The sequence below is a fragment of the Peromyscus leucopus genome, chromosome 16_21, assembly GCF_004664715.2.
Source record: "Peromyscus leucopus breed LL Stock chromosome 16_21, UCI_PerLeu_2.1, whole genome shotgun sequence".
Lineage (NCBI taxonomy): Eukaryota > Metazoa > Chordata > Mammalia > Rodentia > Cricetidae > Peromyscus > Peromyscus leucopus.
Window position 1 is genome coordinate 77256606 of NC_051084.1, and position 144179 is coordinate 77400784.

A 144179-nucleotide genomic window follows, 5' to 3' on the forward strand; every position below is an offset into this window, starting at 1 on the left:
CGTGTCTGAGAAACAAATCTATTTTCAAATGTAAAAACCAAACTATTGAACAAACTAAAACAAAATAAAAAGTATTTGAAATTTCAGAAGCATAGGGATCAAGTAAGGGAACTCTTTAAAATTGAGTAGTATCATGAGTATGATGGCACCGGTTGTTTTCTGCGATTTCACCCTTACCTCCTCAGTCTCCTGGTTCCTATAACAGGATGTTGTGAAGAGATTTATAACACACTCTGTGTGCACATTCCCTAGCAGAGCAGGATGCTTTTAAACAATGCTCTCCTGGTCATCTTTCTCTAGTGGTGTGGAAGCTGTGCTTTGCCTAATGCTTTTTGCAGCTACTTCTACAGAAGCTTCATTCCTTAATAACTTGATTTGATCTGGGAAAGTGTACAAAATTGATATCTGAGCAGAATGCCTTTTAGAATCAGTACCTCACACAGGCAGCCCATTCACAAGCACGGCAGGCACCTTGATGCATCCACGAGCTGCTGGAAACACAAATTGGATTACTCTGCAGTTGTCATCTAAATTCATAGTGAAAATAGTCTGATAAATATCAGCCTGCTATTGGCTGCTTAATTGTTCTATTTTTTTCCCATGAACTAACATATAATGTATAATTTATTCAACATAATGTTAAGGACAAACAAATATTTGACAAGTCCTGATTAAAATCCATTGTCAAACAGCAATACCATTTCAAAATCAGTGACAGTTTACACTGTCATGTAAATCGAGCATGAAAGACTCAATTTGATTTAAAAAATTGTTTAAATTAGGACATGGCAGGGGTTTCAAAAACATTTAATGACATTAAAGTTATTATTCAGGATAAAAAGTGTGGATGGAATGATTGCAAGGTGAGGAACCTTTGCAGTTTACTAATAATCTTTGTAAACATTCAGTGAGAGGCAACTTCAGGAAGGCCTGCTCTGCTACAGCAAACCCAGGATTCACCTTCAAAACAGCAACACAGAGTGGGTAAAGAATGATTGACAGACACGGTGGTTGCAGCAGCAGTCACAGGAAAACCCCTCAAGAGTTGAGATGTCTGTGGAGAACGATGCCCGACCTCTGCAAATAAATAGGACCAGTCACTAGGCATGGGTCACTGCTTTGCAAGTGCATTATCTTACAACAAGTAGTTCCTTTAAACTCAGGACAGTTCCCAGAGATTGGGACATCTCCTCCCCTTCAGGAGAAGAGATCTGCAGTTTGTGAGAGGAAAGTGTATTGTTAAAGAGGTATATAGACAGCAATCACCAGCATCCACTTCATGTGTATATATATATATATATATATATATATATATATATATATATATATAATTCTGTATACCTTAATTCATTAAGTCTCAGAGAATAAAATATTTCTAGAGCAAGTGTGAAGTTCAGCACTCACAACGTGGAGAACCAGGGTTCATTTATGAACATTTTAATGGCCATTACAATGCTGGTGCTTTTTCTCACTCTTTGTTTAAATAAGCCAGACTTCTTTATGGCTCATATGAATCCTCCTTTTTGACTTACAATTCTAGGTTCTGGCTCATTAATAAATCACAGGCCTTGTGTCCTTATATACATTTATATCTGATGTGATACCAGTAGGACAAATCAAGAGGTCATGGTCCATGGATCTGGAGTCTGGATTTCAGGTCACATTACTCCATAAACCTTTCAAACATGTCCCTTGTGCGGAACCCTGGTGTGGGCAGCACCTTTCATCTGTGCTTGGTCAACCATGTGACATATACAATATGTGACGTTCCTGGAGACCTGCTTTCCAGGCAGCCTTCTTTATTTTCCATCATTTCTATGAAGGGCATACATCTGGTGGTCTTTGAAAGAGAAACGCTAGAGCACAGAGTCTTTAACAGTAGCCTGTTTATAGCTTAGCCACTGAAGTGTCAGTTCTAAGACTTGCAGGCACATGGAGTTCCAAGCGGAGATGAGATATGGTTATGGCAATTTGTCTGAAATTTACATGGTACTACTGTCTGGATTCATCATAAAGTTTGAACCAATTGCCTTTGACACTTTGTTTTTAATTTTTCTTTCCAACAAGGGCATATGTGTTTACTTTGTAACAATGATAATAATATATGTATATACTCTAATACCAAGCTGCACTGGGCATCACAATGCGCCACGTGGGTTTGTTTACATGTCAGGGATCACAGACTGATTAACTCTGCAACAGTACTTTGACAAACTTGAGGTTTTTAACAAACTTATTAAGTTGCTCAGATCTGTTGTTCTGGATCTAAGGTGAGTAAATACAACCAAAGGTGAAGAGGGCAATCACACGTGAAAACTGCCTGGATTCATGGTCTATCCATACTGTTCTCCAGTACAGATGGTGTGAACTCCAGGGTTGAATTTAGTATTGAATACTCAAGTATTTTTCTTAACCCTTCTTAGCTCTTCTTATATAAATCCAGCCTGTGAGAAAGCATGGCATTCCCAATATTGAGAACATGTAATGGAGGTGGATACTATATAAAGTTTTGCTCCTATTCCTGCTTGATGGGTTACCTAGGATATGCAGAAGTTGGGCTTGTCCTCTTGCAAATCAAACCATGGATTACATATTCTTGCCAGGTTTCTCAGCTTAATAATTCTTCTTTTGTTCCTTCCGTTCACAGATGAAAGATGATACCAAAGTCCACAAAGTTGCCTGTGAACCTAAATAAATGATTCGTGACACATTGAGCTTTCAAGGTCAGGGAAACATGTTGATGGCTCTATCATTAGAAACTGGCAGGGATGTCACTTTGACACTCTAGGTCAGATGTTTCACTCCATGTGCCATGTGCTTAATAGCATCTTTGAACACAATGTGCATTCTTCTATAAATGGCCACAGGCCTGTCTATGGTAGCTACCTCTAAGAATTCACTATTTGTGGAGATGATTTCCTGGACATTATTTGCCTACATTAACCTTATTGGGCAGCAATAAGGATCATTCATGAGGTGAAAAGTCCTTGGTACTTGGTAATTGATGGACACAGGGACAAGTGTTCTTTCTTGTTCTTTACTTTGTTTTATGGATGTGGCAGCTGCGCAGCCCCTATAGTGGGAGACCCATAAATTATAATAAATATCTTTAAGCAGATAAAGAACAAATGAGATATGCCTCTATCATTTTAAGGTCACCTTCTTTGTTCACATTAGAGCATTTTTCTAAGTATTTATGTATCTTAATACTGCAAATATGTGAAAATGTGACCATGTGTAATTAACTTTATAAATAGTGACATAAGAATTCAATATTGAATGTTTAATTCATTATACATAAGCACTATGCACACACACACACTCACACAAATACATGCACATAAAAGTTGCTTAGGCAAATAACTGAAGGTGTTATGATGGCTTTAATTATATTCTTGTCCTTCACAACTCATCTTTTGCAGCACACTTTCACCTCCATGTTTACTTAAACAATTGCATCCTTCATGTCTGTATCATATATATTACACCAACAGACCTCCTATATCATCCACTCAAATCCTCTAAAGCCTCCACACTCAAGATCATAACATTTTTCTTCTTGACTTCTTGTACTCTGTTTTTCAGTAGATGATTCCTTTTATTTGCTTGTGGTTTTTTTTTTTTTTTTGTGTGTGTGTGTTTTTTTGTTTTTGTTTTACAATACAGGATTTCTCTGTGTAGTCCTGGCTGTCATGAAACTCATGCTATAGACCAGGCTGGCCTCAAACTCACTGAGATCCACCTGCTTCTGCCTCGCAAGTCCTGGGATTAAAGGCATGTGGCACTACTGCCAGGTTCAATTGATGAATTCTATTTTGGCTGACACTTAGTGTCACTGTTCTAAAGCTCTTTCCATCTGACCTTTCTCTTCACTAGAACTGTTCACCTTGGGGTTTTACACCCCATTTCTTTTATTCATCTTCTACCATAATGGCTTCAAACTTTTTTTTTGCTACAAATCCTTCTCATGAATTCACTCATCCTAGGACATCTTCCATTCCTTGTTATCCACCCCACACCTCTGAGACTCTTGAAGCTCCTGCCTAGAGTAAGGACATCTGTACCTGGAAAGGCACTGATGATCAAACATGTTCTTCTTCTCAATAATCACCCAGCTCTTCTCCATATCTTCTTTTTCTTTAGCCTAAGTTTCAGTACATGATCTCTGTATTCCAGGACCATTGTGCTGTTGTTGTTAATATTTATTTCAGTATTTCTACTACAGTAACCATTGCTAAAAGTATTTGACAAAATTTATTTTTAAACAAATAGAGTAATAACAAAGTGATTGTGGTGTCTAAATATTCAATTAATAAATCATTGTTGTTCACAAATGACAGGCAATCCTCTGTCAAAATAAGCTGAAATATCGTTCAATGGTGGTGACTGATCAACTGATTTACTAATCTTAGAATTAGGTGATTTAGGAAACATCTCTTTCTTTGAACTTAATGTAATATTGCTGTAGGTGGAAATGTGCTATTAAATTCTCTTTAATCAAGTTAACTTTATTACAGGAAATGTCATTTTAAAAAAAGCACTTGGGCCAAGTGGTTAAGATTTTATACTATCCATATGGAAATCTTGGGTCTGCTAAGTAGCTCCTGTTTATATGACTGTACACAACTTCCTTTTCCTCTTTGTTCCTGAGTTTTCTATTTTGTAAAATGCTGATGAAGACGATAAAATATCCATCTGTTTGATGTGGTCTCCATTTGAGTTAGACAAGTAAACACATTAGTACAAGAGGACACTTTCTTTTAAAGCCAGCAAGCACACAGTAGGGGCTAAAGCATTTGACTATCTTATGCTTTCTGAATGAACTATCATATTACTCTCAGAAAGCACTTAGCTGATAATTTGTAGTTTTCATAAGTATGTATATACAAGCATTGAAATTTAAGAGATCCTACAATCATGAAATATAACATTTTTTAAATACACAGTTCTAATGATATTTAGGATTCTCTTTTTGAACATTTAAATGTTTATGGAGTTGATGATTGAGACAAGCTATTCTACATGAAACTGTGTCCATAGTAATAAAATAACTGAGATTTGCTGCTATGGTTACAAAGTTTAAACTGTGCCTTCATTTTCTCTATGTTGGAAAGGTGCCTTAGACCAGAGTCTCTGTGTACTTATTTATACAAACTCTGTTGACTGACGCTTAAACTTGAAAGTAAAATTGATAGTTCAGAATGGGCAGTTCATAAGTACCAGTCATTATTATTGTTTTAAATGCAACAATTTGCTTTATTTGTCTGACAAAATTTTTAAAATTTGGCATCTTTGAAAACAAAATCTTAGTTATGTTTGAAAATCGTTGTGCATTGATAATCAATAAATTACTGTTATTCAAATAAGGAAAGAACAAGAAAGAAAATGGCTGCACCTTAGGTATCAAAATCATTTTCCCATTTACCTATAATCAACACGTCAGCTTTCAAGGCAGTGTGCAGATTGTGCTGGTCACTGCTTACTTTAAATCGTGTAATCCCTAAGCTTGATATATATATATATATATATATATATATATAGGTAGGAGGATTTCCCAACACTGACCTCATACTGAGAGGAAATGAGAAACCAAGAATTTATTTAATTTCAATCTAAACTTGTCTTTAAACAGGGAAATGGGGAACATGTATTTATCTTATTTTAGTAGTTGTAGTTGCAAATTGCATACATATTTAATACGTCTTTTTCTCTTTAAAAGCATTATTAACTTTACATTATTATAAGAAAATACTGGATTTTAATTAACTTATGATGAGAAGTGTTATCTCATAATTCTATCGTTTCAAGTGCATGGGCTTCTGAAGGAAACAGAACATCATGAGGAGACCTTGCAGCAGAGCAAATCACTTATAAAACAATCAAGGAAACAGGAAAAGACTGAATACCTATGTTCTCCAAATCCCATTCCAGCACACAGTCTAATGATGTAAAGATCTTCCATTGGTCCCATTCTATCCCTTTAAGACTAAGACATTAAGACTAAACTTTTAGGGTACAGGCATTTGGAGAGTGCTTATGCCAACAAAGAACAAAGGAAAATGTTTTGGGTCATTTGTGCTATATTGTATCAAGAGAATAGAAGTCTTTTCAAGAGAGTGAGCTTCACAGGCTAGAGAGATATCTCATATGTCAAGAGCACAGCATTATCTCCATGGCAGTTAACAATTATGTGTGTCTCCAGTTCCAGGCTTCTGACACACTCTTCTGGCCTCTTTTGGCACACACTCACACAACACACACACACACACACACACACACACACACACACAGTGCACACAAGCACGTGTAGGCAAAAACTCAAACACACAAATTAAGAACTAAATAAATCTTTTCAAAAGAGTTAGCAACAAAATAACAGTGTATAACTTCTTGCAAAATGAAAATGAACCACTGCAGGCTAACATTGAAAATCTAATCCATAATGTAAAATCCAATCCTCTGGTGGAATTCTACAAATCTATTCATTTGCATGAAATTAATTGTAAAATAACTTTTGATCTGAGATAATTCTGGTATTAAATAAAGATAATCCAAAAAAGTACATTGGGGTGTTTTGTAGTTGAATTTTTCTAATACCATAGGATCACTTGTAATTTGATTTTTATGTTATTTTAATATTTTAAAAATGACATCTTCAGTGAACTTTTTCTGGATAAAAATGCAAACATTGATATTTATATTTGAGCAATGAGTTAATCATAACTTAATTTGAAACTTCCCTGAGACAGGTGCCCATGTCATCTACTAAAAGGAATCCCTCAACATGGCCATCTCCGTAGTTCCTTTCCAGTTACCTACCTTTCGCTTTCTCATGATTCCTTAAAATACTGGAGAATAAAACATTTGGACTTCTCAAGTACACTGTATCCTATCAGTATTCCCTGATCCTATAACACCTTTTGTCAATTTCTCTGTTTTTCTCTTTATCAGTCAAGCTTCAATCTAGCTCTAGTAGTCTATAACAGCTCCATCATTTCTAAACACTCATGTGTGTCTTAGTTACTTCATCCTTGCAGTGATAAAATACTCTAGTGTGTGTGTAGGGCAGATGTGTGTGTGTGTGTGTGTGTGTGTGTGTGTGTGTGTGTGTGTGTACGCTAAGACAGAAACTATTCATCTAGGCTTACAGTTCAGAGGGACAAAGTCCATCACAGAGAAGAAGACCTGAAAAGCAGTTGGAAATGTATGCTGCAGCAGGAGTAAGCTCTCTTTCTCTACTACATCACACTCTGGAAGCAGGGCGTGAGTTGAAAGTAGACCAAGGCAAGAGAAATTGAGGCACACCCATGGTGACCCACTTCTGTCAGTTAGACTTCATCTCCTAAATGTTCCACACCTTTCCAAAGAGAACTGTCACTGAACACACAGTTTTAAAAGTCTATGGGCCAATAAATACTCAAACACAGCACCAAATTAGAAATTATAAGAATTCACAAGTCTCTGGTGGTTTCCTAGAGATAATCACAGATAATTTTCTACAAGGCATTGTTTCCCTTAAGTGTAGATGTTGAGTACATGGTTAGTGCACCACCGTTACAAACTTTTATACAGATATTCTCTAGAAGAATAAAGGAGTTCACCAAGTATCAACACCCTTCTGGGTATGCACTGATAATTCTGCCCAGGTGTTGGTTTTATGCCATCTCCCTGCCTCTTATGAAACTTGTAACTGCGTCTCAGTGCCCTGAATATGTGTCCTCCAATTTTCACATGCATACTGAAGGCCAAGGCCATTTTCATTGACTGTACCATATATACTCACATAGGAAAAGCCCGAAGTGTATACCCAGCATTCTCTCTTACCCAAATCAAGAACATAACAGTGGCTAGCAATGGACAGTCATTATTCTGTGCAAAAGTAGCCCAAAGTCTATTTCCCCATGGCTTTTATAGCCATTAGAGTCAAAGCAAACGAAAGCCATTGCCATCTTATTTCCAGTACAATTACTGCACTTTGATAAAATACACTCAGGGCTCTTTCCCAGTAATGGAGCCTCACACTAATCAAAAGCAATTCTGGACAGAAAACATTCTTCTTATGAATATAGAAATTTGCTTTATTATATTTGAGTCAGAATATGATGGAGGCACTCTGCAGACTTACAGGCCAAACTTGAAAGCAATTTGCTGACCATGAAAGAAATCTTTAATTAGAAAATAAGGTTCATTTAGATAACTTTAAATGTGAAATAAATGAAAATGGCTGCACACAAGTACATCATGGTCTTACCTTTATAAACAAAGTAATTTTTCTTTTCCTGGAATCCTGATCAATGGAAATGAAAATGACTACATTCTTACGTATCTTCCAATTTCTAAAGAGTTATTATTTTTATAATGTTTGTGATGGCTAATCTCAGCTCTCAATATAACACACCCAGGAAGAGGAAAGCTCAGATGAAGAATTAACTGCATCAGATAGTCTGCGGGCATTTCTGTGGGGGCATTTTCTTGACTGCTCATTGTTGTAGGAGGGGCCAAACTCTGTGGTATCAGCTCTAGGCCAATTTATAGGAAAGGTAGTAGTGATGAGTTTTGGTACCAGTGAGTAAACAGCAATCCTCCATGGACTCTGCTTTATTTACAACATCCAGTTAATGCCTTCAGCTCATGTTCTTCTTTGCTGTCAATGGATGTAAAAGAAACAAAAGAGACCTTGTTATATCTCCCCTCCATCAACACTGACTCACAGAGAGTGAAGCAACAAGTGGTGCCTGCAAGGGTCTGCCCCAGGCCCTTTACATATATACCATGGCTATTAGCCCGGTGTTTGCAGGGGGAGGGGGAGGTCTCCTAACAGTGGGAACAAGTGTACCTCTGACCCTTTTGCCTGCTTTTGAGACTCATTTCCTCCTCTTAGGCTGCCTTGTCCAGCATTGTCTTACTGTACCTTGTTTTGCCCTTTCTGGATTCTGCTCTTGTAGACCTGATCTCTGAGGAGGAAACAGAGGAGGATGAACCATGGGGAGAGGGGAAGTGGAGGAGAGCTTGGAGGAGTGGAGGGCAGAGAAACTGTGGTTGGGATGTATTTTATGAGAGAAAAATCTATTTTCAATAAAAAATATAAAAGAATATTTAAAAATAATAAAAACATAAATCTAATACAGGAAATAAACCCTTTTATCCCCAGATTGCTTTTTGTCAGAATGTTTTTTTTATTATTAAGAAATTTTCTATTCATTTTATACCAACTACAGATTCCCCTCTCCTACCTCCTCCCCGACCAACCCCAACCCTGCCTTCCAGAATGTTTTATTATAGCAGCAGGAAAGGTAATGAGAATATAATTTACAACTGTTTACAAATTATAATATTGTATACATAGATATATATGAAATTTTAATCAACACAAAAGTGGAAGAAATGCCAAAACCCTTTTTAAAGGAGATGTTAAAGGAATGTAGCACCTTATCTACAGGAAGTAATTTGGGGCATTTTGTTATTTTATTTTGCTCATCTGAACACAAGTGTCATAACTGCTTTCATTAAATGGAAGGTTTTCTTTTTTCTTTATTTTTGTAATGGGTAATTTCTATCTTGAACATAATCAATTCTATGTTTAATTTTCAAAATGCAAAAAATATTATTGTGCTTGTATATCATATATAAACTCTTAATGATTTATACTTCATTAAATATATTAACCAATATAATTTTCAATTATTAACTCAAGTTTTCCCTAGTGTAATCATAAGATGATTGTTATGCTAAGGTTACCTGACTACTAATATCATTCCTTTGATGTCAAAATAAAAGCCCTAACAATATGACTGATTTTTCTAAGGTCACCTGGCCATGTGTAGTATGGTTGGTACTAAAATTTAGGCAACATGGCATCCAAGCATCAGCAATAATTCTTACTCAGCAGTGGATTTTCCTGAGACCTACTGTGTTATTTTCATCTTCACAATGACAGGTGATGAGGAGAAGAAACATGTAGTCACTTTGGTTCAAACGTTTCAATAACTTTATGTACAAATAAATACAAAATAAGGTACAGACCATAGTGAGAAAACCTGCCATGGAATGAAACCCTATTGTGTGTTTGTGTATGTATGTGTATAATACATGAAAAGTTTTACTACACTGCAGATGTTCTTACAAAAGTACTATATACTGGAGGTTCAAATATCACACATTCATTCTTTAAATTTATTAATTTTAAAAGTTCAAGATAAAGGAACCTTCAGATTTGGTGTCTGGCAAAGGCCCCTCTTACTTGTGGGAGATGGAAACTGGGTAACAGAGTTCTGGGTTCTCTGTAAAAGTACACTAACCATGCCCACTGAGATTTATCTTAATCTAATTGCCCCATATCCTCCCTTGAGAGTGGTTAGAATTTTAACGTAGGACACATGAAGACTTGAGTAGTGGTCCATCGTAGTGCATAACATTATATCTTAAGGACTAAATGTTGAAAGACTGTTTCTACTGGTTAAATTTATTGATATATTTTGGCAAGTATAATATTTGACCAAATGCTCCCTACAAAACAAATATTATTTTTAACCAATAAAACCTATAGTGAGCTCTTATCTCTTGCTAATCAAAAGTATAAAGAATAGCTACACACATATCCTGTGTCAATAAGAACTGCAAAGAGCTGCCGCTCCTTTGGTGCAGGAATGTGTACCTGAAAGAATGGAAGGAAAGCTTTCATTGATCTTTCATTTCAAAGTCACTGGAAATTCAAGACACATTTTGAACCTTTCTAGGCCTTCAAATTCTATTTCTCTAATTTACTCCATGAGTTAATATTTACAAAATTTTATTTTCATTTGTTTTTGTCTAGTATTTGGTAAAAATATTCAAGTGCACAACAAAGTAAGATAGGTGTGGGGGAAAACAGTCCATAATTCTAACAAAAAGGAACACTATTGATGGGAAAGGAGGTAAAATAAGAACTATAAAAATCAAAGTGATTTTACTTTATTGACATACAAAATAAACTCATAGTCTTTATCAAATTCTACTACAAAAGGTAGAATATGACTTATAACTGAAGGATATTTATAAACCACAAAAATGTGAAAAACTGAAGATAAATTAGTGAGAAATAAAATATTGGAAATACATTGCATTTTATGAAACTTAATTGAAGGTGTGCATTTTTTTGTTTTGTTTTAGTTCACAAGACAGCCTTCTTCATATATTAAACTTACAAGTCACATAGAAGAATTGGTGTTCCTTCCTGTGGCTTGAAGAGGAAGAGAAGAATCCAACAGTATGAAAATGGGTTCATTATGTGTATGTCAGTAGTTACTAAAGGACAGATATCTGAGAAATGTTATAGGGAACTACAGAAGGGGTTAGATTCACAGAAATTGAAATAGTTAAATGTGAGTCTGGGAAAGTCTAGGAAATAGCATAAATAGACCAGGGAAGGAATCTCTCAGACTCTGTCAGACAAATCATCCACACATCAAACTGGAGTTGAGACAGAACCAAGAAAACAAGGACTTTCTGTGACCCAGACTCTGTAGATCATGGAGTTCCTCATAGTGTTGATATAATATCTGCTCAAATAGGTCAGAGACCAGAAAAAGAAGCTGGGTAGAGATGATCAGAAAGCCAGGACCATTGGGAGCTAAGAGGCATTTTTGTGCCAACCTACCACTATGCTTACTTTAACAAAAGTAACAGTGGTTACCACACTGACAACTTCCAATTTTAAGCACATTCTCTTTTCCTGTACTGCAGTCTGTAGCAGTACAAGGAAGTACCGTTTCTGAGAAGCATAGTTCCCAGATGAACCAATTTCACATCATGTGAATCACTGCAGTCTGGATGTAGATGACCATTGCTGTTTGTTACTTAATCACATTTCAATGCATTTAGACCTTGGGCACAGTAACTCTGTCTTCTCTACATAGAATCTACCAAAGAATATTGGTAAGTGTAATCCAGGCAGAAGCTTCATAATCATTCACTCCAGGGAAAATACTATCTGGGAATCGGCCCCCAAAGAAGTAAGCCAGGACATCCTCAATGAGCAAAAATCATATAGAAAGAAAGAGTCCTTGAATAATTAAGGACAGACAAGTCCATCCACTGAAGAGCCCCAGCCAAATCAGCTTCAAGAAAACCCCAGATGAAGATGTGAATCCAGGCAAGTGAAGCAGAATAAGGACCTGGCAGCCTGCAGAATTCAGACAGAACGCACTTCCCTGAGCAACTGGCACATACTGTTTATAATAAAGTTATACACAACCAGACCAGGCATCAAATCTGTGAAAACTCTTTAATTGCTAATAAAAATAAAATAAATATTAATTTTATTACTGCTGTACAAATAAAGTGTGTTTAAAAGGCACAGAATTGAATTTACTAATGAAGAGTCTTCAGTTGAGCCTGTTTTGCTTTGTTGTTTAAATTATTGAAGTGGTGCTACTTCAAAGACTTTTCAATACTTAACATGTGCCAAATAGTCTATTAAGACTCAGTGTTTCCATAACATTAATGATTAACACTTATTAGATATTTGCCGTGTGCCAGCCTCTGCATTAACTTTTCTACTCAGTGAACTCTTACAACTTCATATTATAGAACTACAAATGCTTGTTAGTTAAAAACAGAAGTAGAGAAATCCAAGGAACCCTTGCTAAAACATACACCTATGATGACAAATGAGATGGACATTATGACAGAGAATCACTTTAGCTATCATATGGCATCATCTCTCAATACTCCCATGTGCTGCAGAGAAGAGGGTATAAAGTCAAGGGACATGATAATGTCAAAACACATTGATCTGATGAACCTGAAATATTATTTGATTATTTTTCTTATATCCCTGAGGATTGATTGACAAAATTAAGAGGCATGAGCATGGGAAAAATACAACAGAATTTATGTTATGGTTGAATCTGATATTTCCCCCATAGGCTCCTGAGTTGAAACTTTGCTGACCAGATGCTGGTACTATTCAGGAACAGGAAAACTTTGGGAAACTGAACCTAGGAGGTAGAAGATGGCTAGACTTTGGACTTTAAGGTTATACACAGCTTCTCCTGCTGTGGTCACCCTCTGTTTCCTTGTCTGCCACAACATGCACAGTCTCTGGCATGAGGTGAAGTGCTCCATCATGACCTACCTGTGTGTCAGTCTAAAACAACACTCTGGAATGGTGAGACAGAGCAAATCTTTCTTTAGGTAGTCTCTGCCAGGTATTGTGGTCATACTGATACAAAAGTATTAATGTAGACAGCTGTACAGCTGTAACAAGGCTGGCTCATTGCACTGACTAAATATAACCCTGGGAATCTTCAGCCTTTAAAACCAGTTTGTGAGAGATTTTTAACTGTTTAGAGAAGCACCCTATGGAAATTGAAGGATTGTAATGCTTGTGTCATTCCAAATCAGAATATGGAATCACACAGGAGTCCATTCAATTTATATTGACAAAAAAGATTATGAAAAAAAGATGAGAAGAAGGAAAAGAATATTTATATACCCGTGTGTGTGTTGCCGTGTGTGTGTGTGTGTGTGTGTGTGTGTGTGTGTGTGTGTGGTGTTTATGTACGTAGAAGGTTGAATTTAAAGGTGAATACTGATAAATTGGTAAATTGTGAGAGGCACTTCCTGGATAACATACCACATAGTCTATGGAGTGGGTATTGCTGATTAGCATTCAGGCTGTGGTGTGGTTGTTGTTTACATAGCATTCAGGCTATGACATGTATATTATTGGTTACAAAGCTAGTATTCAAGCTATGGCATGGATATTGCTTGATACTTTTAGCAAGATTTATGGTATCCATGAGCATGAAATGAAAATATTTAGACATTATACCCTCTGGCCAGAGAGAGTTAAGTTGAAAGCTATAGACTGGAAGGACATGTGTGTTAAATAAACTGGTGACATCAAAGAGAATCCAAATACTTTGCACTAAGACCATCAGGATTTTGGCCAAAACCCTCTAATTGCAGGTTAGGAGTGTAATTCTGTGAAGCCATTTTAAACCATCTTTCTTGAAAAGATGAAAACACCAGGATGTCCTTTTTAATCAGTAATGTCTAAATGGGAGAATGTTTCTGGATTCATCAGCCAGGCAGTGCTACTTCCAACACGTTTAAGGAAGGTCAACTCCTCCATGAGCAAATGTTATTGTCATTCATATGATCTACTTTTACAAACATGCACAATAGAAGAGTTGTGTGGTCATGAAGGATTCTACCTACAGTAGTAAGGTAAGTCTTCCAGAATTGAAAAGGTAAAACTGGGTCAGATTCCCTTCTAGGGGTCCTCCACCAGATAATGTGCAGGATTGTAAGGATAAAGTATCAGGTGCAATGGGAAATCCAGGAGATACAGCTATAACATAAGTATCAGGAATGTGGTCTATCCAGTGTGGAAAGCTGCAGGCATTCAGTGCAGCATTGTGAGAGAAATCACCTATCTGCTTCAAATGGCAGGGCTGGAGGGAGAGAGCTTTCCAACAAGTTGTAGTTCTAATGATATCAACACATGCTATAGACGCTGATCATTGAACTACATGATTCAATATTTGCTCTTCTGAGCTCCAGTCTTACTCTGACCCTGTTCCTTCCTTCTACCCTCTAGACACCATACTCTTTGGATTGAGAATGCTTTGTGTCACATTATATGTCGAAATCCTGTAAGTTCCTGTCTAATTTTACAGATACTTGTGATTAAGAATATATACTGACTGTCAAAAATTACTGTAAAGAGTTTTAGAGTTGTTAAGAGTATGGATTTAGATTCAATATTTTTGCATTAAGAGATGGCCAGGAGTCTTTACTGTCCAAAGTGTAATGTTGTGATTTAAATCTGAAATGTTCTCAGCTGTCTCATAATCTTAATGATTGTTCACATTTGGCACTGCCATTTTGGAAGGATACGGAATCTCAAGGATATAAATCTCAGTGGATGGAAGGCAGTCATCAGTCCCTGGGGATGTCACTTAAAAGTGACATTCACTCCTTGGTTCTGGCCTTACTCTCTGTTCCCTGCCCAGGAGTGATGTGAACATCTTCTGCCATATATATTCCCACACCATGAGCTGAGCTTTCCTGATATGTCTTCTGCATGACCAGATGGATGCTTTGACACTATGGAGGAAAATTGGTCTTTCTATCCTTCCATTTTTCTGCTAGGTATTAGAGTAGCAGTGACACAAAAGCATTATCCTCCTTACCTTTAACTATGAAACTGACAGCTCAGATCATCTGAGAAAGAGTCTCAATTAAGAAAGTTCCCAGAAGATGTTGTCCTTTGCATAGGTCAAGGGTGGGTGGGCCTTTCTTTGATGATGACTTGAAGTAAAAGGATCCACCCTCTACAGAGGGCCCCATTCACCGAACTGGTTAAGCATGAGCCTGGAAGTGAGCCTGGAAGCATTATTCTTCCATGATATCTGCTTCACGTTCCTGCTTGAGTTCCTGCCGCAATTTCTTTCAAGGACATCTTGCAACCTGTAGGCTGAAATAAACCCAATCCTCCCTGGTGCTGCCTTAGTTCTGGTGATTCTCACAGAAGCAGTATGTGAGAACGAGTACCTGATACAGTCTATTTCATAGATGAAAGTGACAGCCTTCCAGGAAAAACCGGGTTCTTCTCTATCGAAATCAAAACCAAGATTATGTGAGGGTAGATAATGACAAAGAATTTCACCTTATTTTCACACCTGTGGCTCCACCTTCTTTCTAATGAGCTCTGCTATATTCCTTCTATGCTGTATCTTGTGGCAAAACTAGGCCACTTTGGGTTCAAATGTGACAAAAAGTAAAATAAGAATTTAAGTGTGTTCCTCTTTTGTCTTGAAAAAAAAAACCCTTAGTTTGGGGTTGGGCTTCAATTCATGGCATAAATATCACAGGAAAAGCAGCTGGGATTGGACCTTCCATATAGGCTGGAGAGGAGGTCTTCTGACTTATACATACAAACCTGAGTAGCACTTGGAATCCCATTAAGTCAAATAGATGGCACATTTCAACATGTGAGGCAGAGTTTGTATTGTGAGGTCAACAGACTAAGTAGGGGATAGCAATCCTGAAAACTAAATGAGTTCCTGAAAGGATAAACCTATAAAAATATATTGTTGAGATTACTGTGTCTTATTGTAGTCATGATATAAATAAGTAGACAGCTACTTTTCCCAAGGAGGCCAAAGTGTCTACTTTTCACAACCAACGTTAACAAGGTTTCATCCCTGTTCCACATGGCTTCACATGATGGCCTGATAGCATAAGGGATTATCCACTACCTTAGGCCAGAGACTATTGTTGCTACATATCAGAATTCAAACTAACCAAAATTGATTGGATTGGTTGTCAAAATGTGAATAAAATCAAGGTTAGTGGAAATGAAAAGGTGTCATATCTCTTAAGTACTAAAATTACATACATATTTTCTTACCACAACATTCCATGTACAATTAAGAAATCCACAACTCATATTTTGTGGCCTACCTAGGCCCTCTCCATCTATATGGTAGCTATGGAGCTTGGTCTCCTTGTAAGCCTCCTAACAGTGGGAGCAGGGACTGTCCCTAATGCTTTGGCTGGCTCTTGGGAACCTATTATTCATACTGGATAGCCTTGCCCAGCCTTACTTAACACAAGGGTAGGTGCTTAGTTGTACTGAAACTTGATATGCCATGCTTTGTTGATAGCCATGGGAGGCCTGCTCCTTTCTGAACAGAAACAGAGGAGGAGTGGATTTGGGAGAGGAGACAGAGTTGGGAGGAAAAGTGGAAGAAGAGGAGGAAGGGGAAATTACATTTGGGATGTGAAAGATGAAAGAAAGAGAGAAAGAAAGAGAGAGAGAGAGAGAGAGAGAGAGAGAGAGAGAGAGAGAGAGAGAGAGAGAAAGAAAGAAAGAAAGAAAGAAAGAAAGAAGGAAGGAAGGAAGGAAGGAAGGAAGGAAGAAAAGAGAGAGAAAAAGAGGGAAAGAGAGAGAAAGAAAAAAGAAAGAGAAAGAAAACTGCAACTATCTTATTAAGCAGTGAGTCCTTATGCAGATGATTAAGTTCGGTTTATGAGAGCAGGGACACAGAATATTTTCTTCTCAAAGATGCAGGTATAAGCAGAGAAAGGAATTACAAATGTTATGGAGAAGTAGCACCTAGAAGGAAAAGAGAAAAATGTGAAGTCATAAAAATATGTTGTCAAAAAGAACCAGGAAGCTTCAGGAGACGAGAAATCAAAGATTTGAACAATAATACCAGTGGGAAGATCTTTAAATGATTTACATGATACCAAAAGCATTTAGCTTTTTAAAGATATGGAGATAAGTGAGTCATGTGCTAAGTTTCTTAAGAAACTGATATTATAGAATCAAAGGACTTAGTAAAGTTGTAGGGGGAAATTTGTCATAAATGAATGTTCCATAATGGATTTCAGAACATTTGTCAAGGGATTTGACTACTGACAGCATGGGGTAATAGGACAACACATGAAAGAGGGAAGGTGATGTTTAAATGGAAAAGTTAGAAAGGAAGAAGGTAGAGAAGTGTTGACATGAAAGGTTTCAGATAATATGTCAGTGCAGAACCCACCCATTTCAGAATACAGGCAGGACGGGATCAGTTTAAACACAAGAAAATATATTCTGAACTCACAAGTATGCACATGTGGATGGAGATAGATGCCATGAAAAGAATAAGTGAGGCAACTGTAAAGTTAACAGCAGCTGTTTCTGAATCCACAACAGAAAAGATGCTATTGATCCAGCTGGGTGGCAAGCGCCTGGAAAAGTGTTAAAAAGGTTGAACCAAGGGGAGGTTGCGTGAGAACCAAACAGGACTTAGTGCCTTGCAAATAGTGAAAACTAAATTAATATTTACTGAATTAAAAGATCACAAATCAGAGTAACTGCCAATCAGGCTTCTTTTAATTTTGTTCAGTCCAAACCTGTGACTCTGTCTCCCTGTTTATGGGAAAGCATTCCATATCTCACCCCGAATAGCTTGATTACATGTTGCAATCATTTTATCTATGAAGTAGATGTGATAGGACCAAAGTTCCCAGGTTGTTATGTCAGTTAATTGATGTTTATGGAACACTGTTGTATAGAATGCAAACTGTCCTGTGCTCAGATAAACTCAGAACATCCTGAAAGACCCATTTAAATCCCTTTGCCTTAGTGACGCTTGGGGGTCGGTCTAACAGTTTGAGAAATTTAACTTTTATTCTATGTGGTTTCCAATGCTAAAGTGTGAAATTTAAAGAATAAAGGAAAAAATAAGTTAACACTAAGAAGAGAAGTTTCCTGAATACAGGTGGGCTGTATACAGTTCCCTGACAACAGGGAAGTCAGGAATTATGTTAGACTGTACCATTATGCCTCAAATAAAACCAAATACACCTACATTCTTGTTTTTGAATAAAAAGGACTTTATTCTATAGGGAAAATAGTTATCATTATTATAAAATATATTAGGAGAAGTGCTGTGGATATTGTTCTGTATAAATAAAACACTGATTGGCCAGTGGCCAGGCAGGAAGTATAGGTGGGACAAGGAGAGAGGAGAATTCTGGGAAGTGGAAGGCTGAGTCAGGGAGACACTACTAGCCACCACCATGACAAGCAGCATGTGAAGATTCCTGTAAGCCACAAGCCACGTGGCAAGGTATGGATTTATGGAAATGGATTAATATAAGATATAAGAACAGTTAGCAAGAAGCCTGCCATGGCCATACAATCTGTAAGCAATATAAGTCTCTGTGTGTTTACTTGGTTGGGTCTGAGCTGCTGTGGGACTGGCAGGTTAGAGAGATTTGTCCTGACTGTGGGTCAGGCAGGACCAGAAAACCTCTAGCTACAGACCTGTTGGGATTAATAACTAAAAATTCAAAAATTATAAGCTATTTACTAACATTAATACTCCTGATGCCCAGGATATAATATGTGTTATCAAATTCTCCAAGATAAAAGTTGTCCTTCAATCTTGTGCCTAGAGATTTGTGCAGTTTTGAAAGTCAGATTCTTAAGAAAAGAGAAACAATATAATTTGCATTAATTGAATGATTTTTTTTGTCAGTCTAATGAAGTCATCTACTCTCACTTGACTCTGCCTTTGTAAAGGAGGGGAATGTGTAACATGCCTACAAAATGTCCACACTGTGTCAGGAATATCCTACTGTCTACCTTTGAGAAGCTGAAAATGGACATAGGGAATATTTTAGCAAGAGTAACTGAACAAGCAAGAAGAAGACATGATTCCCACCTCCATCATTTAGAGAACACAGAAAAAGGGAAATCGTGCAAACACAATTAACACAGAAGGTTTCATTTAAATACATGCTATTTGCATTTTTGTGTAAGCTTTTCAAACACCTAAATTTTCCTTAGATTTTAATATTATATAGAAGTGAATCCAAAATCCACGTAAAAACACACCTTCAACCTCTTCCACCTTGTGAACCTGGCCCATCTATTGCACTCAGATACATTTTTCTCTGTGTGAAATGAAATTTGTATCTACATCTCAAAAACCTGGCATGTGTTGGGGCTATTGGGACTCTGTGAAGTATTTGCAGTGCACGCATGAGGCTCTGAATTTGCATCCTGACAATAATGTTACAAGCCAGCGTCAGCCACCTGCTGCTGTAATTCCAATGCTGTGGAGCAGTAGACACGTGGATTCCCTAGGAAAGGGTGACCAGGCAGTACAGTGAATTGTAGGGACTCTGAGGAAGATACTGGAAGTCAACCTCTGGCCTCTTCATTCACATACATATATGTGCTTACACACCTGCACATACATGTAGGCACACAGACACAGACAAGCACACACTAACATAGACAATACTAACCAAGGCATGGGGAAGGCATACAAAGGTGGTAACAGTGACAGAACTCATGTCGAGAACAAACACCAGATTCCCATTAGCTGGGGGGATAAGAGGGGCGTAGTACTCAGTGACAATTCAAACAAAACCAAAAACCAATTTACTTATTAATCTAATGTAGAAGTAGATATGCAATATTGTCCAAGGCATTATAACTGGTTACAATAATTAGCATTGAATGGTCTGTCAGGCTAAGTAAGAACTTGGAAATCATCACTATAACATACAATAAGATAAAGCTTTACAATGAAACACAAATATCTTTTCTTGGGCCTATTAGAGAGCCAGATTTCAGAGCAAATCATTTTACTCTGGTCTGGAAAGAAAAGCAACATTGACGGCAGGGATAGGCTTATTTGGACAGTAGGTGCTATACACATAACATGGCAGAAAAAATATGATTTACAAGGCTGTTTTGATGAACAAAGGTATGAGTGGGAAACTCCCATAAATCATAGCTTTAGGGTACGGAGATTTCTTATTTTTTGGTAAGAGAAAAGGATGGTAAGCATAGTCTGGAACATTCTCAAAAGTAAATCATAACATCAAGAGAAAAGATATTTCCAGATTAGCCAGGTCCAGTGGTTGGGAGGACATATGCCTGAAATGTAGTGTTCCTCGGCCTTTCTTGAGAGAGAAGTTGAGAAGCCTCAAGATATAATGGGTCACAAACCCATGAACACTGCACAATAAATGCAAAGCACTATCTCTACAGGCTGCCAGCACACTGAGAGAATTTACCTATGACATATAAAAATGCAGAGCCTTTTGAAGCAATACTGTGAAAGTAAGACCACCAAAGACCCAAGAGAAATTGGAAGACTTGGCCATCTTAGTTTGTATCATCCATGAAATACAACCCAGTCTCCAGCTAGAATAAGGTAAGTCTTCAAGCCAAAGACCCAAAGCTCATTTCCTGAGGACACTACAAGTCCAGCTTTCAACAAAAATAAAAACAAGGGAGAACAAAGCACTTCCTAAACAGACAAGATAACTGTTAGAGTTACAGCCAGATAAGACATATTCAGGAATTACTGGTCAGGGAATTTAAAATAACTGTGGCTAAGGCATGAAACTTTAAGGTGGAAGCATTTGGCAAGATGTAAACATAAGTTGGTAAATATGCAAACAGATGGAAATTCTAAAGATAAAGTATTTGAAAGGAAGGAAAACATTGTATAAGACGAAGGAAGATTGTCTTTGAGCCTAGGGAAAATTAATAGTCCTTTGTGTATATATTATGGCTTCCAGTTTAGTGTTTTTATGGGACTCCTGAGAGTGTGAACAAGTGGGACTCTGATTCTTGTGCCCTTTCTTGGGCTCTTACTTTTCTGTTGGTTTTCCATGTCCAACTTCAATGTGATGTTTTTGTTTTATTTTATTTTGTCCATTTTATTGTGTTTATATATAATACTATTTAAGCAAGAAGAATAAAATCAGCCAGGCGTTGGTGGCACACGCCTTTAATCCCAGCACTCAGGAGGCAGAGCCAGGTGGATATCTGTGAGTTCGAGGCCAGCCTGGGCTACCAAGTGAGCTCCAGGAAAGGAGCAAAGCTACACAGAGAAACCCTGTCTCGAAAAACCCAAAAAAAAAAAAAAAAAAGAAGAAGAAAATCATGTCTCAAAATTGAATGAAAAAAAAAAAACTAGAGATACTAAGAACTGGGGAGGGGGATGGTACTCAAAGATCATGTGTATTTTTATTTAAAGCTCAGGAAGGGGAACAAATAATGTAGCAGTTCTAATACCAAAATAAAAAGCCATGCACATCTCAGGATCACTGAGACTCATAAAGAAACTCAAGGATACATAGAACATGAAGCTGAAGCATGGTTTTAAAAAATATAAAAAAGAAACAACACCAAGGTGTTACCACACTTAGGCTTCAAAACGCCCAAGAAAAACAGCAAATCCTGAAAGGGGCAGAGAACCAAAGTACCTTACTAGTCGAGGAAGAAGACAACCACAGTGTGCTTACTAACAGAAGTCACACCAGAAGACAGAAAGATAACACATTTAACAGAGAAAACAATTGTAAAAAAAAGTGTACAGTCCCATGCCAGACAAAACTATACATGCAAAAGGATAGAAAGGATAACTTTTAAAAATCATTCTAAACAATGTGCTAATGTGCTGCAGTTTTGTTTAAAATTTGTATTTCAAGTCTCAACTTTAACTAATAAAAATAATTGATATAATAGCAATAAAAATAAGATACATAAAATATTCAACTAAAAACAGGCATAGCAGAAAAAGCTTATAAAATGAAGCAAAGAGAAAATATTTTATAAAAGTAGGTGATATTCAAATTACACAAATAATCACTTAAATGCCTATTTAAATAGATACAGGTTGGAAGTTACATACCTGTATTGTATGTTACCTATTAAAACATTCATAGAGGACACAATTGAGAGATGTATGCTTGTTAAAAATTTAAAGTGTACGTTTTAAAGAATGAAAATTTAGGGACATTTTCTACTTTGACAGGGCACAGGGGCATTGAGGCAAAAGTCTCTATCAAGGAAATTATTTATTCAAAAGTAATTAATTCCTTGTTCAGCAACATTGAAATCTACACTGTAGTTAGATGGGAATACCTGTCACTTGTATGAGGAGTGACAACAGCCAAATTAATAATTACAAGTTAAACATGACAAACACTTTTAATAAGCATATGTCCCAGAATAATTACAGTGGAACGCTGAAAGTAATAACTCCAGTAGGGGAAGAGGAAGAAAGAAAATCATCTCTTACCTTGTAGGAGTGAAAACCAAAATCTGTGGGTGGGAGGGAAGGGGGCTTGGCAGCAGGAAGACAAAGAAGGCATTCTGATAAGTTGAGGTCAGTGTCAGGAGTGGAGACATCTGGACGTGGGGCCCAAATCTGCTACAGAAACACAGACAACAATTTAGAAATCAGGGGAGCTGGATAGATAGTTCCAAGCAGAGTTTTGACAAGATCATCCTTTTTTTTTTATTCTTTTTTAAATCACACACACACACACACACACACACACACACACACACACACACACACACAGTGCTTTCCCTCAAATTCAACGTCATACCTCTTCCTAACTCCATGACTTCATGTTAACATTTTGTGTTTATTTTATTTATTTATTTTCTTTTCATAATCCACCAATTCCGATTTGTGCTGCTCATATACCCGTGGATGTAGGGTCACCCACTTGAGTTCAGTCAGTTGCCAATAGCTCCTCAGCTAGAGGTATGGTTTTGTAACCACTTCCCCTTCTGTGCCGAAATTGTACTCTGCCATAATCATGTACACCTCTCCTGCAGGCAACCAGAGCACAGCTGCCTGAGTCTATGATTGGAACAGCCCTGTCATATCCAGAAGGTAGTGTTTTACTCTGATGGCAATGTTTACCGTGGTCCCCAAACCATGACTTACAATCTCTCCACATCCTCTTCCATGATATTCCCTGAGCCGTTGGGGAAAGGGATGTAATACAGATGTCCTATTTATGCCTGAAAACTCCTCAGATAATTCTTTGCACTTTGAGCATTTCTGAGTACCTGTGTTAACTGCCCTGAATTACACAAAGAAGCTTCTCTGATGAGGACTGAGAAATGCACTCATTTATGGGCACAAAGATATTATTTATAGGAAATTTGATACTATGTTCATTTAATAAAATAATTATAGTAGGTTCAACCCTGGGAGCCTATGAACTCCCCAGATATGGATTTTAGGGCAGATTGAGAGTACTGGGTATGCCTTTCCTGCTTTAAATCTAGTTAGAAAGTATTTGGTGACCCCACAGCACTCATTTAGTTATTGGACCCATGGACATGTATTGCCAGGTTCATTATTTTGTAGCTTGTTGCGTTCATAGCTGGATGGGATTATTGATGACTTTTGTCCCCCTGAAGATACCTGTATAGCACCTTCTAGTACTAAGGATAGTAGCAATAAGGTGTTCATATTAGTTCTTTTGAAAATGACCTGGAAGCTAATACAGTGATGAACTGTGAGTCCAGGGACTCAAGAGTCAGCAGGAAGCAGGGTAGCAGTGACCAAAGAAGCATGGTTATCTCAAGCACAGGGCAATGTGAAATATGGCTGGAAACATCCACAGATGTCTAGGAATAAAATCAGATCAGTATTTAGATGTTGGAGCCCACTAGGTTTCCTAGTGTCTGTACCCAGCAGGACCGCATAAGAGGTTGATTGGACCATGGGCCTGGGTACCAGGTGTTTGTAAGGGTCTACACTTAACTGTAACTAGCAAGGGGGAGGTCTTTTGCTCCATCCCTCGGCATTGTTATAATCGGACCTTTGGAATAAAGTTCTGGGCCAGTGGATAAGGAACCAGGCCCGCCTGAGTCTGTCCTGTGTTTTCTCTGTTTCTCTCCCCTCTATTTCTAAGCCACTTATTCCTCATTCCTCAAGAGTCCCTGGGGTAAATAATGGTGGAGGCTGGTCCCGCACAGTTGGAACATTTGATTTTGCCATTAAAATATAGAGTCCACGTGGAGAAGGGTACAGACTACAGAAAAGAAAACCTAAAAGAAGAATTGATATTAAAGAAAAGGCAATCCTTTTAATGCTGAATGTTGTTTAGTGCTGATGTTAAGGGACTGTAGCTGAAAGATTTCCTGTGCCCACCCGGCTCCCAGGGCCTCACAGTCCTACAGCCACTCAGAACCAAATGAACACAGAGAGGCTTATATTAATTATGAACTGTATGGTCTATTGGCTCAGTCTTCTTGTTAGCTAGATCTTACATCTTAACCCATTTCTATAAATCTATACTTTGCCATGTGGCTCGCGGCTTACCGGTGTATTTACATCTTGCTTCTCATGGCGGTGGCTGGCCGCGGCCTCCTCTTCTGCCTTTCTCCTTCCTCCTCTCTGGTTGGGATGTCCCATCTAACCCTATTCTGCCTCACCATTGGCAAAACAGCTTTATTTATCAACCAATCAGAGACAACATATTTTCACAGCATACAAAAAGACATTCCCCCATCACTTCCCCCTTTCCTTCTAAACAAAAGGGAGGTTTTAACTTTAACCTAGTAAAATTACATATACCAAGCAAGATATGGCTGGGCAGAGAAAGGAATATAAGGCAGGAGGAGACAGGAGCTCAATCCCCTTTCAGGCTGAAGATTTCACAGAGGTAAGAACTAGTGGCTGGCTGTTCTACTTCTCTGATCTTTCAGCTTTCACCCTGATATCTGACTCTGGGTTTTTTGTTAATAAGACCAAATAGAACTCACATTATAAGGGACTGCACAATGGGTGGTATTTTCAGGGGCAGAGGGGCTTATAACCCTTCAGAATTCTTGAGTTAGCAGTGCCTTCACAGAATTCATAGGTGACAATGAAACCCCTACAAAAACAGGAACCTTGTTTGAGTAACATGGGTTCAGATGGGTCTGCTATTTAATTCCTGAACACAGGAAGTTAAGCAGTTGTAGGAGAAAAACTGCAGCATAGCAAAGGCAAACAATCAGATGGAACAGCAAAGGTGTTTGAAATCAAAAGAAATTTATGTATAAAATGGACATCAATGTCTAAGATAGACAGTCACCTGGCATAAAGGGGAAGATAGGTTATCTGAGTAAAGTTATGTAGTATTTAACTATTTACTTCCTATTTTTGCTTAAATTTTCTGATTCTCTCACCACTTCTTGATGACCCTGTCCTCTCAGAAGACCTTGGTTTCATAACTTAGTGAAGGTCAAAAAAGGATCTGATACACTGTTCATGGCTGCTTTTCGCTCCCTCTGTGACAGTGCAAATTCCCCCATCAAAAGTATTTGCTTAAACTCTCAGATGACGGAAAGCATCATTCCAATTGGGAAACTGGGACAAAGCCAGTCGAATGAAAACAAATGGGCCTTGAGGGAGCCAATTAGATTTTAAGTTGGTAGTATGATTAATGACAGAGAACACGTTTCCAAAGACAGTGGCAGCATTTGGTTTTTGGCATGTGTCCTTATACAAGTGTCCTTGACATTCCTCCAGGTATTCTCTCCTTGGAGAGCTTTTAATTTGATTTTAATCAATAGATTAAAAAAGAGAGTGTCTTCCATTGGTAAGTTAGAAATAAAAGATGCAACCTTCATTCCACTCATGACACTACCCTGCCCTGAATAAGATGTCTTCGTTTTTTGAGGCCCTTGTATGGAGGGGAAGTGCCTCAGAGCTATATTTCTTCAAACATGTTACTCTATAATGTCTTCCAATACAGGATCTTGGCATGCTAGTGAACAAACCATCAGTTTCTCTCTCTTTTTGCTAGTTATTAAACCATAACAATCACACAGGAGGAACCCTCTTGTTTGTCCCCAGAGGGCTCAGCTGAGGTGGTGAATGCTGGCCTTCACTTGACCCTGCACATCAATCAAAACAAGGGAGCTCATTCTGAGCTGATGATTGAAGGTGGCTGTTGGCTGAGACTTCCACTGTGGTCAGCAGTTAGAGCATTTACATAGGATTTCTCAAAGTTTGTTTGTGTTTCTCATAGATCATTGACAAGGTTCCAAAAAATGAATTTCTTGAAAGAACATCAGAATCATATAGCATTGTATTACCTAGCTCTTGGATTCACTTTGGATCATTTTGACCTTTTTCCTCATTTGGAGCTAACCATAAGTTCCATATAAGTTTAAACTTTTGGAATACACACAGACACAGATACAGACATGCAGGCATATATGTGCACACACACAGACTAACTATGTTTTCTTATGTATCTATCTCATCTATCTATCTATCTATCATCTATCTATCTATCTATCTATCTATCTATCTATCTATCTATCTATCTATCTATCATCTGTCTGTCTGTCTATCTATCATCTATCATCTATTTATCATCTTTTAGTAAAAGCAAAACACAATCACATTATAACAGATATATGTGCATAGGGCATGTTGTAATATCCTTTTATATTTGTGTCCAAGAAAGACCCTCTATATAAGCAAAATTTTAAGGGATATAAATCCCTCCTATAAATACACAAACATGTTCTTCTTCTAGAGAGCTTTAATTTATCTTGTAATAGAAAGGTTCCCACAGGATAGCATAGTAGTTATGAATAAGTGGGCTTTTATTCCTCCTTCACTCTGGATCTTGGATCAGGAATGTCAAAATCCTGTTTAATGATTGCATCATCACTGCATATTAAGTAGGAAGGAGCAGGTATCATTTCTCTTTAATTGCAAGGTCTTTAGGTGAAAAACACATGCTGAAGGGGCAACCTTGGGGACCTGTGTCCATGTGGAATCTTGTGTACTTGGGTGTCAGGCTCATAGACTGGAAGGTATTATCATATTACAAACTGGATTGAGTTTCCCCAGAATGCACACACTGTGATTCTCACAGCCAGTGCCTCACAATATGGCTATATTTGGAAATTAAGATGTCACACACACTCAAATATGTGTCTGTATTGTTTACAATATGCACACGTGGTATTCCTTATATCAGTCTTTGAAAATTAATACACTGAACTGTGTGAACTTTAGGGGAGAATGACAAGGTGGATTGCATGAGAGGCAGAATTGGAGGCTTTGGCCAAGAATTTAGACTGTGGCATTGTACATGTTTCACAGAAAGCTACCTCAAATTATTTCTCCTCCCATGATCTTTTTGCAAAGTTAAATTTATGTTCTCATTAGGTGTCATTCCAAAGGCCCCTCTCATTGAATCTTACTTTGACTATGCCAGTAGACTTGGATGTAGACACAGTGATGTTCATGGATCTACTCAGGAAATCAATGCTTATCTGTCTGCTTTACCTCCTAGAGACATTCCCTTGGTAACAAAAAAGACACATGGGCAGCTCAAGGAAGCTTGATTTGGGAATGTGTACAGGTATCTCAACAGAGAGCTAAGCTAGAAAACCTCATCCACTGCCAGGTCTACCAAGATCTATGCTTATTATGTCTAGATGTGAAGTAGTCCACCTATAGGCTGGCCCAGCCAAGGTAATGTGTAGGAGAACTGAATGTCTCTCTAGTGCATCATTTGACACACTGAAGAATTATGGGACATGTGATCATAGCTGCATTCAGACTCAGAGATTTGTGGTGAACTCTTATACTTCTGGAAGAAAGTAAATCAGAGAGACCTGTAATACATATATATACATATGTGTATGTGTAAATATGCTTATGTGTATGTATATATGCATATGCATTTAATACATATGCCATATATCACATATCATATGTATTATTTATATATCACAAATATTACATATACTAATCACACATATATATCATACACATTGTATGTATTACATATATGTCACATGTATTACACACATAGTTATAATGTTTTAATGAATAAATATTTTGTTTAAAAGGAGAATTTTCATGAGTTCTCATTGTCTTAGAAATATTCATTTCTATTTATATTTTTGGATATATTTTGAAAAACAAGTAATTGTTTATGAGGCCAAGTCACAAGATTACAAACTTCAAACACACACACAGTCACATACACACACACACACACACACACACACACACACACATTTAGAAGTAAGTTGGGACAGAAATATTGATGAATGAATGAATCTTTGTAATTCAGACATTCATTAACTCTTTCATACTATTTCAATTATTTTGCTGCCTAGTTCTCAGGACAGGGCCTCATACCTGCTCAGTTTTAACACTTTTGGGGGCTATACCAGTAATCTAAAAGGTTAACTTTAGGCAGAGTCCTTCAGAGGCCCTCAAGTTCTTCCATATTTCAGGCATAGTCTGTCCACTTTGTTATTCCTATTGACATAATTATTTAATCACCTGGGAAGTCTCTCTCAGAAATGCTTAACTTACAGGCAAGAACTTTGTGAGCCACTTACATTTAAGTTCTCAACTTTTATAAAAACCTAGCATAGAACATATCTACCATGAATCTTCCAAATTTGATGCATTTGAATGATGCAGCCAGCTACCTAGTTCACAGCCTCCCAAATTCACAGTGAATACTCATGTGATGACACTTACCAGCTAATGATTTTCAGATTTACGAACAAGAAGCTGATCTACTGATAACGGCTTCAGACCAAGGACTTCAGCAGAATGAATTCATTCACCAAATGTGACAGAGTGAAAAATTAAATGCTGATTTCACTTTTGCATTTTTGTGCTACCAAGTGATGGCAAATACTCTCAGGGTTACTCCACAGAATATGGCCTTTTAGGGTCGTATATGCACTTTTCTCCTCAGGTTTAATACACTCTAAAGCATGTTTTTATCCTTTTCTTTGATACCCATGTAGCTCATCATCATAATTCCGGCCACCTCTTGATCTTCTTCTCATTGCAAGCCAAACACACCTAATCCTTCAGGCAGCTAAGTAGTGAGTGTGAGTTACGAAAAAATAAGAAGATCAAAAATTCAGAGTGATTCTTTGGGATGTGAAAACACTGGATTATGTTTGCTTTGGGGGGTGTACTTTTGTCTTCTGTTCTGAATCCATGCCATATGCAAAGTTACTAAATTTAAAAAAAAATAATTAATCCAAAAATGCAGTGATAAGAATCACACAATCTACATGACAGTGGTCACCAAAACTAAAGAGTCATGAATGATACAGCTGGAGTCAATAAGCTAAAAAAAAGAAAGAAATATTAGAAATAAAATATTTCCACATGGAATGTGCACACAAGCATATTTGACAGAAAGAGTGTGTTTTTTTGGAAAAAATTAAAAATCAAACTTTAGTAATAAATGAGGATAGGAAACAAATATGAATGACATCTTCGAAAAATGTGGCTGCTTTTTCCGAATCACTTGTCATTTGTCACACTGTGCTTTGGAAGCATCATTTCATTCCAATAACAACAACAAAATAAGAATTTTATATAAACAACACAAATAATGGATCCAGGTTGTATGTGAGAGAGAAATATAGAATTATAAGACATGGGTGTGTAATTAGTAACGCTCCAAGTGAGGAGGATCACAGCATCTCTGTAACATCTACTTCTGTGTTTCTGTTTATTTTTAACCAGATATTTTGTGTTCATATGTGTTGTGCTGGCTAGTTTTATGTCAAACTGGCACAAGCTATAATCATCTGAAAGAATGGAATCTCAATTGAGAAAATGCTTTCATAAAATCCACCTGTAAGACATTTTCTTAACTAGTGATTGATGGGTGAGGGCCCAGCTCATTGTTGATAGTTCCATCCCTCGTCTGGTGGTCCTGGGTTCCATAAGGAAACAGGGTGAGCAAGCCAAGATAAGCAAGCCAGTAAGTAGCTCTCCTCCATAGCCTCTGCATCCTCCTGCCATGTTTGGGTTCCTGCTCTGACTTCCTTTGATATGAATAGTTTTGTGGAAGTGTAAGACAAATAAACCCTTTCCTCTCTAAGTTGCTTTGGATATCGTGTTTCATCACAGCAACAGTAATCCAAACTTAGACATGCAAATTTTTGTTTGTGAGTACACAGGGCAGGCACATGCAGAAGGTCAGCCTCAGGTGTCATCCCTCAAGAGATCTCTAACTTTTTTCTGAGGCAAGATCTCTAGTTGAACAACCAAGTACACAAGGCTGGATGTCCAGGGAGGCTCCAGAGTCCAGCTGTCTTTGATTCCCCAGTGCTGAGTTTATACCTGGCATTGTTATGTGAGAGCGAAGGATCAAACAGGGTCCTTATTACTGCACAATTAGCACTTGACCGACTGAACTGTTTCCCCAGACTTTCCTTACCAGTTTTTATAAGTTGTACAGGACACTTTAAAGTAATTTAAAAACAAAAGAAATACTGATATTCACCACCGATTGCCTAATATGGACCTTTTATACTTACTTTAACCAAGTAAAACCTGGGAAAAGAATTCATCACAACATTGCAAATGAATGTGACTTTTTTTTGTAAAATCAGTAGACTGGCGCAAAGCTACACAGAGAAACCCTGTCTCGAAAAACCAAAAAATAAAATAAAATAAAATAAAATAAAATCAGTAGACTGAACCTCCAAGTGCATTTTAAATTCACCCCACTGCAATTTCAATAATATTTTAAGTGCCGGACAATTATAATTCTCTTAAATCTTTTGACTTTGTGCAAAGGGAATATTAAGTGAAACTGCAGATATGTCTCAAAATTGGATTACTCTTTATTCTGCTCTTCAGACCAAAACCAAGAAGCTCTGTGCTTGTCAATCAGAATAATAAATGATTATGAGGATATTTTAACAAATAAGAGGATAGGAAACAATATGCCTTTCCAAGGACTAGAAAGTATGCAAATGTATTCCAACTGCTCTATTATTGCAGAAATCCAAAGACCAGGATGAAGCAGGGAAGAACTGGTGGTACAGTATTATTTCAAATCAAGAGTGTGCACTAAAGCCCTTGATGTCCATTTGTGTGTGATGGTCTATCAGTTGCCTCATGGCCAGTTTTTTTCTCACAAAGGTACAAGAGGGAACATTGAGGGGTTGATGATGGATACCAGAACCTCTGGTGTAAAAGATTTTCGAGTCTGGGAACACTTTATTCTTATTTTCAACCACTGTGATTGTGTGAGTAAACACAGGACCAGTTCTTAGTCATTGCTACTTGATGTAGGGCAGACTAAGGGGTACTTTGACCTGAAGTTATAGTCTTTTTATAGGCTACTGTTCTATTGCACATTACTCTGGCTTACTCCTTATAAGTTACCAGAGACTCACTGAATTCTAGTTCTGGGAGAAGTGAACACAGGATTTTACACTTTGCTTTGTGAACTGGAGGATGAGTTGGTTTTCTTCAGTGGCAGGGATTGTTTCACAGCTGTTCACAGTATGCTATTATTTCTTTCCAACTGCAGGAGCTCAATGAGAGTGGGGAGCTTTGTCTCCAACACACTAGTCATAGAGCAATGCTCAACCAAGAGAAAGTATTCAGCACATTCTTGTTGAATTACTACATAATAGAGCTAACAATATTCATCTAAATAACACAGGTCAGAAGAATAAACATAAGGTGATTCCTTAAGACTTCCAGCCTTACAGGTTTTTGTAAAGTTATCTAAGATTATTGAAATGAAGAGAAGGATTTATGTATTCTACTGTATCATTTTATGGAGAAAGAAATAATAAAATATTAAGTGATGGTGATATTATATAAGCCCATATAATTGAGAAAGTGTTTGTGATTGGATGGATTTGAAGTAAAAAAAAAATATAATGTGTTTCAATCTTTGGTCTACAAGAATCAAAGTTTCCTGGAAGATTTGTAATTTTTTTTCTTATGATGGTACACTCTTAATCAAGGGAGAGAATAGGAATTATAATAAAGTTGTTATGGTTCGGCATTAAGTTGTGGGTAATCTAGTATTAAAAATACTTAGCAGATAATTTTTTCACAGGGAAATAAACCGGTATTAATAGATATTTAACAATTTAAAAATAGGCATTGTGTCTGAGTAAAACTCAGATGATTCATGTATTTCAGATCCATTCTTGAGAAGTGTACAAACCTCAGTCATCTTAGCCCAAAAGATCATTCTTCTGGGACCTCTCAAATGATCAGGTGATTTTTCCCCTCTGGGTTGTTACTAGTTCTATATTTTCAAAATGTCATCTCAATATATGAAATAATCATTTTTTTCCATATTTGCCTCCTTAATATGTTATTTAGCAGGAAACTTCTCAGAAAAAGAAAAGACGTGTGTGCGTGCGCACACATGAGGAATGTGCATTTATATAAATATATAAAATAAATGAACTTGAAGGAACATATATACACACACACACACACATATGCACACATTTAATAAATGAACATGAAGCTTTTCTTGCAACCTAAATGGTGCTTCATATCTGAGAATGTTACCTTGAAGCTCAACCAAGAAACTGACTGAAAAGGAAAGACAAGATACCTAGTTAGCCATGAAGAAGGCCCATGTGAAGGTGAGGAAATAAACTTTTCTTTCCATAATATGAATTTGTAAACCTCGGGTCATCTGAATAACATCTCTTATTACCACTGACTGAGTATAGAAATGCAGTCATATGCTTGCTGCCCTTGGAGAACTGAGCTATGGATTAATCTATCAGAGAGTTAGGCAGCTGTTCCCTTAAAGCTTCACTCTAGCTTAACATCATCAGGACTATTTTTTCCTCTGATGGTGCTAGGAAAACACTGCTACTGCTGAGGGCTTATCTGTGTTTTTGTTAGAGACTCAATTTACTGAGGTTGATTTACCTTAGCAGTCTTTTCCAGTTACAAATAAATCTACACTCACCATATAATACATAAGTTGTCAGTTCAACCAAAAAGATGTCTTTAAAAAAAAAGTACATAATTTCAAAGAGTGTGGCCTGGTCTTCAAAATGAAGTGGTGTGCTATTTATATGCATGTCAAAACTGTTCCTGGGGAGCTCAGTGAACCATCCTGGGCTGCAGGCAAGTTCTACGCTCCTGAAAGTATGAAACTCTGTCCATCATGTAAGAAATATCTGGGTGGGGGCTACTATAAGAAATGAGCTAGTGTGTGAACAGAGAGAGTTATTTTCATGACATTCTGCTAGATTTAGAGCACAAAGACTAAGATTTCAAAATCATTTTGATTTATTTGGGATGAGCATTGGAGAAACCACAGTGGTTGGTTTAAATGATTTTTCTAGTATTCCTATAATTCTTATATAGATGATGCTTGATTAGAAAGGTTTAAACTACCTTACTTTGTTCAAATAGAGCAACAACAATAACGAATACTGTGTTTTAATAAACTTGAAGTAATAAAGATTTTTCTATAAATGCCCTTAAGGGAGAAAAAATAAATTGTCATACTAGAAACATAATTAGGAAATTAATTCTCACCAAGTAGCTAAATGAAATTTTGAAATGGGGAATATAATGCATTTCTTGACATGGTTCTTTAAAAGACACAGGCTGTTTTGAGGAAATTGGTGAAATCAGAGTGGTGATCACACACATAGCCCTCTGGCAATTTTTATTGGTTTAATGAAATTAGACAGTTCAGTGTTAGTTGGGAATACCCAACATGAATTATGACTGATTGTAATGTAAATAACTTATTAATTAGATCTGCCTCTTTATAATGAGGTCATGGTAATAACGTGTCAGAAATAGAAGACAATGATAATTACCCATCTCTATCAAAAATACATTGACTTACATCAAAGCCTATTTCTTGACAGTATAGCTTGGACTGGGACAAAGAAGAACGTGCCCAAATTTTCAGTCCTCCTTTCTATCATTATACTACTCTTTCCTATGTATGTTTTATCTTTTAAAAAGGCTTAACAGCATTTGGCTGGGAAAAAAAATGTTCAAAATTGGAACATTAGCTCTTCTCATTGCTCATATAAAACACGAATGTGCTTCCAAACCAGATGTATCCCATGAAGTGAGGTATACTGAGGTTAACTTTACAAATGAGGAAACAAAAGTGACAAGAAAGAGGAAAATTTCTAAAATCAAATCCTAAATATATGTGAGGCAAGAAATATAATCCCATATCCTTTCTTTCTCTGCTATTCATGTGAAATACCACACAAGTCATGACAAGAAAATAAAAAAAAAACATTTAATTTTAGTGTGATATTAATAGAGTTTCTAAAACTTGTATTTCTAGCTATCACAATGGCTCTTTATTTCATCTATACCATGTTCCTTGTGTTGCATCTTTCTCTTTTCAATAAGTACACCAGCCTTACAGGTTTGCTGGAATCTTGTAGTTTAAAGAAAACGGTAGCTGAGTACATCTAACCCTACATTATTTAAAGACTTCACATCATCAGATTCAACTAACTTCTGATCAGGGTGAGTCTTTCACAGGAGATTCTTCCTAGCTTGGGATATAGCTAGGAAGACTGCTCAGTGATTAAAGTACGGGCTGTGAAAACAAATTGCCTGAGTCATAACGCCCAGCACACATGTAAAGGTTGTGCATTGTTGTGTGTAATTCTAAGGGTGGTTCAGAGACTGGGAGAACCCAGATAAGCCCGCCAACCTAGATAAAATGGTGAGCTTCATGTTCAGTTAGAGATCACCTCAAAAATGAAGGTGGAGGGTGAAAGGGAAGACACCTGACCTATTTATCTTCACATGAGTGTAGGATGTGTGCCATCCCACCACCCTGCACACATACATTAAATTTTTATACATTAAAAATGGATAAATATAAAAATTTGGGTCTGCTTTTGAACAATTGAATCTTTTGACTTTTCATTACATAGGAAATGACTAATTTTTCAGTATACAACTAAGTATCAGGACAATAACATAAAGCCAGTTTAAGACATAAGAATGGGTATGCAAAGGCTATATTCAAATGCTATACATTTTACCTAAGGGAGGACTCTGTGTAGGTTGATATATATGCAGAGATCTAAAATAATTCTCTGTGAACTTTGATGGACTTTGCTTTGTACAGAGTGGATTTTTTTTTTATTACATATTTGTTGTTTGCTTTTTTGTTTCGTGATATAGCTCAGACTAGCCTAGAATTCATGAAATAGAGAGTTAATACATTTTTGTTGTTGGTAGGTTTCACAAGTAGCTGTAATTTTGCTGGGAGAATTTGAAAGATAAAACATCAACTTTTATGCAAAAAGTAAAATTTTAACGCAAATAAATGACAGATAGGTACTTGCTAAGCACAAGTTACCAATACATGTTTGCATTTCAAGAAACTGGTACACTGCCCCTTCATATTATATGATATAAACCTCCTATTTTCTATAAAATCTGAAGTTGTAGCATGACTTTACTGTGCAGGAGGGTGAGACATTGAATGCTATTCATACTCAAATAGATATCTTTTAACATAAAGATTATCTCACTACATTGGGAATTCTTGTGTCTATTTGAGTCAATCGGCTGTTTGTATATCATTATATTTCCCATGGATAACATGGACTTCATTGTGTTGTCTGTGAGTTAAACTTACTTAAAATTTAAATATGATACTGGTTAACTTTTCTGCTCCATGAACTATAGTTTCCTTAAATGTAATTTGAACTTGTTTTTCAGTCATGTTCTCTTCAATATCTCTTCATGAACACTTCAACTTAATCATACTAACCATCAAAAGCCAAGCTGTAGCTCCCTTCCATATACACACTCTGCTTTGACATTTCCACATTCCTTCCTAGACATCTGCAGCTCACTCCCTCAAGTCACTCCCTGGAGTCCTTTCCTTCATAATCAAATTAGCTTCAGGATTGCATCCAAGTGATGCACTTTGTTATTCAAACACCTTTAAAGACCCAATTACATGAGAAGAACAAGATATAAATGTGTGATAATTAAGGGAGTTTACCAGTTTTTCCATCAACTTAATGAGAGTTTTTAGATAAATATTTAAAAGGTAGGAAACATCAATTGAAATAGAAGAAAGAATGTTCACTGTGCTTTGATGAAGCATTAGCAATGAGTTTATAAATGTAGTTATAATTATGTAATTATGTAGCCATACTCTTCACTAAATGCCACTCTCTTCATCCTTTTTATGCAATTATTATTATGCTTTTTACATTATAACGCTCAATAACAAAGATGAAATAGCTAATGGATATGCAGTGTTTCTTATCTTGCAACAAAAGAGACTGTTTCTGCTTATCAGCAACTAGAAGTTCATGGCCTAAAGAAAATATGTATGTGCTAAGCACACAGAGAGACAGATATCCAAATTTAATTTAAATACTTGGCTAGTACAGGAATTGCTGTCTGGCAGACACTTCATATGTTTCACAGTCTGCTCAATCTTCATTTTCAAATCATGCCAGCAGAAATGGTGAGCAGTGGGCATACACACTGGGCCCACTATGTTCTCGCTTTATTAAAGATTGCAGTGAATGCCAGGAAGCTTCTCATGCTCACAGATTCTTATCCACAGTGAGGGAAAAATGCATTTTGGTTCTTAAGGAATGCAAACAGATAAAAAAAAGTCAGTACAGGACATGACATGAACATTGTAACTACTTTCTTAATGCTTTTAAGTCTGTGATTTTTTTAGGCACTTTCCCGTTGTCTATAACTAAGTTTATACCCTGAAAACATTCAAAAATCATTGGGATGACAATAGATCATCATGTGTTTGTAGGACTGTTTAGAGTTTCATAAACATTGGATTGAAAAAAGTGAGATTTCCATGAGGGTTTTATCCATTTTAAAATTATAAAATAGCACTCCCATTTAGATGTTGAAGACTACCAACAAGGTCTCACTTTAGTTGCCAGATGATTTTTTTCCCCATTTTTATTTATTTATTTTTCTATTATCTGTGGTGGTATTGTGTTCCCCAAAATATTGTGTACCTTAATAAACTTACCTGGGGTCAGAGAACAGAAAAGCCACTAGTTAGGCAGTGATAGCACATGCCTTTAATCCTAGCATTCCAGAGGCAGAAATCCATCTGGGATATCTGTGAGTTCAAGACCACATTGGAAACTGCCAGGCATGGTGACTCACGTCTTTAATCCCAGGAAGCAAGCCTTTAATCCTAAGGAGTGATGGTAGAAAGCAGAAAGGTATATAAGGCGTGAGGACCAGAAACTAGAAGCATTTGGCTGCTTAAGCATGTGGCTGGTTAAGCGTGTGGCTGGTTAAGCATTTGGCTGGTTAAGCTTTCAGGCTTTGAAGCAGCAAAGTTCAGCTGTGATTCATTCTGGATGAGGACTCAGAGGATTCCAGTCTGAGGAAACAGGACCAGCTGAGGAACTGGTGAGGTGAGATAGCTGTGGCTTGTTCTGTCTCTCTGACCATCCAGCATTTCACCCCAACAACTGGCCTCAGGTTTGATTTTATTAATAAGAACTTTTAAGATTCATGCTACAATTATCAGCTTGATACAGTATAAATTCTTATCCTAATAGTGAAATGTTTCATTGAGGCTTGCCCAGTGATTGAGTAAAACCAAAACTTATTATAAGCCACAGTCATCCTAGGAGTCCCCCCTGCTATATAGACTCCCTGGTTCTGTGGGTTGCAGTCTGATTGTTCTTTGAATCTAGAATCTACTAGAGTACATACCATGAGTGAGTACATACCATGTTTGTCCTTCTGGGTTTGGGTTACCTCACTCAGGATGATACTTTCTAGTGCCATCCATTTGCCTGTCATTGTTTTTCTCTGCTGAGTAGTAATCCATTGTGTATATGTACCACATTTTCTTAATCCATTCTTCAGTTGACGAGCATCTAGGTTGTTTCCAGGTTTTAGCTATTACAAATAATGCTTCTATGAACATAGTTGAGCATGTATCTTTGTGGTATGATTGAGCATTCCTTGGATATATGCCCAAGAGTGGTATGGCTGGGTTTTGAGGTAGACTGAGTCCCAATTTTCTGAGAAACCACCATACTGATTTCCACAGTGGTTGTACAAGTTTGAATTCCCACCAGCAGTGGAGGAGTGTTCCCTTTGCTCCACATGCTCTCCAACATTGACTGTCATTAGTGGTTTTGATCATAGCCATTCTGACAGGTATAAGGTGGTATCTCAGAGTCGTTTTGATTTGCACTTCTCTGATGATTAAGGATGCTGAGCATTTCTTTAAATGTCTTTTAGCCATATGTGATTCTTCTTTTGAGAATTCTCTGTTTAGCTCTTTAGCCCACTTTTAATTGGATTATTCAGTATTTTGATGTCTAGTTTCCTGAGTTCTTTATATACTTTGGAACATCAGTCCTCTTTCAGATATGGGGTTGGTGAAGGTCTTTTCCCATTCTGTAGGCTGCCTTTTTGTCTTATTGACTGTGTCTTTTGCCCTACAAAAACTCTCAAGAGGCTGAGAAAGAAGTCAGAGAAACATCACCCTTTACAATAGCCACAAATAATATAAAATACCTTGGGATAACACTAACTAAACAAGTGAAGGACCTTTTTGATAGGAACTTTAAATCTCTAAAGAAAGAAATTGAAGAAGATATTAGAAAATGGAACTATCTTCCATGCTCATGGATAGGTAGGATTAACATAGTAAAAATGGCAATCTTACGAAAAGCAATCTACAGATTCATTGCAATCAATATCAAAATCCCAACACAATTATTCACAGACTTGGAAAGAAAAATACTCAACTTCATATGGAAAAACAAAAGACCCAGGATAGCTAAAACAATCCTGTATAATAAAGCAACCTCTGAAGGCATCACCATCCCTGACCTCAAGCTCTACTATAGAGCTATAGTAATAAAAACAGCTTGGTACTGGTATAAAAACTAACATACAGACCAATGGAATCAAATTGAAGACCCTGAAATTAATCCACACACATATGAACACCTGATTTTTGACAAAAAGCCAAAACTATACAATGGAAATAAGAAAGTATCTTCAACAAATGGTGCTGGCATAACTGGATATCAATATGTAAAAATAACAAATAGATCCATATTTGTCACCATGCACAAAACTCAAGTCCAAGTGTATCAAAGACCTCAACATAAATCCAGTTACACTAAACTTAATAGAAGAGAAAGTAGGAAGTACTCTTGAACACATTGGCACAGGAGATCACTTCCTAAATATAACACCTGCAGCAAAGACACTGAGCACAACAATTAATAGATGAATTATTTTTTATGTGAACTTTAAAATGTAGTTCTTTGTGTGACACCTATGTAAATGTCCTAAAACCATAAGGACATGGGGAGTCTGCAGTGGTCTGTTTTTGTTTGTTTGTTTTTGTTTGTGTGTTTTCAAGACAGGGTTTCTCTGTGTAGCTTTCCTGCCTTTTCTGTAGCCCAGGCTGGCCTCAAACTCACAAAGATTTACCTGCTTCTGCCTCCCAAGTGCTGGGATTAAACGTGTGCGCCACCACCGCCCAACTCTGCGGAGGTCTATTTTTACAATTTAGTAATACCCATGTCATACATCTGAAAGGGGCAGGTGAACACACTAATACAGTATATGTGCCTTAGTCTAATTAATTTCAAACACAGTTGGCATAATTCTATGTGATCCATGGCCTTAGCTGTGCACACCTGTGAAGGAGGGAGCATTCCATTAAATCTCATCATGATGGATCAAGTTGAGGGACTGTGATGGGGTGAAACTAGAATGAATCATACCTCCATGTTGAATATAGGTCCACTCTTTTGAGCAGTTATTGGATGTCTCGGCTCTACATTTAGAAAAGTTTTAAAACTTCTTAGCGAATTTGTATTCAAGACTATGAAAGTAAGTCAATAAAAATAATTAACAATGATGTTTATGCAAATCAAGAAATATATCTCTCATTTTGGACAAAAACAATAAAGAGGGAAATAGGTTCCGTTGTTTGTTTGTTTGGTGATGCTTTTGAGATGTGCTGTCAATAGCTTAGGTTGAACTAATAATGGTCTTCAATTCAGCCTTCTGAGTATTGGGATTATAAGCAAAACCCACCATGCCCTGGCCAAATATGAGAAGATTTAAATGTTTTTAATAAAGCATAAAATGGAAGACTAACCAGGGTTACCACATTGGGAAATATGGGGTGGAGCCTGGGGAAAAATTGACCAGAAACCTTGCACAATATACTGCTAATGTCAATAATTATTTCCAAATATTGGCATAAGTAGTGGTACTTATTAAACTCTCATTCTTGAGACCATTTCTCATGTCATTGAAATGCAGTAAAATGAAGGGCTATCTTAGATTTTAACTATGAAAAATGGGCATTATGTTTACATTTGCATGTTTTTCTTTAGATAAAACTTGGTCAACTATTGAAATTTTATATTTTAAAATTCTGGAAAATATGTTAGAGAAAAATCTGAATTATGTTTCTAATTTCAATTTCAAATTCACATCCTACTTGTCTGAAGGGAAGAGGGGGTAGGAGTAGCAGAGAACAAAAAAGCTAGGAGCAAAAATCCACCAAGAATTCTGAAGTTCAATAAACTAAGTAACTGAAGTTCCCACCCATACAAAAAGCTTACTTAAGTGGGTAATAAGAGCAACTCACCATGTGGGAACCATCCAGAGCTGCATCTATCTATAAACAGTTTATAGCTATCACAGTAATGTTTTAACTTCAGTTAAAAATTGTTGAATTCTACTATTAGATTTTACCAAATTGTTAGAAGCAGTATTTTAAAAAACTTACCTCTCAGGGACTTTGAAATTGAGAACACTATATGCCGTTGGTCTTGGGGTGAACTAAGTTTATGCAAGGGCTTCTGTGTCATCTGTACTACCTTACAACACGCATGCTAGCTCTGCTCTTGCATCGTCCTGAGATCATTGTTACTTTATCCCAGCAATGTGTGAGCCTTATAATGTTAAAGGACTATGCCATCTCATGCAGCTGTACATTATAAATACTGAATATTTAAGGAGCAGAACATTCAAAATGAATATTTAAGAAGGGTTGCTTGGAGTTTGCTATCAACTGAAGCACAGGTTATTTGGCTTTTTATGAGCTTATAAATTAGCAATATCAGCAACAATACACCCTGATTACAAGGTAAATTTCTGTATGCAAAATCTATTTAAAACAGTATGCAATGAAGTTTCTAAGGAATTATATAATAACTTGACTACATATTTATGTTGGTGAGACACAGTCTCATTCCCTCACTTTTCCCAGTACTTAAGAACAAGAGACTTATTAACTTAGGTCAAAACTAAATGGCCTTAAATCAAACGTGATTCCATATTGTAGAAAATTCTTATTTAAAAAAAGTGCCACAGATAAATATGTGAATTAACAACCACCTTATAAACAAACCAAAATGCAACTCCGTTTACAAGCAAACAAAATATGGAAATATAGAGGGCAAAAATATAAGGCAGAATGAGGTTATTCTGACCCACTCCCATGATGACCAATAACAGCATGGAATCACAAAGGCATTGAATCCAAAGAGAAGGGTATATTTTCTTTTCAGCAATTAGCAATTAAACCTCATAGTAAAATGCCATCACTTTAGCATCTTTCATTGTATGAAAGCACTCATATCAAACACCAAGGAGTCACATAAACTATTAATAATGCACTTAAGTGAACTCAAGTGGAGAGTGTAAACACAGTAAGCCACAGCAGCTACTTCCTAGAGTGCTAGCTGGTGGCTCTCACAGGACACGTGCAAATCAATTTGAGAAAACAATTCTTAGCTCTCTAGCTCTCAACTGTGAGATACCTTTTAAACAACCAGGGTGCTTCTGTGCCATTATTCCCAGCGTGTAGCAGTAATGCACAGTCAAAAGCAAAAGAAACAATCTTAGAAAGGAGTAGGATGTTTGGATGAAATCATCTCATCTTCTCAAACACCCAGGAGCCTGATACTGAAGACAGACAGTGAAAAGCAAAGACAAAGCTTAGATTAGGAAGGTAAGAAAGGAAAACTGTGATCCTCCCTCCTGAATTTAGTGCCTTGCCAAGCGAGCCAGCTTGCCTTTCACTAAATTCCTAACTCATAGATAATAAGAATGGATGATGGCCATCAAATCAGTGTGATGCCATAGAGTAAACCCAGAAGACATTCTTCTGGAAGGAAGTTGGATATCTACCCTGGTGTTTTGAAGCTGCAGGTGAATGAAGATGAGAGGGAGATAGGTTTTTGGTGTCTATTGTTAAATCTCTTCATTGAGTAAATGTCACCTGACAGTCAGACTTCCTCATTAGAAATGTATTTAAAGTCCTGCCAGATTACATCCCTTGCTGAAACAGTAAAATTACAATGTTAATCCCGGTGAAAAAGAGAGCATCTAGAAGTATATACCAATGAGCTTTGGACAAAATCAAAAAAATAAAGCAACGAACAGGAATATTGTACCTTTCCATATCATGCTCTTTAAATAAATATAACTGGATACATACTACCATGCTCATGTGAAATTAATGTATACATAAATAGACATTTTCATTTGCTAGATTGTGTTTGATCCTTACTATCGCAATGATCATTGGCAAGAGGCCATACTATTAGCACTTAACACATGCATACAACCTCTATTTTATATGGAAAACAACTCATTCCCATCCTGGAATTTATTTTGAACTATGTTTTCATTATATTTTCATATCAAAAATGTGTTAAGAGAGATAACTTCTAATTCTTTACTTTCTAGTGACATAAAATGTAATATAGTAACGTTGAAGTGTTTAGTTTACAGAGTTTTTCAAAAATATGAGGTTCAATTTATTGTATATTGATAGAACTTTCAATTGCATAATTTAAACTTTATGTGATAATCACAATATGTAAGAATTCAAATGTACATTTGTTGCTTTTTATAATAATTTCTATACTTAGCACTACTCCATCTATAGAAAGTAAGGAAGCAGACAGCATTTTTTAAAAGTGCATGGGAAATATTAGACATCCCTTTAAAGAGTTAAATCACTCACTAAACCTTAATCCATCTACTTAGGATCAAAGTGTTCTGATTTTCAACTGTGATACCTGCTATCCCTAATCCATGCTCTTCCTATCTGGTTGCCAGGACTTAAGATGAAGGGATTCAGGACCCGTTAATGCTGTTTTGGAAAGAGATGAAATCAGGCCTTTATCAGCATCTAAGAGGTGGCCTACAACTAATTGGAAATTCTTGCATAGAGGAAATTTCTTTAAATAGCAATGAGTTGAGAGTTGAGGATCTTTCTTCCTTGAGCAGCTGTGGAATTTTAGCAGAAGGAAGGTCGCTCCCTTGCTACAAATGTGCTAAGTGCTAATAACATCAGAAGCTTAACTGATAAAGTCAAAATGAAGGGAAACTAAAATAAAAATGTACAGGCACTGTGTGTTTGTGTGCATGCATGCACATACCAGAGCTCTAAAACCAGTGAAAAAGTAGTCCTAGCCTAGATGTGATAGTTTTTCTAATAATTTCTAGTAATTTTTATATATAAAATGCTCACTTTTTCCATGAGTCATAATTTTCAGGACCTTCCTGTGTAATATTAAACAACAGGATCTAATTGATTCCAGGGTTCTTAGAGGTGAAGTCTATCAGACTGTAGGTAACTCGTTAGTTAGTTTTATTTCATGTTTACAGGCAACATAAAAAATTCAAAGGCAGAAAAAATATATATATATCCATTTTCTTATTAAATGTTTGTATGTACCATATGTACATCACTCAATGAGCTCAACTATATCTTATTAGTCAGTTTGTTACAACACGCCTTTTAAATTTTGAGTGTGCCACCTAAAATGAGTTTAGGCAATGTTTTCAAGAGGCGCCAAGTTTGGGTTACCAAAGCCTCTGGTGGAATTCTGGCATGGCTTCTTCCTCCCCAGACAGCATGTTTGTGCTTGCCTTCTGCTTTCACTCATTCAGATCTGGAATTTTTAACATTGAACATATGACCATGCAATCAGCTGCAGCTTCATTTTCCCTCAATTAGGGATGAGTGGCTCTATGATTTCTCTCTCACGCGCACTTTTTCTTTATACAATTTCAGAGTTATACAAAGATGACAGAGAAAAACCATTATTCCACCAGCTTCTTTTCCAGATTGAAGTGGTCATTATTTTTTATTTAGAGGTTAAATTCTGAGAGAAATGGAAATTATTTTCTTGGTGGGACTCAACTCAAAACAAATAGTCTACAATTAACTGAATTTAATGGCAATGAAAGCAATTAATTCCCAAACATGAACACTTCTATTTGAATACATCATGGAATTGTACTGTAGTACTCTTAACTGCTAAATTACATTTTTTAAATACGAAATGCCTACCACCTTTTAAAGAGATCAGGATTCAATGGTAGGTTATGCAACTACTCTAAAATTAAAGCCTTGCTCCAGATACTCAAAACGCTGATAGATGATAGCTAAACTACTCTCATTCTCCACCTCTAAAGACCTGGTGCATTAAAATGCAATGTGAAGGATGTGAATTTCAGTCCTGAATTGCAGATAAATGATAATATTCCATTTCTCTGGGTTCTATGGTATCAATTCAATTTTGAGGTTAATAATATTCTTGATTACAGAGTCCTCTGAAATCTCTCAATCTCTGTTTCTCTCTTTCTATTCCTGCTGCATATATGCTCTCTCTCTCTCTCTCTCTCTCTCTCTCTCTCTCTCTCTCTCTCTCTCTCTCTCTCTCTCTCTCTCTCTCTCTCTCTCCCTCCCCCCTCTGTGTGTGTGTGTGTCTAGGTCATAGCCTAGGGAACAGTAATGTTGTCTTAATCACTTCAGGCTACTTTAAAAGGTCGCAATTCATTTTGTGTCTTAATTGACTGACATTTAATTCTCCCAGTTTGAATGAGGCTGGAAAGTGGAAGCAAAGGTGTCCTATATCTTGCAGGCATTTTCCTCCTGGTTTTGCACAAAGCTGTCTCCTTATTGTGTCCTCACCAGGTAAGAGCAGAGACAAACAACAAGCTTCCAAGTCTTTTAAGTTGGGGTGCCAACCCTTGTTTTCCTTCCTGAAAGCCTCACCTTGTAGTATCACTACATTGTGAGGTTCCAAATTCAAAATATCAGTAGATAATGGACACAAATGTTCAATTTAAAACAATGTTCTTTGGTTATCTTTGGTTTATAGAGACATAACAAGAATGGCCACTGTCCTGAAAGCTACAGTTACTTTCTGTCTTATGGATTTGTCTATTTCTTCTTCATATTTGGGACATTACTTTTATTGTGAACTTCTCTCTAGCTTCATTGCTCATACATTATCTTTCCCATAAATCCCTACCTGTGTTCACATTGCTAAATTCTCTAGTCTCTTTCCCTGTGTGTGTGGTGATTCTCTCTCTCCAGTCACCTTGCCTCCAGCTCAACTTGTTTTATTATACAAAACCGCCTCCTTTCTGTTCTATCTTTTCAAATTTAAAGATCATCTCCTAAGCATAGGACTCTGAAAATCTGTGAGGAGTATTTGCTGACAAATGTGGCCTGCCTGATAAAAGATATATGGAAAATGATCAATAAGTAAATCAATTAATGTTTGTGAACATTATCACCCACTATGAGAATGGAAACTGATTATCTTTCTACTCTAGAAACTCTTTCCTATGAGATTGGTGACTGCTTATCATTGTCTATATGTCCTGCAACTCAATGCAATGAGGCTGTCAGAATTGACAGTATGGAACACACTAGTCCTTTGTATACAATGGGAAAATTTAAATAAAAATATTATACCAATTTTCTTTTCTTTTTAGATGCTGGGATATCTATTATCAATATATCAGTCAGCCCAGAATCCTGGATAATGAATCCCAGTGCAAATATTACCTCTTCATGTGCAATTTCTATTAGCACACACAAAAAGTTATTTCCTCAAAGCCTGTTTCAACTATTTATACTTTGATAGCCTTCACTCTTCATCTTAGCTAGTAAAGATCTCACCAGTATCTATAAACACTTCAGAATCAGAGTCGAGGGGAAGAATATTAACTCTGTCCTATAAATATGAATGCTGAAAATATACAATTCATTTTAATTTGATTGTTTGAATTTTCTCCTTATTTAATTTAAAATTATCTACTAAATTCTGTCAAAGACAGTTTATGCCAAAATGTTGATGATAGATGTGCTCTTGATTTGAACATAAGGAGTACCTGAAGCAATGTGAATGGGTCAGTAAGCAAAAAGAATCATCCTAGTCATAATGTTACTAATTTCTTTATAAAAAATAGTTTGCAGTAAGCCAAGAGCATCTTCCTAGTTAGAAAATAACAATTTTTTTAATGAGAGGGCATATGTGAATTAAAACATTTTAAAGTTATTTGTGTGTTGTGTGTGTGTGTGTGTGTGTGTGTGTGTGCTACATGTGTGGTGCTGTGGTTGGAACCTGTACAGGTATTGATCTCAGGTCCAATTAAGAGCAAGAAACACTCTTAACTGTTGAGGTATTTCTACACCTTGACTTTAGAAATTTTAGTAAAATAACCAAAATCCTGTAGAAGAGACATTGCCAGGCTATATCAAATTCCAAGTCTCCATAGCTTGTTCACCATAAGCTTGTTTAAATCATTTTACTGGTCTTGGTATTCATAAGTTTAATGCAATGATCCGTCTTAGTGTTTACCTGGAAAGGCTTCTGCTAAAATCAGCTGCTGATGGTGCTAGCTGTAAGAAGGAAGAAGTTAACCAATTCATCAGTCACAAATAATGAGAGATATCTGAAGTTCTAGACACGGTGCAACCAATTGCAACACAGTGAAGCTGATGGGAAGTATATAGTTACATCTTATTATACAAAGGATTATTCCTAGCTTTGATTTTTTTCAAGGAAAAAGAATTTTAATTTTAAGATTTTCTTATACTTTTACTTCTGAATCAAACCTAATGGTTTTGTCAAAAACACCATGACTTTTTGGATCTTCATCTCTTGCTATAATAAATAGTATTTGAATTGAATTAAGATGCATACAGATTTATCAAACTTGCCATTTATACCAAGATAAAAGGTATATTTCTCATTTTCCTTTGTTGAATGGAAATGACAATATGCCAAATGCAGCAATGAATGTTGTTATGGGTTAACTTTATGTTTTTAAATTTTGTTTTCACTGTGTGTATGTGTGTGGAGGATATGTGCATGTGAGTGAAGTTAACTGTGTGTATGTATGTGAAAGATATGTGCATGAGAGTGAAGCTGACTGTGTGTATGTGTGTGGAAGATATGTGCATATGAGTGAAGCTGACTGTGTGTGTGTGTGTGTGTGTGTGTGTGTGTGTATGTGTGTGGAAGATATGTGCATGTGAGTGAGGTTGACTGTGTGTGTATGTGTGTGGAGGATATGTGCATGTGAGTGAAGCTGACTGTGTGTATGTGTGTGGAGGATATGTGCATGTGAGTGAGGTTGACTATGTGTATGTGTGTGGAGGATATGTGCATGTGAGTGAAGCTGACTGTGTGTGTATGTGTGTGGAGGATATGTGCATGTGAGTGAGGTTGACTGTGTGTGTATGTGTGTGGAGGATATGTGCATGTGAGTGAAGCTGACTGTGTGTATGTGTGTGGAGGATATGTGCATGTGAGTGAGGTTGACTGTGTGTATGTGTGTGGAGGATATGTGCATGTGAGTGAGGTTGACTGTGTGTGTATGTGTGGAGGATATGTGCATGTGAGTGAGGTTGACTCTGTGTGTGTGTATGTGTGTGTGTGTGTGTGTGTGTGTGTGTGTGTATGTGTGTGGAGGATATGTGCATGTGAGTGAGGTTGACTGTGTGAGCCACTTGTGGGCACAAGATCTCTCAGAGCCATACTTAAAGGCAGCTGTTTACCTACCAAATTTCAATGCTGGGAACCACACTCTGGCCCTCTAGAAGATCATTAGGTACCCTTAACCTCTGTACCATTTCTTCAATCCTGAATTTACATTTTGCTCACAACATAACAGAGTTGCCACCCTGTGTTATAGCAGTAACTAAATGGGTGATTGCCAATGGCTCTTGTCTTCTTTCATGGGAGGAAGAAAAAAATGTACAAATAGGGGGAAATGTCAAGTGTTGGTATCATGTCCAAGTGAATTTCCATAATAATTCTGGTACAAACTAAACAACAAGAACAAATGATGTTGTATTTTTTTGCTTTAGAAAGCAAGATTTTTCTGTATTTGTTCCCATCGACTATAAGAGAAAGCTTCTTTGCTGATGGCTGAGCATTACACTAACCTTTGAGTTTAGCAAAATGTCATTAGGAGTCATTTTATTGCTGTGTACCTTTAGCAGAGCAGAATTATTTGTTTTTTTCCCTAGTTCCCTGGCCTATTAGCCTCAGATTCTTGATCACCTGTGTTAGGCATTGGTTTTCACTCATGACCTTAATTCCAGTCCAATAGTGGCTGGTTACTCCAACAAACTGTGTGCTACTAGCACTATATATTATGGTTTCCAGTTTGGTGTTTTCGTAGGATTTCTATGTGTGAAAACGTGTGTTTCTCTTGGTGTAAGTGTCTTTCTTGTGCTTTTTCTTTGAATGTTTCTTTTGTTTTTGTCTTATTCTGTTTCTTTTTATTTTCTCTATTCATTTCATTATTATTTCTTATTAATAATAACTCCTATTACTTTTAGATGTCTGTTCATATTCTAATGAAAGAGACAAAAAGGAGAGTGAATGGAGGAGTGGGGAGAATCTGGAGGAACTGCAGTAGGGAAATTGTAATCAGAAGACATTGTATAAAAAAACAATTTTTAATAAAATAAAACAAAAAACATGTCCTTATCAGTAATGAGGAATTCTCACATGACTCATTCCATTGTTTTTATCTGAGTATTTATTGATACCCATGTATTACTTGATTCACTTTAAAGGTTTTTAAACCAATTTTGCTTGTTGCTCAACTATCTTAACTGAGTATGATTTTCAACACATGTATAAATTATATATACAAATAAATATCCGCTGACCAAAAAATGCTGGTTTAATGTTTCTTAAACAATCACTTCTATTGAAGCAGAGGCATAGAAGAGGAAAATGAAGGTGGGTTTCGAGAGGAAAGTGAAGATCACACTGAAGATGAGTGTACTAGAATGAAAACGAGAGTTGTCTGTGAGCTGACACAGACACACACACACACACACACACACACACACACACACACACACACACACACGGCATTGGGTGTGCAATCTCCATAAGAGGAAAGTACCATTGTATCAATCTGGTGGAACACAGACTGAGCATCCAAGTGTTTGAAGAGCAGTCAAGTACTTCACCCCTCACTGTGTAGTTCTGACTTTCAGCTTCTCATGCCATACTAACACCAGAGTCTTCATACACACCGTTCCTTCAAAGCAGAGTATGCATTTGGTGCCACATGCCACAAGGCTCTTCATCTGGCTTTGCCTGGGATCATCAGTGTTCTGCTTTCATCTTGCATGCATGCAATAAACATGCCCACTACCGGCTATAACTCATCTTCCTCTGGTGTCCTTAGGTCTGAGAGGCCTGCTATCCTCATCTTCTCAGCTTTCCTATGAGCAATGCTCAAGATTCACCTGGAATGTTTCCTCCCTGTGGGAACATTTTTTTCCTGTCCAATCGAGCATAGCTATATTCTTTCTCAACAGTTTCCACCTTGGTCACCATTACCCACTGCATGGAACCATAACTCTTCCATGTCATTAAGGTGTCTCCTGTGAATGGAAAAGAAGACAAGTCCTTCGTCTTCTACATTTTAATATCCCTGTGGCAAACATCTGTTTAGCATCTGATATATAGGAGATGTTCATAAAATATTTAGTATCATAGTGATTGATCAGAGTAAAATCTGAGACACTCCCCCAAGTGCTTAATTGATACTCAATTAAAAGAGGAAATATTTTTTATCAAATACCCTTGTTTGTTCTCTGAAATTTCATTTGTTCACACTCTGTAAAAAAAAAAAAAAAAAAAAAAAACAGCTTCTAATTCTCGTCTTTGAGTTAATTTTTCTTACTAAAATATATTTCCAAACTGCTCAAATCAGAGTTTTTTTTTTCTTAAATGATATCTTTAGGATTCTGAAATTTGTAATTATGCTCATATACTTCATGATCAGTGAACACTCTACACATGGTATCATGTAGAGGTAGACAGTCCTGTGGGAGACTGGTATCTCCTTTATGGAAGATATGTGAAATATTTCCTTCATTTTCATGGATGCAACCATGTCAGAGAAAGACTGGCTGCCTCATCATGCTGTGAATGCTGGGACAGCGGGAGCCTGACTCACACTTTAAGGATTTGTACAGTTTTCACTGATTTAATGAAAAAAATTAAAGAGAATCTGCTCTCCCTTTTCATTACAAAATGTTAGATTTTGAAGCTGTGCACCCATACAAAGACTAGTCTTTCATGTATATAATAGGAAATTAAACTGGACATTCACCACTTCTGATTTTTATCAGAGTTTCAGGTTGTCAGCCTGCACTGTTCATATATTTAAGCGAATCGTGTGTCCAACTGTTGAAAAATGAAGGACTCCCTGTGGAAACAGAGGAAATTGCAAGTTTCTTCATGAGTATCCCAGAATGGGATCCCTTCACTATAGTCAGCACAGAACGGAATGATTATATAAAAGAAGCTGTTGGACATTTCATTTGAAGATTTTGATGCATTATTCTAGGTGAGCTAGGGTCCAAACATATTGGGTCCTACTTCTAAGGGAAGCCACCACTCACCTAAGTCCAAGTTTATAGATTAATTTCTAAATGGTCTTATTAAATAAAAAACATGGAGCCAAATATAGGAGTGAAAGCCTTATATCAGGGAAATACATAAAGCCACCAGCCAACCTTACCTCACCAACTCTGCAGCTTCCAAATGTGAGTTACTTCCTGTTTATCCACACCTTTGTTGCCTTGCTGTTCTGCCCTCCCATTGGCTCAATTAGCCCAGCTATCTTCCTCTTCCTACTCATCTCTGTCACTTTCTGTCTGTCTGTACAGACCTCCAGGTCTCTATGGTTGGTACTGGGATTAAAGGTGTGTGTCACCAGGCTTGGCTCTGTTCCCTAATGTGGCCTTGAACACACAGAGACCCTGCCTGCTAAATAATATGATTAAGGGCATGTGCTGCCTGATTTCTTGTTTACTTAAAATGGCTGGCCTCCCCTACCCCCATCTTCAGGCAAGCTTTATTTATTAACGCATAAATAAAATATCACCACATTTCAGCCCAAATAAAATACCACCACACAATTTCAACACAAAAATGTTTAGGGGCATCTTCATAGGGAAACTCTTAAGCTTCTTGTTTATAAGCATGTACCCAGAAACTCCCTGTAATAAAGCAAAACAGGTCTTTGGAAATGACTGTGGATGTCTTAGACATATCATCCAGAATATAAATGTGAGTCATGCTAATGCTAGAAATCTCAATGTTCAAAAATCCCAAAGTCTTTTCAGGTGGCCAGAAAGCACACAATTAATGATGTTTCCTAACAATGATACCACTCTACTGAATGGTGCTATCATGCATTCAATATATCTACATCTACAACACATCTTTGCTTGTGTTTTATGTTCAATATAACATACATACTTTCAGTAATTTCTTGCAATGATTTTCATAAATTCCCTCCATTTCTCCACTGTTCACCACACCCCCAAGTCCACATGCTCTCAGGAAGCAAAGGAATCTCAAAGATGCATTTTTGTCATGAACTATCAATGAACTTCTAAACAGATGCAACAACTGAAACAAAATCCTCTAAAGCTGAGGCTTCCATCTAATTACACCACTTCCCCTGCCCATAGACTAAGGTAACCAAGTGTCTTAGATATGATGCTATGATAAATAACGTGGACAAGTAAGCTAGGACACCAAACATTTATTTCTTAAAGTTCTGTAGGCTGGAGGTCCACATTCAGTATATCATCAAATCCCATGCATGTGTGATGTATTAAGGCTTCTTTGATCTGTGGGGGTCATTTTCATGTTTCTAGATTCTTAATCAGATCTACAAAATTCTTTTCTCCAAAGTAGTAACATTAATAATCTCCAGGGACTGGGACTCTTTTTGAGAAGCAGAATGAGTAAAAGGAAGGGGGAGTAGAGAAAAGAAATAAAGAAGAAAGAATAGAAAAAAAAACCCTAACAACACTCTGGAGAAGTCAACTATTGTCTCTACTGTCTGCATTTGTGCTGCGTGTCTGAGACGGCAGGACACTGGGCCTGTGGCTTTGACAGCACTGTCCTGATGCGAGCAGGGAAGTCTCAATGTGGAAAATAGAAAAGAGAATCCACTCAGTTAGCACTGGACACGGCTGTAAATCCAGCATCAGTCACAGGTGGATGTTAGTAACGATGCCACTTTGTTGGACTATATCCAGAATGTGCTTGATTAATGTGAGTGGCAGAGTTACTGATTTCAACATTGAAGTCACATGTTTAACAGTGATTTGGAGGCAACAGGAAAATAATCACACGTGGGACCAAAAACAGAAGGCACAATCACTCATAGAGATGCAAAGTTGAAGATGTTTTCAGAGAAACCTAGAATTATAGCAAAACAGAGAAGGCAAGAGCCAGTAACACAGGCTGGTTTAGATGGAGATATCCAATACCTCTAATGATCTTCCTAGTTTTAAGTTTCACACAGTCTAATGTCCCTGAACAATCTCATTCTGAGGACTTCCTTGTGGACCACTCACAGTCATGAGTCATCAGACAGAATACAAATGAACTTACAATAATACCATTACACTTAAATCAAGGTAGTTTCCCCATGAACAGTCAGTTGGCTTGGTGTCTTCAACTCCAATGTAAGAATATTTTCGATGTTTTTACCTTTGTCAAGAGGAGATGTAAGATGTTATGCCGTGAACTCTCATTTTCTGTACTCAGATGGCAATCTTACCGGAGATCGCTGAGGTCTGCAATCTGCTCTCAGGTATGGCATAGGCACTGTGGTTCTCCTTCATCCTTGATACTTGCTGACTGTTATTTGAGTGTCGTTTTTGATGTAAGAGTTAAGCCTCTGGTCTTGAAAGTCTCATAGATGTTTCATAATCAAAATAATTGATTCCCCAAATTATAAGAACCTTTATGTGGTACAGTATCTCTGTACAATGTGAAATCTCAGTGGTATCATTACATCTGAATTCCTATCTCTAGGGTCTTAAATAGATAAATAAATGCTCAAAAATGTTAAAATGAAACTATTGTGTATATATGGTTATATGGACTACAAGTTAGTAGATAAGGCTCTGGAATTAAGATATTCTGGGTTCACTTTTAGTTTTGTTCAAAGGCAAGTATTTAACACCTTGAGCAAAAGTTTTTGAAGTGTTTCAATTCAATCTTCATTAATATTAAATCTTAGAACATGATGTTTTTGTCTTCATTACTGTACTATTAGTTGTAAATACCCTTTCCTTTGTGGAGAAAGCCTTTTATGTTATTAATTTCTTAATGGGACAAGTGAAATGGACCAAGTGGGACCCGGTATCCCAGTATGGAAGACTAAAACCCAGCTGAGGACTGTTATGTTGGAAAGTTATGGCAAGCAGCCAGAAGCAGAAGGGAAAGGGCAAATGAGCCAACATGAGAGGCAAAGGCTGAGGTAAAGAGTAAGGCAAAGGGACTCCCATTGACATCATGTGTGGTATATTTGGAGTGAAGGACTTCCAGAGCCAAGCCTCACTGGCATTTGAGTGTCTCATCTATCCCAGATAATAGGCTTGTTTCATCAGATATAACATTCTTGACAATTGTAGATAATTACAGTGATTGAGTAAATGTTATGTACCTTCTGCTTGTTTATAGACACAAGTTTTGCCATCACAACCAGATGCTTTGCTATTGTCATAGCAAAAGCAAAGTAAAGGGAAGGAGTCCAAGAGATGCATTCTATCTAGAGGATTTTGGATTCATAGAAAAACACATGGGGCATTATACTTCCATCCCAAGGTTAATTTTTATTTTATTCTTCAAAACTTTTATGCATGCATCTAATATACTGTTCACCCTGTTCTCTTCACACTCTCATGTTTTAATCCTACCTCTGCAGAATCCTTTTCTCTCACTAAGTCCATATCTCACTTCCATGTTTATTTTCCTTTGTGAGACATTGGATTTAATCAGTGCCACTCCTGTGGACATAGGTGAAGCATGAGTAATTCATCAGTAACTACATCAGTAAAGATACTGACTTCCTCTCCATCTATGACTGAATGTTTATTGGGTCAGTCTGCTGTGGTGCTTATTCAGGCAACTGCAGTTGTTGAGAGGTCATGAATGTCAAGGCCATGCCATGTTCATAACAAAGGTTTTTACTGTCCTCCTGCCTACTGCTCTGCTCTAACATTCTTTCTGTCTCTCTTTTCCAGTACTTCCTAAGACTTAGAGGACTGATATAGGTGCCTTTTTATGTTTAATACTAAATAATATTTTCTCAACATCTTGACTAACCACTATCTCTTTATTAGCCAATTTGTCTCAAAGAGAAGTTGATTAAGATGAGAACTGCGCTAGTCTAATGTTACAAACACTATTACTTAAGTGGCAGTTGGTAACATATCCTTTTAGCAAAACAGAAGCAATCTAATCATTCTACCTGAAGTGTCTATGACCTTCAACAGGTCTATCTGGCTGGGCAGGAACTCCCTCTTATGGCAGGCTTCAATCCAATCAGAAATCAATTCATTATCCCAGTAACAGTTTTTAAAATTACTAAATAAGTGGCTAGAAAAAATGTCTTAAGGGTTACAAGCAGTTGCTGCTCTTACAAAGGATCCAAGTTTGGCTGCTGGCACCCATATGGCATTTCACAACCATCTATAACTCCAGTACCAGGGGACCTGATGCCCTCTCCTGAATACCATTGGCACCAGGCATACATGAAAATAAAATACTCATACACACGAAGAACTTTTGCAAAAAATTACAAAAAAATAAATAAATAAAGTGCCATCCCTCTAAGGAGAAGAGTATCTGTTCATTTCTAGAGAATTAATGGTAAGAGACATGGCACCGTGTCAGCTCTGCACCTGTGTCTTGTGGCTTCTCTCAAAACTGAGCCATAGTCCATCACAGCAAGGTTCCCAGAAGGTGCCTATCCACACATATAATATATTCATGACTTCCATTAAGTGTCCAGTGGGAAGACTTATTCAGCTTCACTAACCTGATTGGACAATTAGGTTGAATGTTGTTTAGGAAGGGAGAAGAGGATTCTGGAATTGTACTAATGATCAACTGGACTCCAAAGTAGTGGGAATGAGAGCTCTGAGTAAAGATTTGCTATCCCATTCTCCTTATGACCATTTGACTTGGGAAACTGATAGGGCTTGTTGAGATTCAGTTACATAAGCTCCAACATACAAGTGTCTCCTTTGGCTTATGTTAAAATAGCATTATGTTGATACATAAAGAGCAGATGTCTTCATTTCTTTGGAAGAAAGGCATGCCTAACTATATCAAGTTAATCTTCAGATCTATTCATCCTGGTTACAACTGAGAGCCCCTGGTGTACTTAGTCCAGAAGGTGAAAATATCAGTGCTGTATTAAATGTGCAAGTGGCTCATTTATAAAATGCTTTCTAGTGACAATACCTTAATATATGAGTTTTCTTTTAGCACAAATTCATTCCATCCTAGAAACCACTTACAGTTTTGGAAAATCTAAAAGTCAAGAGCTTACATTTAGGTGGAGAAAACATGTTTGTGTACTGAAGAATATGAAACTTTTAGGTCAACATATAAAACTTCTGTATTTATTTTGAGTCATAAGTCAAACAATCAAATTGATACTGTAAGCTGATATACTTTATTCTTGCAATAATTCTTTTTTTTTTTTTTTTCGAAACAGGGTTTCTCTGTGTAGCTTTGCGCCTTTTCCTGGAACTCCCTTGGTAGCCCAGGCTGGCCTCGAACTCACGGAGATCCGCCTGGCTCTGCCTCCCGAGTGCTGGGATTAAAGGCGTGTGCCACCAACGCCCGGCATGCAATAAATTTTTAATCGATATAAGGAAAGACTTCTAATGAGTATTTTAATTTTACTGGAGATAAACTCATTTGCTATCAGTTTGCATCAAAATTGTTATAAAAACATTGAAGGTATTCAAAATTTTAAATATTGGCTCATAATTTTCATGAATGTTGTATTAGAATCTCAGTTGTTTGTTAATAAAAACAATAATCAGGTTTGGATCTGCAGCTGCCCAATACCAATGTTAACACCATAGCTCTTCACAGTTCTGGTACCAATGATTGCTATGGAGCCATCCACATGAAACATTTGCAGATGAAGGCAGACAATCTACCTATGGAGGGTTGTGGCAAGGGGCTATGTGGAATCCCCAGCAATGCAAGAAGATCAGGGAGTGATCCAGGGATTTCCTTGTTGTCTACCCACAGGGCATTCATCACCCTAATGGACTGAAAATGAATGTGTTGCTAATCCTAGCATTCAAAAACCTCTGCATTTATTGCTGTGCTCATCTGGGAAATGGCAGTCTTGGGATGGAAATAAAAATTCTAACAAATCAGCAGATGACTGTGGTCTTGTTGAGTTGTAATTGTTGCTTTGATATTAAATAATGCATGATTTGAGATTAGATATATTTTTCTCATATATCCAATAATAGAGTCAATGGATTTGTTTTATGAGCCTCGTTTCTGTAGGATTTGGGTGTCAAATGTTTCAGCTTCTCCTCCTCAGCTAAGGTATTCCCCTCTTAGCTTGCATTTGAAACGTCTATCTAACCACTCTGGACTCTTGTCTCTTCCACTAAAACAGGAAATGATCTTGAATGCCTAGGTTCCAGGTGAAGCACAGACTTGTCTTTGTGCAATATAGTCAGATGTATTCCTCACACGATGATGCCTTTTTGTATTTTGCTAACAAAATTGGATTCAATTAGATGCACATGTATTGATCCCCGGGCTGATTATGGAGTGTGATTCTGAGATAGATACATTTAGCTTTGTAAATAAATGATGAAGTAGCTGTGTACAGATGTTTTTTAAGTAGTGTGGCCACACAAAAATGTGATAGATATGATCTTTAACCTTGAGGAAATCACAGTCCAGATATGGTAGCAATAGTACTGAATATATATACACACACACACATACACACACACATATACTGCCAGTGCTATGGACAAAACCTTGCACAGGTCTCTGCCACTGAGATAAATCCCTACTGGTCTCTAACTTAAAAACACATGGAATAATTCCATGATAAAAGTGATATACAAGGCTCCTCTACAAATTCTGTGCTTTCCTGAGAAGGCTTTTGCAGAGTGTGGTATTTAATTTGGGCTTCTTAAGCCATCTACCTTACCAGATTAGAGGATATTTAATACATGCTTAAGAAATAGCAATAGAAAGTGTGAGTATGGTGTCCCAAGCTTGAAATGGCAGCATTTTGGAGGCTGAGGTAGGAAGACTGTGATTTTGAAGCCAGGGTCAGAATTGTAATGACTTCAAGGTTAGTAAGACTATGTTGCAGACACTGTCTCAGAAAAAAAACAAACAAACACAGAATTATGAAAACTGTGGAGAAGAGTGCTCATCTGCCCTTTTCATTGATTTCAGGCCCGTCTTTGAAATTTATGGTAAATAATTTCTTTAGGAAGCTTAAAGTCTACAACTGTCACTCTGGTTTCCTGGGCTCCCCATATGTCTTATTTACTTAGAGATGGATGCATGGATCAGGGTTGGGGAACTGAACCCAAGTGACACATCCATCCTGAAGTCTCAGGGGCTCTTCTCAAGGCAAGCTCATCTCCTACTTAAGTTACAGCGTTGTCTTCCGCAGACAGGGACAAGCTGAAGAAACTTCATTTTCACTGACTCCTGGAGCCTATATGAAGTTTTATCATTTATTCTTCACTTTTGTTTGTACAAGAAAGGAAGGTGGATATTGCATTCTGTAAAGTGATACCACTACTTCAACTACAAAGTGATAGCTCTCAGTAGGTATACTCGGGCTTGGGAGAAGTAAGTGCTTCTGAAAGTCAGTAAGAATCTAGACAAAGACCATGCTAACATACTCAACCCACTTATAATGCCTCCAAAATTAATGGTATAAGCAGCATGGTTGACCCTCAACACTGTTAACACATTAAAATATCCCACTCCAGAACTTACAACTTCAGTAGCTACTAGGAACTGATCTATATAGTCACATAATGAGAAGAAAAGAAATGAAGAGAGAGCTGTTATTCTTTTGTATTTTTTTATACAGATGACATCATTACAATAGTAAAAATAATACATGTATTTTTATTTATTCGTATTAGTTTATTTTCTGATAGTTTCATACACCCCTATAATACATTCTCATTACACTCATCTATCTTTCCTCTCTTAAGCAAAGGAACCCCAGCTTCCTAACACCTCCCTCAACAACCCTCCTCCTGCCCACTGAATCTCCATCTGACTTTCAAGTTGTTTTGCTTTTTGACCCACTGGGTTTAACCTGAGCCACTCATGTGAGCTTGGGGAGCTGAGTGTGAAGCTGTCTACTGGAAGGGGTATATCATTGAGGATAATCACTTCTTCTGCTCCAGTAGTCCTCACTTGCGCTAATGTCCTCTGGTTGGGCATGGTCTAGTCTTATGAGCCACATCGCTGACTAAATTAACATATCCATTTTATTAAAATCCATCTACAAGCTACTGGCTAATTATTTGCCCAATACACTATGATTATTTTATTTGAAAGATTAAATTCCAGTCATCTCTGAAGTACAAAACTATTTTAAAATATACAAATTAATATTTATGAATCTTTCCTTCCTTCATTCACACAGCCTGCACAAGGATGAATCAACATTAATATTAACAAATTTTAGAATTTAGACAATTATTAAACCACACCACAGATGAAATATATCATTGTATCAATTGTACCTTTGCTTCAAAATAAAATAACAAATTAAAAGGAAAGCAACATGTTAATTTTTGGGCTTTTCTTTGTGTGTGTGTATTGTGATTTTTCCCTGTGCATATGCACATGCATTTGGTGGGTGCTGAATGCATATGCACATGGGGTGGGCTACACATATCCATGAATGCACAGGTCCCAGAGGAGGACATCAGATGTCTTGGTTTATTCCTTTCCACTTTATTCTATGCAGAGTCTTTGGTGAGTTGGGTGGTACACAGGTGTCAGGAAGCTCCAGGACACCTCTGTCTCTGCTTTGCACTGTACTTGGGTTACAGATTTACCTAAGCCCACTGCTTGCTTTTTATGTGTGTCCTGAGAATCTGAACTTAAGATGCTCATGTCTGTATAGCAATCTCTGTGATGATCTGAGCTGTCTCCCAGCCCACACATGTACACTTTATTACAACCAGCTTAATAAAAGTATTTCATGTATGAAATGAAATTTCATTGTGCAAAAAAAAAAAAATGTGGCCCCTTGTGGTATTAAGTCTGCCTCACCACATTTAGTTTTAAACATAATTAAATCTCAATTGGTCACATACAAAAATTGGATCTTGTCAAGCCTATTTTCTTAGGCTGCATAACCACCTTACCAATACTGCTTATTCCATATTATTTATATTATATTATTTATATTCAAGCCTATTCGGTATGATTCAGACATATAAACCATGCTGACCCTCAAAACACCGAACACTTATGAGAGAATTCACAATGGCAGGAGACAATTATGTAATAGTGAATTATCAGAAACAATTTTCAATTACCAACCAGTGTTATTAGGTTGAGGAAATGGCTCAGGGGGTAAGGGCACTTACTGTGAAAACATGAGCACCTGCTTTCAGTTTCTTGGCATCTATGAGAAAGCCACAGATGGCTGTACACTCCTGCAACTCCAGCACTGAGGTTGAGGTTTGTAGATGAGGCTGAGATAGAGCTTGCTAGCCTCCTGACTAGTTCCAGATTCAGTGAGACATCCTATCTCAAGCTCATAAGCTGAAGAGTGATAGAACAGGACAGCTGACTTCCTCCTTTGGTCTCCACACCCACATAAAACCACAGTGTGCATACACCCCACTCCCATACACACACACACACACACACACACACACACACACACACACACACGCACGTGGTGGTATTCTAATTGTACTGAAATGTGATTTTGATTGTATGTTAATAAATAAAGTAGCCTGGGGGTCAGAGCTATTAGAGCCAAAGACAGAGTGTGGCAGTGGTGGCACATGCCTTTAATCCCATAGATCTCTGTGTGTTCAGGGATACAGCCAGCATTGGAGACATATGCCTTTAAGACCTGGGGGGCTGTACTTACAGGCAGTGATGAGGCAGTGACATGTTTGGGTTTACAACCAATGAGAAGGCAAAATGACTATGAAACGACTTACACACAGGGAAATAGCTCTCTTTCGGGAAGCTGAGGCCACCGCAGGAGGAAGGGTAAGATTTTAGCTCTGAGCTCTGACCTCTTGGCTTTCTCTTTTACATTGGTTCTGTGTTTCTTATTTAATAAGACGGTTGGTTACATCTACACACACACAATGATGAGGAGGAAAATTATGATGAAGAAAAATGATACATTAATGCTGTTGTTTTGGCAAATTAAAATGCATACATGTATTAGAATAACTCAACCCCAGTCCCTGTGCTATTTAGATCCTGGACCAACATTACTCCCAAAACCTCAGTGAATATTTTACCACTGTTTAGAATTGCTTAGCCAAGTCATGCTAAGGGATAGACCAATTTTTAGACAGCTTTATCATTTTCTAAAAGTATTCCACAGATGAGCAGATCTCCTAGATTATCTCCAGTTCCCAGAGGACAGAGCTCTCTCTTCCTTGTTTCCCACTTGTCAATGTTATAAACTTTGACAGCTTTGTATGTACAGCTCTGCTGGAAATCAGTGAGGATGTCAAGGGATTATTCTTTTGTACATGATACTCTAGAAGAGTTAAAATAGAAAGCATACAGTTACATATCCTGAAAGAGAGAGAGGGAGAGAGAGACAGTTTGTGCATGTAGCACACAAAAAGGTAACATTTGATATTCCAGGAAAAACATTACTCCAAGTACATGTGTAGGCACAACTACTTAAGAAAAGTAGTTTCATATGGTCCCTCTTCAAGAGTTTATATTACCAGAATGTCTAATGCTATTCTGTCATGGGGGAACATCAACCAGGCAAGAGTTTAGGACCGTTGTCCTTATTAGTAGACAATAGGTAAGCAAAGCAGTGCACAGTAGATAATACACTGTGATATACTGCAAGAATTTGGTGATGAAAGAGCAGGAAACAGTTTGCTTTAACTTGAATGTTAAAGGAAGCCTTTCAAGAAGTTAAAGGCAATGTTAATTTTAACAATAAAGACTACAATTTTGAAAGGGCTTGGTCCCTAGAGGGACTAGTAAAAAGTCCAACATGGGTTACAGCATGACAGATGAATGGGAAATATGAGTGTGGGCAAGATGGCCATGCAGCAAGCTGAAAAAGCAATCTCTGTTGTATTCAGAACAGAAAAGCCTATCAAGTTTGTCTAATTCTTGCATGCAATGAGAGTCACTGAAAATTTTGAACAAACAAGTGTTATGTTCAATGTCCATGTTTGTGGACAGTTCCCAGTTGGTACATGAAGCCTAGGTTTTTAAAGAGAAATCAAGGAGCTGGAGAAAGAGTTGGTGCTGCAATAAAGGAAGAGAGGAAGGAGGAGGTCAACAATGAGTCCCAAAGTTCTGCCAAATTAAGTGAATAAAAAAAGAACAAAACCTATAAATGCCATGTATAGAAACATGACATATTGAGAAAGACAAGTAGGGAGGAAATTTAAGGACTTTGATTTTAAATGTGGAGTTTCCTCCAATGCATGCCACAGGCAGTTAGGAAATTATAAACAAACTTTCAGAACAGAGTTCAGAACTGCAGATAAGTATTCAGGAAGCATTTATATAAAGACTGTTTGTACTAGTAAAGACAGTAATTAGATTTCATATGAGACAGCAGTGTATTATGGAATTCTGTTCGTATTTTTGTATTCATGATACACTATATAGCAATTAAATTTTTCAGTAAGAATTATTTCCACGAGAGTAAACACTTGAAGGCAAATAAAAGATTTGATATTGGAGTACTTCAAGTGAATTTTGAAATGAACAAATATATAGTTTTCTGTATATCATTAAGATGGTATTAACTATGAACATATAAAACTTAAGAAGTGATATCAGAAATATAAATATACCATGAGAGTTTTCAAACATATAAAAAAATATCTGGACGGTGGGATGATAGCTCAGTCAGGAAAGTTCTTGTAGAAAAAGTACCAGGGCTTGAGCTAAAACCCCAAATTCTACCCTCATAATCTGGACATAATGGGCTTAATGTAGGCTCAGTACTGGACAGGTAAAGACAGGTGGATCCATCCAGCTTTCTGGCCAGTACACCTAGCCTAATATATGAGATCCCAGCCAAGTGACATACCCTATTCCAAAGCACAAGGTAGACTGAACTTGAGGAATAACACCCAAATTTGACCTATGGCCTCCATGAGCACACACACACACACACACACACACACACACACACACACACACACACGAATAACTACAAATGTAATGAAATCAGTTATTAATCAAACATCATTTTTTATCGAACAGCTAAAACATTTTATAATACTGATTTATCTAATAGCTTTCTTTTCCATAAATTTTATGAAAATAGAAAATTTTGAAACATAAGAAGGAAAATGAATTACAGCAAAATATTCATTATTTTCCTAAAGAAATATTTTTATTACTTAAATTATTATGGTAAAAATAAAAGTATATATAAGATATAGAATAGAGTTATATACTCCTACTAAAATTATATTTTACATAATAAAATGATTAGGTCAGAATATGAATTATTCTTCAGAAATGAATGTCAACATTATGAGCTATAATTTAATATTATGAGACAATGCTAGTTAATGTTTATCTTTAATGAATTAATCATGTATATCCATGAAATATTTTATAATTTCTGAAATATTAAAATGCATTATGTTCTCGAAGACATAGTTTAAGGTTTTGTAAGGTGTTACTAAAAAAGCAAAGCTAAATTAATTTAATAAATTTTTAAGTATTTTATTACATTATCTGTTGCCTCAAATATATAATCTCTTGAGAGTATTTGGCATTTTAGGAGAAAAGGGCCTGGGTGTGTCTCAGAAGATATTTGTACTTGGTTTAACTGAAGAAAGAAAATTAGCCCTGAGTATGGGTGATTTACATGAGCATGTCCCTTTAGACAAGTGTTCTCAACCTGTGGGTCACAAACCATTTGGGAGGGTCTAATGACCCTTTCACAGGGGTCACCTAAGACCATTGGTAAACACAGATATTTACATTTTGATTCATAACAGTAGCACAATTACAGTTATGAAGTAGCAGTGAAAATAATTTTATGGTGGGGTGTCACCACATCATGAGGATACAAAATAGCATTCTGCATATCATACCAACATGAGGAACTGTACTAAAAGGCCACAGCATTAGGGAGGTTGAGAACTACTGCCCTCAACTCATATGTTTAAATGCTTAGTCATATATTTAAATGCTTAGTTGGTGGAACAGTTTGGTAAAGACTGGAATTTGTGGCCTTGTTGAAGGAGGTGTGTCACCACTGGCAGGCTTTGAGGTTCCTAAAAGTCCATTCCAAACCCAGTTAGTTCTCCCTGCCTCCTACTTTTAGATCAAGATATAAGCTCCCAGACACTACTCTAGTGCCTTGCCTGCCTGCTTGCTCCCATGCTTACAGTCCTGATGGTCATGGACTCACCCTTTGAAGCTGTAAGCCCCAAATAACCTCTTTCTTATGTAAGTTGCTTTGGTTATGGTGTCTTATCACAGTAACAGAAAAGGAATAAGACATACAGCATGATCACATGGGCTGGGATACCCAGGGGAATAAAAGTGGGAACAGAAGCTTCCTCATATCTTGTTTTATACTCTCTTGTCTCCCCAGATGGAAGGAGTTCCATTGCATGCTTCTGCCTTACGAGTGGTATCATCCCTTCTCTGACATGATAAGTGTTCTCTCCTAAACAGCAAGCCAAAATAAACCCTTCTAATAAGTTGTAGGGCATTTGGTCAAATAATCAGAAAAGTAAAATTGTATAGTATGGTTTTCTCCCAGCAATATTTTATTTCATTAAGGATCATTTATTTAATTACATGCGTGTCTATCTGTGCATGGACATATGCAGATGAGTGCAGGTGCCTCTGGCAGCCAGAAGAGGGTGCCAGATCCCCCGGAGCTGGCGTTACAGGTGGTGATGAACTTCCTGATGGGTCGATAAAAGCCAAGCTTGGATCCTCTGAAAGGATCCAAGTACTGGCTCTTACCCTTGGAGCCATCTCTCCAGTCAGTCACTGTGCATACTTTTAATGGACATAGCTCACTAATCCAGTATTACTGATAGTACTTGAAAATCAGTGTCATGTGTTACTTTAGGTAATCTCCTTTTCTGATTAATAGTGAATAAACATGTCTCCTTTTCATATGTTACATATGAGACATTTGATTCTACAAAGTCAACATGGAAATAAAAATAAAAATATAAATACTTATCTAAAGACTGTGTGGCTATGCTAGTCAACACTGTCTGTGTCAAAATATCTGAGAAAAACAAGCTCATAGTAAGAAGTATTTATCTGTTTTTTTTTTTTTTTTTTTGAGAGGCTTTACTTTAAGGTCTCTTGGTCTGGTTGCTTTGGGAGTTGTGGTGACCCAGAACCTCATAACAGAAGTGCTTGGTGCAGAAAAGCTGCTTACCTCATGTCAGTCAGGAAACAAAGATAGCAAAGAAGGAGTAAATATTAATACCCTACTCAAGGAAGGGGCAATATTAATACCCTATTCAAGGACACATCCTTTATTACTACTTCCTCCAACTGGGTTCTCACTCTTAAATATTTTGACATGTCCTCCTCAAGACAACATCAGCTAGACATTCAGTGTTCACAGTATCAGATTCAGGGTATATATAACAATCAAGACCTCATACTGGCCATGCTATATAGATTTTATCAATAGCACAAACTATTATATAATACCCTATAAACTATTTATATAAATTTCGTACTGTTTAGCTGCTTAGATATTCTATAAAAAGTGTTTGGTACATAGGACTTTAAGGATATAAGTCTGTTAAGGCTCATAAATATATCTCATATTCATAAATTCTACATTTGATCATAAACCTGGATCAAATGTACCATTGTGGACTTTTTTGTCATATTCTTCTTTACAATTATCCTTTCTATTATCAGATGAATGGCATATATGTTACATGTACATGATGTTCTGAGCCTATGTCCATCACCATGAAAGAGCATATCCAGTATACCCTAGTGTCCCAAGTAAATGGACAAAGGCAGGTGAGTACCTGTCCCAGTTGCTTATCCAAAAATACAACAGAACAGAAGCAATGCAGGGTTGTATGTAAATGCATACCAGCTGAAAGTGTCCGTTGTGTGACTCAGTCAGGCCTCACCACTTTTTTCTATCAATGTCATGTTTTGTCCTAGGCATGTAGGACTAAGTAATCTCTTTCCTATTAAAGAGTAAGTTAAACACAAATTATTGGAAAAGAAGAGGTGATCCAAACATGTTTTAACCACCAGGTCAAATACAATCAATGAAGTGAGAACACACTGTAAGAAGATGAAACCCACATGTCTCTGATATCCTCGCTAGCTTTTTTTTTTTAAACTAAATTTCTCAATCCAATTACAGTTTTCCCTCTATCCCTCCTCTCCTCCTATCAGCTCCCTCCAACCTCTCCTCTCATCTGCTTTCACTCTTCCTTTATCTTCAAAAAAGTGCAGGCCACCCATGTATATCAGCCAGCCATGGCATATCAAGTTGCAGGAAGACTAGGCATTTCCTCTCCCACTAAGACTGGATTAGGAGACACAGTAGGAGGAAAGGGTTCCAAAAGCAGGTAGCAGAGTAAGAGACAGCCCCTGATGCCTCTGTTAGGAGTCTCACAAGACTGGAAATAATCTAGAGGCCCAAATAATGGATGAAGAAAATGTGGTACATTTACCCAATGGAGTATTACTCATCTGTTAAAAACAGTGACATCATGAAACTTGCTGGCAAATGGTTGGAACTAGAAAAGGTCATCATAAGTGAGGTAATGCAGACCCAGAAAGACAAAAATGGTATGTAATCACTTATAAGTGGATATAGCTCTAAAGTAAAAGATAACCATGTCACAATCCAAAGGCCTAAAGAAGCTAAGTAAAAAGGAGGGCTCAGTGTGGGACATATGAATCTCACTGTGAAGAGGAAATAGAATAGTCAGCACAGACAGATGAGGGGAGGGATCTAGAAAGAGAGGTGAGCATGGGAAGAAGAGGAATCAGGCAAGGAGATGATGGAGAGAATACTGGGAAAGGCAACTGGGATCAGGCGCATATCTGGGAAGAGCTAGAAACCTAGTATAATGGAAACCCACAGAAATCTATGAGGGTGACCCTAGTTAAGACCTCTAGCAGTGGGGGATATGGAGCATGAACTGGTCATCTCTTGTAACCTGGTGAGACTTCTAGTGAAGGGGATTGGGACTCCAACCCAGGCACAAAACCTCAGATCTACAATTTGCCCTACCTACAAGATATGCTGGGACTAAGGTGGCACAGAAATTATGACTGGCCAACTAATAACAAGTGTAGCTTGAGAATCATACTGTGAGAGGGAACTTGCTCCTGAAACTGCCTGGAGGTCCAGGATCCAGAGGCTCCACAGCAAAGATACCTAGAATAGAATAAAATTGTGAGAGGCAAAAAAGAAAAAGAAAAAGTCAATGAAATAATTCCTAATGATATTTTTCTGTATTTGTAGATCATTGTCTAGCTCAAATGTCATCAGAGAGGCTTCACCATCAACTGACTGAAACAGATATAGAGACCCAAAGCCAAACATTAGGTGGACCTCTGGGAATCCTGAGGAAGAGTGGGGGAAAGGATTATGGGAGCCAGAGGGGCTGAGGGTATCCCAGCTAGCTTTAAGGGTCAACTTGACACAGCCTGAAGCTACAGAGAAATTTCAATTGAGGAAAGATCATATTACTCTCTGCATGTCAGTGGAAGATTGTATTGATTATTAACTTGTGTAAGAGGGCACAGCCTACTTTAGGATGTGTTATCTCTGGAAATGTGGTCCTGGGCTTTATAAGAAAGCTAGTTAAATATGGGTTGTAAGCAAGTCAGAAAGCAGCATTTCTCTATGGTTTCTGCTTCAGGTTCCTACCTGAGTTACTGTTATGACTTCCCCCAGTAAGGGACTCCGACATAGAAGTGTAAGCCAAATAAAACTTTTCTTCATCTACACTGATATCAGTGGATTTTATTGCAGCAACAGAGAGGAAAAGTAGAACATGACAAAATAATATTACCTAGACAAAGACCCCTGTAATGTGGTTGCCTAAGATTAATAGTTCATGATGCCTAATTCTTGAAGCTCAATAAAGCTAAGAGAAATTCCAATGTTACAATGGTGCTGTAACATGTAATATGAAGCAAAAAATGATTAAGAACCACTTTAAAAATCAACAGCTATACAAGTATCATGACTGAGCTTTAAATATACTATTCATAGTCACTGAAAGGATGGTGAAAACCAGCATAAAATCACAAAAAGAGGCTGTTGCCATGCTTACCTTCTACAAAAGTTCCAGAAAAGAGAAAGCATGCTTCTGCAGTGTGTTTGCAGTATGTTGAGCCAGAGTTCCATAAACCGGAACCTATGATTAACCCCTGGTTACCACCTACTCAAAAATAAAATGTCATTGGAAACAGCCATACACCATTAACATTATCATGGCATATCTTGAACTGTAACAACAAAGGTAAAATATTCTCACCAAAAAGGGTGTATAGGTAAGTTTTCTCACAGAAGGAATTTGGAATAGCTAAAGGAAGGAAGGAAGGAAGGAAGGAAGGAAGGAAGGAAGGAAGGAAGGAAGGAAGGAAGGAAGGAAGGAAGGAAGGAAGGAAGCTTTATTTTGTCTTACAGATAAAGAGGGGATATATTGTAACATGGTGGTTGACATGGCAGCAGAAATGTAAAGCAGCTGGTCACCATGTATCTAGCTAGTTATATCACATCCATAAGAATCAGAGAAAAATGAATGCTGTCACCCAGCTCAATTTCTCCTTCCCCCTCTATTCACTTTGGGAATCCAGTCCATGTGATGGTGCTGCCTACATGCAGAAGGTATTGGCTTTTTAATCAAACCTCTCCTGACACTCTCTAGAGGTGTGTCTTCTAGAGATAATTCTCCAGACAGTCACAGCAGGAATATCCTGCTCAGACGGTAAAGCCATGAATCCTAAATCATTTTTTCTTTTACTCTTTGCATAAAATATTTGCCAAACTTTAGATAAAACAATAACTAAATATATAATGTTTAAATGTTTAAACATTTGCTGAGTAAATACTTTGGCCAACATCTTTCTATATATAATTATGACCATTTATAGAAATAATGACTCTCTCTTTTGAAAATTGATGTTCTTAAAGTACATTATCAAGGACAACTTTAACCCTCTTCAGAATCACATGCTCACAAATCAAGTGGATAACATATAAATAGCACAACATTTTCAGGCAGGGAAGAGAAATTCATAAAGATGACATCAGTCACTCATAAATTTTGTCAACAAATGCATAGTAAATCACAAAGACTCCTCTGCTCATAAAAATCTATTTTGAGTTAAGAACATTTTTCTGTGCTCATGAAGATTAAACTCCAGTGCAGAGACTGATATTTCCTTACCTGCTAGACATATCTGAAATGATATCTGTGCTAAATGATACAAAAGAGAAGTGTGGTACTTGAAGAACTATTTTAAGAGGTGCCTTCCATGTATCTGTGTGAATCCGATATGAGAGAAGGATGTAGGGAAGAGCAGAACCAGAGTCCTACCCTGAGGTTGTGAATAGCAGAGACATGTAAACTCTACAACAGAGAGGAGATGTCAGGACTGTGTGCAAATATACACAGAAGCATTTAGGGTAAACAGTCAAAGGCTCAATCTGATGTTGTGTGTTTCTGGGTCAAATTCTTCTGTTAGGGATTTTCATTTTTTTTATTTTTTCAAAATGGATGGAAAAAATACCTCATACCCATTGCCAATAGACACCACATAGCACTAAATATAGGTGATTTTATTTGCATCATTACTATTTTACTTATAAAATAGGTAAAAGAGGGCCAGGCGGTGGTGGCGCATGCCTTTAATGCCAGCACTTGGGAGGCAGAGGCAGGCGGATCTCTGTGAGTTCGAGACCAGCCTGGGCTACCAAGTGAGTTCCAGGAAAAGGCACAAAGCTACAAAGAGAAACCCTGTCTCGAAAAATCAATAATAATAATAATAATAATAATAATAAATAAAATAGTTAAAAGATAACTTCAAGATGATTAAAAAATACAAATCTTCATTTTTATTTCTATAAATAAGATAATGAATACATGATCGCAATACCTATCTTTTTTACATTCAACATTAGCAGTGTATAGGTGTGATAATGGTCAAAGTGACAGATACGCATTTAGAATAGTGGGTTTTGATTTAGAAGTCTGTCCATGTATGTGTGTGTGTGTGTGTGTGTGTGTGTGTGTGTGTGTGTGTGTGTGTGTACACCAGTTTGTGAAGTGCCAAAATCCATCTGTATCTTCCTGTAGCACATGGGTCAGCAAACAGCCAAATAATGGGGGGGGGGGTGCTAAGAACCCTTTCAGTTATCCAAGGGAATCTTTCTTGTACTCAGTATTCATTATAATAATATTTTCAGAGTAAATATTCAAAGCCAAGTCAGGATTCATTCAGTTCCAAACTTTATAAACAACCGCCCAATCAATTCGCTTTGATGGGAAGATAGAATCATACATAATGCCTGATTGGTATAATTTGTGGCATGGTTATAAAAATTAAAAAGTATTTTTTATAAGCATACGGGTTTTAAAAATTCTAAAGTGATGGACAGGCTTAAACAATCAGAATAGGCAGACTCAATACATTTCTAACATTCATTTCAAACTTGAAAAATGAATATTCTGAAGCAACAGAAAACTAGGTATCTACTCAAGGCAATTCCTCTACCTACCCCTTGCTTGCTTGCTTGATATTTTGTTATTTTTAAATATTCACTACAGTGCACATAATTTCTATCCATCTTTTAAAATTTTATCATAAACAGAGTAAAACATTATATTTAATTCACACAAGTTCAAACAAACTCTTTTCATGCATATTACCCCCCTTCCAACACACACACACACACACACACACACACACACACACACACACACATCCAAATGGAATATGAGAGGAACATCTGTAGGATTTGCTTTGTTTTGTTTTATTTTGTTTTTCTTTGCCACAAGATAAAAATATCCGCCAATTTCCTGGGGTCATTCTTGATCGATAGACACCTGACCTCTGAAAGCCCTATAAGTGGTAAGAGATATTTTTAGGTCATTCTTCCTATTTTCACAAGTTAGCCTGAGGACATGGTCAGCAAAAAAGGAATAATTGATGATACTTTGAAAGAAATGGTTGATTTAACGTGAAGGAAAATATCAGTCTCCTTGTGTAAGGCTGTGTTATATTTTATGCTATGCAGATATAGGTTTTGTTTTTAGGGGTTTTTTTATTGTTTGAGAGTTTCATATACATATACACCGTGTTTGACCAAATCCACTCATATCCACAACCTTTATTTCCCTCAATGAACCTCCTAACACTTCTACTTTCCAACTTTAGGTGCTCTATTCTTAAAGTACTGAGTTCACTTAGTGAGGACAGTATGTATGTGTGAGTGGAGCCACCGGCTGGAGCACTGGAAGCCTACCAGGGACACATTCCTGAAGATAACTCTCCCTCTCCTAACAGACAGCATGTGCCAAAACAAACAAACAAAAACAAAACAAATGAACTCACTGCGAATGAGACTCTTGGGCCCTACCCTCTCCCTGATAAATCCTGGAATTTTGACTGACTTCATCTTGATTTAGTCTTGGGTATACAGTCATAGCCACTGTAAAGAAAAGGAACTTTTCAAATACAGATGGAACTGATGATCTTGAATAAGGTAACTCATACCCAGGAAAGCAAGTGATGGTTATTTTACTTCATATGCTTATCCTAGCTTAGTACCGTTAGAAATCTCTCTTTAAATTGCAGAAATGTGGAAGGCAGAAAACTGGAAGGTGGACATTGTGGGAGCCTGGGGGTAGGGAGCAGTAAGGGGAAGAAGACAACAGATGTACAATTTTTTTCCAATATATGATACAGAAAGTAGATACTGAGAAATCTGAAACGCACCTAGTTCACTAAGAAAATTCAACTGTAATCTTTTATTTCAATATTGCACTTTAGATTTATTTATTTATTGAGATTAATGATAAATATATCGTTCTCCCTTCCCTTTCATCCTTCCTTACTGGCTTTCAAATTCATGGCCACTTGTTTCATAAATGATTTACAATGAGTCTACTACACAGTTTGTTTCTTTGTTGTTTGTTCTTATTTCCTCACATGCTGACATGGGACTTGAATTTTAGTTATATTACATTGTCAGAAGATGTGGAACACACCCTCCTTTGTGGTACATGATCCACTCACCATGTCCAACTTGAGGGTATATAAGGATAGGGTGGACATTTTGTTTAAGTCACACATGAATTTCGCAAGCTTGGTATAGGGCTCTCCTTTCCGTGACTGTAACCGTCTTCAAGAAGGACGCTGCTGCTGAGAGTCTGTGGGCCATGCTCTTTGAAGTAAAGACAGTCACCAGGTCTCAGCGCAGTTCCCATGCTTTACCCAAATGTTACCTTTCTTCCTTTCTTTCATTATCCTTTGATACTGCTGTATTAAATCATAACACTATTCAGCCTGAGGGTTTTATTTATAAATCACTGTCTTCATTATGTCCCATTTTTCTCTGTTTTTCTAGCCATCAACATAAATAATTTCAAAATTCACTTATAAAACAATTAGCCAATACAAAATAAGACTATAGAGACAGCCCATTTGTCATGGCATTTCTAATAAACTATATAAAGCATAGATGATACGTTTTGAGAAAAAAAAAGAATAAGCTTAAATCTACTTATTTCTGAACATGACTGCAATCTGTGGACGGCTGTCATAAAACCAAAGAATCCTGAGAAACACTGAACCATGTGGCTATAAATTTGATTAGGATGAGTTAGCAGGAAGCCCAGGTAAGAATTAACATTGTTCCACAAGTGGTAACTGCTACCACCACGGTGTCTCTAAAATGTTCTGTGATGTTTCATGCTCACTTTCACAGCTCGGTGGATTCAAGTTTTAGAAATGGATACTTGAGTTTAGGTCTCCATCCTCAGATCAGATCACATGCAAATATGACCCTATTTTGACTACCACACTGGCCCCCATTTAGACTCCACGTCATTGGACTTTCCTCACAGTGATATGTTAGTGACAAAAGTTGGTGAGTTTGTGTCCCCATCAACCAGAATGTCTGCTAAACACAGGTGATCAAATAGTCTGTTAAGACACACAGTGAGAATGTGATTGTCATTAAACAAATACTACAGGAGACACACTGTTTAAGCAAAAGAGTCTCAATTACAGACACCTGCCTAAATGTTACAAGATGTAGTTTTGTGTTTAAACAGAACTGTCATATGTAAGACATTGAATGAGATTCATTATGTTTGGTAACAATTACAGAATAAACAAGTGCTTTATTTTCTTTTGAGACTTTTCCCCTATCACAAACAATTATCCTATTGGGTAAGGGCTGGACCCTGGAGTAGAGTGTGGCCTGTATGTTTTTATAGTGTTTACTTATTCCAGATCAGTAGAAGGAATATTGACTCAGTGGCTGCTAAATAAATATCATTTGTACATAAAGGAAATAGTATCATCATTTCAAGTAATAGAAATAAAAATCGAATATATCTCTGCTTGTATACATGTTGTTGGTAGTTTAAACAGAAACACTTACTTGTCTTTACCATGTCTCCTTATTTAAATTATTTCTTAATGTTGCAAAGGCCTTAGAATTAATCAGCTCCATCTGCAGACACAAAAGACATGACACAGGGAACAAAAAAAGTCTGAGGACAAAACTCTGCTTCCATTCACAGGCAATGGGGGAAATTAGTGTCATCACTAGGTTGAAGACATAAAGAGACTCAAAATTAAAAATCCTTTGAATGCTTCCAACAAGATTCCTATAATCAACTGGAAGATAAGTAATGATCAGAGCCCTTTAAAACAGTATTGTTCACTCCATTAGAACTGTTTAAATGTACCCTACTATTCGCCAGAAATTATACAAGATTACTGCAGAAACCACACTATTGTTTCAGTCAGGCACCCAGATGTTTTAAGGATGGCTCTCCCCACCAATATAAGTTTAAACACCAAGGTACAAAACCAGCTGCAGTTATAAATCTTAATTACAAGGCATGTTCTACCACATAGGTGCTCAATTGTCCTGACAAACAGATTTATTCTGAAAAATTGTGTAGAGGTGGATTTGAGATATGGTGGCTGGCAAATGCTAGAATGGGAAATTCCTAGCTAAATTGAATCAAATTTTGGACAATTCTTCGAATGAACTCTTTCAAAACCCTTACTAAATTTGTACTGCATTTCTTAAACTTGTAAATACTGCTGTTTTACATAGTTCATGCCATTCCAGATCTGGCAGGATGGGTGTAAAGACACAAGCACTTTGGAGTACACCTCAAGACCATTTTTAGATTTGCCCAATACTAATTTTGTTTAGTAAGTCAGGGTTGGGAGGAGATAACTTGACATAGCCTACTCTCACTATCTGAAGAGAGAAGAAGAATTAGTGGAATTTTAGAAAATTATTTCTACTACCCATTTTGGAAAATTTTAAATCGCTAGATACAGACAAATCCGCATCAAGGCAACACTAAGTCCTGTGAAAAAGATGTACAGAAATGGGAGCCCTTCAGCTATATCTTATGTCTGAAGGTGTTTGGTTCAAATGAATCAAACCAGCATGGGTTAAAATACAAGACTTCTAGTCTCAAAACGAACAGCACAGACAGAGTGTTTTTACTTTTTGGTATTTTGGAAAGTGCATTATGAATGTAGACTTAGAATCGAGATTTTTCAGTATTCAATAACATCTCTAATAGTCCTCAAAACTTTATAAATTCCATGGATTTTTTTTTTTACAATTAGCCAGATTTTATAAATAAGTGAGGATTTTGATGTCATTTGAAGAATTACAATACAGACTACCAAGGAGTTGCTGTAGTAATCAACAACAGCAGTGTTGTTGTGTTGTTTCCTTTTATTTTTTAGAAGCACTCTTCCAGGTTGTAATATTAGTCTTTGAGATGGATGAGACTATTTTAGGAAATAAATACCTTGCACTGAACAAAAGTGCTCTATAGATTCTCAGGGGAAAAAAAAAACATGATAATGTGTGTCCCTGAGCTTTGCAGTATTTGGATATTTATAATTTTTCTTCTGATACTGACTTTAGAAAGCCTTTTATTCCTGCTGTCACCTTCTAAGAGATATGAATAAACTGAGATACAGTGGTATTCTTCTGAAGGTTAACACTGGCTACTTAGCCAATCTGACAACTTGCAACTTAATGTTTGTGATATTGTTATCATTAGATTCTATACAAGACAACATGGGTTGTGTTTCTTCCTGTATCTGGACTGTTTCACACAAAATTTTCTCCAAGTTTACCCACATTTTCAGATATTATAAAATTCTACTTTTTCTCTATGGCCAAACAGTGCTCCATTTTGCACATGTATGGTAGATATTTGTCTGGTTTTCCATTCATGAGTGCTATAATTGATAACTGACCTTATTCAATGAAGCCAAGGTAGCCTGTGAATTTGGGGGTAGTAATAATTTTATTCAATTCTTTTTAAAGACTGACTTACTTTCATTTAATATACTAGTATGTTTCCTCTGTGTCTATGTGCTCTGCATGCATGCCTGGTGCCAAAATGGGGCAGAAGGGCGTACTGGATCACCTGTGTTTCACAAATTATTTTTCTAAGCAGGAGATAGAGTTTTTAATATTGTTATTCATTAAATTAAAAATTTGATAGTGAACATGGTATTCAGATTATGTCAAAGGGTGATCCTTGCTTTTATGGAAACATTTTATTTAGAAATTTATATTTCTTCAAAATAATTTTTTGCAGAGACCACAATAGTCATGTCTTCATTTCACCGAAATACTTCAAAAACTTTACACAAGAGTTAAAGGATTGTCTTTAATGTATAACCACAGCAAGGTGGAAACTGTTCATGGGAAACTTCCCTTATCACTTCTAGAAAAAAAAAAAAAAAAGCAAAAGGCACTATCGTAAGAGAAACTTTCAAGCAGAGAGTTCTCTTATAAAAATGACATGGAAATTTCCGAGGCACCTGTTTGGAAGATGGTATTGGCAGAATCAAAAGAACTACCATTTTTGTGTAACAAGTAATACACAGTTAAACTGTTTGTTGCAATTGTCTGTGTGACAAGCTGTGTGAACAAGGGTGAAGAACAGAGTGACACCAAGTCGTCACATCAGAAATGAAAATGCTGATTTTAGTATTTACATATAGGTTCAGATATTTTCTTTCTTCTTGACAAACAAGAGAGATATGCTCTCATCTGTTGAAAACATGCCATATCAAGAATGATTGTTATGATTTCTACTGTCTGGACATTTTCACTATTATGCATATATATTCAAAAACATATCACTATTATTCATATATATATATGTGTGTGTGTATACATATGTGTGTGATAAATTGGAGTAAGAGTGAGGTATAGATGGACAGATAGAAAGATGATAGATAGATAGATAGATAGATAGATAGATAGATAGATAGATAGACGATAGATAGATAGATAGATGATAGATGAATGATAAATAGATAGACGAATAGATAGTTTGTGTGTGTGTGTGTGTGTGTGTGTGTGTGTGTGTGTGTGTGCATGTGTGTGTGTATCCCAGCCATGGAGTCAGAATTAGCTTAGTAAAATAAAACAGAAAGTTAAAATGAAAAAAAGAAGAAAAGGAAATTGTATAATTGGTTAGACTGCTTTGTTATTCCTAAAACTGAAATTACTTTTTCCAAGAGAGATATATTTTAATGAATCACATGTTGAACTACCCTATTCACCTTTATGTGAAATTGGAATCTGAATATATCAAATGTCTAAGTTGGTAGCACAGTTTGCATGCCTTGCTTTGACAGCCAAACACTTGTGCCCAGAGTGACAGCATGAAAATCATCACACAAGTCTTGTTTTTTTGTATTTATAGATGAAATAATTTGACTTTGTCTTTCACAATGAAGTTTGGAAGAAAAAAAATATAAGCAGTAAGATAATGAGAAATGTAATCCAGTATTAAGTTGCCAGTTAATTACAAGAGTCAAATATCAACCTCACCTCCAGAGAGCAAGCGCCATCCCAAAAGTCTGCATGCCTTTTTTTTTTTTACTTAATTTTCTAAGGAATACGAAACATCTGTCTTTTTCAGTCTCTTCACAGCATTCAATCCTATGGACAGATGTTTTCAAAACCACGTTGTCTGTGAACATTTAAAGGAATAGTATATTTGCATAAACTCTGGGAATTCCAAGCTTCGTGCTTTCCATACTGTTTGAGTTTCTTTTCTTTTCTTTTCTTTTTTTTTCAAATCAACATTTTTTTGTTCTGTACCCATCATTTTGTTTTACTCCTCATAAAGCAGACATTGTGTGCACACATCTGTTAAATCTGGGCTGCATTTATTACAGTTCTGTTCTTCCAGAAACAGGAAGGATTAATTACCACAGACCGGCTCTAGAAGCACCCCCGTGTTTCTTAACACACAAAATTAATTCAGAGTTGACAAAACTCTTTCAGACACGGCCTGCTTCCTGCTGAGGGCGCTTTATTAGCATATTTTTTTCCCAGAAAAAAAAGTGCCTGATAGACCCTTTTTACCTCTCCTCCGAGTTCAATTTGCACAGCACTGAGTGACAGGCAGTAAAATGGCTTGAACATATCTGAGGCAGGTTGCCAAAATCCTCCCGATAGCAGCACTTTGGAGCCTTTGTTCAGAGTACATTAAAGTCACAGAAGGTCCATGTACTGTAGACAGCACAGGGCAGGCAGGATGTTCTCAGTAAGACAAAACAGCAGGTGATAAATGACATTAAATAACAGTGAGAATTTACCACAGACTAAATTAACTACTAGAGTGAAATGTTCTCGGCTCGAAGGCTATATTAACAGTGAATTTATAATTAGGTGATTATCATTCTTTTTAGTGTTTGAGGAAGTCTATAAGTAAAAATGATGAAGACAGCTCTATTTGACTCTGGAGACACACTGCTGGGAGTGGATCTAAAAACTCTGGTGAATAATTCTTCTTTCAGGATTTATAAAGTCACTTATAAAATAAGTACGTGGAAGATGGCTGGGCTTTTGAAGATCTTGCATATGTACATACAGATGTGCATATGCACATATAAAGATCATTGATAAACTATTGTCCCATTGAGTTTCTAGGAAGTCAGGCTATATCAAATTATGATCTTACAGGTGTTCCCTAAGTTAGACAGACATTAATCTCCAGTATGAACATTAAATTTTGTTTGTATTCCTGTTAGAAATTTGGTCCTTAAAATATGTTTCTTCTCTAACTCTTAAGGAATCCCTTTACAACCGAATCATGTCTGATTTCCATTTAGGTGCCCCCCGAAGCCTCTTAGAATCTGAAGAATTTCAATTCAGTCTTTTGGTGAATATGTTAGAAGAGATACTCACCCTTTAATTTTATCACAGACAGGGTTCTTCTAAAATCATCATAGAGAAATTGCTTGGTCAAATGAGCCTAAACAAAACAACAGTGATTAAAAAAAAAAAAAGAAAGAAAACAAAACAAAATAATTAAAATAAGACATTTTAAAGATTATATTTTAAACTCATAAAATCATTGCCCCTTCCCAGCACTTTTCTCTCCCAGCCTTATGCTATGTCTACTGAACAGTGTTCCTAATTCTCTTGCTTTTCCAACTGTACCCTTTCTGGAAAGAGGAATGAGTACCTTCTCAACAGTGGACACAGCACACATGGACCTCTGGTAGGTTCTTACCATCCAACATCTTGCATACTTTCCAGACAGAGTTCTCGTGAAACTTGAGCACTGTATCATTGGCAACCAAGTCTTGTCAGTCTAGACACACTGTAGTACTTGGTTACAATTGAATTTCCATAATAAACTAGAACCTATTCATTCATAACTTTCTCCAAGATTCCCTTCTGGGTTTTAAACTCTCCAGGCTTGGCTTCAGCCAAAAGGTGAATATTTGGAAAGTTTCTGCTAAACTCATTTCATCAGATATTGACTTATATGACTCAAAAATCATTTTCCATATGTCCACAAGAATTATTGCCCAGAAAGAGAAGACCATAAGGAGCTGACTCTTATAATTTAAAGTTTGAATCTGAGTATTCCTCTGAGATACAAACTCCATCACTGGAATGAAAGATTCAAATTCAAAACCAAAATGTGCTCATATCCATGCATATTCAACTAAAGCATAAACATGTGTGCCCACCACACAGGATCTTTTACTGTTTTAGATATCTCCAGATACAAACTTACCATGGTATTTATTTTGTTTAGAGAAAATTATAGAACTACAAACTAACCTATTATGAGGCTCCTAGTTTTAAAATCACAATGCCTGTGGTCATTTTAAGCTTTGTTTTCTTATCATGATGGCATTTTCCAACAGCACTCAAGGCCCAACACAAACCTGCCACTGAACCTCTGGAGAAGTCACTTGAAAAACTCTAGGCCTATAGGCTGAAGATGGATGCTTAAACGTTACAGAGGAATTTCAGATGACTGTCCAGGCAGCCAACTGTCTCTGTCATTCTAGATTTTTGAAAGTTGCTTACAATGCTTTTCCTGTTTACTGACCCCTTCTGAGGTCTTTGTTGGAGTTAAAGACTAGATAGTTATAATGATCATTTTCCTTGGTTATGATAAAAGATAAATTAGATATGAAAATTTAGACAGAAATATAGATGATAGAGGTATTTTTTTCATTTCGCCAAGTACAAATAGACTAGATATTGTAACTGTAATCCGTGGTTGATAACTGTTTGTTATATGTAATTTTACTATATTAAAGTTAAAACCTTCCTTTTTGACTAGACAGAAAAGGAGAAGTTTTGTGGGATGTCTTTCTGTATGCTATGAATATGTGTTGCTCTGATTGGTTGATTAATAAAGCTGGCCAATGATGAGGCAGAATAAGTTTAGGCAGAACATTCCAACTGGAGAGAGAGGAAGAGGAAAGGAGAGGCAGAAGAGACACTAGGAACCACAAGAGACCTGCCAGAGACCATACAGTTCATAATGAATATAAGCCTCTGAGTGATTATTTTATAAGCAGCTGTGAGACTCCAAACAGAAAAGATTTGTCCCTACCACAGGCTGGGTAGGACACGTAGAAACATCCGACTACAGTGTCTTCTGTCTTATGCTAGTGCACACAATCACTCAGCCTTTATGTGCATAAATCTGTATGCTTATGTGTAAACAATATGGGTGAAATAATAAAATTTGAGTCAGATGTCTTCTTTCCGCCCACTTCCCTTCTCACAGTCTTGATGCCAATCTTTGGCATCTGATATTTGAGGAACTCCAGGGACTCTATCTCATTGCAGAATAGTAAGTGTACATTAAGTGACAACTCTTCTAACAGTATCTTTGCTTAAAAGTCCATTCACAAGTAAAGTAGTAATTCAATATAAAAACCTGTGACATTTGGTGTAAATGTTGGTTATTTATTCAAACTGAATTTATGGCAAAGCCATTGTCAATTCTTTATTTCACATCCTTGTTCTTAAATTTCTCCATCCTAACAGTAGGAAACAAAGCAGTTTCTATATTTGATTGTTTGAAAATTGTAAAGATATGTATTTCATGCATCATTTCCATCAGTTTAATTAAAGATGCATTTGGTAAATACTATTTTACCATATAGATGTCATATAGATGACATATAGATGTCATTATTTTTGTCTATAAATGAGAACAGTGACTATCAAGATGGTTATTTACTATAGAGAATGCACATTTTCCACATGACAAAAAACAGCAAAAAAAAATTTAAATTCAGTGATAAACATAGTTTTCTGTTTTTTATTTGATTATATTTCTCATATATATTTATATATGAATGTATATATACATATGTACATGTGTGCATTCAATTCCATAATCTGTGGAAAAGGAACAGAAGAGAAGCATCTCTTATGTTTCTTATATATGATTTCAGAAACAATAAGTCATTTTATAATGACTCGGGATCACAAATATATAAATTAAGCAAATGTACTTTCATTGAAATACCAGGATTTGACACTATATTTACACAATTTAGTTACTGGTTCAAAATAACAAAACAAATAACTAAGCAAAATACAAGTGAAACAAAAAATAAATCATAAAATGACCTAGAATACTATTTCCCCAAGAAGTCAATAAATCCTTCTCAAATATCTACTTTCCTATCCTTACTTTAATTACTAGTGTCAATTTTTAACCTTTAACACCAAAACACAAACTTTATTTAAAAATATTCCACTTAAAAAGCATTTATTCGTTCTTTATAATGTTGCTGATTATCCCATCTTTCAGTATGCAACATTTATGTATGTAAGTTTACGAAACATTTTTCTGTAATAACTCATTCTCTTGTTACACAAATTCTGTGTTGTACTTCACGAACCCTTCATTTGGCAAGTCAGTTAGGTTATATAATGAAAGCTTGCTTCTCTACATCATTAGAACAAAAGGAGCCAGGCCCAGATTTTTAAAACCGTAAGTCCCATTTTCTTACAGTGGTATTGCATATTTTAAGCAACAAATGATAATCTTTAAAAAATAAGTTTCATGTAGAATTAAAAACTCGCAGTGTACCAAACAATACCAAGCAGTTGAACAGTGGTTATTTTAATATATATTTAAGAGAAATGATGTGATATGAGCTTTATTTAGAAACACCTTGTGTATAAGGAATTAGGGTTTAAGCTTATAAATTAATTTCTCATGTTAAAAAGATAATAAATAATGCAACTGGGAATGTTAAGGTTTATTCTCTCTACCTTGTGAATAAGTGTATAGCCAGGATTCCTGAAGAGCTACTCCTTCCAAAGAGGAAAATGATGGCCACATGGCTTTTGCACATTATAAAAGGCAGCTTTGCAGACAGTAAAAGCTATGCAGACGGGATCTGTGAGAAGAAGACAGAAGATCAATATTTGTTGTAAAGGAAGTCACTTTAGATCTTTAAAGACTGCTAAATGAAAGAATCTGCTGTAGAAACCCTTTGGAGTCTACGTATGTTACGGGAGAGGGGTATGCCTCTGCAATAGGCTCTATTCTCTGTGTGAGGATCATAAAACGGGATCATGAGTTAAGGATGAGTAATGAGTGAACTGGCTTCTTTAAAGTGGGTTATTTGAGTCAGAAATAAGGCAGGGATGTGGATGTCTTAGGAGTCAAGTAATGTGAAGTCCCAAGGAATAAAATAGAGCCTTTTGTGACCACTTAGCCCTCCTGGATTGGATCACACATAAGAGTAGGATTAGCTAAAAGTCAGCAAGGCTGGAAGCCAGAAGTTGGAGCACTATAAGAGAGACATTCCATTAATCTAAATGTATTAGTTAGCCAGGGTCTAGACCAGGGATAAGAAAAGAAAGCATTGGGTAAATGTAACAAATAGAAGTTGGAGCAGACAAGACAGAGTTAAGATTAGAAAGGGTCTAATTTCAGCCCTATTCACCTTTGGGAAAGCAATGTGAGGAATTCTCATGATAAGCTAGCATCACAGGAACTCATTAAAATTGGTTTCCCTTGTGACAGTCACACACAAAGAGGAGTGAAATCTGTCATTATTTCTATTCCTATGACAGAAAGTTATTGTATTTGCTGTGTAGGTAATAAACTCAGTTTCCTAAAAAAAGAAAGGAAATAAAAAGGATTTGTGTCAAATCTGTTTACAATGCTGAGGAATTAAGATATTGGCCTTTAATTTCCATGTTAACATTGCATCATACAGGCTATGTCTGCAGCAAACTGTGCTTGGATAAGTAAGGACACTCATGTTATTTCTTCAGACTTACTTTTGATGTGTAGCCTGACCACCTCAAGGTGACTCAGATTGTACCGAAGCAATGAACTTTGCATCCAACATATTTATTTCATTTTTCACCACATAGATTAGTATTTTCTGGTTTTAAGAACTTTTAATATGCAGAGCCAGTCAACTCTAGTCTCTGGCTCTCAGTCAAGAGGTTAGGTTACATAGAAGGCAGTCTGTCATCGGCTGTTTTCAGTATGTAATCCCCCTTCCATTTTCTCTTCCTGAATCTTGGTTTTCTGAAGTTAAATCTTTCAACTTACTACATGACTGCACGAGAATGTGTTAAATATGCGCGTGCCAGAGTTTCCAGAAGAACACAACTCTACTTCATGCTCTTCAGTGTAGTTGAGGCATGTAAATCTGTACCAGGAGATTCAGTGGGCCTTGTTGACAAACACACAGCTTGGGGTCAACACATCAGGTCACTTACCCTTACCACTAAGAACTTTCTCAAAATTGTAGAAGACAATATTTCAGATAGAAGACATGTAAACTAAGGTCTAAAAGCCAAATATCAGCAAAAAGAACCAACATTCTCTGGAATTCTGTTTGTCACAGAACTGGAAGCTCTCGTCATGAGAAAATAGGCAAGAGAAGGAAACAGTGGTAGACAGACCGCAGTCACACATTTGACATCAGTGTTTCATTTTTTTAAGCATTCTAAATATGATCTTTAAAATTTTCTAATTTTCTATTAGCATAGAAAGAGGTATTATTATGGCATTTTCAAACAACATTTTCTTCAGTTGTTGATGACCAATGTCTCTCCTTTCCTTGTGTTTTCCCACATCCAGTTGTTTGTATCTTTGAGACAAGATTGTACTGTATCTCCCAGGCTGATGTGGAACTAAATATGCAGCACAGCATGGCCTTGAATTTGAAGCAATACTTTTGCCTCTGCATCACAGCTTCTGAGGTTACAAGTGTGAGCCAAAGGGCCTGAATATAGATGACATCAGTTTATGTGTTGAAACTCTGAAAGAAATTTCAAAAAGTCTGTTAAATAATCTCCATAAAATGTCAGACTACAAAATCAGCGTACAAAATACATTAACGTTTCTATATACTAAAAGTGCATTATGAAAGAAATAAAATCATAATTTACATTATGAACTTAATACTTATGAGCACAATCAATAAAACAAAATGAGCTATCTTTCCTTGTGAACTATAACACACTGATGAAAGAAGTTGAAAAATATAGCATAAACGGAAGGACTCATGTTCATAGATTATAAAAATTGACATTTAAAAATGTGTCTATTATGCCAAATATGCTTCAGATTAAATGTAATACCTATTACTACAGTAATATTATATTTTAAGCCTAAAAGATAGGTCAATACACAAAACTCACTAAACTAACAAAAATAATCTTCAGAAGGAAAAGCAAAGATGGAGTTACCAACTTTTCTAACTTCTAACTGTATTACAAAATGCTATCAATCAGCATGAACCTGTACTGCATCAAACCAGCTGAATAAATCATTAGAAAGAAATAAAGAACCCAGAAATAATTCCACATATTTATACAGAGCTGAGTTTCCAGTTGCAAGAACATGTTGAGAAAAAGAAGAATCTCATCAAAAAATAAATATAAATATGGGTGAACTGCATATTTAGATACAGAAGAGTAAAACTGACTACTGTCACAAACTGTATTCAAAATATCAGTTCATGACTGAGTAAAGATATATAAAACATCTATTACTATAAACTTGCATAAAACCTCATGATATTGGGGGATTATATGAAAAGAAAATCAAGGTAACAAAAATAAATGGCTCAGATTTCATCAAGACTAACAGCTTATTGCACATCAAAGGAGACAAAGAGCCCATAGAACAGAAAACTATATCTACAAATGACATATCACATAAGGCTCCAAGCTTCCACAGTATATAAACATCACAATTCAATAGAAAGGGCAAAGTCTCACTTACTATTAGTAAAGGATTGAGAATACATATATTCAAAAGACGGTCTATAAATGCCCAAGAACTGTATGAATAAATGACTAATTATCAAGAAAATTCTGATTAATCCACTTTGAGATGTCACTTCCTATCTATTAGTATGGTTATTAGGAAAAGGAGTAACAGATTCACATACATGAGGAAGGAGAATTCCTTCACACTGTGAGTGGGAACAGAAATTACTGTAGTCATTAGGGAAAACAGTGTGGAGTTTCCTCATGAAACTAGAAATTACCTTATGACACAATAATACCGCTATTGAGTACATGGTATACTCACATCAGTATGTGGGAGATATATCTATCCTTTCAGTATTAGTCAAAACAGCCAAGATACAGAATCAGCGTTAGTGCCCATCAAAGGATGAATAGAAGAAGAAAAGTTGGTGAATATAAGATATAGAGTACAATTCTCGCTCATACAAACCCTCCTCCCTCTCACCAATTAGACTCCCAGCGCTCCACCCGGGGCCTAGCCGTGGATGTCTGCATCCAGATTCCTCAGTCCTTGGATGGGGTCCATGGCACAACCATTAGGGTGTTTGGCCATCCCATCACCAGAGTAGGTCAGTCCCGGCCATCTCTCGACCACTGCCAGCAGTCCTTTGTGGGGGCATCCCCGTGGATTTCTGTGGGCCTCTTGGATAAAGCACAGGGACAGATAACCAAATGAATGGAAACACATGAACTATGAACCAAAGGCTGAGGGGCCCCCAACTGGATCAGGCCCTCTGAATGGGTGAGACAGTTGATTGACTTGATCTGTTTGCGAGGCATCTAGGCGGTGGTGCGGGGTCCTGGGCTCGTTGCATGAGTTGGCTGTTTGAAACCTGGGACTTGTGCAGGGACGCTTGGCTCAATCTGGGAGGAGGGGACTGGACCTGCCTGGACTGAGTCTGTCAGGTCGATCCCGGTCCTCAGGGGAGACTTTGATCTGGAGGAGGTGGGAGTGGGGGGTGTACTGGGGGAAGGGGAGGGGCGGGGGAGGGAGAGAGCGGGGGAATCTGTGGCTATTATGTGGAACTGAATATTATTGTAAAATAAATAATAATAATAATAATAAAAATATGAAAAAAAGAAAGAAAAAAGATATAGAGTACAACTCAGGATACAGAACCCATGTATGACTTATGTTGGTACTGATTCTTTAGGTCTATTTCAAACAAAATTTAACTGATGGACTGAATCAAGTGCTCTGTGCTGGAAGCACATACTAGTTTCAATTCAAGCTCTATTTTGAGAATTTAATTATTAAACCTATATAATAATGTATAGTAAATATTATTCTTAGTTTAATCTGTGAACACTAAATCTGGGGGAAAGGAAATGTTCTACCAAGGTGTCCTACTGGAAAAGACATCATTCTCCCTCTTGCATAGACAAGCTGCCATTTTCTGTATGGTCCAGAGCTTGGTACATGGAACATCCATATGCTCTTTGCTAGCCTTATATAGCAGGAGGTCTCCAGCCAGGGATGAATAAGCCTGCTTTTTTGCATGTGGTAAATTTTGTGGGATGGCTGTGGTCCAGAACAGCCTGGAATAAATGGGGATGTCTGGATAGCTGAAGAGACATGAATGAGCAGGCCAGTGTCATCAGAGAACCACAATCTTTTTTTTAAATGACATTTTATTGGCTGGGACTAAGCTACATCAGCCCCTTATCTATGACCTCCTATGCCAGTCTCTCTGTTTGCTGTATATTATGCATTGGGATTTCCCTGATCCTGCCACAAGCCACATAAACAGGACTGAGACCAAACCCAGGTTGGGTGATTCTAAGCACAGGGACCTTTGAACTGAAAAGTGTGATCCTAGAGTTCAATATTGTATAAAGGCCTGGAAATGGCACCAGTGACATCAAACTTGATTCTATATCTGTTGAGTCATATGGGACCCGTTTTTCATTCCATCATTAGAATGGATGTCTGAATCAAGGTGATTTCAAGTGGATATAATGATTGGCCTTTATCACCTTCCTTCATAGCTTCCCCAGCCTTTCACAGAACCACAATCCACCCCATGAGTTGGTATATGGAGGATACTTCAAGCATATATTGACATTTATAGATAGATAGATAGATAGATAGATAGATAGATAGATAGATAGATAGATAGATAATCTAGGCCAAGAGGTATTGAAGGCTTAGAATTTGGCCCGTGAAGTATAAGAAGATGGACTGCAAAATTGAGTAAAGCAACAAGTGAAAAATCAAAATTATTATGGGAGAACAAATAATCAGTTTTCTTAGACATTTTATAACAATTTCATATACCGAATTATCAAAATATTAATCAGTTATTACCTTTGCCTATCAAATGGCAAGAATTTTAAAGAAAATTAGAATGAGAATGAAGAAGTAGTCTACATTTGTGCAATATTTTGCTATGCTATCTTAACTGTGTGGAAAGAACTTGGATGTGTGTGGTTTTAAATGTATTTTCTTTTAAAAAGTACATCTGACTAAAACATTGAGAGATATGCAGAGACTCACATGCTTCTCTACAGTTCACACAAGAAACACTGATGGTCTCTGTTGTGCAGCTGTTTAAGCTCCTACAGTATGTCATACAATGGGATAGGTGTTTAAAATCCCCTGTAGAGTAGTTACTTTTACTATCAGGAAATATTTATAGGAACCTAGTAGGCTAAAAATAAGTGGATCCACAACAAGAAGCACTGTTTACTGATAAAAATCTAAACAAAGCAAAGCAACATACAGTCAGAAAAAGGAAGAAGTAGACAAAATTATTAGCAATGCTTATTCACGGGCTCGAGTTTGAGCTAGCCTCTTAATTTTTTTATTTTTATTTATTTATTTTTTTTACTTTCACGTTTCTGAGTTACAACTCATATAACAAGCAATATACTTTCTTCTTGGAGGTTTGTAGGCATCAATTCCAGTTTCTGGTCAATGACAACTCAAACATAATTCTCTCTTCCTGATAGACACTTAGTTTTGATGAAGTCACTTTCCCAGAATCCCATGCGAGTAACCAGTCTGTACTCTGGTGTATCCATATATGTATCTTTCGCTACCTACGTCCTCAGATTTCTAAGTCTTTGATGCTGTTCTTTCCTGCAACACAGTTGTCATGTCTGGAAGTGAAGAACCCATGCTGCTGATGTGAGAATCAGGAATTAACAGCCACCAGCATGCTTGCTGATGTCATGAAGCTGTCGCGTAGCTCTGCTTGTTCTACATCTGGATTTCATTTCACACGAGGAAAAGAAAAGCTCTTCATGCAAATCATTCTGGACTAGTGTCTTCTATAGGTATTCAGTGAAATCTTAAGTGATACAAAGAAAGAGAAAGGAAGAATTAGTTAACATTTTGTAAATGATTATGAGTAGTTTGTCTCTAAAGCCAGCAGCCCCTTGAATCCTGAGCAAAATGTTACAAGGATGCTGAAAGAACTCCAGAGAAGTGATGCTGCTTAATCCCTTCATCATATTTCAGTACTCTTTGTAGCAAGAAGTACTTGATGGACACACATTAATGCTATTTTCAATCTCAGCTTCAGTGTCTGAAGAATAGATACTGTATCAGTTTCCCTTAATGGCTGACTGTCAAATGTTGTACAATTGGATATATTTATCTTTCAGTAGGAAAGATTGAAAATAAGAATTTTCATGTAGGAGGGCATTATATGTCAAGTGATTTTAACAGCAGCATTATATATGACCAAGCAGAATTGTCAGATTAAAAATAGGGTGATACATAAATACTGACAGGAAGAAAAGGGAAAAATTGGCCCTGAGCATGAATTTGCTGTGGGAAAATCAAGGATCAGAAGCATAGAAGGATCACATTTGAGTCTTTCTCCAAGTCTCTAATGCTGTTTGAGACTCCTACACAAGTAACTTCAATAGTGATTCCTATTCCAAATTGTCCATTTATTCTCTTTGACCTTATTCGCTATTAAAACTAGCTCTCAGTACTGCTTATATTCAGAGGAAGATGTGAGGAAAATACTCACTCTAGACATTATACCACTGAAATGCATGCCCTTTTTGAAATGACTGCCCATGGACCATAACCAAATAGAACCTCTCCATTCTGGAAGTAATCAGATAGGTTCAAAAAGGGTATTTGAAACTGTGCCAAGCCAGCACATCATTGCAATTATAAAATGGCAATGCCCACACCCCAAGAGCCAGACTTCCCCTTGTATTAAAGCCCAGCTGCCTCCCACGGGGAGCCTGATTCAGCACAAGATAAAAACTCAGTGAACTCTCCATCAGTTTAGTGACATTTCCCAGTGGCAAAGTCCCAGGTAAATCATTAAAAATAACTTGAGACTGTCTCTGAAAATGTTGAACCCCTAGGCGATGATTACCACTTTCCTGAAACTGGATTGTCCATTGGGAGCTTCAATGGTGTGTCAGAAAACAAGAGAATGGTCCATACTTCAGTCAAACACTCATTCATGGGGCAAATACCTACTGATAAAATACTGCATATGATGGACAGGATTAAAGTGCTATGTTAAGACTCTGCTCTACCTCTGTTTTCTCACTTTGCATTTGTCCTTAAACAACTATGATCGTTCAAGCACCTTCATTATTGTGCATATTGTGTGGAATGTTCTGAGTATATTTCCATTCCAGTTCCTCATAGTTCAGAACATCAATGCCACAAAGCACCCAAAGTGTATATTATTTTATCTGTTTTAAGCAAAGCTTTGACTTCTTATCTATACATTAATCAACACATAGCACTATGTGTATTGTGCAGAGGCAAAATTGAAAGTTATTAAATAACAGACTCTCAGTCAGGATGGATTGTCATGGCAGATTAGAAATCGTCATATTGCAGCTTGTCAAAAAACAGCTTTTATTTATTTATTTATTTATTTATTTTTACTTCTTGGTATATAACAGGATTCTAGAATGCCATTCCTTGTAGGGTCTTGACATTTAGAGCTCTTTGCATTTTGCCTTCAAGAGTTGCAGAAAAGGCTAAAGTCTGGGACGGAGCTAATTCCTGCCATCCTAGTCCTTAGATGAGTGAAGTGAGAGGAGAATTGATGAGAGTTTGAGGTCATTCTGAACTGTTGGATGAGATGGTCTCTCTAAAGAAAAAATTAAAACCATTTAAAAATTACATAATCATCTAAATGTTTGGAGTAACAGACTTGGGAGGTGCTGGAAATAATTCTTCACAAGCTATCCTTATATTTCAAGGGCTACCAGGTCTACAACCTTAAGACAAAGCCCCTCAAGTCTTCCTTGGGATCATCCTAGGCCAATAACTCTAAACCTTTCTTTCCCCTGCTTCTCCGGATCCATTCCTCTGTAAATCTCTCTCTTAGGGAGAGATGGCAAAGGGCACCTATGGATTATGAGGAATGCAGACCCCCTTTATCATGACAGTTTCATATTTTCCTCAAAGTACGCTTCCTTTCCATATGGCACACTCATGCTGACTCACTTTATCAATGAAGACCTAGAGGTCTTGTCTGAAGCCTTCTATAAATTCTTACCCAATGCCATATGTAGGCACGCTATTCATCTTATGAACTTACTGTGATGCTTTGTAATTAAATATATTGTGTTTCACATCTCAGTCTGATTATTTTCTCTGTCTTTGAAGGGCTTCTTAGATGGTGAAATTTTTAATGTGAGTCTAACCCTTTACAACTATTCAAGAAACCCTGAAAAATGCATACACATTTACCAGATTAGACAAAATACTCACAGAAAGTTGAATTTCCTCCTCTTCTCACACCAGATATTCTAGGATCATCTCCACCTCAGAAGTTGCTGGTATGAGCTATATTCAGAAGCCTGGAGTAGGCCCCTCTTACGACAATCTACAACACCTTTTCTTTCTTTACTTACAGTATGCCTAGAACTGCTTCATCTACTAAGCAGGTTCAAAGTTGGCATGATTGTCACTATTTAGTCTCAATAATGGCACTAAACTATGCTCATAGAGGTCTTTGAAAACACTGAGCTTTGAGTAATTGAAGCTAAAATGTGTTGTTGTTGTTTTCAAGAAAGGAAAATGATATTCAATTTTGAAAAGATATTTCCAAGCTTTTGTGCTTTAGAATAATATTATTTATAAATAACAGTACATCGTAGTAATTACCTCTATAACTTAAAGTACTTATCCCTTCTCAATTTACATATATCTTAAAAGGTCCACTACTAATTGACATCTATCTAATGCATATTCCTCCCTCATTAAGGTTTTAAAACATGACCATTTAGCAGAATAAAAATACTGGTTTCCTGTGGTGGTATTGTGTTCCCCAAAATATTGTGTATCTTAATAAACTTATCTGGGGTCAGAGAACAGAAAAGCCACTAGTTAGGCAGTGATAGCACATGCCTTTAATCCTAGCATTCCAGAGGCAGAAATCCATCTGGGATCTCTGTGAGTTCAAGGCCACATTGAAATAGCCAGGCATGGTGACTCACACCTTTAATCCCAGGAAGCAAGCCTTTAATCCTAGGGAGTAATGGTAGGAAGCAGAAAGGTATATAAGGTGTGAGGACCAGAAACTAGAAGCAGTTGTCTGGTTAAGCATTTTGGCCTGGTTAAGCATTTGCCTAGTTAAGCTTTCAAGCTTTGGAGCAACACAGTTCAGCTGAGATTCATTCTGGATGAGGACTCAGAGGCTTCCAGTCTGAGGAAACAGGACCGCTGAGGAACTGGTGAGGTGAGATAGCTGTGGCTTGTTCTGTCTCTCTGACCTTCCAGTATTCACCCCAATAACTGGCCTCGAGTTTGATTTTATTAATAAGAACTTTTAAGATTCTTGCTACAGGTTTCCCCCACTAGGGCCTATGAGCTCTCTAGCCATGGGCTTTGACCAGGTTTATAGTACCAGGCATGAATTCCCTTCTGTGGAGCAGTGACGAAGCAGCCAGTACCCTCAAGGCAGCCATGCCACATTTACACCTGTGGGCAAATCTTACAGGGCAGGTGGGTTTCATAGCCTGCAGTGTCCAAGAGTGGGTATATACGACCACTGATTTCCTTACTTTCTCAACAGCTACATAGTACCTTCATTACTGTGAAAGTTAAGTAGCAGGACGTAAGTTTCCCATTCAATTTGAGCTTGAGGTTTAAAGTAATCAACTATATGATAATATAAGAAGGAGTAGAATTCACATTAGAAAAATGCTCATGTTACATATCAAAAACATCATAGATTGCTTTGAGCAAGCTCAGTTGATTTATAATCTGAGAATATGTATTTAAGTTATTTATATGTTAAATCATTCACGCTCATAATTTTTCAACTTTCAGAAATTAGTATAACAACTCAAAGGTATATGATTGAAACAAGTTGTGAAAGTGACTTCCTTAAACATGAGTTTGAAAAAATGAATATAAACGTGTCTATTCTCACAACATACATATTTACATTGACATACCTGATTTCTGACAGGAAAATTACTTGAATTATTCAAGACTAAGCCCATATCCATGAAAGCAAGATAAAATATATCAGAAAAGATAAACCATTCTTTTCTATATTTCCAAGTTAATACTTACAATGGCGGGTCAAAAACAAACCTGGAATTATTTATAAAGGCAAAATAAGTATTTTAATCCAGCATTGATCATAGAAACATGTACAAATAAATTCATGAGTATTTTTCTGAATGTCAAAAATGTGCCATTCTATATATATTTTAGAGAAAAAAACAATTTATTTGGGGCTTATAGTTTCAGAGGGTGAGTCCACAGCCATCGTGGCAGGGAGCAGTGCCATTATATATTTTTGATACAAGATCTTTGTATGTAACCTAGACTAGTCTCAAACTCCAACTCACAGCCCCTGGCATGTAAGTAAGCAAGTACTGTGTTAGTATACTTCAATATATTTAAAATATTGGTTATTCATCAGGAGGTGACAAATAAAGAGAGTCTTTATCAGCAATATCATTTAAGTATTCATCTTTCAATGACCACTTTAGAAATTCAAGCAGAAAGTTAAAAGTCAAAACTTTTTAACGTGATTATATCATAATAAAGGTAGAGCATGATGTTATAAATCATAGTCATCTAATTTATTTCATGGAAATAATCTCAATGAAGGATACCATTAGACATGCCCGTGACCCCTGAATTTTTCAGGGACATGGAAACTTTTATGTGAAATGATCAAATGAAACTGTTTTTTAAAAGCAAGTGATTAAATACATTTCTTCTACACTAAGCATAAGAAACTCACACTTGCACACCATACCATTTCTCCTACTTGGGAGTATTTCTACCTGGAGCAAAAACCAAGCAAGGCTGAAGGCCTACCCACCTTTTGATGTTGATTAATATGTCTGGATTGATACCCCATGATGTACCAGGTCAGGCAGCTGAGGTCAAACTACACAGATTTTTTCTAAGCATTTGTATATTTCACACTAGAAATTAATTATATTACAAAGAATGTACCTCTGGGCTTACCTCTTTGTTTGAACTGTGAATTAACAGAATTATCATTGAAGACATGGTTATATCACAGAGGACAGACATCCACATCTCGGTCTCTTTTAAGTCAATAATGTCTTTGGTGAATATCAGCTATATCTATATATGAAAATAATTTGGGGATACTTTCCATTTAAATAGTAATGCTTTGCTCATGCTTTTGAAAAATATTTTTCATTAGATTTGGGAAAGATATCAGGCCATCAGTACATTTTCAAAAGTTTTCAAGCTGGGTAAGTTGTAGCCAAAGTAGAATATTCTTGAAACATATAATTTTCTATGCAAATAAATGACATAGAAAAATGACTACATTTACAATAAAACAGTCATAATAAAATCACCTAAAATCAGAGGTAATTGCTTTCATAGAGAAGAAAATTTGAAAATTACTTTTTAAGATATTTATGAGCAAGTTTCAAGAATTTATTTAGACTATGAAACAATAATTACCCTTCCAGTAAGATCTATGAAATTATAAGATATCAGAATGATGTAATTACTAATGATGTTTTATAAATACCTATGATAAGACATCTGTTATGTTTAGGTATGTAAACTCTAAAATGCTTAATATTAAGGGAGACATTTTTCATTTCCTATTGAAAAAAATGACATAAATGCAGGAATTTTCTATAAAGGTTAAAATAGTGAAAAAGTAACAGATAAAGCTATCTAAAATGCAAGTAATATTTAAATAATAAATTAACCTATAGTTTTAAGGAAATATTGCTGGGGGGCATGAACACACATGTAAACCTATCTGATCCCCACCTTAACATATGCATACATAGATACACACATACACACACACACACACACACACACGCTCACTCATGACTTAAGATAGAAGTGCACAGGTAAATGAAGATGCCCCAGTTCTAGGTCACATAGTATCCATGCATGCTTTTGAGACATGATCAGACAGTTCTCTCCCCAAATACCATACCAGCTGAGTTCCAAGCAACTTTGTTCTCTTGAAGCTGATGTTAGTGTATAAAGTTTAATGAGTTTGTTTTGATTACTTTTCATTTGGTAATACTTATATTCGTCATGGATATTAAATTGGAGATCACTCAGTTTTGTAAGGAGTCCTGGCATGATACAGCTGACCTCATTCATTTCAGAACACTTTTTACAGAACTTTTTCTCAACTACACTTGTGTCCACTGCAAACCCTGCATGCAAACCTCTGAATGGAGTTTGTTTCTGATATTGAGGAGCCAATGTGAATGAAGTAAATAGTTACAAGGCCATCGTTGCAAAGGTGCAGAATCAAAACCTGAATAATTTTAATTCTGTTATTGTATGAAATCTTTTCAAATGCACATTCCTTTTGAACATTTTCCTCTGTAGCAGTATTTGAATACCAAAAGAATCTCAAAGAAAGAGAACTATGGATAGGATTATAATTTCTGGAATTTATTGTGCAATGTGATTTTTATGATTCTCTGCCAAACTTAGCCATATGTTTAACATCTTCCTTGATCTAGAAGCATTAGTCTGTACAGTTCATATATGTTGCTTTGTAATAAATAACATTTTGAAACTAAAATTAAAAACAAGTATTTGGTTAATTGAACAAAAATGGACTATCAAATTTAGCTGTTGTCTACTCACAATATGTATGTAAGGAAGATTTGCTTGAATAAAATAATTGGCACTGCATATTGAGCACTAATTTAGAGAATATACCATCTGGATAACATTGTAACATCCTTGCAAAGCAAGACCACCAGTTCAACCCAGGAACTGAGTGCAGAAAATCCCTTCCTATGGTCTTATCAACTGAGCATTTTTAGGAAAATCAAGGGACAATCTGATACCTGTGGAGACCATGAATCACTGTTGTGCTTCTGTTGCTATGCAGATTAGAATTTGGGTTGTCTGGAAGGGGGATGGTGCCAGTCTGGATCAGTGCAGCACAGCCTTGTCCAGAGTCATGGTCCAGAGAGAACACAATGTATGCTCCATATGAAAGGAGATGTCTGATGGAATCACTGTGCAGCCAGATAAGTGCTTGATCATCTGGAGAATAGTGCACTGAGAACCAGGCTTTTGCCTCTAGAACTGGAGAACGAGACACTCAATGGGAGCAATATCCAGGGAAACTATGTAGGCAAAATCTATGCACAACCTCTGTTCCCAACAGTATGTCCATTTTATCTAAAGTCCCAATATGCAATGATAGCCGTGACAGGGGAATAAACATTCTGTTACATATACAATGTGTTATGCTACCGTATTGATTATTAAACTCTTCTGCAAGGTTTAAGTTAGGTGATCATCCACGTATAACAAAAATAATTTCATTTAACTTCCAGTTGAGAGAGATTTGTTCAGAAATCTATTACACAGATTTTCTCCTTAGAAATTTTAATTCTGGTACATTTTTTCATGTACCTTTTTATCCAGACAAACCGCTGACTGAAACCTACAATTTGATATATAATTACAAGCACGGATATTACTCCTCTATACAGAAGATTCTATGGTAAAATGTCTTTTCCTCCATTTTTCTATTATGTTTACTCATTAAATAAAGTGATGAACCACATGTGTTAAGTAACAGGCTCTTGATGTGATACGGAAAGACTTTCACTCAGGATGGCCTACTTGTCACTCCAACTTACTGTCCAATTCTTCAACTTACAAAAGGGCCTTTTGCACTGATAAAGCATCATGGCCCAGAGACCAACTTGGTAGTGGATTTCTTGACTCACGGGCAGTTCTGGTTCTCTCTCCAATATCATAAACATTGGCTATTTAATGGTTCTAATTTCTGTTCACTTTTGCGTCTGCCTATTTTATCTAGATATATAGTTAGCTCTACAATCACAGCATTCTCTCTATCACAGCTACTAAACAAAGAGTATATCCCAAAGGTGTTAAAACATTGAGCTCATTTCCATGGCTTTATGATATTTCCATCTATCCCTGCTAAACATCAAATGATCTGTTGGAAAAATCACAAATCAGGTAATTAAAGAACAGTGCTCTGTGTATTGCAAGGCATATGATATGACCAAGACTATTGACTCATATATAATAGAAGATATTTTATATTTTATATGGAAATATTTATAAAAGATTCCCCAGAATCTCTAGACATAAAAATCCCAGAATTTTATTGAAATGTGACCTGAGGGCACAGGGAATATACACAAGATGATGAAGGATGTGAAACATGAAGTATAAGGGGAGGGGTGCAGGGAGGGGGAGAACAAGGGAATCTGTGGCTGTTATGTAGAACTGAATAGTATTGTAAAATAAAATAAAATAATAATAATAAAAAAGAAATATAATTTGTACTTTCAATCAAGAAATAAGGAACCTATATTTTACATGAATTATATTTTTCTACATATGAAGATCTGTGGGGACACACATACACACACATATACATTTAGAAGTATGCATATGAATAGATATAAATATAGAATAGTGGTGTTTATATATTAATGCTAAAGTAATAAATTAATGGAAAGATGATGGAGACAGGATTGGATAGAAAATAGGGCAAAAAGAACACCTAAAACTCATGGTTTATAAAGAAATTATAATACATTGGTGGTGGTGGTGGTTGTGATGGTGGTGTGGTGTTGGTGGTGGGGTGTGTGTGTGTGTGTGTGTGTGTGTTTATGTGCTGTTCTGTTTGCTGAAGACAGCAAATAACTTTTTGATTTTGTGAGTGAAATCCTCACACAATCACTGAAGTGTTTAATTTATCTAATGAGTATGAGAAGACATATGTAAGAATGTATGAATGCTGTCTGCAATTAACAGGAGCAAATAGTGGGTGGGTGGCTACATAATCTGAATTGTAACATTGCTGCCAAGAACATGTGTTTAACCATATGGTGTATCTGCTGTATGGTGGGAATGGCACAAAGGTAGAGGGGACATATGGTCATCTTAAATGTAATGGGTATGTTCAATACATGTACATTTACCATGCAAATGCCCTTCTTTGTTTCAGAAAAATATACCTCCAATTCAGTGATATGTGATTAAAGTTCGATGTCATTGAATGAACTCTGGAGAGAGAAGCAAATTCAGAAGGGTGGTGAGTTTTGTTGTGCCATGTTCGTGTCTAGCAGAATGTTCTACAGAGGTGATGTTCATGATTTTGGACAGCTGTAGTTGATTTAGGATTGAAAAATTATTATGCATTTTACACTGTTAAGTTTATTGTGAGAACCATTTAGTTTGAAGATCTGAACACTGGGTTCACAGAAGTGAATCACTCGCTGCCTGTTCTAATTTCATTTCTACTGCTGTGATAAATATTCTGACCCAAAGATAGTTAAGGGAGGAAAAGGTTTATTTCTGCTTATAGGCTACAGCCAATTATTGAGGAAAGTCAGGGCAAAAACTCAAACTTAAAAACTTGATTTTAAGCCTAGTTGCTATTGCATAGCATCACCTCTGACCAAAAAGAACTTACAACCAAAAAAGGACAGCAGGAATGATAGAGGATGCTGCTCGATGGATCCTTCAGGCTCCTGATCAGTTAGTCCAGAGAATGGGTACTATCTATAGTGGGCTGGACTCTCTTGCTTCAACTAACAATCAAGATAACCTCCAACTGCATGCCCACAGACCATTCTGATTAGAGATTTACTCAACTCAGTCTTTCCTCTCAGGTGATTTCTAGGTTTTGTCAAATTAGGGTTAAAACTAAGTAGGGCGCTGCACAAGGGCAGAGGGTTAGGAAGCAATGAAATGTAATGAGAATCAGGGGATCCATCCCTAGTCACTGCGAAAGATAAGCATATACTATAAATGGCAAGGATGCATGCATATTGTACTCTTATCCCTATTTTCAGTGTGATTAAAGTGAACGGTCATCATACTTCCTCCCACAGATGAAAGTATATGGCAGGTTCTCTACTCTCCAACATGCCTGATGATAGTTCCATATTTCAGATATTTTGTCATCACAATTTTGAATGGAAGGAATTGTGTTTCTATTCTCCAATGAAGGTGTTAAGTTTGAATAATTATGATTTTATGATCTATCTGGAATAACTAATAATTAACTATATATTCTGAAATTTAAGCCATGGTCTGTGGATTTAGATCTTAACACTTTCCATTACAGAGTATGGCACACCAGACTATTCAGTGTTCTGCTATACAAATGCAAAATATTTCCTTTAATAAAGCAAATGAGACTTTTTGCCTTAAATTACCAGACACAATGGTTATTTAAAGACACATCAAATAGAGTAATCCTGTTCATTCCCTGAAGTAATTATGTGGACTATGCTACACCCGTAGACACACAATCTCAACTGAAACACCCATCACTTTTAGACTCAGACAAAGAGCCAAAATCACACAATGATATAAAACTCTGTCTAATCCCAATGCCTTCCCTTAATCCATATGTTAGTATAAAATCATCTACAAAGCGATTATTTCTGATCTGTGATTCATGGAAAACAAAGTTGCACTCAGCTGTCAGACCAACATTTTGAAATAAGCTTTATGATAATAGAGTTATGACATTATATCAGTATAGATCATTACTTCTGCTAAATATCTTCCAGACCTTAATTTTGTTCAGAATTCTAATAAAATAATTCTTATTAGATGAATTTTGTACATTTTGATAATTGGCCTGTTATTGGTATATAATATATAAATTTGTTTCTGAGTACTATAATATAGAATGTCTCAACATCAGTATTTCTAAAAGCAAATGTAATTATATTTATAAACATGATCAAGACAATCTTCCTCTGAATTTGAATCTTGACATTTACTAAAAAATGTTATATATTCTTTCAGAATTTCATGCTATCTATTTTGATTATAGTTATTTCTCTCCTGCCAGATAATCTCCCACGCCCCTACCCACCCAACTTCATGTTCTCCCTTAAAAAAAAAAAAAAAAAAAAAAACAAAGTCATGGATGTTAGATAATGCCTTTTGAGTATGGGGCCATCCCTGTAGTATAATAGATATATCCAGTGTGACTCACAGAAAACTGATTTTCTTCTCCCAGCAGCTATCAATTACAAAAACTTTTAAGATTTTATACCCTTAAAACACACCATTTCCTTGTGTCTTTCTATGTTGGGTTCTTTTCTGCGTTTGAAGGAACATGGCAAGAAGTGTTGGGAAGCGAGCTGCAAAGCATTTCCTCAGTATTTACTGATTGACAGGCAGTATGTTCAGCTGAGGATGATAATGATGAGCAGAAAACAGACAAGGCTTCCATCCTCAGGGAGTGAATAATGTGCTGTCAGGAGTGAGCATCAGGGGGGACATGGCACTCTTGCTTCATCCCTTTGAATTTGATCTTAGAGAGTACTGATGGGATTGATTACCAAGGCATGCTCTGAGGCTGTTTGTACAGAAAATTTGCTAGACTTTAGCATACAGTCCCCAAAGATGAATATTTTCCAAAACCGTTGTTAAGATATGGTGGACAGTGGTTTGCATTATGCAAATCCTGTAGTGTGGGCTGGCCTGAAGCACGAGTTCCATTCCATATGGCTCTGTGTTCTCCAAGAACCGCCTCTCCAAAATGGCTTGGCAACAATGACAATGAGGTTTGGAAGAGAGTCAACAGAACTTGATTCTGGGAAGAGGGATTGCTCCCAGGAGCCATTGGAATAGCTGACACAGGAACCAGTTCATTTGCTCCTCAACAATGATGCAGGACCAGGCAATTCTCAGCCTCTTTTGTATCTGGCAGTAAGATAAATTCCAGCCTTCACAGACTCTCAAGCTGAGAAAATGTACCTTCCTTGAGCACTTTTGGATAAATCATGGTCAGTACTTTGGTGAACCCTAGAAAGGAGAGGTAGGACAAAGCAGATCGCAGATAGGTCCTTCAGCAAAGTGCAGGAACTGGACTCTAACTATTTTAAGGGCAAGCATAAGCCCGTCATGGCTGGATTCAGACATTACTGTTCCATTTGCTCAGAGCCACCTTACAGATCAGTACATGTGAGAACCATGGTTTCAATATTATATAAACAAGAATGCCCCTTCTTATGGGCTGATGTGCAGGACTAGATCATACTCACAGGTGAAGACATTCTCCTGCACAGATATCTGAGGTTGATTTTCCTGCAACTTTTTCTATAAATGTGATTATTACTCTACCTGAAGAACATGTGTACATAGATATGGACATGCCGTTACATGTGTATGGAGGATAGAGAACAACTTCGGAATTTATTCTCTCTTTCCAATGCATGACTTCCAGAGATGGAACCCAGGACACGAGGCTTGCATGAAAAGTGTTTTAGGCTGCGAGCCACTGAGCCAGCACTTAAGTTCATTTCTTGATTGTATCATTTATATATCAGTAGTCTTTCTTTTCCTATGCCAGAATATATTAAATTATCGCTTTAGTAATGGGAATTCAGGAGAGGCCAGGTATTTCATAAAATATGGGGACAGAAAACATAAAATTTGGATTAAATAAAATAGCCAGATAATTTGCACTTGCAAAAATAAAAATCAAGAAGACTCTCAGGAGTTGTTCTGGATCATTGATTACTCTTCACTGTAGTCTATGACATAAAATAAATTAAGCATTATTAACAGATGTGATGATTGACACACTATGCAAGATCCATAAATGCCTATTGTTCCTACAGTTGGTGTATAAATATGAAATGAGTTACTTTATTTATAATTGTATTTATTTGAAATCTTATTTTTTGACTTAGCAAGAAATATAATTAGATAGTAATACATGAAATAGAAAAACAAGAAATTAACACGATATTGAAAATTCCTGGATCTCCGTGTGAATTTAAGTATTCATTTGATATCCAAAACTGATCTTAAAATTGTTAATAAGAAAACATGCAAAAAAGTCATTCAGTAAGCCCAGAAGAAGGGCATGTAGGAAATTTGCAGTTCACATAAGTCAAATATCAAATTGTATTTCTGATTGCTTATTCATTTCATTTTTCCTTCTGTTAACATTGACATTCTCTGATTTATCATACAATTATTTGTGTGTGTGTGTTACTGTGCATGTGTGTATATGTGTGTGTGTGTGTGTGTGTGTGTGTGTGTGTGTGTGTGTGTGTGTGTATCTGTGTACATATGGATGTGAGTGCATGTGGAGGTCAGAAGTCAACATTGTATATATTGTTCTGTCACATGTTCCTCATTAGTTAATGAATTAATTTACTATTTATTTGGGGGACCATATCTCTCACAGGCCTGTAACTTATAAGTTAGTGTAGGCTGGTCAGCCAGTATGCCCCACAGATCTTCCTGTGTCTGCCTCCCCAGCTGGGACTACAGATGCATCTGACGTATCAGACTTTATAAAAAGTTAATATTTTTTTTTCCAAGAGGTACATTACTACTAAATTTACATTTCCATCCTTCTCTCTTCCCCAAGACCACACACACACACACACACACACACACACTCACACCGTACTAAGTCTATCTAGAAGTAGGTGCATTTAGGGATGACCACTTAGAATTGGATAGCTTCTCAGGAAGCCTATCCCTAGAGAATACTGATTCTCTTGGCAGTCAATGATTGCCCACCTCTTTTCATTTAGAGAGGGACCATGTAAAAATTCCCATCTACAATATCTGCCAACTGGTTCTGTCATTATGCAGGATTTTCAGAGATCCACAGCCTATCAAAATACAGAAGATAAGTGTCTGTGAACATGGGATGTGACGTCCAGATTGCTACGTCTTCAATGAAACCTCTATATCTAAGACTCAGGGAATATCACTGAAAAGGGGACAGAAAGATTGTAAGATATAGAGGACTTTCCCATCTGTTTCTAGATGGTATCTTCTAGTCATAATGGGGAAATTGCACCCTTGACATCTCAACACAGTGCTCGCAAGCCCACACTTTTTCGAATGGGTGCTGGAGATCTGAATCCAGGTTCTTCCAACTGTGCTGTAAGCATTGTTCCACTGAGCACCCTCGGATGCTTGTTCAGTCCTCCTGGAAGTGCCCTTTTCATCTCCAGTTATGTAGCACATTCTGTCTCCCATCTGTAACCAAACCTTGCCCTCTCCCCACACTGGCTACTGAGACACACACTCTTTTCTGGCACAATCAAGTGATTTCAACAATTACATTAGTCACAGTTTATCACCTAGCAGATTCAGAAATCCAGGAGTAAGCGGGCCATTAGGTGGACATTTACCATCAATTTCTTGCCATTTGGTTCATTTGGCTACAGTAATTTGAAATCCCATACTGCTTTTCAGAGAGCGTGACCCCTCACAGTCAGTCTGCTCACTGTGTGTTGACTATTAACAGCAAGAACGAGTGATTTGTCACAAGAGAACAACCCCCTTAAGACAAATGAGACACATGACTCCTTCCAGGGATTCTTTCTGTCTGGTCAGGAAAGAGTCTGGCGATAAGGCGCTGTGAGATAATCATTCCTGTGATAAGGGCGAGGATGACAGCTTAACGGAGGTTTGAGAAAGAGCAGATATGTATCGCCTTCAGCAGATATACAACTCTGATACTTTTATCAGCCATTTCCTTTAGTATTTTACTCAAAATGCACTCAGCTGTTAATTTTCTAGGCAGAAAACATTCAAGCGGATAAAGATAATCCTCGGGCACTCGAAAACCACTTTAGGCAGTGAACTATTATAGGCTAAGGGCTGACCCTGGGTTCTCACGTTTAATCTGGGGGATTTTGACCACTACTACATTTTTACTAAGGGAGAAATTAATTAAGTGGAGTGATTTGGACTATGATGTGTAATGAATGAATTCTACTGTTAAAGTGAAAGCCTCAACCATTCCTCACAGTTCTGTGACAAACTGGCACTACTGCTTATTGAATGTGTCTTGCAGACCAATAGGCAGAACTCAAGATGACAGCAAAAAAAGACCAAGTAGAGTCCAGGTGGAGTCACATGATGGATCACAATGTCGTGTGAAACTCGGGTAGGATTGGACCCTGTTATAACTGTGACTGGGAATTATTTCTGAGGCTTTTCTATGTGTTTTTAGCAATCTAGTATCCATAGATTTTAAACAGTAGACAATTTATGCACCACAAATTAGTGATACAAAAACAAGGGATTTGGTAGTAGAATGTGATAAGAGAAATTTTCTACCATGGCAAACTTAACATGTTTGGGTAACTTCAGCCAAGACTGCCAGTCTTCCATTTGGTCTACATGATTAGTGAACCCCTTGATCCCACTCTCTGGTTCTTGGCTGTAAAGCTCCCACCGGGCAGATAATGAGATATCGAGAGACAGATGTATGACTACCCTGAAGACGGTGAAGTCTTGAGGGCGCCATTATCATCACAGCCCATAGACCCTCATACAAGAGACCAGCCATTCTCTCTTGGGATCGATCCCCAAAGACACAAGCACACATTCTCTCCTTAGCCGTGACAGAAGTGAAGCTTGCTAAGAACTGAGAAATAATGGTCGGTATATGTAAATCTGTCACAGGTGGTGATGCACAGCCTAAGGCCAGTATGTCAAATTAGGCAATGTTGTAACACTTTTAATACTTTTAGGTTTCAATAAGGAGATAGAGTAGGAAGAAAAGAGAGAAAGAGATCGAGAGCATAAAAGAGTGAGAGTGAGAGAGAGCGAGAAACAGAGAGAGAGGGGGAAGAGGGAGAGCGAGCAAGAGAGAAACAGAGACAGAGAGACAGAAACAGAGAGATGGAGAGAGAGAGAGAGAGGGAGGGAGGGAGGGAGGGAGGGAGGAGGGAGAGGGAGAGGGAGAGAGGGAGAGGGAGAGAGAGTCTATATCTTCCTGTCTCTTCCTTTGGCATATTTGCCCTAAGTTTGCAAATCACTTCTGATGTGACATCATCTCTTCCCAAAAATATTTCCAATCATGAAATCAGTCATTATAAAATATTTACAGAAATTCCTCATGAAATTTAAACTTACCTCAGTGATTCATATCCCTCTAGAAATATATGGATATCTTCATATTTCTCATTCTTACATTATTATAGATGAAAGGGGGATATGTGGAGAATTAGGTTGTCCCCTATATTTGAGTTGTCAAATAAACAATTTTTCACAAAATAGTTGTAATTGTCAATGGCATGAACATTTAACTACCATTAGGAATAAATCTCCCTGTTTGAATCTTCTCCACTGAATCATTCACAAGCATCTGGCCTGCCCCTTCATCTGTCTCCTTTGCTATTGTTGACACATTATACAGGAACATGGCCCTACTGTCATCCTATCCCTTGAACCTCAGACACAGCAAAACAACTTGAAGTAAACATACATGAAATTAACTCCTGTTTAAGTCAGCAGTTTTAGTAATAAAAATGTGAAATGGTAATAATAACAAAAAGAAGATATAAATTAATAAAGAAATCATGAGACCCTCTGAGTGTGTATTTATTATATTATAAAATATATGTAAAATTTATATTAGAATTTGACCTAATGATTAATAAAATATAGTTGACCTGGGATCACAGTTATTTTAATCACAAATCACTATATGCAGTATACATCATTTCATGGAGGCACGATTACCTATCCAGTGTGTAGAGATAGTCATAGACAGATATTGTGGATAGACAAGTTATTGTGATTTTAAAGAAAATAAGAAAGCATAGGCATTGGTATCTTGGAAGATCCCAATAGTCAGGAAATAAAGTTCTGGTCCCATGTTTTGAATAGCTCTGTGAGGTTTTCATCCATGCACATATGTATTTCCTTTAGGTTGTAAAAATGAAAATCATTGTGTATCAATATTATGGTGACAGAATTCAAAATTTTCTAGTAATTGTTTTATGGCCTTGTTTACTTTTCTGTGCAGGCACCAATTTTCTCTGTCTAAATGAGTTCCTCATTAGTTCTAAGTTTCATTAGTTGCTTTCATAGCTCAGTTTCCAAAGGCTGCTAAAATGGGTGATTCAACAAATTAGTCATGTTAATAATTTTAAAACATCATCATTTTTGAAAATGCATTTTGTAAAATTTACCTGTATAAATTTTTGAACTTGATATTTAAATAGTATAGAACATTTTTTTATAAATGGTATTTATTTTAGTGATGTTTCTAAATTTTTAGTGCTATTTCTCACTTTTATGTACATGCTGAGTTGCACAGTGAACTAGTCAATGCAAGTTTGGATTTTACATAACAAAGTTTTCAGTTTTTATGTTAGTGTTTCATATCAGGTCTAATTTTGATAGTTTTCAAATGCTAAAATCACATTTTTTTCATTAAAAAAATCACATTGTGTATATTGACCATTTGTATTTCATCTTACATGAACACTTTTCATTTTGTTTTCCACCTCATCCATTGGCTTGTTAGATATCATGCTATTTAGTTTTATACTTTAAATATTAATCCTCTGTCAGATACATAGCTAGTATATATTTGTACAATGGAAAATTTCAGTCATAAGGAATGAAACTAAAGCAATCACAGGAAAATGTAAATGACCAAAGTCAAATTAGGCAAACGATGAAACACTTATAAAGACAAACATCGCATGTGTTCTCCATCATCACTGCATCTAAGAATTTACATAGGGTCATAAATCATACGCCTGTATAAAGCATGAGCAGTGGACAGGAGCTATCTAGACATAAGGGACTACATGGAAGGATTATGGATGAGAGTAGACTGATCATAAACTGGTTTACAGAGTGGAACTCTGAGAGTACATTATGAACTTGCATGAAAATATCCATATAATCCAGTACCATGCACAGTGAGTATATGCTAAGAAATTATTATTAAAAGAAATGCTCTCAGTCAGACTTCACATAAGCTGTGCTCCATAGACATGTTACCCAGTCATTCCATACATTTCTGACTTTCTCCTACTACATTCCAATTTGAAAACTAAATCTTGTCTCTATAGCAATATATTAACAAGACAAATGAAGTAAAATGAAAACCTCTAGACTCTTCCATCAAGATGAGGTAATGAATAAGCCTCAGCATGGACATGTACCTGGGCTCTACAGAATGGCATTAGCACTCAGGGTCCTTTGTATCTCAGTGGGAAGTGAATGCCTAATAAAATGTAATAACAAGAAATCATGACTTAAATATCAAATGTAACAGGTGCCTGTGCAAAAACATAGTCAACCAAACTAGATCACTGTCCTCCTAGCAAGCTGTAACCCTTTATAAGAAAGTTTAGAAATGATACTTGCAAAAACGTTGATATACACCTAAGCCAAGAAAAGCAGCTGCAAGGAGTAATGCAAAGCGTGATAAAATCCCCCAAAATAAACATAAGAAATTATAATTATAGTGCTATCAATTTCCTCAGCAATGTGCTATTACAGTAAATTATAACCTTCACTTTATATTTCAAGAAATATCAAATGTTTCATTTCTATCATAATCCTGCATTACCTCTACCTGGGTGCAATTCTCGCGCCTTCTTTTCTGTGACTGCTCAGAACTCCTGTACTCTTAGAAGGAAACTGATGCCTTAAGAGTCACCTGAAACATACCGGTGGAGAATGACATTTGTCTTATGAGAGAATCTCATTTATTGAAAACTGCATTTCTGTTTGTACAAAGTTTGAATGCCTTCTTGCAATCAAGGTAAATGCCGCCTAATGACTCAAGGATGGAGTAAATAGAGGATAGGGAGAGAGCAAGCAGAGCAGGGAACTGGGAGGACATGACACATAAAAATTGCTGATACAATTATTTATAACAGTTATGATCTACAGGGAACATAAAAAGATAATACAATAAATCATTATGCTTTGTTAATGTTCATTTTCATTGGCCTTCACTTAATTATCCCCTTCTATATCTTCCCAACAATATTGAAGCAAACCTTACGAAAATTTACTATTACATCTATCAGAATAAAAATGTAGAATCTTATGAAATATCCACAGAAAATAGGAAGTTAATATAACACAAGTACACAATCATAACCCTATTACAATTTACACAACACTGGGGGCTGAACTCTAACACACACTAACAATTACACACACAATGGTAAAACCTTAAGTCATTCAGTGGGCCCACTCCAGAGTCTTAAAAAAGGTTCAGCAAAATCTTCCTGTTGTATTCATTTGTAAAAGGTTATAATTAGTTGTCCATCCAGTTTTGTAGATAGAGATGGTGCATGTGGAAAATAATAGGCTGTCATTCTGTAAGGGTTAGTAACTAGAACTCCACAAAGAGATACATGTTAAAGCAACAACAATTTATTCTTCTTCCTCTAATAATTGTGATATTTTAGATCCTCCAATGTCATGAGAGCAAATGGTTAAAATGCAAAGTGTGTGTATTTATACATTGTTTTATTTTTAATCTTTGATTCTTCTAATACTTCTAATAAAAACTTAAAATTAATAAAAATCATTGCCAAAAATTGTTTTTCTAGGGGCCACCACTCATCAGAGGCTGTACACACTAGAGTAAGTGGCTGGTGTTCAGAAAGAATGAGACATGATTACTTCCTTTTCCAGGTATTGTGTTCTGCACGGCAACACTATATGGGCCTATGGAGTATTCTGCTTTCTTTTCCCCCTTTGTGCATGGAATATTAAGAGATTCCATCAGGAAGCTCTTGTCTGAGAGGCGAAGCAGCTACAGTTTCTTTGGAAACACACTGTTAAACTGAGTCTTATTTTTGCAAGATTGCAGATTTCTTTTGAATCAAAAATTACAGTTTCTAAAAATGGCTGCAAGTCTAAATTGTGCATATGATTATGTATAATGTAAATTTTGAAAAATTAAAGAGAATGGGGAAAAATTCCCTGTATTCCAAACTCCTTGACTTCTATAACTGCAGTTTGGTCACAGTTTTTCATTTAACAACTATGGGGCACTTCAAATTGAGCGTTTTTTATTTTAAGTATCTTAAACAGAATGAAAAAAACATTTGTTTTGCAAGCAGAAATCAATGGCTAACTTTATAGTATACTGATATAATATTTGTGAAATATAAACGTATTTTGAGACCATTCACTGATCTCTAATTAATACAGGAGCAAATTAATAATAGGATAATATTTGATAAATGGCATAATATGTGGAATGTTTGGGGATGGGCATAAAATGATAATTAAATGATTGGCATCCTACCTACTTGGAATCTGTGTAAATACAGAGGACATATGAATTTACCCTAAACTGACATCTCACCCTTCAGATTTGACCTTTTGAAGAAAACAATGGGACAGAATAGTAGCCAGTTATCCCATAAACCATCAATCCTGATAGATTTTCTGAGACATACACAAAGTAAGACTTGTGGCTTTTCACATCAAATGCTCTACTATAAGTGGGCAATGCATATATAAGCTTCACGGTGAACACACAGCCTCAAAACTACAGAGAATATGGAATCCACACAAGTATGAAAATATGATTGGTTACAATGGGAATTCTTCCAAGTAGATAAACTACCTATGTTGATTGGCCAGTTTATATCTAAATAGTCACTCGAGCCTTGGATCTGTACTAAAGTGAAATCTGTACTTTAGTTAATTTCTGTTAGATTTTAAAATATTTGCCTTGTCTAACTTGCAATATACCTGCTGAGGAAGAATATATGTAATCTACCAAACAAAACCAAGATGTACATAAAAACAAAAAAAAATAGTGAAAAAGCCTGTATTGTAAATTAAGTTAATACGTTTTGTAAAAATAGATTTACCTGTCCCTTGATAGAAGTTATAAAACCACATTAAAATTTTCAGATTCATAAATACTCTTAGTTTTCATTAAACCTGTTTGTAATGTCCATAGACTCCCTTAATATATGTACAGCCAGTAGTTTATGGTACTACTAATGTTTGATTTCTTAATCAATATTAACATAGATATATATTAAGGCTAAGTAAGAATTGTGAAAAATGAAGGGGGTAACTAGGAAAAATATCCCTACCCAAAATTCTTGACCAGAACTTACTCCAAATGAAAATAACAGGTTGATGAACTTGTCTGGTCCTGATGCATCCCTTCCCAATGGGTGCCAAAGTAGAAAATAAAATGAAATTTGGCTAGAAACTTGGCTAGAGAGAGATGCCAAAGAGGTATAGTAGTCATAGAAGGAGGCCAACTAGGATACGACTATGAAATAGCATCAGAACTACTCAAAGTGGTTAAATTTTCTTGCTGGAGAGAGGGAGGAATAATTGTAGGAGCTGGAGGGGTCAAAGATATCACAAAAAAACCCACAGAAACAATTAACCTGGATTATAGGCACTCACAGAGTCTGAACCAACAACCAAGGAATTTCCATGGGACTTACCTAGGCACTCTACATATATGTGACAGTTTTGTAGCTTGGTCTAGTATGGGACTCCTAACAATGGAAGCAAAGGCTATCCCTAGTGCTTTGGCTGGCTCTTGGGAATCTATTTCTCATACTGGATTGTCTTGCTTAGCCTGAATACAAGGGGTGTTGCTTAGTCTTAAGGCAACTTGATATGTCATGCTTTGTGGACACCCATAGGAGGCCTGCCCCTTTCTGAACAGAAACAGAGGAGGATGAGATTGAGCTGAGGAGGGCACAGAGGGGAGAGGAAGAAGGGAATTGGAGGAGAGGAGAAAGGGAAACCAGTCAGGATGTAAAAAAAATAGATAGATAGATAGATAGATAGATAGATAGATAGATAGATAGATGTTGGATAGATAGATAGATAGACAGATATAGATGATAGATAGATAGATAGATGATTGATAGATGATAGATAGATAGAAGATAGATAGATAGATAGATGATTGATAGATGATAGATAGATAGATAGAAGATAGATAGATAGATAGATAGATAGATAGATAGATAGATAGATAGATAGATAATTTTACTGTGAGCCTTGTGGATCCATCAAACACAAGATAAGTCTAAGAGAAGGATATTGGTCCTTAACACTGATACTGAAGTGTTTAGAGTGTGCTCTGAGTGCCACATTGTGATAAAAAGTAGGGAACATAGAATCATCTCTCCACTAAGTTGCTTCTCAGATATTTGGCACATCAGTGAGAAAAGCAACTAATACAGCCTCCCTCTCCTAGAGAAGCATCATTTTCTTTTTGTAATTACAGATTTTTTTAACTCTTTGGAAATTTCATTTATGTATATAATTAAATATTATCATAACCAACTCCCATATACCCCTCTGACTTCACTCACATCTCTCCCAACAACTCCCCATCCCAATCTCGTGTCTTCATTTTCTTTTCTTTCCACTAAGTCTTGGTTCTGTTTTATGTTCATTGGTATGGGGCCATCCTCAGAAAAGAATGAATCCCCTCCTCAAGAAGCTATTAATTATCAGTAAGAAGTGGGGCCAAACAGCCCCTTCCCCCTCTGGGCTGGTATATTGCCTGTCTTAAGTTTTGCATGTTTTGTGCAGGCACCCCCAGCTGCTGTGAGATCATGAGAACAATGGCATGGCATGTCCAGAAGACAGTGTTTCACAGCACTCCACCACATTCTCCAGTTCTTATATCCTTTCTGCCTCTTCTTCTGCCATGTTCCCCAAGTTTCGTTGAGGGCATGGTGTGCAAAATGTGTCTCAAGTAAGTGAGTTGACCACTATGTCTCTTATTCTCTGCTCTTTGATCAGTTATAGGGTTCTGCATTGACTAGTATGCACTAGAATAAAGAAGCTTCTCTGCCCAAGGTTGTAAACAGCACAAGCCTATAGGTTTTAATGTAGATATTTAGAAGGCAATTTGAAATCATGATCACAGAAGAAAAAAAACTAGCATATTCTACCCTAGGTATTAGCACCTGTGACTGTACTACTCCCTGGCCATGTTCTTTTGACCATGCTTCTATTACCAGGCATAAAATTTCCTCTGTGAAGCAGATCATAAATCCATTCAGAAAATGCCCCATAATAGTCATGCCGATACTACATCAGTAGGCACGTTTTGCCTGGCGGGTATTGTGGCATGAAGAGTTCAACACAAGTTCTTTGCTGTCTTATCTCCCCTGCATCCTTCATGGCAGCTTCTGACATAATGGCAGTTAGCCTGATGGGAGGTTATCTCCCTGGAGGTTTTAGAATGATTTCCCCATGTAACAACTTAACTCCTGTGACTGCCATGTAATGGGATGCTTCAAAGTGCTGTGGTGTAAATTGTCTCAAAATGTATTGAGGATTATGGAAAGTTATTAATACACCATCGGATTTTGCTATGCAAAATCTGTGACTTGTTGTTTGAATCTTAAATAGTCTCATAATAAAAAAAAAACAGTACCAAATATTGGGATGAAAGCTGAAAGATCAGAGATGCAGAACAGCCAGCCACTAGTTCTTACCTCTATGAAATCCTAAGCCTCATGAGAGTGAGTTTCTGTTTCCTCACACCTTATAAACCTTTCTCTGCCCTGCTGTATTACTTCCAGGGATTAAAAGCATGTATGCTTCCCAAGAAAAGGCATGAGATCTCAAGTGCTAGGATAAAAGGTGTGTGCCACCACTGCCTATCTCTGTTTCTCTCCTATACTGGATCAATCTCATGTACCCCAGTGTGGTCTTGAACTCATGGGGATCCAGACAGATCTCTGTCTCCTGAGTGATAGCATTAAAGGTATGTGCCACCACTGCCTGACCTCTTTGTCTAATCTCGTGGCTGGCTCTATCCTCTGATCCTCAGGCAAGTTTATTAGGGTACACAGTATACCACCACAGTGGCTACTGAAAAGATAAACTTTAAAAAATTTCTATCTATTGGACTTAACAAAAAAGCCAATGAGAAAATATGATAATTTTCTTTCTCTCTGGAGAATAATCAGAGCTAACTGACCTAAAACCAGGCATTCATTTTATTTTTAACCTTGAATGCTTATAAATTGATACCCTGGTTTCTCAGTTATCGTTTCCTAATTCTCTCTCTCCCCTCCTCCTCTCTCTCTTTTATCTTTCACTCTCTTTCTACATTTTCACACACCCTCACTCCATATTTAAAAGCCCTATAGCATCTTTATTCCCTCTGTTAAGGTTGAAGATGTCTATCTTTAGTTATCTAAAATATTTATTGAGGACTAATATTTTAAAATCAGCAGCACTGTGCTGTAGTTTAAACTTTATAGACACACCTTGTAACAAATTGTTCATAGGTGCATAATGCCTGAAATAGAGTTCTCCAGTAGAATATGATAAGTCTAAGAGCAGGGTCATCCAAGGTATCAATCTTTTATCTCAGAGTATTTTTATTCCTGTCATGCTGATTCAGACTTGTGTGCCCTTTTATATAATATTCATGTCTTCCTATGGAGATGTCAGAATAACTTGACTGATTAAGATATTTCTAAACCTTATATCTATCTTTTTATGGTACATGTGAAACACAAATCATCCATAATATAATTTAGATGGCCTACAGTGTAAGCAACCTGTGTTCTTTAAAATATATGTAATAAGTCTACTTTGATAATTTACATAACATATTGCTTCTATGAGTAACATAGCAGAATATATATTTCTATCATCTTGTATATGTATAATTATATATTTATTAATATCTGTAAATGTGTACATGAATTTCCTTTTTAAGAAAATTAAAAAACTACTGAAAGAGGTAATTATAAGTTATATACATTTTCAATTACCATTTTTCCCTATTATTAAATATATAAGATGCAGGATATAATTTTTTTTTATTTTAAGTAAATTTATTTTACAACATCATTTAGTTCAACATAATAGCCACAGATTCCCCTGTTCTCCCACTCTCGCCCCCCTCCCCCTCCCCCATCCCACCCCCCATTCCCACCTCCTCCAGATCAAGGTCTCCCCTGAGGACCGGGATCGACCTGGTAGACTCAGTCCAGCCAGGACCAGTCCCCCCCTCCCAGACCGAGCCAAGTGTCCCTGCATATGTCCCAGGATTCAAACAGCCAACTCATGCAACAAGCCCAGGCCCCGGCACCAACACACGGCTGCCTCCCAAACAGATCAAGCCAAATGACTGTCTCACCCGTTCAGGGGGCCTGATGCAGTTGGGGGCCCCTCAGCCTTTGGTTCATAGATCCTGTGCTTCCATTCGTTTGGCTATTTGTCCCTGTGCTTTATCCAACCCTGGCTTCAACAATTCTCGCTCATATAAACCCTCTTCTTTCTCACTAATTAGACTCCCAGTGCTCCACCAGGGGCCCAGCCATGAAGAGCGACGGTCGAGGGAAAGAGAGTGGGAGATCCTAGCTGGATCAAGAAAAGAGAGGGAGAACAAGGAATAGGAGACCATGGTAAATGAAGACCACATGAGAAGGGGAGGAAGCAGAGAGCTAGGGAGGCCCACGGAGATCCACAAAGATACCAACAGAAAAGACTGCTGGCAATGGACGAGAGACGGCAGGAACTGACCTACCCCGGTGATGGGATGGCCAGACACCCTGTTAGTTGTGCCATAAACCCCATCCAAGGAAGGTCTGAGGAATCTGGATGCAGGATATAATCTTGATGTTTATGGAACTAACCATGGTAAGAACTGAGAAAAGAGAATGTTTATTCTGAACTGATGAGATTAATATCAAGATATAAGTATTTGTTCTCTTCAAATTTATGAATGCTCCTTTTTGAAGTTAGAGCAAATTAGTCTTGACTCTGACATATAAAAGAAAGTAATACTTGCTCGGAATCTCTAGATTCTGTAATAGCTAGACATGCTGCAAGTCTACCAGTGTCTTGTGTTAAAGTGAAACACTAAACATGACTGAGATTTTTGTGTGCCCAATGAATTTGTCTCTAGTTTCAGTACTTGACCTGAACAAAATTTGCAAGATGAGTCATTTTTGTTCTCAATCAACCTCTAACTAAACTATCAAAGGGGACAATTTTCACCCCAGAGAATTATCTGTTTTGTACCGTACAGCTGAAGTAGATATTAAGTATGTGTGAGGCTTGTTGGCCTTTTAATTCCTTTTCTTCACAACAAGGAAACTTGACAACTGCAGAACTAGGATTAAAATGTCTTACAGTTCAGAAAGGCTATAGGATTCAAAACACATGGACAATGTTACCTTAGGGGAATGATTACTTCTCTTCTCATGCCCCTATCAACAGTGATTGATGGTTCTGAATGCTAAGGCTATTTTCCCAGGAAGGATCACATTTCAGGGACTGGAATGGAGCAGGTACATAGTGAACTCTTGAGTACAGGTAGATGGAGATGCTGATGCTACTGTACCATGGCTTCATGAATTATTATAGTAGGAAAGAATCTCTCCCTCATCCCTATGCCCACTGTGAAGAACTCCAAATAAGTAACCGGGTGCACTTCTCAGAATGCTGGTCACTTTGAGTGGCAACTTTACTTCCATCCTAGTGATATTGAACTCCATAAAAAAAAAAAAGGGCAGGAAGAAATTTCAGTGTTTTTGAATATTAATGATGACTCTGCATTTTCAAATTGAAATGAAAGGTATATACTGACCCAGACATTTCAGCAGCTACCCTGGAATTCTGATTATCATGGAGAAAGTTGTATGTAAGTTGCGAATGATACTTCAGAATCATCTCATTTCTAGTCTACTTATGGGTAAATTCTTGAGTTTCAACTTAACATACTTAATCTCAGTGGTGAGATATTACTAAAACTATAGGAAGTGAGGTTGTTCTGAAATGAAAGAAAATAGAAATTATTGGTTATTTTCAGAAAAGAAGAAATTTAATTTAAAAATGCCAAAATGATATATATTAGCCAGGTTGTGGTGGTGCACGCCTTTAATACTTGGGAGGTAGAGGCAGACGGAGCTCAGTGAGTTCAAGGCCAGTCTGATCTACAAAGTGAGTTCCAGGACAGCCAGGACTGTTAAACAGAGAAACCTTGTCTTGAAAAAGTAAAAAAAAAAAAAAATGATATATATTAAGTAAATGTGTAGTGAAGACTTTATTTTAAAAATTATTTTACCTAAAGGTCTTGATTTTAGTATATATAACTTGATATATCTTTTGATGAAATTACATATGACTGCACATTTGTCTTTTAAATCAGTATAAGTTAGTTCCTTAAATATAATTACAGTCAGTGACATGGAAGGTTTGTGTTATTGATATTGCAATGTCTAGATTTGAGATTCATTCTCCAGCAATGCACAGAGTCCTTTAAGAAGTGCACTGAGTTTTTAATATAAAATTTGGAGCAATGTTATTTCCAGTGTTAGTAAAATAAAAGAGAAATCTTACATCCTGACAACTTATGTTCGGTAAGTCATGCTGAAGTGCCAAATTCACAGGAATTCAAGATGTCTCAAATCATACAAGAACCAGAACACAAGGCATATAAAATGTTTAAGAGATTTCATTGCTAAAATAGCATAATTGATAAAAATACAATAAAAATGTCATATTGTGTTACTATTCAGTAATGACTGATTTTTAAAATATAGTTTATGATACTCCATGAGAGAACTAAAAAAGTGCTAGCCACTTTATCAATAAAATATATTGGTAAAAAAGGAATTCAAATGACATAAGTGTTAAATATCAGCAGATATTATTTTTATATATAATTACTAAAAAAACAATTAATTTCTAAGCAATCAATATTTAAAAGGAATTCCCTATGGCTGATGCTCAGAGTCCTATTAATGCTGCCAGTACTCAAAAAGTTTGTAAACAACATCCTTTTAGATTGCTGAGAACATTGTAGAAGATCACTGGAATTTCCCCTTGGTTTGCATATAAAATAGTAAAAATTGTTATGTTTTTGAAAATATATATAACATTAAGGTAAGTCTTTTTTGTACAATTATAATTCATAAGAATATAAGGGCAATCAGATTACTTCAAGTAGTCAGAAACAATAACAACCCGTATTTTAATTTGTTCATAAGTATGCTGATTCAAATAAATCAAGAACATATTGATTTATTTATATATTAATTATATATAATTATGTTTTTATTTTTATAACTGTGATTATATCTAATAGCAAAAGTAGTCAGCCAGAATATGTCATTCATTCTTTGCTTTATGAGTTCACTGTATCTAGGTATATGATTTCAGTATAATAAATGAATTATGATCATATATGTATATATATATATGCATATAAAATGTGTGTGTGTATGTGTGTGTGTGTATGTGTGTGTGTTTTACAGAAGCCAAAATTCAGGATCTATTCAGGCCAGAAAAACTCTGTATAATTGTGCTATACAAAGCCCCAATATAAACTATAAATAATTTGCCATATGCTTATGTAAAAGAAAAGCCATTTGAACAAATAAATTGTGTGACTAAAAGTATTGGTATGTGTTTCTATTTTTAGAGAATAGATACAAATATCTTAATAAACAGAATTTTACTTCATCCTGTCATATTTATGAGAAACAAAATGCTTTAAAATAGTTTTATTGGAAATTTTACTCATTATTTCTTTTTCCAAAATCTGTTTTAGATTTTTCAAATCTAAAATTTTCATGAAGAAATTGAGCTTTATTTCTTAATTTCTTATTTATTTCCCAACACTTGGGAAACTGAGGCAGGATACTGGCACAAGTGGAAGCTTGCCTGTTCTACACAGCAAAACCCAGGCCACCTGGGGCTACATAGTCAGACCTAGTCTCAGGAAATATGAAGAAGTTAAACTTTGATTTAACTTGCTGTTATGAGTAGGAAATTATGTATATACATATATATACACATATTGATTGATCGAAAGATAGATAGATAGATAGATAGGAAAATAAAAAGATCCAACAAGCTACAAATTTAATATACGTTCAATTTTTCATGAGCCAAGATTTATCAAATGCTGTAATGAGATCCATCTTGTGATATAAAAGAACTTGCCAATATCAGTGATGTCCCTCAGCTACACATTTTTTTTGTTTTATTCTTTTAAATATATCTTTTTAAATTCTAATATATTTTAAGTAAAATATAATTACATAATTTCCTCACTTCCATTTCAACTTTCCAAAGTCTCCCATGTTGTAGCCTTCCAAACTCTTCCATGTTCTACTCCTGTATTCCTCTCAAAATGATGACTTCTTTTTTATGGCTTTCTATATTGTGACTGATAGATGATGATGACTATGATAGATAGATAAATAGATAATAGATAGATAGATAGGTAGATAGATAGATAGATAGATAGATAGATAGATAGATAGATAGATAGATAGATGATAGACAGATGATAGAGTGTAAACTAAGTTATGCTATTTGAGCTAACAATGCTTCTCGCAAGTTCCATAGATGACCTAAAAAAATCCATGTCCTTACTCCCCTTGTATTAGAGAATGCTATGCTCAATCCCACAGTTCAGTGATTTATATATTGTCACAAAGAGGCTTGGTTTGAATCCAGTTGGTAAAACTATATCCTGGGACTTTCTACAGAAAAATGTCATCTTAGAAGGTTGTGAATTTAATTTGGGATCACCTGCTGAGCCCTCAATGGAATATTGGATAATTCAGAAACCATTTCCCCTGTTTTTAAGACCAAAAAACAGAGAAGGAACTTGAATGCCTCTTCTGAAACTTCTCCCATAATAAATAGGTCAAAATTCAGTCTTGCAGATAAATAGCTGAATGAAATGTTAGTATTTAAGACAGTATATTAAAAACATAAGTCTAGCAGAATTCCTTTTCCAAGTCAGCCTATCTGAAAGGTTCTGGAGTGGAAAAAAAAAAAAACTCAAACAAACAAAAGTCCCAACATATGTTGGGAAGGAAAGTGATATTCCCTGTGAATATTTCTTGACAAATTAGCCTAACCTAGTGTGTGTACACAGAATCTAGGACACCTTGCATCTTCTAACCCAATCTCATTATACTAATTTTAGGTTTGTTTCTTTTTTTGTGTACAACTCTAGTTCTACAGAACTCAGCTACTTTAAAAGATGAGGGCAGAGTGGAAGTCAATGTCTTTGCAAGGCAGAAAGATGGCTCCATCGGCCACGAGGAGGTAACATGTGCTTTTTATATTATTCTCCCGTTCATTCCTCATGTGTCACTCCAAAAACTTTATGAGAATATCACTTATACTATCAAAACATATCCTTAGTCAAGATATAAATTTTCCCTTGATAGCTATATATTTAAAAGTTTTCCCTATCGATCCAGGAACTTGATTCCATGTGCTTAGCAGATTTCCCCTTTTAGTAGGGGGAAAACGTATCAAAGGCTAGAGTCTCCTGGCTCCCCAGTCAGTGTGTATTTGGCTAGCCTCTCTCTCCCACTGTGTGGACAGATGATTTCAGGACTAATACTTGACATATTGTCAGAAGAGTTGAAAGAAGACATGATACATGAGTCAGAAAAGACATAACCGGAAGGTGAGCACCCATGACAACTCAAAAAATAAACCATGGCCCAATGCTGCTGAAGGGCTGGGAGTTGCATGCTGTGCCGGCTTTGCCTGTAAGAGCTTGCTCAAAAATGCAAGATTTACTGCAGAGTAAGATCCTATGTGATTTTTCATCCCGGCTTTCCTCATTTCAAACTCTTTTATTCTACTTCAACCATTTTAAGAGTCAGTAAAAGAATATTTAGTCAGTTTCAGAATTCTGTTCTAGTTTTCAAATTACTCTCATATTTCAAATCACCTTTGGAGTTATAGTTAAGAACCAAATGAGAAAAAATATAAATGTTAAAAATCTAGAAACAGTGCATTCCTTGGGTTAATACAAAAAAAAATGACAACAACAAAAAGTTACCCTGTATTCTGTTTTGGATTAAGAATACCACTTCACACAATAGTGAACACCTTCCTGATGTGAGGGCCTTCCCAATTCATTTGAGTTACACAGCATATCCTCACTTGCCATCTACTCATTCTCTGGCTTCCTAGCTAGCATTTGATTTGAAGAAGCCTGGGTCACACAGGAATGAGGGGAATCACCAGAAATTATAGAAGTTACTTCTTTTGTTGTTGTGGGGAACAAAAGGAAAGAATAAGAAGTAACTTCAGGGAGACTGGATTTATGAGGGCTCAGGATTTTAGAGAGGCCAATCCATCATGGAAGGGAAGGCACGGTGGTGGGAATTGCTGGTATTTTGGGAGACTGAGTGTGGGTGTGTGGGGTATAACACAACCAGCAGTCTGGACTTAGGTTACTCACCCTAGCTAGAGATAAACCTAAACCCTGTGCCAAAAGACCTGATTAGCCAGCTCAGGACTAATGTAAATCATGAGCTTGAGAGGGGCATTTCATACTCAAATCACAGTAGCACCATTGCTTTTCCAGACTAAACATAACAGCTCTGGCCCACCAGCTAAGGTATTTGCTTCCAAACATGTGATCTGACAATGTAAGTTCCATGCATAGAACCTACATGGTGAAGAGAGAGAATCAATACTCTGATTATTGTACAAATTGTAATCTGAACTCCAAAAAAAAATAGTATGCTAGCAAACATTCATTTGCACACACTTGTACATTAAACACAAATATATTGTTCTTTTAAATTAAACTGACAAAGATTAAGATGATATTACTAGATTGTCACATTCAAAATTGATGACCTTCATGTAGCAATAGTCCTTAGCTTCAGCTGTCAACTTGACGCAGCCCAGAGTTGTTCCAAGTAGTTTCAGTTAGTAAATAACCTCCAGAAGAATGGCCTTTGGACATATCTATGGTGTGGTGGTATTGTGTTCCCCAAAATATTGTGTACCTTAATAAACTTATCTGGGGTCAGAGAACAGAAAAGCCACTAGTTAGGCAGTGATAGCACACACCTTTAATCCTAGCATTCCAGAGGCAGAAATCCATCTGGGATCTCTGTGAGTTCAAGGCCACATTGGAAACAGCCAGGCATGGTGACTCACGCCTTTAACCCACAAAGTGAGCCTTTAATCCTAGGGAGTGATAGTAGAAAGCAGAAAGGTATATAAGGCGTGAGGACCAGAAACTAGAAGCATTTGGCTGGTTAAGCATGTGGCTGGTTAAGCTTCAGGCTCTCGAACAGCAGTTCAGCTGAGAGCCATTGGGATGAGGCCACAGAAGCTTCCAGTCTGAGGAAACAAGAGCAGCTGAGAAGTTGACCAGGTGAGGTTAGCTGTGGCTTGTTCTGTCTCTCTGATCTACCAGCATGGACCCCAATAACTCACCTCTAGTTTGATTTTGTTAATAAGAACCTTTAAGATTCTTGTTACACTATGGGACATTTTCTTTATCAGTTTAATTGAGGTAGCAATGACTAGTCCACTATGCGCCATGCCATCCCTGGGCAGGTGGTCCTGGGTTGTGTAAAAAAGCCATGCTGATAGAAGTATGAAGAAGGAGCAAGCCAATAAGCAGTGATACCCCATGGTCTCTGCTTCAGTTCCTGCCTCCAGGTTCCTGCCTTGAGCCTAGCTCAGTCAATCCATGATGTAAGTCAAACAAACCCTTTTCTCTCCAAGTTTCTTTATAGTCGTGGTGTTTATCATAGCAAGATGCCAAACTAGAACATGAGTCTTGAGACATGTTATTTGACTTATAAAATAAAACTCAGACTGTTTTCAACTAGGCGTATTTATTTTGAATTTAGCAAAGCTAGCATGAAAGTTGCAATCTACTTTATGTAAAGGGTGTACTTGAACAGCCCACATTGCATAGATTATAATAATTTGTCTGTCACTTGAAATTGCTCAATACAGCTTATTAAGAACATATATCATATTTTGAAAGTCTTTGTAATGTGCTAGACAAGAAATCTGTGTGCTAAAAAGCAATTTAAGTATGACATAGGTCAATATTCTTTATTTTAGCATTATTTTTATTCTAGGTAAATCTGTCTCAAACTTTGAGTAAGCTACAAAAAGTATGTGAATAAGCTGAACAATTTTAATATATCATATTTCTTATAACAGAATTATGTAGTTAAGAGTCTGTTTTATAGGAATTTTCAAAAGTATTATTGTCATTGAGGACACTAAATACTTTTATACTTCCTCATGTGTCAGTTAATTCTTCCCCTTCACACCCTGTGTTAATTCACTCTGTCACCATTATATCAGTTGGGCTTTCAAAACAAAATTCAAATATAATCTTTGTCTTCCTGTGTAAAATGAAGACCTACTCTACTTAGAAATTGCTCTCAGACTAACGCCTCAGTCTCGAGCACTCCTCTGACAGGGAATGTCTAGCAGGACCAATTCAATCATGACACCCTAGGGATGCAGGCCTCAAGAGAGCTGAGCAGAACAACCCAGTCAACATAGAGCCTCAATTCTATCCACTATGACAATCCCAGAGACTGTAATTCTACTTTTAAAGATTTATTTTATTTTTTCTTATGTGTACTAGTGTGTGACTATATGAGTACATGCTGGCAGGTGCCTGAAAAGAAAACAGGCAGCTGCTTAAAGAGAAAACCTTCTGAGGGGCTATGAACAAAACTAGCATCCTCTGCAAATACAACAACTGTTCTTAACCACTGATGTATAATTTTTAGCCCTGCAATCCTATTTTTATAAGCATTAATAATCTAAGTATTAGACTTAGATTTCATTATTTTTAACCAAATGTTCTATGGATTATATTGTATTATGAAATGCTGGCTGCCCCACTCAATGCCAGCTTGTTATAGGATGTTAAGTGAACATTTCACTCCTGCCTTCTTTTCCATGTATGTGCTAGGATAGAATTTGTGGCTAAAGTTTTCACTTTATGCCCAACCACTCTACCTTCTGTGTCTGTTGCATTCTGTATTCTGGCAAGATTCTCTCTATAGAAACCATCTTCCCTTTACAAAAGTTGAGACATTCTCAGCACTATCAGATGACTGCCTTGTACTTAATTTTTTCTCTTTTCCTCTCCATGTTTTCTCATATCATCCTCACCTCTTTCTGACCCTCTGTTGAGTTAACCGTTGTGCATATGTTTATGGTCAAACGCTTGCTAACCAGAGACTTCCCTATCTATATTGCTTCATCAAAACAAGTCGAACTTCTTGAAAACAGAAGCCACGCCTTATGCTTCTCGACTATCCCATTTATAAGAATACTTCATAAAAAACAGAATGTAATTTCTTACAAGTGAAAGGGTGCCCTGTTCTTATAGCTCTGTCTGTGTCTCAAGCACCCTCTTCAATCACAAAGAATGAAGCTGTGTTCTGTGAAGTGGAGCTGGCTCCCCGGGATTTGCAGTCACCATTCTGACTTAGTGCCCTTCACCTCCTTGGTGTCCCCTGTTCCATCACCTGGCTGAATCTCTCCTGATGAGACCCATCAATATTGAATAAGCAGTTGTTGAAATGAGTGACACAGAGGGCAATGTCATCCACGGCTGTCTCGCTTCCTGACTAGAGAAGCTAGGATTAGATTGGTTCATTTGCTATCACTTTGCTTTGCCTCAGGGGCTATTTCATTTGGAAAAATATTCAAGGGTATGGTTAAAGAAGGGTTTGTCTGTACAAATCATGGCTGTCTATTACGATGTTTCAGTATAAAGTTTATAATAAAAGCAACACCCACAAAACCAAGAGAACACAGTGATAACATTTATTAAACTTGTTCATTAGTGTCATTCTCCAAATTTCTGAGCTTTTCAGATATTGTTTCTTTGTTACAAATGATGGATGAATTCATCAAGATAGCTTTAAATGGACTCTGCCTGGTCCTTATATAAATACAGTGTTACTGCCCATAGGCCCTATGATTCTCTTAACACACACATATAGAAAAGGGGGCATGAACACACACACACACACACACACACACACACACACACACACAGAATACAATTCAATTAAAAAGATAGCATCCTATGTCTACACCTTTTATGTTTCCTCTTTCAGATACAGAACTCCATGTTTCCTTTATCAAAAAGAAAACAAGGGAGGATTATGGCAAGAGAGACAGAGATTAGATAACAAAGAGGACTTCCTGTGTGCATATGCTATTCCTCTGAAAGATCAGTCAAGTAGTAGCTCCCATGCCCTTGATGAGAATTAGTCAGAAAGGCACAATTAACTTAAGAGGTTTCATTCTCTGTGTTTATTTTTAAGAAACCATGCCTCACTATTTCCACAGAGGGACCAGATACACTTTAAAGAATCCCAGCCATCTCATAATGGTACTAGATGGAAACACAATTCTTCCTTTTAATATTTTAGATAAAATGGAAAACAAAACTAAACACCACGTGATATTTATGGTCCACAAGGGACCTTTTCCTGTACCTTTGGACCATTTATCTGTAAAACATGGAGGGGATTAGCTTCTGTTTCTATGACCCGCAAATCTTTGACTTCTTTTCCTTTTCTACATCAGTATTTAAAACATGAATATTATCCTCTTCTTAACCAGATTCTGCATCAGGAAAAATGGAGACTTGGATGAAACCTCCCTCCCACTCCTTTTGTTAATCTGACAAATGTCACATGCTACAGCTAATGTGCTATTCTGTTCTTATCTTCCAAAATTCACATGTCTCAGAAAGCCAGAGCACAGAAGAAAAACAGCCTGGATCCTAACCCCGTCTCCAGAGTTAAGATAGACCTTGGTTCCCGCCTTAGAATTTCCTGGATTGGGAGTCAAAATTCCACACTTAAGCCATGCTGTCATTTAGAGGAGTCCCATTGTACTGGTATATCTGAAGACCAACATTTTCTGAATAGGTCCTTGTTCCATTTTCTCCTTTCCTGGGGAAGTGTTATCAGGGCTGTGATGTACAGTAAGCTGATAAGCCTTTATTTAGCACCCATATATCATTGTTAAACCTTTAAGGGAGGCTGCAGGAGGCCTAGCATTCACCCATTGATAACTATAAACAGTTATCCCTGGTTGATGCAGATGGAAGAGGAATTTTTTTTCCTGAAGTATAGATTGCAAGCTTTATTCAGGCCTTTAACATTGATGTCTGGCTAGGACTTATATACAAGAAGATTTAAAATCTTGTCAACTTAGATAGATACAACAAATTACAACCTACATGTGCACACATATATAATCAACCCAACTAGCATCACAAAAATCTATTAGCCTAAGTCTGCATGCTTCACAATAAGAGTCCATTCATATGAGAAATAAAAGCTGCAAGAAAGTCAGAGGCTCAAAATCGGATCTATATCTTTTATAACAAGATTTCTCTCATATCTAAGCTATTTTTGTTTTATTTGCATACAAATAGTTGATGGTCAGATATGTTAGGGTCAATTTCTTTTGCATGTGGCATAGTTTAGGCACCCTCATCACTGTGTCTAGTAGTCTAATCTGGGCTAGACCCTCTGCGTATGGGAGATAGTTGTGTAGTTGTGTCTGTTTGAGGGGCCCTGGGCAGTGTGATCAGGATCTATCCCTGGTGCATGAGCCAGCTTTCTGGATCCAGTTACCTATGGTCAGACAACTTGCTCACCCTTGATAAAGTGGGGAGGGGCTTGTTCCTGCCTCAACTGAATGTACCAGGCTTAGCTGTCCCCCTATTGGAGAACTTACCCTGTTGGAGGAGGGGATGAGGGGTTGGGCGGAAGGTGGAGGGGGAGCAGAAAGAAGGATGAGAGAGAGAGATTTGTGGTTAGTATGTAAAATGAATAAAAAAATTAATAAAAAATAAAATAAAATAAAATATATTCACAATATTCTGTCCATTTTTAGTTAGCATATTCAGAGAAAATAATGCATTATCTATCTTATCTTAGTGAATCAAAAATTTTACACCTAATTTACTTTCTATCATAACTTAGGAAAACTGTAATTATAACTATTTAGTCTTCAACTTCATTAAAGTCCCAGAAGGATGAAATATTATCTAACAACAGAGACATTTGCCGGGAGAGTCACCCAAAGTTCCTCTTCAAATTTAAGGCATCCATCTTCAGCCTACAGACCTAGAGTATCTTGCAGACTTTCCAGTGAAGCAGAAAATTTGAAAGACTGTCCCACCTTGTACTGAAAAATTTGTCAGTCACTTTCCGCTGTGGCCTGCAGACTATCTGGCAGATTCTTCTATGAAGCAGGAACTTTGAAGGACTCTCCTGCTTTGTGTTGGCAAAGTTCAACAGTCTTTTTTGTGTGTGTCCTGCATGTCCAGTCTGCACAGCACATCGTCAACTGTCAAAGATCAGAACAGTTTCTTTGCCTAGTGCCTAACCTTGCCACAATGAAAGCAAACTCCATAAGGAGTTTCTTCAATGCCCATCATTTTCTCTGAAGTAAATTGGTGCTGCCAGGAGCAGATGTGTCTCATTGTCGTGAAAAGCCCTAAGTTAACAAACCATATAAAATGCCATATTCTGTATGACTTTGGAAGGTTTGAAAACCATCTATCTATCTAAAATATATCTCTATATGATCTGTAAAGCATATCTAACATATCTACAATTTTGATTGTTATAAATGACTAACTGCTGACCTATGTTTCCTGATTATCCTATATAGTTTATAATAACAGCTTTCAAAAACTAAAACTTCACTCTACATTTCCAAATATACTGTGTAGGCATAATACCTCAAACAAAAATAGAAACATACATACAGTATGTTGTAACAAATATAACCTTAAATTTTTATCAATATACAAAAATCCTTTAAACAAGTGTGTGTGTGTGTGTGTGTGTGTGTGTGTATATATATATATATATATATATATATAGTGCAACATTAACTTTAAATCTGTATCAATATATTATAGTCTCCCTAATGATAACAAACCCTTTTAAACAAGAATAAAAACTTATATGCAGTGTAACAAAAATAACTTTAAATTTGTTTAAATTTAGAATCAATATTCTATATTTCACTAAAGGATAACAAACATCCATAACCCACCAAATAACCTAAAAACACCCACACCCCCCAACTCTTGGAAATGTGGGCATAGTTTTCTCCATACTTCTCCTCTCTGTGGAAAAAATATCTTTAGGGTCCCAGAGATAAAATTTGAGATAATGGCCAAGTTGTGGGAAAATCAGCAGTAACCTTTGCTGATAGATATCACCTGTCAAGTTTCAGGTCTTACCTGATCAAATCTGATCCATATTAACCCTGAAGGAATCCACAGCCTCTCGTCCCCTATGGGAATAAAACTCTAAAGCATTTTTGATTTCCATTTGACAAATATATATATTTTACTTTTTAAAAGTTAAGGCATTCCTAGAGGATATAGGCTGGTTTATTTCAACAGTCCCTCTTTCAATTCCAGGTCTCTTTGTAGCTTTATTTTTCAATAATCAAAAGATTCCGAATCAACACAATAAATAACATATAGGATCAAGATTCCCTGTGTTATTTCCCATCTTACACTGCTTTTTTCTTTTATATTACTTAACTTCTCTCTTTAAAGACTTTATTTTATAAACTATTCACCTTTCCTTCCTATGACTATGCCCTTTACCTTTTCTTAAGCCAACACACATTGTTAAACACACTGTAACCTGTAGAGGTTTTTCCATCTGGACCTCTTTTATTGAGTATCTTCAGCCCTTTTTGACTGCACAAGCAAACTTTAGACTGATAACGTACTCCTGGGTCCTCCATTCACGTAGCTCTCAGCTGGCTCTGCCTGCTTTTCCTTGGTCACGAAAGCCAAGCATGAAACTCACAGCTGGTAGGAGGTGTGTCTGACCAGGAATTGCAATCAACCTTCCTAGAGCTCTAGGATGCCGATGCTTGCACTGTGCCAGGCGTTTTCACTTAGTTTCTTTCTTCCTACGTAATATACTAGCTGCTCAAGGGCTTGCTGACCAGCAGAAACTGTCGGGCAGAAACTCTTAAAGGATCCTTTTTTTTTTTTTGGCTTTCTTAACCTCTGTGTGGAAATAAGAGCCCATGTTGGAATGCCAATGACGCTTTTTGGTTACATAAAGATTTCTGACAAAAATACACCAAAGACATGGTTCTTTTAAACAGAAGAACCTAACATAAAAGTCCATTTTCATTCAAACTAAGCACAATCAATTTCTCTCTCTCTCTCTCTCTCTCTCTCTCTCTCTCTCTCTCTCTCTCTCTCTCTCTCTCTCTCACACACACACACACACACACACACACACACACACAAACAGGTCACTTAAATTAAAATGACATGAAGATAAAACAATAATAGATAAGCATAAATAATCATCTTCATGATGTCTCCTCATGGGGTAGATAGAGTGAAATAATTCTCATTGACCTTTCTTTCTCAAGAAGTGTCATATTACTCCCATTAGAGAGAGCTTCCACCAGGCAGTGGTGGAGCATGCCTTTAATCCCAGCACTTGGGAGGCAGAGACAGGAGTATTTCTGTGAGACTGAGGCAAGCCTGGGCTACAGAGTGAGTTCCAGGAAAGTCTCAAAGCTACAAAGAGAAACTCTGACTCAAAAATTAAAAAAAAAAAAATTAAAAAAAAAAAAAGGGCGTGGGTGGGGGAGAAAGAGCTTCATTATGAAAATGTAATCACCAAAAGGTTCACCACTGTACATCAGCACATTGGGGATGGGGATTCTACTTATGAATTTGAAGTTGCTGAAAAAATAGTTTCTAAAGCCAGGCGTTGGTGGCACACGCCTTTAATTCCAGTACTCGGGAGGCAGAGCCAGGCGGATCTCTGTGAGTTCAAGGCCAGCCTGGACTACCAAGTGAGTCCCAGAAAAGGCACAAAGCTACACCGAGAAACCCTGTCTTGAAAAACAAAAAAACAAAACAAAAAAAAAATACACATGAACTATGAACCAAAGGCTGAGGGGCCCCCAGCTGGATCAGGCCCTCTGAATATGTGAGACAGTCGATTGGCTTGATCTGTCTGGGAGGCATCTAGGCAGTGGTACCAGGTCCTGGGCTCATTGCATGAGTTAGCTGTTTGAAACCTGGAACTTATGCAGGGACACTTGTCTCAGTCTGGGAGGAGGGGACTGGACCTGCCTGGACTGAGTCTATCGGGTTGATCTCAGTCCTTGGGGGAGACCTTGCTCTGGAGGAGATGGAAATGGGGGATGGGCTGGGGGGAAAGGAGGGGGGTAGGAAGGGGGAGAACAAGGGAATCTGTGGCTGTTATGTAGAAGTGAATAGTATTATAAAATAATAATAATAATAAAAAAATATTATTAAAAAATAGTTTCTAGCACAGAGAAATACCCATATAGGTCCATGGACATATGTTTCCCAGCCTGGATCTTAAACATGGTGTACTAGAGATGTTCAAGTTGTCTGTTACTGGGAAAAGGAAAGTGAACGATGTGGAAGGTGCTTGTGAAATATCTTACAACTGCTAGGTATGCGTGTATTCGATGGTAGAATTGATATGGGCTGACACCAGAAAGAAAGCTTCCTTCTTGTCATTTACTTACCACATCTCAAGGTCTGCCTGGCTTCTCTTGGACTGCATTTGGTTTGCTTGAAGTACACACACCATCTAGATATGAAAACTATTTCCATACTCCTGGGAAGTGATTTCTATCAGTTAACACCCAAGCTTGACTACTTGTCAGAGCCTCTGAAAAAATACCATGACTCACTGTTGAATGTTCATATGCTGTCAATCACTTTGCATTATGGAGCATCTGCATTTGCACTTTTTTCACCCCATGTCCAAGGGATAGTTTTCCTTCTCATTCCATTTTGATATCAGAGCAGACAAATTCTGGTAAAACTCTCTGTTTTAGGTGATTTCTTCTCTAATCCATTCTAGACACCAAGGGGAAAGAAAGAATAAAGCTTCACAAATATCAGGCACTTCTATTATTTGCACATATTAGCACCTAATTGGAAATTAAAACAGAAATGCTCAACAAGCTAAGATTTCCCTATTAACTTAAATCCCCTCAGTAAACTTGTGACTAAGTAATTTCATCTTACTCTTCTCTGAGTGTGTCTCATGAACCAACTCATGACCATGAACTGATACGGAAAAGCGATTAAGTGCACCTAGAATTTAAAACTCAATGTTTAGAATATTTGAATACATTTAGCATTTAGTGTGCTTATTCATGGGATGAGACTAGTCAGAGTTTGGTGTAAGTTGTAAGTGTATTGTGTACACAGGACTAATATTTATTTGTGCCACAACAGACTTGAGATAAAATAAATGAATCAAAATCTGACTTTTATCTGTAGGTAATGTAGGGACATATCTCCTTTTCGCAGTTCATAGGAGTAAGAAGTTTGGCTTCATTGTGGCATTAGCTAATCTGCTTTTCTGTGTGTTTTCAAATATCTGAGGTTTTGCAGCTCTATACTCCTTAAGCAGATGGGTTAAAAGTCAAGCTGTGAGGTTAAAGGCCCACAGAATTTAAAACACCACCTGACAGTGAACTGAAAGTTCTATTGATTTTTATAGTTTTTTTTTTTCAGAAAGAAGACTCAGAAATAGAAAAATATGGTTCAGAAGCTTGTTACTAAAATACCATGATAAGAACTTGTGATTTTTTTAAGTAAAGGATGAAACCGTATAAAACTTTATAAGAGAAAATAACTACACCAAAAGATATTGGAAAGTAAAAAAGCCCAAGCATCTTTCTGGTGTGATAGAAGATAGTTTAGGAAAAGCAAAGAACTAAAAAGTGAGCATCTTCATTCCAACTCACACTGTGTGAGCTGCATCAGGTCACGCACTCAATATCTGTGATATGTGACTACTTTTAAAAACCCAAATAGATTCTGTGTAAAAACTGACTATCAATATGTATATGCAACAGCTTTGAAATTTATGAGTATGCTTCTATTTTTATGTAGTTAATATTTGTTTTATGTTCATATTTCACTAGGGAATACTTCAAATACAGGAAATCAAAATTTGAAATATTATTAAGAAGCTTATTTTTGTAACCCATAATATCCTTCCTGTTTAGCCCAGCTTTGTCTTTTAAAAATACAAATAAACCAGCCCTGGAAGTTTTAGATCTCAGTCATAAGCATAACAGTAAAAAAAAAAACCAAAGAAGTAAATTGTATCATGACAAGGGTTGTACATGTGCATGTCACACATTTGTATGTTTATGCTACAAGGTATATCAGTCACATTTTGTGTGTGTGTGTGTGTGTGTGTGTGTGTGTGTGTGTGTGTGTGTGTGTAAGAGAGAGAGACAGAGACAGAGAGAGACAGAGAAAGAAAGAGAGAGAGAGTCTAGAGATATCACATTGTGATGTATGTTATATTGTGAAGTTAATGAGGAAACTGAAAGAAAGATCCTTCTTAAAACGTGTATTTGATGATAACCCAACACATGGGCCATGATTCGGTGCATCAGAGGATAAAGCAGTATCATGTTTGGAGTTAGAGGTTTAGAACCAAGACTTCATGCACATAAATTGAGCAATGAACATCCATGATGGACATGTTTCTGAATTTTGGTTTATATTAGTTCCCATGGCCTCATAGGACTATGGGAAAGAAATAATAAAAATACCAAGAGATATTTAAGTTATAAGTGTCATAATTCTTAGATATTTATTTCATCCAAATTTTCCGTCAACACTTTTGACTAAACTATTCCAATAGAAATACTGCTGAAGTGGAATTCAGTTTTAGAAACATTTTAAAACATCACCCCCTTATCTTAAAAACAAGTTAGGGCAAATACCTGGGTGAGATCAAGAGATAATGACTCCAACTAGCATAGTGAACATGAGAAGGGATCTAGCAATTATGAGAAGTGGAACTAGCCAGGCCAGTTCTTGACTAGAAGAATTCTGGTTTCCTGAATAGAACTAGGCAAGGAAAGGGTGTTTGAAGTGCAGTGTGCTCTGGGTGTAAGCTCTCTTTCAGTCTCACCACATGGAAAAATGCCACATATTTGTGGAGTTTTAAGACTGTAGATAGGTTTCTTTCACTCGTTTCTTTGAAGAGAGAAAGCTTTCTTTCCTCTTGCTTCATGTAACCCAAGACTTGATGGTTTCCTCCTCCTCTCTTGAAATTGTTAACCTAGACCTTGAGTGATATCTTCACAAGATACTCTCTAAGGGAAAAGATTCACCATCTAAGACTCCTGGAGCCACTACAGAAAATATCTCAACATTTCCCATGCAAACTGAATGCTATGAAAAGAAAACCCAGCATGGTACACCTGCCCTTCCACATAACTGTAGAAGGTTCTTATTAAGATCACTGCTGTGTGATATCTTTATGTACATATATGTGCTGAGAACAACCAGTCACAGCATGTTGACATTTTTTTTACATAGGTTTAATAAAAATACTGGTCCTGTTATCAAGCAACTTACTATTTATTATTAAGAAATCTACCATGTTAATGCACAGATTCCATGATCTTAGTGGGTTCTACACTACTCATTTCTTTTCCTTTACATTTGCATTCAAAGTCTAGTCCTGCTAGGTATCCAAGCCTGATATTAAAGTCATTAACCTGTTGCCTTGGCCTTCCTGACTGATGAGATCACAGCCATACCACCCTGCCTGACTCTGAAATATTTTTTATCTCCTACAACCCGATGTCCAAAAGTTGAATGGGAAGTACGTTTATCTTCTCCTACTGCTGAAAAGTAGTTTGGGTAAGATCACAGAGTTAACTTAGAAGGTGGTAGACCCCATAGTCTGCTCTCATTCTCCCGAGTCCCTGTCATTGTAGAGGAATAAATTGCCACAGTCTAAAGTTTGCTGCATATCAACCATTGGTGGGGACACCAGATGTGCAGCAGGATGAATGTCTCAATACCTCCCTCAAATAGACAACGGGAAAATTAAAAGATGTCATGAAAGGTTTTCTAAAATTTAAATATCAAACCATTTTTTTAAACCACCCTGTCCCATTTACAGCTTATTGTTAGTAAATTATATGACTCACAGGAAGAGAGGGAAGCAGAGTTAAGTGAAATGTGGACAAGCTCAGATTTTCTGTATTATAGTTCTTCCACTTCCCACATATGGATAACTACACTTCCTCTTATTGTTAAAGAAGCTGATCATTAAAATCTCCCAATAAACAAATGTCTGAATTTTTATCAGAAAATAAAAGATGCCTCTCATTTACTTTAGCTACCGTGTAAGTATGACATATTTTAATCAATAGTAGAGAGACCCATCAAACTTCTCTTTACATTGAATGAGTTAAATTTTATGTGGATGCCCCCAGGCCTTTTCTTATCTTTCTTTCATTCAATTAACTATAGTTTTGAAAACCGACAAAAATTCAACTCTAACTCTACCTTATAAGTTATGCAATTGCCCTTACGCTAAAATTTTTCACAATGCCCTATTATTTGGAATATCTACCAAGCAAAGTCCTTTGCAATTTTGTACCCATAATAAAAAGGCTACAATCATTTGAATAATAATTATCTTTACAAAATGAGATATATCCAATTTTCAAGACCTTGATGCTAGCAACTACATTTTATTCTCTTATCACAAAATTTAAAAGGACAATATCTCAGCCTTCAGTCCAAATAAGACATTATCTAGAGGCTAAACATCAGCACCAGGACATTTCCCAATGTTTGAATAATAACAGTAATTTTGGAATTAGTGTAATGCTTCACAATGTCTCTGTTTTGAAAATTAATACTTCCAAAGAGAGACTACAGTTTTGCTGGCATGCCATCTACTGCAGTTTTATTTTAAAAATCCATTTAACCATTTAAAAATAATCTTTAAATTTTATTTTCTGTTTCCTCCAAGTAACCTTTTTCGGTACATCCATTTTATTAAATGCATTAATAAATAAAAAATCAAATTCTAATATCGATTTTATCCCATAATTCAGAGAAAGACAAGATTTTCTTAAAGGAACTCTCATACTGAAGCACTGCTGGACAATTCAGCCATAACAACATAAAAGCCAGTATGTTTTAAAAATATCTCTTAAACTACATTGATGGACAAGTATGATCTTGTAGAACGCTCAAGGATACATAAACTGTGTCAACACCACCCTTCTACAAACCAAACCACTTCTAAAGTGGCTTTGTATACATGAGTATTGTTCTTGACCCTGTATCAGAAGCAGTATATTAGGTGGCCATGGTATGATAGGGTTATGGTTGTGCAAACCACTCCCAAATAATTTGAAAAGAAGAAATGCAAGGGGCCAGAAGCTATGAAGCTCAAATGCATGTTTATTAGAAACTTTATTTCCACTGTTCCCTAACTGATGGCATAATGACACAAAAACATGAGGAAAACCAAGTATTGTTCCAGTCCTCTCCTATGTGAACTCAACCCTACACATTCCTATCAGCACACATATCTCAAAGGAAGCTTAGGGCTAGAAATGAAAGCTGTGTTGTTCTTATCCAAATACTACATTTTAGGGGAAAAGAACCATAATGGAATACACAAAGTTTGCAATTTGTATATTATACCTAAATGTGGTTCCTTTTTTAGAAAGAATCTTGGTGGGGGCCTTAAACCAGTTGGTGGAATGGCTATCCAGCATCGAAGAGGCCCAGGGTAGACTCTCAGCATCACATGCATTGGATGTGGTAGTGTTACGCCTGCCATTTCAGCATCCCAGAGACACAGGCAGGATGATCAGAAGTTCATGATGTTTCTCAGTTAAATAATGAGAGTAAGGCTATCCTGAAATGATGGAGACCTTGTAAAAATGAATAAATAGTAGTCACATAAAGATTTGTTTTCTGTGTGGGCTGTGTGTGTGTGTGTGTAGTTTTTTGTTTTGTTTTGTTTTGTTTTTCATTTTGGAAAGATAGTGAAGAAAGAAATGCCTTTTATTTTTTTTTTATCAAAATCTTAGCAATCTAGGAAGGAAATAAATAAACAGATCACAAATGCATAGGGTACCAAATATGATTGTACTTTGTCTTTCTTTTATATCCTGCTAGGATATGAGGATGGCTTAAAGGTATGGTAAGCCTTGTAGCCTATAAGATGTGATTTCTCTACTACCACCTTACATTCAATGTTCTGGACCTCAGTATGCTTTAAATAGCATGTTTATAATGAACTTAAATAGGAGTACTTGATGCAATAGACCTTGACCTAATATAACCATGTGACTGAGAAAAATATCAAGCAAGGAAATATTGGTATGAACTTTGTTTTTTCTATATATACATACATATGTATATATGGAGTGAAAAAGAGATAGAGAATCTCATTATTTAGTTCCCCAGAACTCAATCCTACTCCGTCCTCTCACCCCTAACCACTGAGTATTTCTTCTGCAGACAGATAGCACTTGCATCCATCCCTGGATGGAGATCAAAATGTTTTAAATTGATGCATTTCCTTAAAACACTGAAAACAGAGCCAACAGCTGGTGAGATTGAAAGTGACTGCGGCCTGCTTCTTACACAGTGCCCCTTATAATGGCATCTTTCTTTGAGTTCACATCCTCTTCTACCTCCCCCTCTGCTACTGCTCTTTGGTTATCCTCAGTTTTCTGCTCCTGTATCCTGCAAAGCATTTTTCTATGCCAAATACATTCCTCTCAACAGCCACTGTCAAAAATTCTATTTCCTTAATGGAAACTATTATCTGATGTTTGGAGGAAAATAATATGGTCTTAAAGCATTTCATGCTAAATAGAGGTGACTTTTTGGTGAGGTTTAAAATATACTATGGGGGTGGCACTTTTATGGAGGATGCTTGTAGACCCAATAACTTACTAACTGCTGAATTTTTCAAGAATGTCACAGAACGACTCTACCACAGTGGATATCCCAGGCTTCCTTGGGCTACCCTTATGTAGGTGGTCCCATCATGCTTAAGCATTTTTTATGCAAGAACTTCTATCATGCTTTATTGCTCCACCTGCCCATTATCTACTGAGCACATGCCAAGGTAGGTGCAGATATCTGTGCTAAGTTTGTTATATTATTCAAACTAGGTTCCATTCCCTTGAGAAATGTAAAACTCTTACTATCTTAAGGAAGTCTATACTACTGTATATATTAGTTCATACCTCATTCAGTTCAGCACCCTTCAAAGCCCCTACAACTGTTCATATCTTAGCTATTTATAAGATATTCAGTTGCAAGATCTTTTCACCCTACATTAACAAAAAAAGAGTTGATCATTCTGACTTTGAAATATGAAACAACAGCTTCGATATGACCTTGCACACTACCTGGTATCTTAGTTACTTCTATACTTATTCTTATCCCATTGTTGGTGCAAAGTCTCTATCTGCCTGAAATCCAGAAGGTCTGACTTTCTTTCCCATCTGTTCTTGTTCATGGCAGGTGATTCATAAATATGTGTAAAGAGATATGAGTGTGGGATTTTTCCAATGACTTTAACTGATGTACCAATCTGTGACTGGCATCTCATATATACATTGGGAGCTATATTATAGGCTTTTGAATTCCTGGACCAAATTAAATGGATGAGGAAAAGTGAATGGAGGCACATTTTTTAAAATTGAGATTAAAAAGCTGATGGTCAGGAAGTTGCTGTGGAAGCCTTATTTATGTGTTTCCCACTTGTGTCTATTTCACACAGAGAAAATATTCCTATGGTAGGTGAGTCCATAAGACAAGGCAAGGACGTCCCATTTATTAAATAACTGGAATGGGAGAAAATGACAGTTGAACTCCATGCAGAGTTTTTAAAGGTTCTTTATCTTACAAGATAAAGTAAGCAGCCAGAAGCTGGCACTTGAGGCACACTTGCTTGAGCGACATATGCCTCTCAAGTGGGCCTGCCCACACAATGACAGCAAGTCCTGAGGGGTGCGGGGTAAATATTTTCCCAGGAGAAAATATTTACCCCGCACCCCTCAGGAGCAATAAAGTGGTTTCACCACTTGCACCAGTCTAGCGAAATATCAACACAATTCTTTTTAACAGAGACTTTTGAGCATAATAATGTTGATACACATCTTAAATCATAGCAAAGGCAGAAATATAAGTAATGATATGAATGTTGAATTACATTACTTGCTTTATTAACCACAGTACGTGTTTAATAGTACATATTGCAATAACTTTTGTATTCTACCAAAGTTGAGAGCCAAAATATGTCCCAGAAGAGGCAGAATGAGCCACACTTGATGCTGTTCTTCAGAAAATCCCATTTTTTAAGTCTGATATACAACAATTGGTACACTGAGTTCTACTTCGGATTTATCTCAATATATGGATTTAAATTCCTTCCAACTAAGAATTAATGGAAGAATTTAAAATAACCAAGGATCTGGATATGACTTAATGGTCGTGTGCTTATCTTTTTTTTTTTTTTGGTTTTTTGAGACAGGGTTTCTCTGTGTAGCTTTGTGCCTTTCCTGGGACTCACTTGGTAGCCCAGGCTGGCCTCGAACTCACAGAGATCCGCCTGGCTCTGCCTCCCGAGTGCTGGGATTAAAGGCGTGCACCAGCAGCAGCAGCAGCAGCAGCAGCAGCAGCACCACCACCACCACCACCACCACCACCACCACCACCACCACCACCGCCGCCTGGCCCAAGTATCAATCTTTAGAATGAAAAAATTCTAAAAAAAAGAAAAAACATCACATTAATTGTTTTCATCACTTTAATTACTTAATATTTTTAAACATCTTTAAAAAATTGTTTATTGATTACTAAACATCTGCTTTTTATAATTTAATCAGTTATCTTCAATACTGATCCCAAGCTGTTGAAATTTTATAATTTGAAAAATGCATTCAAATCTATTTGATTTCATATGTTGTTGTTTCTTGTTCATTTTGCTCTTTTTAATATGATTCTTATGTATCTGAGCTCTGAGCTCCTCTTTTAACTCCTGGTCTATCTGCCAACCACCTCCTATGTGCTGAGATTACAACCATGTGCCATGATTCCCCACTTTATTTTATCTCAAATTTCCATCAAATTTCTAGATATGAAGGACCTGGGGAGCTGTTTCAGTGCATAAAGTGCTTATTCTACAATGAGAGGTTTTGATTCTTGATCCCCAGGAACTGGCTGAGAGCTGACTGGGTGTAATAGCCTGGATATACTACCAGTGTGCAGAAAGTGGTGACAGCCGTCCCTAGAGCAAGATGTTGAACTACACTAGCTGAACGAAAATCTTTGGGTCTAGTGAGAACTCTGCCTCAATACATAATGTGGACAGTGATCAAATTAGACACTTGATGTCAAATTCATGTACACATGTACATGCACCTGCACTGTACACATAGGTACCTACATATACTTGGATATGCATGTGTGCATGTGTGCATCACATATATGCATTAGAGAGAGGGAAAAGAAAACATTTTTATATGTGAGGAATTGAGGGCTTCCTTGAAGGCATGTCATTTGACTGGTCTTGAATTTAATAACCATAATTAGTTTCTGGCCTTGAGTTTTTGTTTTTGTCTGTTGATGTCACAGCTTAAACACTATAAAATAAATAATTTCTCTGTTTCATACACTTTCTGTAACTATATCCAATAGTTTTTATTTAAATAATAAGCATTAAAGTTAGCATATTCTGTTATGTTTACAAGGGGATTCCATAATCTTAAGGATTATCTGAGTGTTTCAAATATATTAATTTATCCTTCTAAATTTTCTCTGAAGTTAATCATGTTATTTCTGCTTGACAGCTGGAGACCTGAGGGTTTGAACTTAGAAGCTACTCCCTCAGTCTCATTAACCTCACTAGTACTACAGCCTCTCCAACCAAAAATGTATTGGCTCCTTTTCAGATCATGTTGTGCTCTTACTCCTACATGCCATGAAAACATTGTGTTAGTAAGTGAGTCAATTATGCTTGAAAAATACTTACTCCCTCACACATTTCCTTTTCATTCAAAAATAAAGGGGAAATATTTAGCATTTAAGTCATATTTAGTGAATTTCTTAAAATATAACACATATTATCTGTATCAGCTAAAATGAAGGAAGGTACACTGTATGATAGTGGGTGTCCTAAATTCTCCAGGTAAAGAGAAACACAAAAGAGACATGTGCCCCCTTCCTTGGAAAATTTAATTTGCATTTTATAAGGATGTTTACTTTTTAATTCACAATGTAGATTTTATTTTAATGATTTTTTTTCTTTAAGCCCTCAGCACGGTGTGCCATGTTTCCTATGAATGTATCTCTTGGCAATATAATGTGCTTAAGTAAGTGGTCGTGCTTAAGTAAGTGGTCATACTGTTTTAGTTGGTTTTTCTTAAGGCAGAAAGAAGCGGGTATTTTCTCAAAGCATGTTGCTTCTCAACTTTCGCTGTTGAGGACACCTGTTGTCCTAACACAATTAGTAAGAGTCTACATTGAATAACCAACTTTCTAAACACTACTTGTGAGTGTCTCCAGACTTGATTTGATCGTGTTGGCTTGATTGACATTCTGTATTTGTCAACTGCCCTCTTCTTTCTATATTTCACTTTAGGGGAAGAAAACCTCTGTATATAATCCACAATGAAAGAACAGGGATTTTATATTCCTTGTCTATGACAGTGGAACACCATCATGACATCCTTGGCACAGGATATCTTATTCTCTGTAGCTAGAGTTTTCCTGCCTTGCCCACAGTCAGGACAAATCTTTGTCACCCACCAGTCCTACAGCCACTCAAACCCAACCAAGTAAACACAGAGACTTATATTGCTTACAAACTGTATGGCCGGGCAGGCTTCTTGCTAACTGTTCTCATAGCTTAAATTAATCCATTTCCACAAATCTATACCCTGCTATGCAGCTCATGGCTTACCGGCATCTTTTCATGCTGCTTGTCAGGGTGGCGGCTGGCAGTGACTCCTTCTGCCTCCCTGTTCTTTTATTTCTCCTCTCTGTTAGTCCTGCCTATACTTTCTGCCTAGCCACAGGCCAATCAGTGTTTTATTTATTGACCAATCAGAGCAATTTGACATACAGACCATCCCACAGCACAGCCAAGTGCAGACCATCTCAGACACCTGCAGTCAGGCCCGTGGTCCTAATCATCCTCTATGCGGACCTGCTGGGTAAAGCCTTGAGGAACCCAAGAACAGGCTCCCACAGGACATACAGAACATCCCACATCAATTCTCTTTAAATATTTATGTATTCTATCCCTTGTTCATGTCATTATGGGACTAAATATCTATTTTGTATTTGGTTTATAATCCAACATTCCTGCATTGCTTTTCTCATCAAATTATTTTAGCTTTAGCACCCAGTGGGCCACTATGCCCTTTCACATACCCTGCCAAATTCATACATTCTGTGAATAAGTGTCCTTCTTTAATTGGAATGTCTAATAAAGGGACTGCAATACATTTTAGAGCACTGGTATTTATGAAATACATTAGTTTGGGTATGGAATCACCATATATCTGAGCAGAGTAATGATCTAGTATACTCTTTGCATAGAATGATTTTCTGTTGAGGGACATGTGACTCACCTCTAACTATGCATTGTGACATAAAAGGTGAGTGACATAAAAAAAAAAAACCTAAGATATTTTGGAGTCAGGCGTCTTTCCCCAATATTTTACTGAAAGAACTCCAGAATAAAAGAAATGAAAGGCCGGGCGGTGGTGGCACACGCCTTTAATCCCAGCACTCGGGAGGCAGAGCCAGGCGGATCTCTGTGAGTTCGAGGCCAGCCTGGGCTACCAAGTGAATTCCAGGAAAGGCACAAAGCTACACAGAGAAACCCTGTCTCGAAAAACCAAAAAAAAAAAAAAAAAAAAAAAAAAAAAAAAAAAAAAAAAAAAAAAGAAAGAAATGAAAGCCTGTGGCTGCTTTGGTAGGTTTTATAATTGATCACTGTTACTATGTCTTTAAAATAACTTTTTTTAAAATACTAAACACAAGTGTAATCTATTTCTTGCTCACAAAAAGCTACCAGAGCAAATGCTACTCATAATATCCCCCAGGGCATACAGGAGTGGACAAAGACTCAAAAGCTGTGAGGTATTTCTGGTTGCATCAAAACTTCAAATCAATAATAGAATAGCATTTGTCCTATACCACATTAAAGACAAAATGCAGAGACCACTGACCATTGGGCCATTGGGACTTGGCTATTAGGGAAAACATTCCTCCTACAGAAACCATCTTCTGCATCCAAAATGAGGCCATTTTACCCATTAGAGCAAAAAGAATCCATTTCACTTTTTTTTTTTTTTGGTTCATTTTCATCTGAGAGAAATAATACGAATCTTGGCCCTCGGCATTTCCTGTGGCTTAATAGCCAGCTGGACCTCAAGCCATCATATCCTCTCAGACAACCATTAGTTCTCAGGAAACACTGCCTTGATCAGTATTGCATAATTAAGACCATTTTGTGTTCCTTTAATGTAACATATCAATTATTGAAGAGAAATACAATACTGAGGAAAAAGTGAAGACTGCTTCATAGGTAAAAGAAGGAAAAATGACCAGTCACAAGGATTTATTTTAATAACTACCTTTAAATAACCATCTTATGTAAATTTCTAAAGACCTTATTAAATACTTCCACTTGAAGATAATTTTATAACATGGATAAGCAATGAACAAGACAGCAAAGGAGTTTCCTGTCTTCAAGGGAGTTTTACAACATATCCAGAAAACTTTGAACAAGAAAACATTCATGCTTGGATAGAATGTCCAAATACAAATGGGTCAACTGAGCACCTGAGATCACACTTCGGTAAATGCTGAAACAGTCCAGGGAAAAGGAGGGGAAAAAACATAAAAAGATGAAAAAGAAAATAAAGGAACATCAAAATAGACTTTCAACTGCTCTGTGATGATGGATGTATTTTGTTAAGAATGATGAGAAAGCAGAAAGATAAAAGGAAAATAACAAATGATGCATGGTGTCATGGTCTCTGCTGATTCACCCAGCTCAAACAGCAAGAAACTAAAAAAAATATAGACAATTAGAAGCTTTTAGTAATGTTTGTATCTAACTGGAAACTGAATCTAGGACCTTGTGGCTGTCAAGCCCTCTGCTATGGAACTGAATCCCCATCCTTCTTATTTTTTGTCAAAGGCTCTCACTTAGTTGCTGGCCTTGGATATTTGATACTCCTGACTCAGCCTTCTTAGTACCTGGCATTATGAACCTGCTCAACCAGGTGAGCCAGTTAACTAGTTCTCGTTCTCTCTCTCTCTCTCTCTCTCTCTCTCTCTCTCTCTCTCTCTCTCTCTCTCTCTCTCTCCTCTCTCTCTCTCTCTCTCTTCTCTCTCTCTCTCTCTCTCTCTCTCTCCTCCCTTTTTCCTTCCTTCTTTTCATCCCTCCTTCCTTCAATTTTTGGGATTGGATCAAGGACCTTATACAAGTGCTCTACTACCAAACTACTACATCCTTTGCCCCCATAGCACCTATAAAAAGGGTCTCTTTAGTTTTGTTTGTTTTCTCTTATTGTATAGCCCATGATGACCTTAGCCTGCTGATAATCATCCTTAACTCAGCCTTACAAGTGCTTCAAGTACAGTTGTGTCCTATTGTGCTCAGCTGTAATGTTTTTGAAGCAAACAAGACCCCAATTTTAAATATAAAAAATGGTCACAGAGTAATGTCACTGTGCCATATATTTATTTGTTTCTAGTGGTATCAAAGATTGAAGCCAGGGTTATGTGCATGTCAGGTAAGCCCTCTGGCCCTGAGCTTCAGTCATGTGCTTGATGTATATTCTCTAGACAGTATAGTCGCTGTATCTCTTTATAGGGAATTGGGATGATCTAGGTCCTAGATTCTAGGAAGTCTTCCTTCCTCTTCTCTACCTAAGCAGAAAACACATGAACAAGTGGCTAGCATTGAAGACACCAAAGCATGGCAGGAAAAATGCACTGAAATGTGACAGACACACAAAAAAGCAACCAACATGATTCTATTTATGAATTGTAGGGTGAATTATGCATTTTTCCAGCATTGGGGTATGTACTCGTAAAAATTAAATGTCTGGAATTGTCAGCGTGGGTGAATTTGGAATTGTTGCTGGAGGGCTTCTCTCCAGGTTCCCCAAGCCCTGCAGTCCCACAATCCACTTATAAAATAATCACTCAGACGCTTATATCACTTATAAACTGTATGGCCATGGCAGGCTTCTTGCTAACTGTTCTTTTATCTTAAATTAACCCATTTTTATAAATCTATACCTTGCCACGTGGCTGGTGGCTTACCAGAGTCTTTACATGCTGCTTGTCCTGGTGGTGGCTGCAGTGTCTCCCCCCTCAGCCTTCTGCTTCCCAGAATTCTCCTCTCTCCTGGTCCCACCTACTTCCTGCCTGGCAACCTACTTCCTGCCTGGTCACTGGCCATCAGTGTTTTATTTATATAGAGCAATATCCACAGCAGGAATAATAGCCAAGTGTGCTTCCCAGAAAACTGAGCCATTGAGTCAGAATTTTTGCATTGGAATTTTTTTTCCTACATGGGGACATGAGTAGCAAATATGTGGAGCTGAATGGCCAGCCATCTCCATGTTCATGATTACTGTGTATCGCTTTTAGTATTATAGAACTAGTAGGATTTGTGACTGAGCTCACCACATCAGACATTGTGTTCAAATAATACAAAAATACTTAAGAAAATAGCACTCTAACTAGCCACCTCTGAGGTGAAACCAAGTAGACCACTGCCACATACTGAGTGACAAGGGACCTCTATCTTCACCAAAGACCTCTCCATATCCTGTTGCTTTTTAGGGTCTTGCAGAAGTTCCTTTTACATGTCCACATTATAGACTTTTGTGTTTGATCTTGGCTGCTGTGCAAGTGCCCTTAAAATGCTCCTGGGCTCTGAGAGCTCTTTTGTAAAAATCAGCACAGCTTGGTATGAAAGGCTGGATCCCCAGGTTGCCATTTAATTCATAGGACTGCTTCGTAGCACAACACTGTGAATTGTTAACCATGTGTGTGAAGAAAATAGACAGCCATTTATTTAAAAATACTTTTGTCAATAGATCATCTAAAATAGTTTTGTATTAATATGCCATGAAAAGTATCAGATAGTTATAAATATTCATCTTTCCTTTCTAAATTCACAACATGTGTTCCTTAAAAACTGCATGTCCAATGATTCAGTGGCACTAGCTCCAGGGCTAGGTATTCTGTCTATCCAACCTCCTTCAATTCAATTGAGGCAGTCCCAGGTGATATTGAAACTTTTCCATTGACTACACCCTCCTCTTCCAAACAGAACAGAGAGTTCAGCTTGCAATATACATTTCCCTCGTAATGTCCAAGCTTCAACATGACTATCCACAGCCTAGGTCTTCAGACAGCAGAATAACCCACAGCAAGATATTCCCCTCCTAATACCTGATTGTCTATGCCTTGACAGTATGTTGTAATTTACTGAAATATCAATGACTGACTAGTAACCACCACCTCTTCATACTCTTACAAATGTATCAGACATCACTAAAAATTCCAGCATTTTCAAGTTCAATTTCTTTTTTCCATGAATAGCAACCCATCTAAGTAAATACTTTGTTGCTATGAAACAATACTATGAACTGGGTGTGTTATACACAAATAAGAAAAAGACTAGGTTTATTTTAGAGTTCTAGTATAAGATTGAGGGGACCCATCTGGTGATAGCTATGTGGGCATAGTTCCAAGGTGGCACAGGGTATCACATGACAAGAAATGGTGACATAGGAGAGGTCTATCCACACTGGTCTATCCATGCTCACTCTTGAGATAACCCATTAATCCTTTAGTTACATGATGGAATTAATTCATTCATTAGGGGAGAGCCCTAATCACCTCTTAAAAGTCCCTTGGTCCTCCTTCTTAATAGCTCTTAATGGGGGATTAAATTTCAACAAGTTCACAGAGAGGTAAAATATCTTCTAAACAGCACCATTGCAGTGTCAGTCCCAACTCTGACACACATCTCTCTCTGAGTTTGTGCATATTAGTCTATGTTGAAGGAAGAGGAAGGCAGTATTATTAGTAATCATTGCATTCTATACAGTCAGGCTACTTGCATATTTCTTGACCTCACCTCACCCACACACGTTAATCATCCTAACAGGTGGGCCTGGCCAGAAATACTTTAAAAACTATTAAGAAAATGACCTGGTTATCTGGACACTGAGAAGATAGTTAGATCTGGTTCTCACATTTAAGTCAGATTTGCTTTCCCTGGGATAAACTATGGTATTTATTTCACTCAAATACGACTAATTTTACTTCATTCATTATCACTGTCTTTAAGAGTGATGGTCTTCTAGGTTACAGCCATATCTGAGTTGTGATAACTCATGAATCATCTATAATTATAAGACAATGGTTTTCTGGGTTTTAACACAGCTATACATACTGTGTTTTCTGACTTTGGTTGTAATAATCTCTTTAGGACTTCATTAGATTCTTGCCAGGTTTTGCTTACTAAGAAAGGAAAAATACCACTTGAGTTCTTTATTGGAGAGAAAATGAAGCAAAATGAAGAGCACTGTCATTAAAAGTAGACCTCATCACCCATGTAGGGAACCATAAGTCTCTAAAATCTCACCATGTAACTAACACCCTAAGAAGAAAGTTATCTCTAAAACATTTTCTCTGTTTGTGCAGACTAGGAACTATGCGTTTAAATCATCTGCACCACTCGGAGATAAAATGCTGCCAGACCAGGAGTCTGCTCCCATCTTCACTGTAGGTGGTTGCCCCTGCTTTAGAGCAGGGTGGTTGCTTTTCAATCCATGGCAACATGCAAGAAGCAAAACATCATGCTTTCACCCCTGGTCCTGCCTAATAGTTTCTCATGGACTCTGAAGTGGCCTCTGACTTTGCTTGCGTGCAT